The sequence below is a fragment of the Podarcis pityusensis genome (assembly GCF_964106645.2).
Source record: "Podarcis pityusensis genome assembly, chromosome: 1".
Lineage (NCBI taxonomy): Eukaryota > Metazoa > Chordata > Lepidosauria > Squamata > Lacertidae > Podarcis > Podarcis pityusensis.
The window spans coordinates 114,410,936-114,555,114 of NC_138028.1; the positions used below are offsets into that span (position 1 = coordinate 114,410,936).

Sequence of the window (144,179 nt, forward strand, 5' to 3'; positions counted from 1 at the left end):
TGACATCAGCTTGCAATCTGACCCTTTGCTTCTCTGCGCCGTGATTCACACTGAGAATGCTGTGCGCTTGAAGGGCAGGAAAGAAGGCCTGCCAGGACAGAAAGCAATTTCCCATGGCAGGTGCAGAGAGCAGGTGGTACACAGCATTACCTGCAAAAAAGGTAGCCTTAGCCTATGATTTTTATTATTTAACATGGAAATCTTATTGCATCCTGAGCCACTCTTGGTGAGGTGCCAAAACCCCCATGTCTGCAGCATGATTTATTATGTAGAAATACCACTGAACTAATCAGTAGAGTTACTAATTAATACGGATCTCCATTTTTGCATAAGCAATTAGTGCAAAGAGAGGGTGCTCTGGAAAAAAAAGGAAGTTGGGTTTGTTTAATCTGAGCACTTATTCAAGCGGAAAGGCCCACCAGGGCAAGGCTGGGGCCCATCCACATTTGAAATTTCTTTCTTTTGATTAGTTAAAGGAACATAAAGGTCAGATTATCAATATTTAATTCAAATGGAAATGAGTTTTATTAAAGAGGGCATTTTTTAAAAAGAAAAAAAGAAAGCACCATACACCACACTTTATTTAAAGAAGGTGAGACTCTTCGTTAAATGCCCGGATCAAAAATAATGAGATTGTCCAGCTACAAATCCTGTCTGAGAAGAGTCCCAGTTCCTAATAATAGAGAAGGTTGACATCAATGAAAAAGGCTGTTGGTGAGATTGAGGTGGGGTTGGTCAGACAAGGCCTTATTACAACCCTCTAAACATAGATAGCTGTTGCACCCATTTTTAGATTGTTTTATTTCCTCTCCTTTTTTTTAATCAAGTCAAATTATTTTAAAAAACTATTGTGATTTCATAATTGTATGTCAGTGACTAAAAAGGCTCACTTAGCAAGCAGATAATTAAAAATTGAGTCCGGATGTAATTCCCATTAACTAAATAGAAGTTGTCATTTATAAAATTAAACAACATCATTTAGCAAGCAAGGGTAGGAAAGGGAATGGGCCATTAAAATGAAGATGCTATGGGGGTGATTTCCTACACACACACACACACACACACACACACAAGCACAAAGGTTTTCTGAAACTGCAGTCTTAAATACAGGTGAAGCCCATTTCCATTTCAGCTCACTCACTTCCAAGTAGTTTTTATCTGAATGAGCGAGCTTCTTTCTAGGACTACTGCCTGTGTTTAGGATTAGGATTTTCATCAGTTTTTAATAACGGAGCCAATGCAAAGGAGAGCAAATAGTTTTTAATGTATAAGCATGCAATATTTATAGCACACATCCCATATTTATAACACACACACACTTGTTGTATACCTGTTTTTATATGCATCTATAGGCAGATCAAACTTACCAGCAACAATAAAAATAGCAACAAAAAACCCATCCTAATTCAGTGATTTTGAAACTGCACAGCTGAAACCTGAATACAAGATTCAGAAGGAAATTAAGGACTCTATTGGGGGTGGGGGTGGAAATGTGTTTTTTTCTGATTTGCTACAATGTCACTGTGTATTTGCCGGTTTTTTTGCATAAGATCTTTGTATGCGGGGTTTACCTAACGGATCTATTCCTCCTTCGGTAGCTGATGGTTGTGGGGCTTCAAAGAACAACATTGGTGCATTTTCGTCCTAAACAAAATTCGAGAGAAGGAAAACACTGGTGTGTAGACTGTTCCTTCACTTTGATGCTTCCGTTTTTAGCAGCGGTTAGCTTCTGAAAGAAATGGGCAGCAGCCGGGGCGGATATTGACCTCCGCTTGGCAATTAAAAAAAGGGAAAGGAACCCTTTTAGCGGTTCAGCATGGACCTTACAGGTCATTATGGACTTGCCAAGAGCAAGCAAAACGGCGCCGGGCAAAGCCTTATAGCCGCAGGGTGATCTGCGGCTGTGAGCTGTCCAGGGTGCTGATTTCCCCTCTCTCGCGTCCTTTAAATTGCTAATTGGCCGCTTGTCCAAATCGGTGGTCCACCCATTGAGCTTAGCCTGGGGAGATGTTTTCCAATCCCCCACCCTATCTCCCCAGCTTCGTTTGCGCTCATTAAGCTCAGCCAGATCGATAGATCACCTTTGTCCGTCGTCAAGGCCCTCTCGTCTGTTACCTGGCCCCGGCTGTCCTCAATCTGTTTCTATCGCAAACAGGTGTGAGACGTCCCCCTCCCCGCGCACACAACCCCACCACTGCCTGAAAACTCACGGCAAACACGGGCACGCCTCCATCTACTTCTTTGGCATACGAAGCCCAAAGCTGGGTCCCTGTTTAATGAGCTTGGCAAAAATCTGCTGGCCTTTTGTATAGGTATATTGACATACATGATTTAAACTTTAGAGAAAGAAAGAAAGAAAGAAAGAAAGAAAGAAAGAAAGAAAGAAAGAAAGAAAGACGAGCAGCTTCCATCTTCATTGAGCCCTATGTACTCTGTGCAAGGGTTGGAATATTCAAATAAACAGGACGCAGCCGTAGCTACTGCTGTCTGTTGCGGTCATAAATCACTCAATATTAAGCAAGGCTTCCTCTTTCCAATAGCTTTAAGCTAGGATGGGAGGGAGAGCGGGCAGAGAATCATTTTCTCTCCCTCCCTCTCTCCTCCGCTCTTCATTCTCGCAGGTGCAATATGAATCAATTATCTTAATTAAGATAATGCCGCAAACCCCAGAGATTTCCTTGGGATGGAGTTCGCACTTTGGACAACTATAAGGCATTTTAATAGCGTTTCCACCGCCTTCGCCAGATCTGCAAGAAACTAGCAGTTCTCCGCAGGGTATGTCGTCGGTTGCTTCGATGTCCGCCCCTTCCCCTTATTTTTATATCTCTATAGAAAGTGTCGCCAACCTGCCTCGACTCTAGACCCTCACCCCCAGGCAGAATTTGTCGGTGAAAATAAACAACATTCTTATGTTTCATGGGCTTCTTCGGTGCGGAGTTTCAAGGGAAAGGGTTGACTTCCGATGGAAATGGGCTTCATAAATTTGCTGCTTGAGGTGCCAGTGCTCCCCTGCTCCGTACAACAATCGAACCAAGGTGTGTAGGAACACATTCACACGCGCGAGGTTCAAAATGTCATCTGTTTGGGAAAATCCCATTGACTTAGTCAGCAGCAGAGAACAGAAAAGCGAAGAAGCTGGTCCTCCTCCTCGCGCGCTTCTTTCGACCTGCCTGCTGCCCCTACCCGCACCCTCAGCGGTGGGCGTCCTAAACGCTGGCCTTCGTGTTTTGTTTTCCTCTCCGCCCCCCTCCCTCCCTCCCTCCCTCCCCCACCCTCTTGCTGCCGCTGCTGCTATATGGATGGGGCCGGGAACCAAAGTCGGCAGATGAGCTGCAAGCAGGCGGCAGAGGGGCGAGCAGATTTGGGACGCTGCAAAGGGGCAGCGAGCCGTGAAAGAGGCTTTTGTTGACAACGCGTGCGGCTCGCGTGCCGCTTGGCAGACAGGAGGAGCCCTCAAACGGGGGGGGGGTCGGAGAGGGGGAGCGGTGAGGTGTGTGTGTGTGTGTGTGTGTGTGTGTGTGAGAGAGAGAGAGAGAGAGAGAGAGAGAGAGAGAGAGGGTGGGTGGAGGGGGGGACTCTGAGGTGTCGATAAGGAATAGAAAAATAATCAAGGGAAGGAAGAAACTGGAAAGAAAAATAAAGGAATCTTTGAGATAGGTAGATAGATAGATTAGATGACACGCACACGCAGAGGTATTTCTTTATCTCTAGACCCGAGTCTCTTGGTTTTGTTTTTGCTGTATTGTTAAAAAATAATTGCTTTATTTTACTATGCATTTTTACCATTACGGATTTTTAAAAATATATTTTAACGTGGCATCACTGGGTTGTTGTTGTTGTTGTTGTTTTTAAAAAAACACTTTATAAACAGCTTTGAAGCTTTGTTTTGGCATTCAGCGGCATATAAATAAGTACCATATTCGCAGCCCCAGTTATTATTCCTCTTTGGTAGTTGTTTGGAAGTCAGTAAAACAAAATAGGAATAATAATACCCTTGTTTCTTCCCTGGGATCAGCCATGGCTACTCAAAAGTAAACCCCATTGAACTCAATGGGAATGACTTCAGAGTAAACGTGTATGAGCTCAGACTGTCCACACACACCCTCAAAAAAACGGGGGCAGATGAAGAGAACTCAGGGGTTGGAGAGCAAAGTTAAGAAGTAGACGGATGAGGGTTGTGACGGCAACAGAAACAAACAAGAAATTAACTGCAGGCGTGCGACCCAGTCCACAGTCAGGACTTTAACAGTGGGATCCTATATGTGCCTACTCAAAAGGAAGTCCCACTGAGGGGATGACAGACAAAGGAACATTTTAATAGCTTGAACTGCCCTGCAGTTCTTGTGGAATCCCACCCTCAACAACCCCTCCCCCCACTTTAACAATGCGTTCCTAACCACGTCTACTCAGTGGTAAACCCTATTGGATTCAATGGAGCTTACTCCCAGGTAAGTGGACTTAGGACTGCTGCCTCAGCCCTTAAGCGGCCTTACTTATCCTTCTGCAGAAAGAGATTGGGGTCCAAGGAGAGCGACGCCCAAATCCCCCAGGCTAAATTTCTCAAGGATCTGAATCCAGGCCCGAAGGCCTACCATTTGGCCCACGTATCACTTGTCTGCAGTGGCGTAGCGTGGGTTGTCAGCACCCGGGGCAAGGCAAGTAATTTGCGCCCCCTAACCCGTGGATTTGCGCCCCCTAACCAGTGGATTTGCGCCCCCTAACCCTAACCCCCAGATGTTGCGCCCGGTGCGGCCGCCCCCCCTGCACCCCCCACGCCACGCCACTGCTTGTCTGAACTCGGGTTCAAAGTCGACGAATTGCTTCCAACGAGGGTAATATCCAGCACTGCTGCAGATGGTTTGGCTGAATGGAGCGCATAGGAGAACCACGAAGGAAGGAAAGAACTAAATTCACAAGGGATGAACAGTAAGAGGAAATTTCCACTTCCCAGATTTTCTTCCTGTCGCGCCTGACCCGCTTCCGACGACCGAGTATCTCTCCCATTTCTTCTCAACTGGCCTCTCCTGGCAGACTTTTAAAACAACCTGCTCTCTCCCTCTCTCACATGCGCAACCATTTTCTCACTTGCCAAGCAAGTTCCTGGAAAAGGAACGCTCATTAAAGGGTCTAGAAGCGCGTTCCTATCGCATGACGACGCCGTCTGTTGAGAAACAGGGCCGCTTTCAATTGCCCTGTTGTAAGTCCTGTCCCTCTTCTTCCTCCCCAGCTCCGTCGGGAGCCTCTTCTCTGCATCGCCTAACTCCTTTCCGGGATATGAAAATGGAGTGCTTTACTAAAGGCGGGGAGGGAGGGATGGCTTGTTTATACTGATTTATGCACAAAGCAGGCGACCAAAGCTGAAGAGGACCTTCTCCTTGAAGGCGTTCAGCACGTTGCCCGAAGCATCGGTGATCCGTCCTTCAGCATTAGATGGTTGTGCTTCCATACGCCCTGGTCGGCATCTACCATTGTGCGCTTTAATTGATTCTAGCAAGAACCCTGCAAGCTAGGTTGATCTGGAGGTGGTTTGCTCCAGGCCACGCAAGAGGAACCTAGATGGCTGAACCTCCACCCACCTTCTTAGGAGAGCGAATCAATGACATAACGAAGGGTCATCTAGAAAAGACTTTTTTCCCCTTTAAAAAGAAAAAACAAACAAGCCTAGAAAAATCTGGTGATGGAAAAAACCATCTGGATCTAAAGAGACCCCTAACTCAAGCTCAAGAGCGAGAAGTTCTCATTGTGAAACGGCAAATATCACTAGGCGCACAAGAACTCTGCTTTCAGTCCTTGTGTGATGCTTTGCTGATCACAAGTCGAAAAACAAATATCTGTTAGCGCTCGTTGGTTTTTTTCCCTTCCAAGCTATAGGCTGTGGGTTTTCGAAACAGCCCAGCGGGGATGTATGTGGGGCAACCCTTCTGGTCTGTGGCTAGAGGAAAAGAGAGTTCAGTTTATAGAGTGGACTTTCCCAGTGCTTTGTGCGCATAGAAACTAAAAATATAGAGTGTGGTGGGGCGGATCTGCTATTATTTTTAATTCATTTTGGATTGCCAGGTGAGGCGAGGAAGGACGGTGCGCCTCTACCACACACCTCCCAGAAATGCGATTTGCAAACCCACCGAAGCAGCCCGTTCGAAGGCTCTGAAGACGCTGACCTAGTGCTGAAGTTCAGCTGGGAACCTGATGCGAACAGCCCTGGCCTCTTTGCAGGAAGCTCGGAGCCGAAGGGTAGGGGGAAAGTAAACAAAAGTTCCTTCTTTATTCTCTGCTTCGCTGTTGCTCAGTGGTAGTTGATCGTCTGCTTTGGAAGCAGAAGGTCCTCAGGTTCATTCCTCAGGTTCAGCATCTCCAGGAAAGGCTCCCGACCTGAGAGAGCCGTGCAGGGAATCTTGAGTTAGACGAACCAATGATTCAGTATCTGCAGGCCACGACTGAATATTTGGAGACTGGTGGATCCGACCGTTTCCTAACCACTTCTGCTACCCTCGGCCAACAAAGGTGCGCGAATGAACCCACACATCACCACCATTTTTATAAAGAGTTTATATATAAAAACCACCTATAATCGCTTTCCCCCTAGGCTGGAGATCTCTTGAGACTCTGCGGGAGTGGGCTGTCGCCTAGCAGGAAAGCTTTTGCCGCCAGATTCTTGGGTCATTGCTGGGCGGGAAGCGGATGGTTGCTGCTGTAACAGACCAGGGCAGCTTTCGCAATGTATGGCGTGTTTCCCACGTCTGTGAGCTGCACGACCTGGGAGTAGGCTGCTTGGCGCTCGGTGCTTTCCCTCCGGAGGGGAGCAAAGCTGCTCCCGGACCCCCGCCGGAAAAGCATCCGAGAACGCGTTTCTGTTTCCATCTCCGCACCGAAAGAAGCGACGGCAACTAGGGAACCTGAACAGGGAACTGAGCGCAATGCAAGGAGGAAACGAGCGCTGGTTGTACCCTAATGAGCCTTCCTCATACGTGAAATCGTTCTGCGAGTTCGGTGCTGGGTGGAGACCTTGAACGCTTACACAACGCAGCGCGCAAAGGATCTCCGCGATCTGACAAAAGAAAGAGCCCGAAACGCTCTTTCTTTCTCTTTCAAGGAGGCTACTCCTAGTTCCTCGGTCAAAAGTATAAGGGGACAATCCACACACACACCCTTTCCCTCTCAATATCCCCAAGCCTCGCGCGCCAGCGCAAGGGTTAATCTCTCCTGCGGGTACAAACAGGTCCGCCGAGTCTCTGGCTGGCGACAGATGGCCACTTTCTTTCGGGCCACAAAGGGATGGCAGGGAGAGCCGGGCGGCATACGAATGGGCAGCTCACGTGACCCGCGCGAAGCTTGACGTGGGTGACCATATGGCGCGTGCCAGGGGAAGGCTGACGCAGTCGCTGGGTGGGTAGGGGGGGGTGTAGCGGGAGGGGGGAGGAGCGAAGGAGGTGGAGCTTGCTGGCTGGCCATCCCCAGGGGGTGCCTTCGCTGCCCGCCCCCTCCTCCTCCTCCTCCCCCCCCCCAGCAGAAGAGCCTCGGCTATATATATAAGCGGAGTCTCCTGCATGCAGCCTCAAGGAAAAAACCACACATAAATCCAATAAAAAGTGGCACGTCCCTCCGTTGTAAGGAAAGCTTCCCAGGAGCAACAGGGTTATGAGACCATCACTGCAAAGGACACGCTGAAGAAGAAAAAGAGAAAGGTAAATATTTGATTCCCTCCTTAGCACCCATCTCCTCTTTATACAGTATCCGTGGCTTGGGTGAAGGATATGCCTAAAAAAGAAAAGGGGAAAAAAGCACCCCAACCCATCGCACGACTAGCTTTATTTCCCCAGAAGGCTATTATTTCCTCTATCTGAACGAAATAAGGATGAACCATTGGATTGGCTCTTTTCACTACATTTTTATTTTTTAAAAAATATTTTTTTAATGACCTTTCTTGTTGGCGAACTCTTTTCGCCACACGCTTGGGTCCAGTACGATCTTACTCAGGAGTAAAGCATGGGCATAGCCAAGGGAGGGGCAAGGTGGGGTAGCTGTCCCCCTAAATCAAGTAAATCAATACAAAATACTTAACTAGCTGAGGTTCTCTCTCCCCGCCCCCCCCCAGCATAAAGCCTGCTCCTCCCCCTACATAAATCCTGGCAAAACCCATGAAGTAAAGACCCGCCGATCCAACGCTCTCGACCTACTCGCTAGAAAGCGCGCGTTGTATGACATCCTTCAGTTCCCCCATCTGCGTTTCTGCTGCTGCGTCAAGCCGTGTGAGGCGCAGCGACACAAAAAATACGGTAGAAATGATCCGAGGAATCAGTAGTAATGCCTTGTTGCGCATGGCACTGGTTTTTTTTTTGGGGGGGGGGCGGGGATCAGAGCCAAATCGAATCCAGTAGACCTTGTCCTTACAGATTGGAAGGAGTGTGGGCTGCAGTCTAGAACAGGTGCCGCTGGATTTCTTTCTTTCTTTCTTTTGGCGGTGGAAAGAGAGAAGAAAAATGGGGCGTCAAATCAGTTGATAGGACTCGCCTGTCCTTTGACAGGTCAGGATTGGGAACTGGCGGGTTGCTTGCTAAAAGAGAGAGGGAAGTTCCTATATGGGGAGAGGGAAAGTGGGCAACAGATGGGTCAGGTTTCGCTCCCCATTGCCGCTGGAGGGAGAGGGGCTGCGCTGGTGACGGAGAAGCAAACGGTTTCACTCAACTGTTGCATTTGGATCGCCTTGTAGTTCCGGAGGCTTCGGTAGAGTCGCTTGCCTAAGACGGTCAGGATCGGTCCATCCCCTTCATTAGCAAACGCGTCCTCTCGCAAGGTTGGGGATCCTCAGGCAGAAAGGGGGGTGGGGGAAGGCAGGGGAGGGGTGGTTTATTAGAGAGGCTGTGGCTGCACCTGATCCCCTGTCTGGGCGGCAGACTTTGGCTGGACTCTGAACAGTTGGGAAGTCTGCACGGCTATTGTAGGGGAGAATGAAGTGGCAGAATGAAATGTGGGCAGAATGAAAAGGGGCACCCAACTCAACGGATAAATCCTGCCCGGGCTGAATAATCGTTGGCCATTTGTCCCGCTGACTGTGCTGCTGCGTGATGTTCTCTCCCCCACGCCCGCCCCCCCCCCCAGACATTTTCTTCTTTCCGATTCTCTCCGTCAAATTTCATTCTATCTATAATCTCCTCAGAGAGCCACCACCAACACTAATATAAACAAGTTATATAATGCTATTTGAGACGATCGATCTCATTGTGGTGGAGACGCGCGGAGAAAAGTCGAAGTTTGTTTACTGGGGAAGGCTTAGGAGTCAGAGAGTCTAAAGCTGCAGTACTCTTTCGCCTCGGAGGAAACTCGGTTGAATTGAATAGGACGTCTCCGTAGACGGGGTGAGGATTGCGCCGTAAGTTTCAAATTGCTAGGAAACTTCTTTAAGAACCCAATTTGCAGAAAGTCGCATAGAAATGTGGGGGGGGGGGGTGAAACTCACCAAAGCCAATTATCACATTGTAATCAGTGTGAACGGAATAACTATTATAGAACTTCCTAAATAATGCTGACAAGGAGAAAATCCTGTGCATTTCTACTCAGAAGTAAACCTCGCTGGTTTCAGTGGCGCCTACTCCGTGGCAAATGCATTTAGGATTGTAGCCCCGGAGGAAGGGCTTGGAGGAAGTTATTGGGAGTGTCCTCTCTGCTAAATGCTTTTTCTCTTGTGATCTCTTCCGCGCGCAGGATCCTGCAGGATGACCAAATCGTACAGCGAGAGCGGGCTGATGGGGGAGCCCCAGCCGCAGGGTCCCCCCAGCTGGACGGACGACTGCCTCAGCTCCCAGGACGAGGAGCACGAGGCGGAGAAGAAAGAGGGCGACCTGGAAGCTATGCACGCCGAAGCCGAGGTGGACTCGCTGAGGAACGGCGAGGAGGAAGAAGAGGAGGAGGAAGAGGACGACCTCGAAGAAGAGGAGGAGGAAGAAGAGGAGGAGGAGGAGGAAGAAGAAGACGACGATCAGAAGCCCAAGAGGCGCGGTCCCAAGAAGAAGAAGATGACCAAGGCTCGCTTAGAGAGGTTCAAGCTGCGGCGCATGAAGGCCAACGCCCGCGAGCGGAACCGCATGCACGGCCTCAACGCGGCTCTGGACAACTTGCGGAAGGTGGTGCCTTGCTATTCCAAGACGCAGAAGCTGTCCAAGATCGAGACTCTGCGCCTGGCCAAGAACTACATCTGGGCCCTCTCGGAGATCCTGCGCTCGGGCAAGAGCCCCGACCTGGTCTCTTTCGTGCAGACGCTCTGCAAAGGCCTGTCCCAGCCTACCACCAACCTAGTGGCCGGCTGCCTGCAGCTCAACCCGAGGACTTTCCTGCCTGAGCAGAGCCAGGACCTGCCTCCGCACATGCAACCGCCCAGCGCTTCCTTCCCGGTGCACCCTTACGCCTACCAGTCGCCGGGGCTGCCTAGCCCGCCTTACGGCACCATGGACAGCTCCCACCTGTTCCACGTGAAAGCGCCGCACTCCTACGGCGCGGCGCTGGAGCCTTTCTTCGAGAGCGCGCTGGCTGAGTGCGCCAGCCCTTCCTTCGACGGGCCCCTAAGCCCTCCGCTCAGCGTCAACGGGAACTTCTCTTTCAAACACGAACCTTCCGGAGAGTTTGAGAAAAATTATGCCTTCACCATGCACTACCCCGCCGCCGCCGGCCTGGCGGGGACCCCGGGACACGGATCGCTCTTCTCCTGCTCTGCCTCTCGCTGCGAGATCCCCATCGACAACCTCCTGCCCTACGAGAGCCATGCCCACCACGAGAGGGTCATGAGTGCCCAGCTCAATGCCATCTTTCACGACTGAGCCCTTCCAGAAGCGTCGGGGCAGAGGAGCGAAGGGGCATCGAGGGGATGCCTTGCTTGGGAAGGGGGACCCCCACAGACGCCCACCCACCCTAGGGCTCCAAGTGCAAAAAGACGGGAAGGGGCAAAGGGGGGAACTTCCAAACGCCAGAGTCATCTATATAAATATATGGGGAGGCTCCATTTTTCCTGGTCCCCCTTCTGTAAATCCCACCTCCCTCCGCTATGCTTCCCCACCCCGCACGGTCCCGAATGTAAATCTGCACTATCAATTTAGTGTAGAAGAAAGTCAGCCAGTCTCCCCACTGATCGGGACAAAAAAAAAAAAAAAAACACAAGCAATAATTAGGATCTATGCAATTCTTATTAATTTTTTTTTGTTTTTGAAACTAGACGTGGGCCAGTTAAAAAAAAAATCCAAAAAAATATATATAAAATGTCTATTTTTCAACCAGCATTTTTCCTACTTGCTACCTTTTCCCATGCCGAATTATTTTGTTGTGGTTTTGTACAGAATTTTTAATAACTTTTGATAAACTATTTTAAACCATGCAGCTTCATCGATTTTTATACGTATTGGAAACAAAGTAGAATTATATCTAATTTATACGAAATAATTTAAGTAATTTAAACCAGCAGAAAAGTGCTTAGAAGAGGTGTGTGGGGAGGGGGGGATGTTCTGTTGCCTTAGCACCTCCCCGCCCCGTTCATTTTCCTTTCACGTTCTTCACACACACAAATGCACAGCGCCAGCAAAGTCTTTCCCATTAAAATTTCGTTTCCTTCCAGTAAGAACCAGATTCCTACAGGGTTTTTGGATTATTATTTTTTTAAAAAATGGAAGTAGGAAAATATTTATTTCCTATTGGAACATATCAATCCAACGGAGGTTTGCAAAACCTTATGTGCGGATAGAGACACGCTCCCACTCGCCAGACATTCATGTTTTCATAAGGAAATGCCAAGTTCTTCCCTTTTTTCCCGAATCAAAAGCTGCTTGACTATCACATTCAATTTGCACTGTTTCTTTTTAATCTTTGGCGTCCCCGTCCCTTCTCCTCACGTGATTTTGAAGAGAACAGAGATAACTTGAAAACACTTAATGTTTCCAGGCAATGATAAATGCATGATATATATATATTTTTAAATATATACATAGTCACATGAATCGATGGTTTGTCATATTTCCGTCCAGGAGTCGAAAAGCCAATCAGGTTCACTATGGTTGGGGTTGTTATATAATATGCTGGTGGATTGTAGTCAGTAGTTTCAAACCCATTCGAACCATTTGACTTCGTAATTAGAACAATATAGTTATTATGCATGTACAATGCAATCCGCAATAAGTGCTGTCTGAAATGTAACGCTGGTTCAACCGAACTCAATCTGTACTGTAATTTTGTTCGTAATCCTGTATATGACTATGTAATGCACATTTGGGAATTTAGTAAGCACACCTTTGGAACGAGATAGTAAGGAGACGTCCGTCAAATGTTGCATTTCTCCTTAAATATGATTCCCCTCTCCCTTCCCCCTTCTTAGTGTGAGCAATTCCTATGGGATTATTGTAATAGTTCCTTAAAAAAAGGTGCAACCTTTACTAATTTGTACAATAAACGGAAGTTTAAGAAAAAAAACAAAACAAACCAAGGTGCAGTCCAATAGCAACCTGACTACGGGTGGGAGGTGGCAGGAACGCATAGCTAGCGAGCAAGGTTCCCTCGGAAATCTGATCTGGAAGTCAAGGCGAGCTCGCATTCATGCGCTCACAGTAGCAACCGCTCACCGGGCCAAGGCCCTACGTAGCTGTCCTGCTCTGCGGTGCTGAAATCCCACAGGGAGAGACGGAAAGATCGGCCAGCAAAGCCAACTCCACAGCCCAGTGATTAATTTGTAGAGATTCTGCTGCTGCTCTGGACCAAACAGGAAGCCACGCCCTCTGACCTGTAAGCGCTTTGTAGCCCCCCCAAAGATGCAGAAGGGGAGCTGGCAATAGTTATTCGGTGGAGAGGGGGAAAGCTCTGCAGAGCACTGAATGTATGGTACTCAGACAGGTTCTGGGACTCTTAAGCCTTGGGTGTGTTACTGCATCTGAAAGTAAACTGAAATAAGTGGTGGTTTGATTTCTCTGAAGCAAGTCATGTATCCTAAGCGACTGTTTGGGTTGGATGGAGGGTGGCAGTCGCCCTCACTTTGTGTCCAGACCATCTGTGGTCAAAATTCAGGAGTGCCATATCCTACACACAAATCTTACCGGGAGTCATAGGTAGCTCTTGTTTCCTCTGCTCCTTCCTGCCCTCACTCAAATCTGATCAATATGGATACAGTATGTGTTCCTTTAGAGTGGGGAGGACACTTCCGTATGCTTGGGTTTCACACATGTAACTCTTCTACCAGGAATACATCTGTTTCCAGTCATCATGACATCTAAAGAAGTAAGCAATGCAAACATACTTTGCTCTTTGCAATTATATTTTGAATGCTTCCAAGATCAGACCTCAGACCTTTCCAGGACATTCTGCCTCACATCTCCAGTACCATCTGAAATTTGAATCTTGCTGCTACCCCTGACCTAGAGTATCTACTGGCACTGACAGCACCATAACTAAGATTTGGGGTCCTGCAGCAAGCAAGGATGGTGATGATGGGAACCCACCAACTGCTCATGGAAAGGCATAGAGGAGATGGTTTCTATTTCCCCAAGCAGGAGGTAGCATAGAGACCCCAGCATTCCAGGGATTTATTTTTTAGCCTTTGGTGACTGCCTTAGATATATAACAGCATCTGAATTCAATTGTGGTTGGGCTCCCCAGAACAAATCATGTTTCTGCCTGAAGCTGGTATTTATGTGTTTAGGCCAACCCCGGTTTTTCAGTACCCAGTCTGCTCCTACCATTAATTGCTGCTGCCAAGTTGCTGGTGAATCAGGACCCCTTTTCAAGTTTATGTTGCTAACAAGCCCATTTAAAGGCTCCAGTGCAGGGAAAGTTTGGTACACATAAGTCCTACTGAAACCCAGCTGCCCTTTGCTAACAGTTGTTAATTCATGATCACTAGGCTTCCAGACTGCTGGCAGGCTTGCACAAATATCTTACATGAGGGATGGAGAATTTGTGGCCCTCCCAAAGTTGTTGGACTACAGTTCTAATGATCCCTGACCATTGAACATGCTGACTGGGACTCTCAGGAGTTGGAGTCCAGCAACATCTGGTGTGCCTCAGGTTTCACACACCTATTTCATGTTGTTTCCCTAATGCACCATGTACAATCAAGAGCAGACATCATGAGCTGGAGTAACACTGTTATGGATGTGTGTGACAAAAGTAGGAACTAGTCTGCATATACAGGGATGCATGCTTAAATCAGCATCCATAAGCCTGTTCCATTATGATGAACTGGTAACCCTACTGTTTGGTGTGAATATGCATTATGAGGTTCATTATGGCTACACCGTAGCACTAAAATACTGAGGGAGGGATTAAACTATTGAGCCCTATCAGCAAAAGTTCTGTACAAGAGCTTCTACTTCTGCAATGGGGCTTCCCCACTCTCACCAACCCACATGCCCCCAAAATTGTCTTGAGAAGGTTGGGAGAACCTCAAGAACAGTGAGCTGGGAGAGGAGGCAAGGACTCATTCCACCTGGCAAGCTGAAATGCTTGTCCTCATGTAACATCACCTTAGCATGTTGTTGAATTCTTCCCTGAGACACAATGTTCCTCAGGACTGTTTGCATTTCATTATGCCATGCACAGAGAAAGTGCAGAATGGGCTATTATGCTTCCCTGAGAATCTCAGCATTCTTTTCCATTTTTAAAGAAAAAAATATCTACCACTTAATTTCAAGTGTGGTTTATTTGGGTTGGGTTTTTTTGGAGGGGGGGCAGTAATGCTTTTGTGTTTGCAACAATGCAAAATAAAACACACACAAAATCTGCATGTGTTCAACCCCCACAAAAATAAAATTAAGGTCACCATGTGAGCCCAGAAGATGAATCTCAACATCCACATGAGGGCAATACTTTAGTGGACCAACTAAAATGACCAAGCTGTCACAAATGAGCGTGCAACAACATTTTGATTTCATTTTCTCCAGAACTCTTAATCAGGTCTGGTGGCAAACAAAGCAATGAGAAGGGAGGGGGGAAATGTTTGGTGGTGAAGTCAAGAGTCTGTTTTGGGAAAGAGGCTGAAGATGGAATGCAGGTGGAAGGAGCAGACATGCAAATGAGGTTCTGTAAGATGCTCTGCAGGTTTCAGGTTGCACCAATGCATCCTGGGAAGGAGAAACTTACAATGGCTAGTTTCCCACCTCTAAAAATACAAAAAGGCATCTGTTACATGTCTGTCCTTAGGAGAAGCACACAGCTTGCTTGGTAGGTGGAAAGCAGGAAAAAAGAGGGGGAAAGGCAGGTTTTATATAAATAAAGGTGGGAATTAATTGTAGGTGGTGTGCTAGGTAAAAACATTCAACCCAGTAGTCCTTTGTTCTCCAGATGATGCGCAGGGACAGAGGAAGTGTCAGGGTTTTTGTGGTATTTTTTGGGGGGGGGACCCAGAAAGCTTCCTGGAGTTTGTTCCTTTTCTAACTGCTAGTCAAGGTCAAGGCCAGTCCTCCCCACGCCTAATGAAAGTGTGTGAGAAATGCCTGGTAAAAACCACAAAGCCAGAGGAGGAGCTGCTGCTTACAGTGATCATAAGAGCACAAGAAGATCCCAGCTGGATCCCAGCCAATGACCCCTCTAGCCTAGCATCCTGTTCTCCCACTGGTCAACCAGATGCCCGTGGGAAGCCTGCAAGACGGACATGAACACAACACTGCTCAGTGGGCAAGCAAATAGAAAGGAAGGATGCAAAAATACAATGTAAAATTCATCTTATCTTTCTCAGATTTCTGTTTTTCTTGGTGTGCAGTTGTTATCTTTTGCAAAGTTTTTTTTTTAATGCACAGCCATGAGGATAGTAGGCAGGGTATATTACACCTGCCTTTTCAAATGCATATGCTGGTTCTTTTTATTGTTTGATGTGGAGGAAGGGCAGAACAATTTACTGGTAGCAGGACTACCTTTGTTTCCTGCTTGCCTTGTAGGTAGCAACTTGCTTAGCTGAAACCCTTTCTAGTAGTTCTGGAAACAGAGAAGCAGTTCTTAGCTGCCTCTCCTTTGTGCCTAGTTACTATGAAAGGAGATCTGCATTCAGGAAAGGGTGTACGCAGTCTTCATACTGTCTCTTGTTTCCTCCCTGGGTTGCCTGGCAGTTGAATTAACACAGTGATAGCTTCCTACTGCTTCCAGATTTCTTAACCTCAGCAGCCTTAATTTAGAAAGGGGAACATTTGGTGCTCCTGTTGTTAAACAACTGGGAGTCAGAATCCTTGCTTAGATCCTTACAGATCCTTACAGATCTATCCATAGATCCCAGTCTACTTTCTGCCCAGCTCTGGTTTGTTGTCTGGAAGAGCAGATGGGCAGGAGGCAATTGCCTTGAGGCAAGACTGTGGATGTATGATTGCAAACATTATTTACATTTATACCCTAACTTTCATCCATGGAGCTCAAGAAAGCATGCATAAAAATCCCAGATAGTCTCCCATTTTGGGACTGATCAAATGCAGACCTGTTTAGCCTAGCAAAGTGGTTGTATCATGTACCTGCAGAACATGCTCTGGAACTGTTAGAATGTTCACATATCAACAAAACCTTCCAGAACTTTAAGCCTCAGCATTGAGGTAATGAGACTGTGTATCTCTGAACATCCTCAGCCACAACTGTCATTTTTTAAAAGTCCATTTTCCCCAATATTCCAAATGGATGATGCTGAAATTTGTTTCTTCTTTTTAAAATGAAAACAAACCCTGAGTATAATTGGTTACTGGTAATCTACTGATTGACACACACAAGCATGTATTTGACAACCTGGCTTCTCTTTGATGGAGCAAAATCCTAGAATGGCAACTTAATGGTTCTTCTCACAGCATCTGAGCTTGGAGTGTTTTCTCTGCTGTTGCATGCCAGAGACTCATCTTGGCTCTGAAGCGGTAAGAAAGCAATTTGCTTATTCCAGGATGCAGGGCATGCATTCTTTATGGAGAAGTAATGGATTAGAGCAAGGTGTCTGGAGAATAATGTTTTGGCACCACCTTCTAAATATTCAGCTGCCATATTCCCCATACTAAGCTGTGTTTACTGCATAGCTTTCCTTCTTGAGACAAGGCCATGATCTCATTTACTATGCCCATTTATGTTATTTTGTTTTTTTAAAAGAGTGATACATGTGATTTTACATTTTCATTTTTCTTATCTTTCAGGGTTCTTGCACACAGGCTGAACAATAAGTGATCTAATAAGGCCAACAAGAAGAAAGTAGTTGCGAGCATTGTATATAAGAGCTTTGGAACTTCATCATGATTGTATGAAAATTCTGTGGGGTTTAGAGGGTTTTTCTGGTAAAAAATGAGGTGACAGTATTGTATCTTGATAAAAGTGCTGTGCATGTCAGCCAAAAGCGCAGCAAAGAAGAGGTGGTGGTAGTCTGTGTTGGTGAGTACCATCACAAAAAAGCACCATGAAAATTATTCCAAATCAAATGAGTGAGATTTGACTACTGTAGGCAAACATGACCCTTATGTTTAAAAGACAAAAAAATACAAAAAAATCCCAACATAAATGCCAGTCAGTTAGACCAAGACAGTTGCAAGATGATTGGCTTCCAGTATTTTATTTTTTTTAATTGCAGCATATACCTGTATAAAGAGTTGTTCACTTGTTCTGGAGAGTTAGTTCTGAAGGTGGAAAAGTGGTGTCACAAGGTCTAAAAGAGAGAGAGAGAGAAATCTGCTCCGTGTTTTGTTCCTTTTGCTTAAGTGCTTCCATTCCAAATAGAAGGATTCTTCCAGTCAGTCAAGGGGCAACTCAGATGCCACCATCTTTTATTCAAAGGCAGGCACAGATGTTCCTTCTGCAGGGGAGGTTTTAATTTATGAAAATGATATTGTTTATGCATGAATGCACTCCACATAACACACAGTACCTCCATCTGATGAGAGAAAACTGCACAACCAGTGCCAATGTCAGGAACATATTCTGCAAATTTAGTCGCTTAAATGTTTAATGAATATTTGGAAGGCATTTGCAAGCCACAAGAAAGCTTTTCAATTATTTTCCCCTCTTCACAGCTAATAATCATTTTCACCTCCTCCAGCCAATGCAATTGACTGTGGTATGACAAATGTTTGATGCTGTAGTACTTCAAAATAAATAATAATTAAAAGAACAAACAAGCTCAGTTGGATGGTGGTGAAATATTTGGGTGGGCAGATGATTACACATTACCTGGGCATTTTTTGAAAATCCAAGCCGGTAATTTTTCTCATGAAGAATTTTGTACTGGAATATATATATATATATATCTCTCAAAGGCAAGCTGATAAGAATTGTGTTTCCAGGTATTACTATTAATGACACTGATAGAAGTTGGCAGTGGTGCACAGCTCTGATACCAGCAATACAAGGAAGAAGAATGCCAGTAAATTGATTTGTCAATTGGTGGAAAGTGGTGGCTGGGAGTAAATCTCTTAATTTACAAATCCAGCCTTATAGAGTCGCTACTGTTGTTTTGTCTCAAGTTTGTGTAGAAGGCATTTCCTCGCCACAGCTGCCACAAGCCACTTCCATTTTCCTAAAGTAGTTTTGGGGAGTGATGCAAGGTAGTCCACTCTAAAGCACCTTTCATCTCAAACTCCTGTCCACTCAAGTTAACCTCATTGTACACAGGTGTGTGTGTGTGGGGGGGGAAATATCAGGTCTTGAGAGGTGGCTTAAACAAACAAACAAACAAACAAACAAACAAACAAACAGAATAAAATCTGTTCCAGTCCTTCGAAACTTGTTTAACAAAAGTTATTACTTAATAATCATCAACTATCAAGAGTGGGGTAGTGGGTGGGTGGTTAACCATGTCCTGCCAGTTGTTGGAAGTCTAGATGACTCTTTGGGTCCCTTCCAGCTCTATACAATTCTATTATTCTAATTCCCACAATCCCTAACAATTGACCATGCTGAAGGGTCCTGATATGGGAGTTGACGTTCAACAGTGTTTGGAGGGCTACACGTTCTCTGACCCTGAACATAATCCTAGCACTGTTCCAGTATATTGCAAAAGGAGGACATGTTTAGTTCTACAAAAGCACTTTAAAAAAAGAAAAAGAAAAAGAAAGGCACAGCTCTTTATATTCTACCAAACTAGATTGTGCCCCAAGTGACTGGAATTTACCATGTCCCAAAGAATAGCCTAAATAGGTCACTTAGTTGGAAGACCGCTACTATGACTGGTTCTCCCACAACATAAAATATATTAATACATATTAGAGAGGTGGGTTGGAAATTTGGTTTGCAACCGAGCTGTTGTTTAAATGCATATGTGTTTTTCCCTAATTAAAAATACATACATATATTGAAATATGTACTTAACAAGCTGTCACAAGTAAGGTAATCCAAATTAAGCCTGACATCACTCTTAATGCATTCACTTATACTATTAAATTGTTGGCAGGGTGTGCAAGGCATTGAATTGCTGCATTTAATTTTCAGATTCTGGGCACTTTGCGTCACAGACTGAGTGATATTTAAGATGGAAAGCATAAATGAATACCTGTGGTATGTAGCCTGTAACATCATTCTGGGAACACCATCCTACAAGGCGGAATCCCCACCCCACCCCCCAGTTAAAGGGCATTGCCATTCAAATGGTATGTAGGGGCTGCATCTTGGGGGCAGGAATTGGGCTTGCCTGTCCAACAATTTTTAATTCACCTGGTCACAGGTGAGAGTTGAGTGTAGGATGGGGAACAAAGGTGAACAAGCCACCCCAGAAAGAGCATGACATGTCCCCCATCAGAGTACTACCCCTCCCCTAACACCCGATACAACCAAGACTGTGAAGCAGGGCAAGTTTGTGGCTTGGAAACTTTTTTGAGGACCCGACTGTGAGGCTGGGAGAGTCATATTTGGTTCCCAGGCCTGAGGTTCTGCACAGGCCTTATCTATAACACCAGCCTTCATCACCCTGACCCCCTCAATGCTTTGGATCACAACAGATGTTTTGTACCCCAAAGGTGTTGGGTTAGTAAAGGCTGAACCAACCCTGCACTCAACCAGCCTGGCTCTCTATAAACTGCCTGGCTGTTTGCATCAATAAACAAATAGGAAAATTCACATCACCAAGGTTGCTACCCCAGTCTCCTTGGACTTAGGATCATAATGCTACTACTACTACTACTACTACTACTACAACAACAACAACAATAATATAGAAGGAGGAGGAGGAGGAGGATTTATTGCCCTATGCTCAAGCAATCAAGTTGGAGATGAACATATTCAGTGCTTTTTTTTCCTTTCAAAAAATGTTTAGGGGTGCTCTTATTTTCCTACTCATATTGAAATAATGCCCCTCAGTGAGGCCAAACCTAGATTCACAAGATGTTTAGAGGTATGTGTCCCCCTGCATCCCCCCAGAAAAAAGCACTGAACATATTTATAAAATCCAGGTTAGCATTTTTTACACTGTGCTAATGTTGCATTCACTGTATGGATAGAAAACATGCACTGAGAAGTGGTTTTTTGGTGTGACTATTGCGGCGAAACCAGGAATTCATTAATGTGAGCGGCAAACCTCCCACTATTTTTCTTTTCTTTTCAGAAACAGGGTGTGTACCTAAATGTCATATTTAATCCTTCTGAGGGGGAAAGAGGCAGGAATAGGTATATCTTTCAGGTTTGTTGCGTTTGTGAGAGAGTAGCAATAACTTCCGAAAATGAGCTACATACTGACCTCTTTAAGGAAAGGTAACAATCAACTTCAATGTTGACAAACTTGTGTACTCTAACCATGGTGACTCAGGCCAGGTAACAGTGTCAAGATTTTAGGTTTCAAGAAAGCACTTCTAAACAACCATGTGCCCCAGTTTAGTAACTGTTGATGGGCATTGCCACTCCAGTGCTCAACTTGGCCTATATTGCCTTACATGCCTTCATTGGTGCCATATATCCCAGGGGCCAATATTTGGCTGTTGCTTCTGCGCAGCTGTCCTCAATTCAAAAGCCTTTCCCCCAAAGACTTCACTTTCCCTGGGAACATAAGACTTTTGTAATTGTGGTTGTAGAGATTCTCTGCGAACATTTCTGGGTGTGGGTGTCATCTTACTCCCAAACAAGTTAATGAATAGAAAACTCTCTCCAATAACTTCTGCAGGGAAACGAAGAGGATGCATCAGCAGAAATGGTTGGGGAAGGGCGTCGGTTTTATTCTTTTGAGCAAGTGGTTTATAAATTAATCCATCATACCAATGGTTCCCAAACTTTTTTGGACTACAACTCCTATCATCCCCTAGCTAGCAGGATCAGCAGTCAAAGGATGATGGAAACTGTAGTCCAGAAACAGCTGGAGACCCAAGTTTGGGAAGCTCTGAAGCAACCTTTCTCAACCTGTGGGTCCCCAGATGTTGTTGAACTACAACTCCCATCACCCCTAGCTAGCAACGCCAGAGCTCAGGTATGATGGGGGTTGTAGTCCAACAACATCTGGGGACCCACAGGTTGAGAACCGCTGCGTGAAGTAAACCAACAGGCAGTTTGGTGATTGCACAACACCTCTGTCCTCCCCACCCCTTTCCCTCTGAGGCAACTGAGCCGCGCTCCTCCGTGCGGAGGAATTCAAAAGAACCATCCCTCTCAGTCTCGCGGCTCTTTTCCCGCCTTTCAGAAAAAGTTTCCCTCCTCCTCCTCCTCATCCTCCTTGAGGCCGACCCCGTGACCAGGGCGGGGCGGGAAACAGGCTTAAAAGTTGGTCGTGAGGGAGGCGGGGAGATGGCAGAGGTCGCGCGCCTAAGCTCAACGCCAAATGCGCGCGCGCGCGCTCCCCCTCCCCCTCCCTCCTCCAGCTGGACCCGGGACAAGGGGGAGGAGAGCGGCTCGCTGCCTTGGTAGCGGCGGCGACGCGCTGAGGCGCCTTTCCTGCCCCCTTTCTCCTTCCTAGCTGGAGGAGCCTGCCTGCCATGCACCGCCCCGGGAGGAGGATAGCCTGGGCCGCCGAGAGCCCGGAGGACCCTTTCGGGGTGGCGGCGGCAGCAGCAGCAGCGGGCGCTGGGTGGAAGGGAAGCGACGGCGCCCCCTCCTCCCGCTCCTCTTCCTCGACGGAGGAGGAGGGAGCAAAGGGGGCGCCCCCGGTGCGGGAGGCGGAGGCGCGGGACGAAGACGAGCAGCCCCTCCTGAGGGGGATTTTCGGCGTCGGCAAGAGGAGCTGCGACGTGGTGCTGAGCGCGCGGAGGCTCAGCTGGAGCCCCATCCAGCCCGAGAGGCCCGTAGGTGAGAGCGAGCCAGTGTGAGGAACAACAGCAAACGCTGCTTGGATTTTTCTTCTGCTCCGTGCACAGCTTCCTCTGCTGAATTCGGCGGGGTTTACCGCCGTGTAAGCGGAGCTACAGCCCGAGCATGGCAGGAAGGGCTGCTGAGTTGACAACGGGTCTCGAACTCGCTTCGGCAGCGGGTGCAGCGCAGCCTCAGTTCCTTTCCTGCCCTCACATTCCTCCGCCTCCATCCCGCCCCCTCTCCGCTGTGTCACTCAAAGACGTGCCGCCAAGGTGGGCAGGGCGTGACGTCAGAGGGTAGCCTGCTTCTCTTAGCGAAAGAAAAGTTTTGTTAACTTTGGGACTGGCGTGCAACCGATGCGTGGGTTACTTGCATAGGAGCCACCTCCTAGGGGCTGATGTCCCTTTGCCCACCCCCAAATAACATATTTGAGCCCCACCCCAGAAAGTTGATGGGCATTGCCATTCAAATTGGGTGTGTACACCGCATCATGTGATCGATTATGTGGGACAGGGCCAGTGGCGTAGTGTGGGGGGCGCAGGGGGGGCCGGCCGCACCGGGCGCAACATCTGGGGGGGGGGCGCTCGCACTCGCAGCTCTCTGCCCCTACCTGGCTCGCTCACTCTCTCTCACTGCAGTGCTGGCTGTGCGAATCCGATCCGAGCCGCTGGGTCGCCGCCCACTGTGGAGGGGGTAGGTGCCAGGCGTGCGGTGCGGAGAGAGAGCGAGGGACTATCTGGGGGAGGGACAGTGCAGCGGCCGCCCAGCACAGCGCTGAGCGCGGGAGAGAACCGCACCAGACCAGCCCAGGCAGCAGCAAGAAGAAGCTGGCAGCAGCGGCAGGTTAGGGGGCGCAAATTACTTGCCTTGCCCGGGTGCTGACAACCCACGCTATGCCGCTGGGCAGGGCTTACCCCCTCTCAATATTTTATTCAAGTTGGCATCCTTGATAGAAGGGGCTGGTATTCCTTCGTGTGCCTCCCCCGTTAAATATTTCTGGGGGGCCAGCCACCCCCCCCCCCCAGTTGATGGGCATTGCCATTCAAATACTGTGCGTGAACCAGATCATGGGATCAGTTTTGCAAGGCAGGCTGCCTCCCCCACCAATATTTTAGTCAAGTTGACATCTCTGTTTACCTGAGAAGCAAATGATACTCTTTCTTGAGTGCTGGATCATGGGCATCTGAAATGAGGAAGAATTTGCTGTCTCTCAAGCTGACATCAGGATGGATCATTTTGGCAGGGAATAGCTACAGGAAAGAGTTTGGTTCTTTCCTAATGAGCATTGGAATGCATAAAAGAGAGGGTAGTGTTTTTAGGCACTGACTGCAAGGGTCCCCGGATGTTTCACCGTCTATTGATCCCTGTGCCACCATTTTATTTCTCGCTGCCACTACCCAGGCCCTACCTGGTACAATACTGAGTCCAGTCAGGGTTAAATTGGAACATAAACTTCTGTTTATTTATTGCAGTTTAGCAAGTGTGTGGTTTCATAAACGGTCTCAGTCAATTACAATCATGGGGGGCCTATCCAGACCTACCTGCTCTCACTCACTAAACCACCTTGTCTTCCTAGTTCCTAACTGTTCCTGACTCAGCTTATTTCGCTACACTAACTCAACCTACCCACAGACTCTATCCCAATTCACTCCCACTCCAACCAACCACCCAACTCCCAACAAACTCCTCCTTTCTGCCCCTCCCAGAGCTGGTTTTATAGTCCCTCTGACTCCACTCCCCTGGGTTCTGATTGGGTAACTTGTTTAACTATTTCACCTCCAGCACTCTCATATGTTAACGTCACATAGAGGCCAAACAAAAAGTTGGGGGCTGCCCAATAGCCATGGAAACATGGAATGGGTTGTGCTTGTGCACCCAGTCTCTCACATTTTTGATGCATGCACACTTTAACAGTCATCGCTCTCCCACACAAAGAATCCCTGTAACTTTGTTTTGTTAAGACTGCTGGGTTTTGTGGCTTTGCGAGGGGTCTCCCAACAACTCTCAACAAACTACAGTTCCCAGGATTCTTTGGCGGAAGCTGTGACTGTGAAAAGTGGCACAAGATTGGAATGTATGGCACGATTGGAAGTAATATTTTAACACTAATGGTTCCAAATGGCTACTGATACTCTTTGGAATCCCACACACAGTCTTGCAGTCCTCAGAATGAATAAAGGTGCAAAAATATAAACAAGCCCCTTTCTGCTTGGCCAGCTGAATGCACAGGTTGACGAGATGGCATCCTTCCTGTGCATGATTATTGAGAAATGAGTTAAATGTTCATGAAATTTGCAACTCTGGTTGCATACCTAGGAGAGTAAGGAAGAGGCATGAGTGTGGTTGCTGATGCTATGTGCAGAGCAAGCACTACAAGGAAGTGATAGTCGTGAGTTGATTAGTCAGCCAATAAAGGAACTGGTATGTAAAACTCAGCAAAGTCCTATATAGGAAAGCAAGTAAAGATGATGACATAATGGCATAAAATATGAAAGTCTAACATACTGGTTGCTCACAACACAACAGTCTGAAAGGGAATCCTAATATTTGTTGTATGTGACAAGGGCTCAGTGGTCCATGTATGTTTTGGCTGCTGGGCTTAGATACATGCCCAATGCTTTTTATTGTTTTACATTCAGTTCAAAGCATTTGTAGATGAGTTGGTGACCTGGTTGTTGTGCGGGAGACAGTGCTGTGTCCCCTGTCTTTCTAATTGCACAACATCTATAGCCATCATTGGGTTTCCTCTTCTCACCTCCTCCCAACCTAGGCATTAGTTTGCCCATTGATATGGGAAGGTTTTTCTAATGTTGCAAAATCCATTTGTATCTGATTTATGATGTTCATGTTTCTTATATTTAGTAAACAAATGAAAAAAGGATGTCATGCTCATTTTACATTGTGTGTGTGTGTGTGTGTGTGTGCGCGCTTATAAATACCCCAAACCCAAAAGTTTTAAAAAGTGAAATATTTGATTAGAAAAAAGAAAGAATGCATTATAAGGGTGGATTCCTACAGTGTACAGTTGTAAGAGCTTGTTATGATACTACAACAAAGCAGCCTTCTCTGGACACATTAACTCTGTTAAGCTTTAAAGGGTGGGGAATCTATGGCCCTCCAAAAGTTTTTGGATTGACTCCCCCCAGCCAGACTCGGCATGACCAATAGTCAGAGGTTGTTGGGAGATGGAATACAATATCTGCAAGGTTACAGGTTGGTTGCAAGTTTATCCTTTTGGGGCAAGGTACTCAAGTGGGTAATAGCTACCCACGTCCAAACATCTTTGTGTGATGGAGATTAAGGGTTATAAACCCATTTCTTTCAGGATTCTGACTTCGTTTTGGGACTGAAACTGCTTTGCTTATTCTGGTTGATGGCCTGTTGCTGGAAGACAGACATGTGCAGTTAACCTTCATTGATTTTATTGGACTTTTTATTGGCTTTCACAACCATGGAATCTTTCTTAAAGACCTTCTGGGGCTTTTAGTGGGATTCTAATATATCCATGAAATGACTGGGATAGGTTAATAGATTTGAAGTCTGCTGTTACCAATACAGTGCTAGATGTCACCCACATGGCCACCTTTCGGCTAATCACTGTTATTGGTTCCAGTGAGCTACCTGGTCCAATTCAAGGTTTTGGTATTAATTAAAAGCCCTCAATGGTTTGGGACCCAGGTATTTGGTAGAACAGCCCCACAGCTGACCCAGTATTTAAGATCTTTGGGCGGGGGAAACCTCATATTTCATTGTGTGAGGAAATGGGACAGAGTCTTCCCTGTTGTGGCACCCAAACTGTGGAACTCACTTCCCTTGGAAGTGTGTTTGTCCCCTTCACTTTTGATATTCAAGTGTCAATTAAAAACACATCTGTTTACGCAAATCTTTGGAGGATGAATCTATTTTAGTACAAACAGCATGAAGCATTTTTGTAATTTACATAGATTTTATTTTTAGAAAACCAATGTATGTTTTTTTATGAGGTGGTTAAAGGTAAAGGTAAAGGGACCCCCAACAGTTAAGTCCAGTCACAAACGACTCTGGGGTTGTGGTGCTCATCTCGTTTTACAGGCCGAGGGAGCCAGCGTTTGTCTGCTCCACAGACAGTTTTTCCGGGTCATGTAGCCAGCATGACTAAGCCACTTCTGGCACAACAGAACACCGACACCAGAGCAGCGCATGGAAACACCATTTACCTTCCTGCTGGAGCGGTACCTATTAATCTACTTGCCTTTTTGGTGTGCTTTCGAACTGCTAGGTTAGCAGGAGCTGGGACCGAGCAATGGGAGCTCACCCCATCGCGGGGATTCGAACCACTGACCTTTTGATCGGCAAGCCCAAGGCTCAGTGGTTTAGACCACAGCGCCACCTGCGTCCTTATGAGGTGGTTAGATACTGTCATTTTAATGTAACACTGTCCCAATGTTCAAAATTCCCTGGGTTCCAGGCACATTTTGTGACTTTGGGTGGTTTACTTGTGACCAATTTGAGATGTCTTGTCACCAGGTTTCGTGACTGACATCTCCATCTGGCTGGCTGGAAATGGTAGTTACTCTGGATTAATTTGCTCAAAATACAAAGATATGGTTTGGGGTGTTCTTTTTATTCTTGATGCATTCTTTTTGGATTGGTTAAATGCTTCCATTTTTCAAAAGGCCACAAACGACACCTGAAATAATTGAAGGGAATTAAAACAGCGGCAAAACAAAAAACAAAAAGGAAAACACAATATACTTTTTGAATTTTATTGTGCTGACAATGTACACAATTTATTTTCAGCTTTGTAATCTTGTTGGTTTTTATTTTATTTTATGGCACCTAGACACTCCGTTGTGATGACTGTCACTGATTTGTAAGGTGCCATTTGGTGAATAGTTTATATAGCTGAGTTTCTTACACTGTACTGTCCTGAGCTCAGGACAGCATGGGGGGGGGGGGGAGTTAGGATTGCTCTGTAACTCACTGCATTTTTATTACATTTTACTCTTTGTGAAGTCACCTTGAATACAGTTTGCAGAAATGCAGATTTCAAGTTTTAAGAATAAATAGGTGCAACTCTCCCAGGTTGATTAAATTGTAGCAAGCATTATTTTCATGGTTATTTTCTCCCCCCCACAGTTTGAACACATGAGACAGAATGGAAGGGATATCAAAATTTTAGTGCATTTTAGAATCTTCCACTTAATTATACCCTTAACTTGTGGTGGCTGGTCTATGTTTCTTGCATAGTGGTGTCCTATTAAGAAAAACATACTGAGGTGTGAAAGAATTTTACTGTATGTTGAAAAACTCTAAAGCAGTAGCAAAATGACTGTTCGTTATCTTGGCTTGCCGCTTTGTTCACCTTAGCAAAGTCCTTTGTGTTTGCGTTATTTTGTGAAGTTCTATTTTTGTTGATAGTGGAACTTAATCGTTACCTTTATATTGCATTTACAGATCAAATCTGAATAGCTGTGAATTCTGAGCAGTATGTGCTTGCATGCCTTAATAGCCTGCTATAATCTTTATGTAGCTTCTCCTTGTTGGGGGGGGAGGGGAATCTGGCATTAATTTCTGCTGGTTATGAATTCTTATCGGAACATTCTGTTGAAACATAATGTGTTGTACATTTGATACATACATTACCATTCTGCCATAAGGGCCTGCTATTATTTTAGACACCAACTGATTTTATGATAGTATTGGATTTCTTTCACATATGCTTATGTTTTTGTCCAGATGAACTCAAAGAACATCTGTTACTCTTGTGGTGGTATCTGCTGTTTCCTTTTAGAATTTGACCTTTTGGTTAATTGCAGCTACAATTCTCTAGTTTTTCAGTATTGTGTGACTTAAACAAAAAAATTTTTTTAGTACTAATCAGCTAACTGTAGGAAGATAGTTGAGTTCTGTCTCCCTTTGTCGTATCTACATATTAGACCCAATTGTTAAATGGGCATGGTTATTTTGTTGTTATTGGGCAGAGCAATTGTAATAGGAGACCACCGTTGCTCAGAGCTTCGGCCACATTTGAAGATCCATTAGCTCCAGCTGGTCTGAGTGCAAGGGGCTGGGGGGGGTGACATTGTGTGTTTTGTGCACGTGCAGTTTTGGTTACGCTAACTCCCAGCTACGTCTCCTGCAAACAGACTGACATGGGATCCGGGGATCCTTGTCTAACACTGCTGTGCCTTTGCATTTTGAAGCCTTACTCTGGCTATTGCCAGCAGGAACACCATCCAATGTAGCTTCACAACAGCCTACTCTTTCCGTGGGCACGATGGGGACTTCCCAGTGTCAGAACTTGCTCACTGCCAATTCTAAACCTCCCCCGGTAGTGCAGGATTAAGATCGCTCCCTTATTCCCTTAATATTTTTAAAGTTATTTGAACTGTGGAAGCTTTATTGTTTGTTTGTTTGTTTGTTTTGTTTTTCATTTCTGTGAGTTGCCTGCCGTTCCCCAGCTTGTCCTATGGGTGTTTCAAAGGAGCAGCCATCTAAAGTAACAACCTTCACAAGTTGCAGTTGGGTTAGACTCTATTCCAGTGCCACATATTCATTCAAAATAAATTATTCTGTATGAGTGTAATGCTTCGGTGAAAGCAAGGGTGAAGCAGGGATACTATGGCAGCTTTCATTGCACATCATACTAGTATTTGATGCATTTGGGGTGAAGTCTTGGGAGGGACGTGGGTGGCGCTGTGGGTTAAACCACAGAGCCAAGGACTTGCCGATCAGAAGGTCGGCAGTTCAAATCCCTGCAACGGGGTGAGCTCCCATTGCTTGGTCCCTCCTCCTGCCAACCTAGCAGTTCAAAAGCACGTCAAAGTGCAAGTAGATAAATAGGTACCACTCTGGTGGGAAGGTAAACGGCATTTCTGTGTGCTGCTCTGGTTTGCCAGAAGTGGCTTAGTCATGATGGCCACATGACCCAGAAGCTGTACGCCAGCTCCCTCGGCCAATAAAGCGAGATGAGCGCCGCAACCCCAGAGTCGGTCACGACTGGACCTAATGGTCAGGGGTCCCTTTACCTTTACCTTGGGAGAAACGGACTTCTGGAAGAAATATGCAGTGTTGTTTGGCAATGGCACCATAAAGTATAATAACAGGCAGAGCTAATATCAGCACATGTTGTTGTTGGTTAATCCATGCCTCCAAGTTGCATGGCTAGAACTGCCATCATAGGTCTGCTGACTTCTGGTAGAAAGTTGCTGTTGCACGGCACAGTCCCATGAGCGTAAGTTTTTACCTGCTAATGATCCAAAGCACTTGAAAAGAGCAAAATGGTTTTTTTTTTTGGACAGTTACCTTGTTTTGAAACCCTTTTATTACCTGTCAGTGTGCTGGGTAACTTTCAGATAAAGGCAACAGTTGTTTGCATAGAACACTGAATAAGTTGCAAACACTTCTAAAAATTTACTATTGTTGATGTAAAGCTTGAATTTTTTGCTCAGGCATTTGCTAGGCATGAAGGCTGGAGCCTGTTGTGATTTACTAGCTTACCGGTTGTTAACATAGGGCCATATTCAACTTATTCAAAGTAGACACATTAAAATTAACATCCCTAATATCTATCTATTTCATTGGGTCTACTCTGAGTAGGAATACAACCCTTAGTGAACAATGGTGGCTTTTTCTGTCGCATTTCTTTTTAAAATGTAACACACCAGGCTCTGAGATTGTGAAGAGTGGATAAGAAATATATTAAGTAAATAATATTTAACTGTATAAACTAATGCTTCTTGAAATGTTGAAAATAGCATGTTTGCATTCATGTTTGGAAGTCTGCAAGATTGCAGGTATCAGTTGAGAATTTAGTTTTCTTTGGGGGCTTTTAGTTCTCTGGTTAGACTAGGAAGCATTCCCTTGATAAGTAAACTTCTAATGATCTGATTTTGTATGCATTAAACATTTAATTTTTTATTGCATTAATAAATTAATGTTTCAACACAACATAACTTAGTGGGCAATATATTTACAAAGAAAAGAAACTGATTTAAAATAGATGCAATATTTACTTGCTTTTTGACAAGAAGATTAGAGCAGAAACTGATCAGTGCAGCTTTTAAATGACAGAGCTGTATACGGTGTACAGCTAACTCGCCATGTTCTAATTGATTTGAGTTAAGACCGCATATCTTCCCTGTAAATTGACCTAACAACAGGGTATAGGAAAGTATGCTTAGGCAGGTTCTGCAAACCTTTCAATCTCTGAAGCAACAGATGTTACGCTCTACATAGTAGTGTGTATCTTGGAAACAGAGAGAGTGTTAGAGAAACAAAAAAACCTGAGCCAATGACATACTTTCTGATACCAGGAATAAATTATTGTCATTGGCTATGATATGATGTATTTATAGAGATTGTGTGTGTGTGTGTGTGTGTGTGTGTGAGAGAGAGAGAGAGAGAGAGAGAGAGAGAGAGAAGATTATATAAGAAATATTAAAGTGATAGTGAAAAATAACTGAAATGTAATAACAAATTCATGTCCTGAGCTTGTCCCCCCCCCCCCCCCCCCGATTTTGAAATAGCCCTATTGGTTATCCTGATCTCTGTACATAGATGAACAACTGCTAAGTGGCTAGTACCAGGCCCCTCTTATCAATCAACAACAATTTGGGTTGGGTAGCTGTGATATAACAGTGGGGGTGGGTAAGCTGGTCTTTTGTGTGTTCTCCCCCCCTCCACAAGCCAACCTAATGTCATAATTGGGATGATTCTAGTGAATGAGGACTTGGTGGACCTCCCTACCTCACAGTCCCCTGCTGCAATATAGTAATTAACTGAAGTCTCTTCTGTCCCTCTTGGTCAACAACAGAAGGGTGCTTGCACTCCCCACCTGGCTGGACCACAGCTTGATAGTTGGCACCCTTAGTCTGTGGTCCATAAAATTTCCTCATCACACTTCAAGCAGGGGCAGGATGTACAGGTGCCCATGGCTGTCTAATGCCTGGGGGTGGGGAAGGGATTTTAGCTCTACAATGCCAGGACAAGGGTGGGAGGGAAGGGGGACATTATTATCATGAGTTGTTGTGTATTTATAGGAATCGGATTCCTAACCAAAATTTCTGTACGACACTGTCTCTTTTGTGCCCACTGCTTAGTACAGTTCTTGATGCATATGTGGTCTTTGTTTGTTTGTTTGGATATAGTTGGTAGGAATAAGATGAGATAGAAATAAGACTACAGTTGCAGAGAATGGTAGGATTAAGAATTATGGTTACCATGGATAAAGGCTGCAGAGTAATAATGAAATCTACATACAGGATTAGCTTTTCTCCTTATGCAGCTGACAAGTATATTACAAAGAAGAACACAGGCAATGCTTTTCCAGACTCATCCTAAGTCAGCCCTGTACGGTTTTGTGTTCTGCATTGACTGATTGTGTTGCGTTGATGCACTTTCACTTGTGTGCAACATCTTGTATTATCAGGAATGTGATGTTTTTATATTACGTTTCTGACCAGTCAGCTTACTGTTCTTGACCTGATTGACTGATCTGATTCACAGGTGGATATAATGATTACAAGCACCACACAGTGCAACACATGGCACAAAACAACATGGGGGGAAGAGTACACAGTTTGAACTGGAAGTAGTTTTGTGGTCTGAATGTTGTGTGCTTGCCCATTGTGTGTGGTATCTGCTTCATAGGAAGCACAGATTGCCTTGATGTTACATACAATAGTATATAAACACTTATAAAACTTTTTTCACTTAGGGTGTGTATGCACACTCATACACAAATTTTGGTAAAATATTACAGCACATACAGATTCTTACATGTTTACTGTATGTTTTGGAGACTTGCTTATTTGTTATCGGATTTGGTCACCTTTTCAGATAGCACAACCTAATTTTCTTCCTGTGATCAAGGAGAGGCTTTTGTCTATGTGTGGATATAATTGGGCACCATTTTGCACTGAGTTTAACCACTGGGTACCTAGAATTTCCAAGCAATATTAGGTATGAGAATACTAGGGCTTAATATTATTCTAAGGATGGTAGTCAACAATGTTTTACTCAGAGTAGACACATTAAAATTAATGAACATGACTAAGTTAAGTCAATTGAGCTTAATGGGTCTACTCTGAGTAAAATTTAGTTGAACCCTCCCACCCCCACCCCATGGACACTATGAGAGGAATTAAACGTTGCACTAAAATGTGAGTTTTGTCACGACAAGCATTTTGACTTTCCAGATGGAACAATTCCCCTATTCTTCCCCTAAATGCTCTTTTGGGGTTCTCCCAACTCCACCTTGAGCCAGTTTGGGAGGCATGGGACACAGGGGAGGGGAGGTGGGGAAAGCCATATTGCATAGGACTTCTGCAGACAGGACTCATTAGTTGACTTCTACCCTATTTTTAAACATCCTAGTAGTAACTACAGTCTGCATCCTGCAATAGGAACTTTCAGTAACTCATTTCACCACATCTTCAAATATGTCCAGGTCAATTCACACATGTATGTTCACTGCCTAATGGCTGCAGCATAAAACAAGGAGTGGCATGTGTTGAGCATGAGAAAAAACTTATATATTCACATATTAGTATTCCCCACACTAAATGGTGGTAGTTCATATGCGCAACTGGGAATCAAAATGGTATGAAATACTGAATCAGTAAACTGGTGTGCATGTGTGAATAAGCCCTTAGTGCCATGTGTCTTTTGAAGTTTCTGAGCTTTATCATTTAATCCTGCAGCTATACTTGCTGCAGTTCAACAGAGTGCTGGGTCATATTCAGTGATGCTTTACTGTTTATACAGAAGATACCTCTGAAAGGAAACTTTCATTCATCCGTAAGAAATGGGCTTTTCTAAGAGACTGCACAGTATTATTTAATACTGTGATTTCTTGCTGTGAGTGAAAAGTAGGTTTGGTTCAAATGGATCAGATCATATTGCTGTCAAATTTGTCTGGAAAATATTTGACAGGTACATAGAGCATATTTGCTTTGTACAATGAGGTTTACCTCCAGTTGCTTTGAACTAAGTGTATAGAATGCAGTGTTAGACATACCTTTATTTTTTAATAGCCATGTCTGTAGCCATGATATACATTAACGTTAATCATAATTCAGTTGGGTATTTTTTGCCCTAAGACACACAGTTTGGCTGCATTGTTGCTTGTGCCCTTTGTGACACAAGACAGAAAAGAGAAGTGTTTAAATCCAGAGACTGAAAATCTCCAGAGTTAATCATTATATGAGATGTTCTGCTTTATTCAACAGATAGCACTTTTCAACTCATAACAAAGGTGATCCTTGGGTGCTGAGGGAGGGGCTGGAATAGCACATCTCCCATACAAACAAGTAATTGGCATTTTCTTGAATTCAATACTGTGACAGTAATGAGCTGGTCTCGTTTATTACTTTTGGCATTATGTATTCAACAAAAACTATGGCAAGTTCTTAAAGAAATGGGAGTGCCTGATCACCTCATCTGTCTCCTGAGAAATCTCTATGTGGGACAAGAAGCTACAGTTAGAACTGGATATGGAACAACTGATTGGTTCAAAATTGGGAAAGGAGTACGGCAAGGCTGTATATTGTCTCCCTGCTTATTTAACTTAAATGCAGAATTCATGCGAAAGGCTGGGCTGGATGAATCCCAAGCCAGAATTAAGATCGCCGGAAGAAATATCAACAACCTCAGATATGCAGATGATACCTTGATGGAAGACGAATTAAAGAACCTTTTAATGAGGGTGAAAGAGGAGAGCGCAAAATATGGTCTGAAGCTCAACATCAAAAAAACGAAGATCATGGCCACTGGGCCCATCACCTCCTGGCAAATAGAAGGGGAAGAAATGGAGGCAGTGAGAGATTTTACTTTCTTATGCTCCATGATCACTGCAGATGGTGACAGCAGTCACGAAATTAAAAGACGCCTGCTCCTTGGAAGAAAGGCGATGGCAAACCTACACAGCATCTTAAAAAGCAGAGACATCACCTTGCCAACAAAGGTCCGTATAGTTAAAGACATGGTTTTCCCAGTAGTGATGTATGGAAGTGAGAGCTGGACCATAAAGAAGGCTGATCACCGAAGAATTGATGCTTTTGAATTATGGTGCTAGAGGAGACTCTTGAGAGTCCCATGGACTGCAAGAAGATCAAACACATCCATTCTTAAGGAAATCAGCCCTGAGTGGTCACTGGAAGGACAGATCATGAAGCTGAGGCTCCAATACTTTGGCCACCTAATGAGAAGAGAAGACTCCCTGGAAAAGACCCTGATGTTGGGAAAGATTGAGGGCACAAGGAGAAGGGGACGACAGAGGGCGAGATGGTTGGACAGTGTTCTTGAAGCCACAAACATGAGTCTGACCAAACTGTGGGAGGCAGTGGAAGACAGGAGTGCCTGGCGTGCTCTGGTCCATGGGGTCACGAAGAGTCGGACACGACTAAACGACTAAACAACAACAACAACATTCAACAAAGGCCTCTGGATGGCCCAAGGGTGTATCTTCTCTGAGGCCAATCCTGTGAGGCCAGACCACCCCATGGTTATTTAATCTCTGTGGGAGTACAGCTCTAGCAACTTATATTGCCTGCTTCCTGGCTAACTTCTATTTTCTGGCAGCTTTGGGGATCCAGAAATAGGAAAGGCCTTCAAAGCTTGGGATATTACTTATTCTCATAGCCTCCAAACAAGAAGACAATGCAGGTGCCATTTTGGCCGAGGTCAAGCTTAGCTACTACAATCACTCCTCACACTTCACCTCAGCTATGAAGGAAAAAAATTGCCCTTCAACTTAAAAGACTCTTTTGAAGGCTGGGACTTTGACTCAGATGATATGTATCTAAGGTACATATTCTGTGGGGCCAGTTTGCTCTCTTCCCCTACCCCTCGGTTTGGATCCCCAAGCTGAAGGGGGAAGCAAGGAGAAAAGAATGAGAAATCCTCTTCCCCCTCATTTCACTCTCAGGCTGAAGAGAATTAAGGTTTAGCAAAGTGTGAAGAATTTTTCAAAGGTAATTATAGATAGTAATTAGAGGAAAATGCACGTCTGAACCCATTTTAGGAGCGCTCGTTTACTTAAGAATATAGCATGCCTTATCCAAGTGCGTAACACATGCTGGTAGAAATAACTATCTTAGCCATACTTATTTTTCATGCTGTATTTGGGGGAAATGGACATGTGCAGAAACTGTGAGTACAATTAGCGTCAAGCAGATAAATCCAGCTAATCCTGTTTATGCTCTCTATCAAGCAGATGTGCCAAAATTGATGTAGACAAGCTCTTGGCTTATAATAATATTTTTAAGAGCTGTGTAGTATTGTTTTTGTTAAGACCTTTCTTAACGTTAAGTGTAGTTAAAAATGGAAGAGGACCTAACAAGTGCAGCCTACTTTATGAAGGTCCCTGCTCTGCTCTTATGGTGATGGAACAACCTGGCAGGAAAGATTATCTTTATTCCTTGTAATTAAATTGACTTGGGGGGGGGAAATACAATGGGAAGTGGGTGCTGAATTAAATAAATAGCATGATATCTAATGTATACTTAAACCCCTTATAAGAACAGATGGTACCCTGTATCCTTCTAGGTAATATGAGAGGATAGTTAATGTTTTGAAACAGCTAGAAATAATCAGTATGATACTAATGAATGGATAGTTCTTGAATGGAAAGAATTACTGTGTGTGGGTTTTTTTAAAGGCAAGTTTAGCTTATTTAGAAGATTTTGAATATGGGAAATAAAATAGTTTCTTTTTTTAACGTAGTGAGAAGCAGGTGTTCAAAATTCCATAGATGCAGATGAAGTCAAAAGTCTGAAAGTTGAAAATGTATTTCTAATGTTAATGACATATAATCATTATACATCGCCATGAGCACCCATTGGATTGAAAAAGTGATTTTAGAATTGTAAGAAACAATGCACTGTGATTTCCATGGTGCTTAGGAGGAAAGGCTACATATCCATTCTAGTAAGGCTTCTCCATAAGATGTCAATCTAGAGTTTCAAGGAATGCAACCAGCCATTTATTTATTTTTACATTCCAGCACCAGCAACCAGAATAGCTGTAAGGTAGCTTTTTTATAGTAAGACAATATAAAAGCAAAGAAAAGGAAGCAGAAATACTTTTGGTTGACCAGTCTTTGTCTGTCTTATAAGTGGCATGTAACCAGAGGGATTTGTTCAAGATGCTCTCTTTGCTCCCTTGATTTGTTGGCCATGGGCCTTTGGCCGTGGTATTTCGCCATCTGCAATACCAGCCTTAATGGCTGAAAGGACACACGAAAACCATTTTACTCAGGAGCAGGTGGCTTCCCTGCTGCATGGATACTTTATAATCTACTGCAAGGTAGACTAGAACCTCTGAGACATGAATGTTAAGAGAAGCTTATAGAATAGGTTCCCTACTTCCCTTGAAAGCTTCAAGAAGAGGTACGTGGCCACTTTGATAGTCTACTGCAACTGCTGTGATCATGTTTTATTCCACAATTTGAAGGCTGGGTCCACAGTGCAACAGAAGGTGATAAAGGAGGCTCACGCTTTTGGTGCCGAAGTCTATTTGCTTGTTTTTGCTAATTTCATCCTAAAGGAAGACAATTAAAAGAATGGCTTCCTAATGATGAGACTGTTCATACTAAAGGCCATTGTTTAATGGTGACATTGATGGGGGGGAATTGCTGTGGCTAAGGACAAGAAGAATAAATCATAAAGTCCTATCAGAGTCCTTCTAGAAGAAATATGACTCTCTTAAAGTCAGCAATCCAATTTGGAGTCTCAGAGGCAGCCAATCTTGTGTGATTTCTTGCTTCTGAGCAAAGAAAGGAACCAATAGGTTGCATGTAATGGTAAACCAAACTGATGATTTGGCCACTTTGCCCCTCCACAATAGCATACCAAGGAAACATGCTACAATTCCTTAGTGTTGTGTCCAAACCAAGGTTCATGGTTTGTTTTCCTGTAAGCTATGAACAAACCTTGTTTACAGATCATGTTGGGAGTGAAACAAGACAATGATCCTTGGTTCAGACATACGTAAAATTGACTATGGTTTACTGTGACATGCAAATAAGCACTGTGTCTCTGTGGTGCAAGGAATTCCAGCCATTCTGACAAAGTTACTCAGTGACATATTGACTTGCATATAACCCATTTTGTGAGGGAAAACCAAGAATGGGAGAGAGGTAGTGAATTTGTGGTGGAACTTCCATGATATATCCTGAAACTGCTTAAAAAAAACTGTATGCAAACTGTATGTAACTGTATGTAAAAGGACAGCTGCTATCAAAATTAGGCAGCGGTGGGGGAGGACGGGGCTTGCGCTCATAATTTTTTTACAGATGTAAAGGGAGATATTCATCTCTTGACCTTGTGAACCATTGGAGAAGGAGTATAACATAATGTGGAGGAGAGTAGCACAGTCCTTTCTGTGAAGAAGAAACAACTTTAAATATTACTGAGTGTGGTATGGAAGCAGCTGCTGTAAGTCCCACATGGCTGCTAGCAATGTAGAGTCTGGTCCTCTCTTCACAGTTCATGAACAGCCCTTAAGTATCTCTAAAACTATTTTTTCAGGGATGCATTCAGGAAAAAAGTGATAATAATAGATATTTTGTATGTGCACTTTTAGTTAGGATGGAACCATAAGGGATTAAACTGTGGTGTAGTATGAAAATAAACACTCTCTCTTCCTCCTTTGGGCAGGTGGCTCCAATGTGGGCTTGACAAATGAAGAGGAATCTGTCGAAATGAAAGATGTATTTTCCGTAAAATTGAAACGCCGTCGTTTTGCTGGGCAGCAAAAAGGTGGTCTATTATTAGGTATCACAGTTTTTGTCTGCCTGAAAAAAGAAGGAAACAAGCTTAAGGATTCTGTCATCAACCTAAGTAATTTAAGTGAGGACCATTGTTACCTGTGGTTTAAGCATTTGAAGGAAATTTTGAATGGTAAGCACTTTTCAGAAAGACTATTTCTATATTTTCTAAACATTCTTAACCTTAAAAAATTACAGTATGAGGCTGAACATGTTTACTGAGAAATAAGTCCAAATGATTTCTGTAGGACTTTCCCCCCAAATCAGTATACTTAGAATTACCATCTTATTCTGTTAGTGACATATCCCACTTAGCTGATTTTAAATTAGTCTAAGCCTCTGTTAATATGTAACAAGAAACCAAACATTTTACTGGCCTGGCTCGCCAATAAAAGTCTGATTTATCACTACATCCACAAGCTTCAGGGCTTGCACACTCAATTTACCATTCCTCCTTTGGCACATCTGTGAGGATGAGATGGGAAGCTTTCACTTCTGTTTTCAACTAATTATAATTACTTGTTTTGCAGGAACTCAAACTGTGGTTATTCTTAACTGTGGTTTACAGAAGCAAGCAAATTTTGAACCATGGTTTACAAACCTGACCTGCTTCTCTAAATTGTAATTAACATTAAGCACATTTATTGGTTTGGACAAAAGAAGTAAAATGCAAAAACTTCTGATCTCATTGCAACTGTGCTGGAGGGAGGGGTTGTACTGGTTGTTTTTGTACTGCTAAACTGGTTTAATGTCACATCAAAACACTGTCAATGCCTGTGCTTGGATGAACATAATTTGGCTTACCAGGCCAATATATGCATGAACTCTTTCGTCTGCATATGCAGCTACTTCACTCCTCCCTTTGTGGCATGCAGCAATTAAACCAGCAAATCTCTAATTAACTAGAGTTTTCCATTTCACCAGAAGCAATGTCCTCTTTGAGGATAAGATTGATACTATTACACTAGCCATAGCAATATTCCTCTTGGAGGCAGTAAAAATCAGAAATCAGTATGTACAAACTAAAGCTACTCTGTTGGCTAGCAAGGCCGATCTTACACCTTAATAACATTTGATATACTATCATTGTATTTTGGGTCTATGGACTGTAGTAAAGCTCTGTGTGTGATTTCAGAACAACCCAGTCTCATACACCATGATTTGAAGTTTGTTTAGCATACTAACTTGCTCTAAAGTTGGTTACCATAGTTTCCTGGTTTGGATGAAATGAGAAACTATTGTTAATTAGATGCTTAGTGATTTGACTGTGGATTTCAAGGAAAAGGCTTGTTCATAACTTGAATTAATGAATAGATCCAAACCAGGCTATTTTCTAAGCTTACGGCTGCCCTCAAACTGTGATTTGTTTGGGAGCTGACAACGTAGGATCTGAAATCATGAGTTTGTGCTAACTCTGGTTTGCAGTAGTCTCTAGTTTAGAAATGCAAATAGGATTTATTATTGCTATTCGTGGATTTATACCTCACTTTTTTCTACAAAAGTACACCAGGAAAATGTGTACAAAATAATATAAAAGTACAGCCTAAAACCCAAACAAAATGCAACCAGAAAACAAAACAAACAAGGAAAACCACCAGCAGTTAAAGACAAAGACAGCAGTGTTAAAAGCATATGACACAATAGGAGGCTGGGAGTCATGAGAATGCTTTCTCCTTCTCTCCTCTGGTTCCAGTTTGTTTTTCCATACTTACCGTATATACTTGAGTATAAGCCGAACTGAATATAAGCTGAGGCACCTAATTTTACCACAAAAAACAGGGAAAACTTATTGACTCGAGTATAAGCCAGTTCACCACACCACAACACCTCAAACCTCCTGGTGGGCCGGAGTGTGTGTGCGCGCACTCATGCACACATGGCAGAGGGGGTTTCTCTTTCCACCCCCAGCCCCTCCCGTCCCCCTGTCTACCTAGGGTGCTGCCAAGAGGCAGAGGCTGGCGGCAGCAGTGGCAGAGGAAGAACCAGCAGCCCGAAAGTGCTGCTTTCGGGCTGCTGGTTCCTCCACCTCTGCCAACAACAGCCTCTGCGGCTCCTGTGCCCACGCTTGGCAGAGCGGCGACGGCACGAGCGGCGGCAGCAAACAGCTTGCTCTGACGAGGGGCTGCTGGAAATGTGCTCAGGTAGGACCCTCACTCGAGTATAAGCCGAGGGGGGCTTTTTCAGCATAAAAAATGTGCTGAAAAAGTTGGCTTATACACGCGTATGTACGGTAACCAGGTTCCTCCTAAACAAGATTTGAAACCAGGAATCTATGTGAAGTGGGGAAGATTGGTGTGGTTACTTTAGTTTGTTGTAGTATTCGAAAGAATACTGTGTAATATAAATCAAGGATAACTCAGTCCATAGAGCATGAGACTCTTAAATCCAGAGTCGTGAGTTCAAGCCCCACATTGGGCGAAATATCCCTGCATGGCTGCCGGGATAGCTCAGTTGGAAGAGCATGAGACTCTTAGGGTGGTGGGTTTGAGCCCCACATCGAGCAAAAGATTCCTGCATTGCCAACTCGACAATTCTATGGTTCTCTACCCTTCCAACTCTACAATTCTATGGTTTTATGAAATATTAAGATAAAGCATCAAAACCAGAAAAGGTTTGTTTCAATGCAGACATATTTTCCTTTTTTAAAAACCTGTGTTAATTTTTGGTTTAAATTAAAACTACATAATTTAAACAATCTCTTAGGAAAGGTTTTTAGTCTAAATTTTTGCTTGACTTTAGCAGTGAGCAATATAGAGCTATGCTTTCAGTATAAAAATTAAGAGTGCCTATTTTATAGAAGAAATTTGTTACAGAAGCTCCTTTTACAACATGCATCTCACACCAAGTTTTTAATGTGAACATCGAAAGCTTCATGCGTGAAGGTTTAATTATCCCATTAATGTTATACATTAACAGTGTAGCATCAACAGTGGTATATCTCTAGTTAGCATGAAAAATGTTTATTCACATCATTACTTCTGTCTTTATGTAGCAGTTTTCTTATTGCTTGTTGTATAAAATATTAATAACGTATGTGACAGTGACATCATTTCAAGCCCTTAACTTTTGTAAACATAAGCCTGCTGCCATAAAACTAAACAGTGAAAACAGCACAGATGTGTGTCTGAGGATAGCGTCTCTGCTGCCCTATGAGCTTTTGTTTTCAGAACTCCCTGATTAACCCCTACCTTTCATGGTTCATTGATTCACTGATAGATCAAGTTTAAACTAGTGCATATTAGCACATTTGTTACTACCAGAGGAACAGTTGGCTATTTTGTTTTAAAGTCCTAGTTCACTTTAGCAAAGGAAGCGACAATGAGCAATTCAATAGAACATAGGCTCTAATGATGCCAAAGGCTACAGCACTTATATGCTGGTAATGAGACCTGAAACTGTTTAACATTATTAGATTATAAAGTTGTTTGCTATAAGACTGCTGAATAATATATTTTGGGAAGGAGAAAACAAAGTCCCTGGTGAATCAAGATACCGAAGCAATTTCTCCAGACCCATTGGGAAATCATTTTAGGGTTTTATTGATATTTTGCTGGCTTCATATATAACAATTTCCAACTCATAAACCATTGGTTATTGGACTGAGAACAAGCCTTGTACCCATGCATGTCCTTTTGCCACTCTCTTGTGTACACTATGCATGACCAGTTTTAGAAAAGATGTGGTTTGTTAAGCCATGGTTTCTCCACTTAGCTGCTATGGTTAACTCTGGTTTAGCAAACTGTAATATGTTCATTAAATCTGGATCCACAGTGTGATGGGACAGAGGAGAGCTTGTCAGGGCCCCTGACCCCAGGGGCCTTCAGTACTTTAAGGAAGATTCAGAGGAAGATGAGGCACATGCTGCTGCCTCCAGGGAATAATTTTCAGTAGCTTCTCTCTTGCTTTCTTTGCTGGAGGACGTGGACCTGAAGACAAAACCCCAGCAGCACACCCCTAACCCCAAAGTACCTAATGGATACAAAATTAGGGAAAGGCCTTTAGAAAAGCAAAGTCCCACTTCAGATAGATAGAGTCATCGTATCACAGGCCTTGTTAGCCTACAGAAGGCTTTGGGTGGCAGCATCCCTCTATAGTTGTAGTAGGAGGGAGAGCTCCAACTAGCTAGCCCTAGAGCGATCTGTCCTTGGTCCTGACACCCCTGACCTCTGCTTGGAGACTTGACATTATTTTGCCTGTCCAGGAAGATCATACCTCAGTGTGTCCATTTCCCCTGCAAGCCTCAAGTCCTAATGAAACAATACAGTGCACAAAAACAATGTTTATTTTTGGTGTGATAAACCATGGTCCTTAGTTAAGAGTTGGTTAGAGCATGGTGCTGATAATGCCAATGTTGTAAAAAAAATTGTAGCTGTTGTTTTATTTTTGGTGTGTGTTTTTTTCACTGAGAATTATGGGGATATCAGAGAGGGGAAAATAACTGCTAAACAAATGATCCTTTGAATTATCACCTGATGTATACATGATTAGGATCGATGATAAATAATGTTGTATGGTGGGTGAAAGTTAACAAGATAATTTATTTTTAAATGCTGTAGTGATAAAAGCACAGATTATCAACAAGACATGTTGTTTCAAAATGTGTATTTTGGCTTCCATCCCCCTCCCTTACTCTCATACCTCTATTTTATTGATCCTTTTAATCAAGGGCAGATTTCTTTTGCACCTGTGCACCTTCTGTGTGGCATGAAACATAATCTGTAAATCCTTAAAATTGTAGTATCGAATCTCCGCAGCAAATGTGAAGGGGTACTATTATCAAATCCTTGCTGACAGGCACTTCCTTTTTTTTAATTCTCAGGAGAATATTCTCTTCTCACTTGATCTCCCTCCTCCTTTCAAGTTTGAACCATGACCTAAAACCTCTTTCGTGATAGCTGTCACATAATGCTCTTGATGAGGGTGACTGACTCATTTGTACTAGTTATTCTTAGCTGTAGAGATGCACAAACAGGTCAGTTGCTCCAGTTGTTTCAGGATTACGTAGTTGGCATATATAAGTAATGAGCAGCTTTGTGCAAAAAATAAAGAAAAAAAGATGGCCACAGACACAAACCAGAATTTGCTGTACCTTTTCAGGATGCATATTCATCTGCAGGTGTTAATGTTTGCAATCCATGCTTTTATTCTTTTGCAATGCTGTGTGTTCAAAGTGGTTTAAATTAGCCTTAAAAACCCTGATGTGGTTTTTTCCTTCTGTTTTTTTTTAAAAAGGTTTTCCGAATAGGCCAAAGTCATTAAAAGTGTTTGTCAATCCAAATAGTCATAGAAAAGAGGCTGCTCGCATTTATCATGAACAGGTTGCACCTCTCTTTAAGCTTGCTGACATCAGAGCTGACGTTACAGGTAAGATGCTTTGTGGAACATGATTCGATCCATTTTTGGAGGTAGCATCTCCGCAAATGGATCAGTCCACATTTAATGTTTCTATTTTAATGACATCACTTAGCACACACGACTTTAAAGAAATAAATTCCTTGTTAGCGAAAATTATTTTGTGTTGATGTGCAGTCATTGGTTTATCTTTTAGTTAAATATTTTCATATGCTCTTGCTTTGTTGAAATACCTTTCTCCACCCTGTTTATTAGTTACTGAAGTTATAGGAAATTAATGAAAAAATTAGTACAATATGTTATTCACTAACCCTGCAAAAGGCAGACTTTCTAGGGAGTAAGACAACAAACCTGCACACAATCAAACTGGGAGTTAGCCCCACTGAACTCATTGAAACATGCTGCTGGGTAGCCATGCATAGGATTGCACAGTGATAGAATGGAAGCAGTCTAATCAATTACTCAATTCTGGGTGGGGAATTGGAACTTGTCCAACCTTATACAGAGTTGCATTCCAATTATGAGTGCCCCCCCCAATGTAGTATCAAATATTATATTATACGCTTATATTTCCCCACCTACGCATTGTCACAAGCACCTTTGTATCAGGTGCACAGCACTTTCTTTCTGTTCCTCTCTCATAAAAATCAACATATGCAGTCACACTCATACACACCTCAGATGGGCTTGCAGGCACAAACCATAGTAGACTGTGTGTTGGGGCAGAGGCAATTCCACCAGACCTGGAAGGTGTGCCACTGCTGCTTTTATTGGGAGAGGTGAAGCAAGGAAGATGGTGCAAATATACTTGCAGGACCACTGAATCGGCTTCATTGGTGTGTTTGCACCATGCCAACCTCACCACTGCATTGCCCTTTCCCCTTCTGGTAAGTAGCAGTGACTTACCTGCCAGGAGGTCAGGTAAGCAGCTCTGACCCATCATGCTGGCTCCTAGTAGGCATGCAATCACACACAGAACATATCCTTTCCTCTCTGCTCCGGCACTGAGATAGGAATGGCTAGAAAGTTCACTCTACCTACCTTTTAGAGAGGATCCCTAGGCTGCCATTTACAGTCTAAGAGCAGGCAGAGGGTCTATCTCTCATCTTAGCACTGTGCTGCTGTTGACCTATGATATCAAGTAATTGGCAGGTGGATGCAGTTTGCCTGAAGCTGCCTTGCTGGTGAAATTCAGAGACCTGATGGACCTAACTAGGCCTACAGGTCAGAGGTACCCCATGACAGCTCCATCCAGAGATCTCTGGGACTAGCTCTTCCACTTGCTTAGATGCTGAATAGATTATTCAGTTCTGACAGGCCCAGTAGTGTTTTTGGCTCAGTCCTCCTACCTTTCCGGACAGGTGAACAGTGCTTTCAAAGCTGAAAAACTGCTTGCTGGTGTATGTGTACGAAACATGTACTCTGGAGATAAATATATACCATGACAATGACATGCAGAGGAAATCTGGAAGAGTTTTTATGCATTCACACTATTCTTGCTGAAGAATTGTGTCCTTTTATTCTTAAATCCCAAACTTTCTTATCATAAAGTCTATTCATAGCATATTGTTATGGTTAGTGGTTAACACTCCTCCTACAGGTTAATTTGGCAAATGACATGTACTTCGGTTTTGTCAGATAGAATTTTATCAAACCAAGAAGTTCTTCTGCTGTGTATCAACTGACACAGATTGCACATGGATATATGAAATTTTATTTTTAATAGTAAAATCATAAAAATGTGCACTAGGAATTTATGCAGAACCGTGGATCAAGAAAAAACACGCTTACTGATTTTTTTATTAAAAAAAAAAAAGTGTGTTACCTTTAAATTAATTCATCCTCCATAGAGTTTATGTTGCTCAGCCAATCAGAGGAACAGTCTGTAAAGCTGAGATATATTTCAGTAGAGCAGGAAGACTTTAATTAGTAGACTGCCAGAATCCTTTTTGTGGTAAAACCCCTTCAGTCTTTATGTGAGCAAAACCTTTCTTCACAAATCTAAGATGAAAGTAAGGCTTGTGAGGGTCCTTCGTTAAAATGAAAACTCCATACTATAAGCTAAATTCTGCAACCTGCATAATTTAAGCATTTGGCTATATTTGCTTATTTTGATTTTGCTGAGGCATTTTTGTTTTAAAACTGTGGATCTGTTTGCTGTCCCAGGCTCCTTCGGGAGCAAGGGCAGAATATAAGTTCAATAAATAAGAATGATTTTAGGAAAATTAATACTTCTGTTACACACAATGCTGCTAAATTTTGCCGTGCATCATCATCATCATTATTATTACATTTATTAGATGCTTTTTCTTGCTGCTACTCAAACCAACTTTCAAAAAAATTAAAATTGAATGAAACACTAAACTATGGTTTAATGCAATGAGAAGAGCCCTCAACTTGTTTCCTCCACTCCTCTCCTCCTTGGGTGTGGCACACAGGGAAAAATCAAAGCACTTGCCCCTGTTTTCAGTTAATGGTGGTTTGTCATTATGTTTAAACTGGGTCAGGCTTTGCTTAGTTTTTAGCTATTGCATGTCCAATTGTGCATGGGCTTGGCTTGTTTGGATAAACCATAGTTAAATCCATCCACCATTTTGATTCAGTCATAATGGAAAAACTGCAGTTAGTCAGAAAAAAGAAAGCCACTGCTTCTGATATCTTACTTCTGCCTACATATCGCCCCTAAACAAGGCGAGAGCATAACTGGATTCAGACATAATCTCACTCTCACTCTCCTCTTGGCTTCTGACTATTTGCATTCGAGCTTATTGGGTCACATTTGCCCTTCATGTTGGCCTGTGAGAGTGTTAAAGAAGCAGGGGAAATGTATACCTAAGCATGTTTTGAGTACATGATTCCTGAGCCTTGCTAAGTCATACTAAAGATGGGATGCATAGAGCTATAAGAGCATTTCAAACTTGCCTCCCAAGGATTGTAAAAAAATCTTTGTAGCTTCTGGCATGATTCTAGCTTTGCAGGCATATATATAAGCAGGGGGCCCTTATTTCTACCCATCTCTACAGCTTTGAGGGGTGAGAAACTTGTTTACACATTACTGACAGTGCTACAAAGCTGCTTCTGGGCTCTTCACTTTGCACTCTTGACCTTTTAAGACTAAAGGTCAAGGGTTTAGCATATGTAGAGACAACATGTTATGCTGTTTTGTGGCTGGAATTCCCATTTGCAGCCCCAGGTGAGAAACTGTGCTATGGTGTTCTGCACCATTGTTGTTTTTTTGCTTTAGGACTTTGCTACCCATCCTAATGAAGCAGGCAGGAGGCTAACTCTAAGGCAAAATACAAATAATGATGTGTTTATGAGTTGTTTTTAAATAACCACCGAGTGAGCGCAACAATATTTAAAAGCACTGGAGAGTGAGAATGTACTCTCACCAAAGACAGACAAGCATGAAAGATTAATGTAATCTTGCATATAATAATGCACATTCTTACACAAAAAATCCATCTGGAGGTGTCATGTCAGTCAGCAGAAATCTTTGATGAGCAGATGCAGCTGGGCTGTCTCTTCTGGCAAAGATGCCCTAGAAAATGCTAAATGTGGTTATGATGCTTGATACCATCTGCATTATGCCAGTTTAGTCTTTCTTTGCCGGATTTGCTGTACTGCGTAGGATATCTACAAACAGAGACAGTGATGTAGAGTGACAGATTTCTTTTCTCCAGAGGCTACAGACTCTGGTGTATACTTGTACCGCCACCCTCCTGTGTTATATTCTTTCGTTACTGGTCTCCGGTCTTTGTTATTTCCATGGTTAGCTTGTCCAAGTTAGAGATGTGCATTTACTGATGAAAATACCATTTCGTTTTCAGATAATTCAATTCTGTGTGGTGTGATATGATTGCATCTAGTAGAAGATGCCAGTTTATTCTTGTGCAGATGCTTGCACTTCAAACATCTACAACTATAAATCGCAACATAACCATTGTATCGCTATGGAAAGAGCAGATAATGTACTGTATATAACTGAGTATCCACGTAATCCTAGTTTACGAATTTGCAAACAAGTAACTGACTTTTTCTTGTTCAAGATATAAGGGATAAATAGTGCCCATGATCACAATCCAGAAACAAAAAAATGATGAGTTCTGTCTACCCACTGGGGCTCTAGAATATATTTGTGTTTCTGGCATACTGAGTGGCAAATGTGCTTTTGATATCCAGGAGAACTTAGTAGTTGGCATAAGGATCTCCTAATCTAAGTGAAAACACCCAAAGGTCTCCTGGGCATAGCTCTCTGAATTGTGAATTATGACTTCCAAGACAGATTTGTCAATTTACACTGAGAAGTTGAATTGCTGAAATTGTCTGTTTATGCATTATATTTCATAGTTACGGAATATGAAGGACATGCTCTTAAATTACTTAAGGAATGTGACCTGACGTCATTTCATGGGTAAGTGAAACTTTTAACTTCTTTCTTGTACTGCAAGGATGCTGCTTATTTAAGGAAAGGGTAATCAGTGGCATAGGCACATAGCTTATTTTTAATCTTGGGGTTCTATCCCTTGCATCATGTCTCAGAGTTTTGCTACAAACCCATTATTCAATGCAGGCATTCCTGTGCACACCCAGAATTACCCCGCCACCATTTGACTCCCTACAAATTCAATCAGTCTGGATTCACAGAAGCTCTCTGTATGATAGCATCCACAGGCTTTTCTATTGAGCTGGCTAATTTCAGATTTCCCCAGATGAAACAGGTGTAGGGTATCATAATATGTAATTCAAGCAATTATGAGTTACGGTTTGTTTTATTAGTTTAAGCACATTATTGTTCTTATTTATTTCTTAGAATATTTTAATTAATTTAGAATCTTAATAAATGTTCTTAAACCCTCAAACTTGAACAAGACAACAAAATAAATTTCTCTTTCAAATAGCCAGATAATTGAAACAGTTAGCGGTGTTCAATAAATTACTACTTGAGGCTTTTTACAGATAGGCTGTACCAGCTTGCACTAATTTTTATACCTCTGGAGGCTATGCAAAAGAGTTGGGAGTAGAGAGCATATAAGCTTGCTCAAAATTTTGGGATCAGCAAGCCAACATTAAAGATACAGTTGTTGTGCATATAGTTGTTCTAATTCTAGCTGTCTAGCTATATCTTGCCCTTCCTTTTAGGAGTTCAGGGCAGTGTAAATGGCTTTCCCACTCCCCATTTCATTCCCTCAACTCTGTGAAGTACATTAGGCTAAGAGATGACAGTGACTTGCTCAGAGGCACCTAATGAGCTTCATGGGTAAGTCGGGATTTGGCCCTTGCCTCTGAAGGCTTAGTTCCATACTGTAGCCACTATAAGCAAACTGGCTACTCTCTAACATAGCTGTTAAAGGCAACACAAATATGGCTAATGGCAGAAGCGGAATAAAATTCACAAGCAAAAGGTATGGGATTTTACAGTTCGTGTGGTACAGCCGCTACAAGACCAAGCTGCTAATCTGGCAGTCCCTGGTTTGAATATTGTTTCTGCCATGAACACAGTGAAGGTAAGCTAGGCTGTGAGACTGCCCATAACATCCCCTAGTGAGCTTACAATCTCTAAAGTATTGCCTTGAATAGATACAGATGGCAGAAATTTGGGTAAGATAGTGAAGTGTCTTCATTAATAACTCTTCCTTTGTGTTGCATTTTGTTTGCATGTGTAAGAGGTAGGGGCTCTTATTTTTATTGGGAAGGTTGGATGATGCAACTAGATCAGCAGAGACATTTTTACTGCTGCTATTATTGGTATATTAGTGTTTCCTATTTTGTATGGTTTTTCCTATGCTGTAAGCTCCAGTGGGGAAGTTGCTATATTTTGAACACTGCCATAGAAGAAACTAGTTAAATAAATAGTTTAAGGGAATGTGATGAAAGTCGTTTTAATGGTTAAATAAATGCTACAAACACACTAGTACAAATTGGGTGATATCCAATTTAGTCACACATAGACCTATTGAAATCAATGGACTTCATTTGCATAAATAGCATTGTGTAATTTGACTAATGTGAGATATTGCCCGTTGACTGCATGGCAGCTGGGAGAAGTGCAGAGAGCAGAAATGCCATGGTGCACCTGTAGCAGCAAATTCAGATGCCTTCATCAGCCCCACCTGCAACGAAACAAGTCTCTCCCATATTGGCAGCAGGCACTGTAACTCTCAAACGGTTTGACTTTACCCCCAAAGGTGCACTCTTCCATTATCTCCCGAGACAGACGGATGCCAACAACATATTAACAAGGGGGGGGGGAATGAGAACAGCACACTTATCATATTTGTAAAGCTCAAAAGAAGTCAAAGCTATGTAGAAAATTGTTCTGGAGCATATTAGTTCAATAAGCTGTCCTAGAAAGATTATAATCTGTTTCAGCTTGATCATATGTAATGCCTCGCACTATCTTTAGCCTGAAACTAAATGTTTTTTGAACTAAATTGTAATGAAGAGAGACCGGCCACTGTTTTGCTGCAGGGTGGTTTGCGTTGGTGGAGATGGGACTGCCCATGAAGTTGCTCATGGTCTTCTGCTTAGAGCCCAGATGGATGCCAGGAGGGATGGTGATGACATAATTGCACCAGTTAAAGCACAAGTTCCTCTTGGAATAATACCAGCAGGTGAGAGTATATATAAAGCAATGAATACAAAAAATAGTACACATAGTTTTTATGGTATTGTGACAGAATCACTTTCAGATTTTATACTGTCTTGGGATCTGTTATATTGTTCTCTGCTTATTGTTTGATTTATTTCTAAATCCCCAGTTATTTATTTTTGCTCCTGGCACAGTCCATATTCTTTATATGGCACTCTGGAGATGCCCATCTTTTCCTCACAGACATAAGTATGGCCTATGTAAACCCAACTTTGATTCTTAAGTGGACAACCGTTTATGGGAGCATGGGCAAGTTGCTGATCTCCATTTATCTTTCTGAGTAGTGGTCGGATCATGGCAGACTTCATGTACCATGCTGGGTTACCATGGAGGAATATGCATGTAAAGGGGGTGGAAGCCCTGAGTGGAAAAGTCCTCTCTGGTCTACCAGTAGGTACAAGATGTTTCATGCCATGTCATTCCAGAGCAGACTTTCAGAAAGCACAAGAGATTCCCAGGGGAAATCAGTGAGAGATATCACCTGGGCAATACCTGTTTTTCAACATTGTGATATATCACTAGCTAAACGTTGTGATATACTGATATATCACCATGTCTGAAATAAGGATGGAACAATGTAGAGCAGGCACCCCCAAACTCAGCCCTCCAGATGTTTTGGGACTAAAGTTCCCATCATCCCTGACCTCTGGTCCTGTTAGCTAGGGATTATGGGAGTTGTAGTCCCAAAACATCTGGAGGGCCGAGTTTGGGGATGCCTAATGTAGAGGCAATGGCTGGCTTCACCGTTTTTCCCACACTGTGATTTTTGCATCACACAAACACACACAAACCAAAAATTATGAAACCAATATTGCAACATGGATTTCAAACCTGTTTTGGATGATATATTGATATATTGCCTGGCCCTATTCTCTATATTAAATATAACTTGGGTATTACAAGTGAGAGAGATACTGCAAGCTGATGTGACTAATTTAAATTGGTATCCAACTCAAGTGTTAATTATTTTATCATGGATATGCTACAGTCAGTCTTGAGTGACATGCTTCATGCTATAAGAATGTTAGTTTTGTGCAGAATTACAAAACCCGAGTTTTAACTTAGCTGGTTATTAAAATCAGTTCTGAGTAGAAAACTAACACCCAGTTCTAGAATGTTAACAGTCATTCAGCATTGTGCTAAATTGTAGTTTTCCTTGAGAAAAAAACGGAAGAAAGGTTTCGTTAGACCAACATAACAAGCTACTATACTGTGGTCAAAATAAAACCAGTCGGATGGAAGAAGCCTGTGGTGGTACTGCTGGCTATTTAGGAATAGTGTTTGTTGCTATGGGAACTACAGCTCAGGAACTGTACAGAGGGATTTGGAGAAAACTGGAAGGACTGGGGGAAAGCAGATTAATTGTTATGAAATTGTTATGAAACAGAGGAATTTTATATATATTGACTGTAAATCTCATAGCCCTGAGATTTCCGTTATTTCCTGCTTGCAATTAATTTGTGGAGAATAATATATTGTTAACGAGATTTTCAATTTCCATGATACTTTGGGCAAAGAACCACGGCGTTGGTGCAGCTTTCGTGAGATTCTTAGATATGCTTGACTAGGAAGTCATTACATCACATTTATCTGTTTGGATGTGGTGGAGACATTAACAGACTTATGAATATTCATGTTGTCTGGTTAATTAAGTTAATTGTTCTGCAGGAGTGCTTGCACTTCCAAAGACATTTCCCCCCACAATTTCTGTCTGGTACCTTCATCAGTCAGGCTTTACGTGAACTGGTACTTTTTCCCTTTCTCCCACACTTTAGCACCCTTTAGGAGAAGGTTTGGTTAGCAGGAACAGAAGCATTGGAATAGAAGTTTCATTTTATTGGTAGTGTTGTCCATTTAAAAAATGTGTCTTTTGTAATATGTTGGGAAACACCACAACTTAAGAAGTCGCAACATTGCCATTAATAAGCAGTCTTTTAATTACCTCTGCACAGTGCTGTCACTTGGGAAATGAGAAATCCATTGGCTTGGATCCAGGATACGTTAGTTGTGCTTAGTTCCCATTGAAATCTGTGGAACTTAACATAGCTGTGATTAAATTTTTAGATTGATTTTAATGGACCTTAGTGCAACTAGGATTGCAGCCCTATACATAGTCACCTTGGGAGTAAGTCCTGCTGAGCTCACTGTGACTTATGAGTATACATGTATGTTAGGATTGTATTATAATTTAGCCTAAATCCAATCCTTTATTTCCATGGAATAAGTAGCTTTTAGTTACTGTTATTTGTTTGTATGCTAGTATTATTGCTAGGACCAAATACATGTTGAGCATCAGTGCAATAATAATATCATGGGACTGCAGAAATAATCAAAAGAATACATTACCTGGAGCCTTTGTTTCGTGGAGGGAGGCTGCATAGTGCAAAATATTTAATTAGACTTTGAATCTTTCACACAAGGATTGCTGAGATCCAAAGGTTTTATGTACTTTGACCTTGACATAGCATAACTTCTTATGTCAAAAAAACACAACTGGAGCTCTTCCAGGTGCATGTTTAGGATCTGTGTAACAGACAGGTTAGCTGTTGGAACTCACTCTTGTCCTAGATTAAAGCCAGAGTAGTAAATGGAAACAGGTCAAATCATGGCTGGCTTTCAAAATTCCAAGGCAAGAACCCCAGAAAGGAAATGTTGAACTGAACATTGGCCGCTGAGGCAACATGGGCTGGAGCCAGACTTCTTGTGAATGAAGTTCTGTTCGTAGGTCACATCTGAAGGAATGGCAGGAAGAGGCAATTTTTTGCTGTTTCCTCCTTTGCCCTGTAGTCTCCTGTGCCCCCTGGAAAGCTCCTCTGGAGAGTTGGGGGATCCTCTGGAACAGCATCAGAGGTAGTGCTGGGGTGCAAGGGGAAAGATAAATGGGCAAGAATTGTCTTCCACAAGGAGGCACAGTGGAACCTTGGGATACGTACCGTCCTCCTTATGAATGCTTCGGGTAAGGAGCTCTGCTAACCTGGAAGTAGATGCTCCTAGTTGCGAACTTTGCCCCAGGATCTGAGCGGATGTCGTGCGCCAGCAGTGCGGCAGCAGCAGGAGGCCTCATCAGTGAAAGCGTGCCTCATGTTAAGAACGGTTTCAGCTTAAGAACGGACATCCGGAACGAATTAAGTTCGTAACCGGAGGTAGCACTGTATGCTTCAAATTGTATGCTTTTTTAACATCTGGTTGTGAGACACTGCCATAACTCTACATTATAGGAATCAATCAACTTGGGCAAATGCTTTTACTAAAGGAATTCAGCTCCCCACTGGCTTAGAGGATTCATTTTGAAATATTCTCTTTTGTTAGAATGATCTTATTCACTTTGCTTTCATTCTTGGACACATTGTTGAATATTTACAGGTTCCACAAATATTTTGGCATATACTGTGAATGGCATACAACACACAGTAACTGCAACACTGCACATAATAATGGGTAAGTATCCTATATCTGAAACACTTTAGGAAAAGAATTTATTTAAAAAAAACAATGCTAATTTCCATTAGGAGGAGCACTCTTCTAATATACAAAGGTGAAAAGACTGCATTTGCATGAGGAGGGTGGAAGGAATTAATTTCCAATCTGCTGGGCAGGATGATTTTATTTTTATTTTATTAAATTTCTATACCACCCTTTATCCAAAGATCACAGGGCAGTTTACAATATCCTCTGGTAGCATGTGACTAGCTCTACCTCTTTCATCCTCTTGTATTTGTGAATGTGGGTTGAGGAAGAGGAACATTTGCATTCAGGTTACTTCAGAACCTTTTTGCATTTAGTAATATTAGTTTCAAATAACGATGTGGCACTTCCTAGTAAGATGCTTGGCATTGTTTTCTCAACATGAATGCACAATGCCATTACTTGTTAATTTCTGGAATAAAATCGAACAATAGCTTTGTTTTCAGTATGCATTACAGTTAAAGAGAGGACCACTTCTAGGCATTATAATTACTGCTAAGCACGGCACCTGCCTTTCGAAGAGAGGATTACTTTGAACATTTCTTGCCATTGTTTGGAAGGAGGGTTTGTGACAAATGGTCCACTTTGCACTCGCATTCTTCCTTTGGCCTATTGAGAACTGCATACTATTTCTTTCACAGCTTGGTCTCCCACTTAAGTGACACTGACTCATTGTCCCACTGCGACAATGGCTCAAAGGACTCTAAGGAATGCTCTTATTTTGTGTGTTCTGCCTGCCCCCATTTCTTACTACTGTTCTATTGTTTCACATCCTCTTGTGAAAGGGTGTAGCAGTTGCTAATCTTGCTAGGAGGGCATTGGAGGCAGTCTCACTCTTAGTCTCAGGGTCTTGGGTTTGAGCCCCACTTTGGGCTAAAAAATCCTGCATTGTAGGGTTTGGACTAGATGACTTGCATGGTCCCTTCCAACTCTACAATTCTATGATTCTCCCTCTCTGAATTTTGAGTCTGAAATCACAGAGTATTCCAGATTCATGCTCACATTCTGTATGCCTTGTGCCAAAGTCTGTTCCAGGAATAATTGGTGAGTAAACATTTAACTAGGAAAAGAAATTTCTTACTTGCTTATACATAAGACTGTCACTTTATTGGGAAACAGTGGGTATGGGAGTAATTAGTATTACTAAGATCTGCCCTAGAAATATTTTTGAAAGATAGGGTAGAAATGCCTGCAGTCAGTACAGGTTTTGCTCAAAATAAGCTATGTTTATTTGCAAGGGGAAAGACAACTCAGTGTAATATAGGCATAAATCAATGTGCTCTTTGTTTATTATGTTATGTTCACATGTTTGCTTTGTGTTTGTGCTATTTTACCTGAATTCTAAGTAATCTGTCTACTTCATAGCTGAAGGTTACAGATTTTCCACCTTTATTGGATTAATTGGAGTGACTTTCTGGAGTTAGAAAACAGAACATTTTCATTCATCTAGGAATTTAATATTGACAGAAAAGTATATAGGGGTCCTGACTTTGCAGATATTTTAATTGCCTTTTAAAATTGATAAATACTGAGGACTCTCATTTGGTTGTGGGCCACCTTGAGCCCTGTGATGAAAGTTGAGGAAAAATGAAATAATATGTGTATGGTACCATTTCAGGGCATGTACAGTCAGTGGACGTGTGCACTTTCAGTAGTCCAACCAAGCTTCTTCGCTTTGGGTTTTCATCAATGTTTGGGTTTGGATCAAGGGCTCTGGCTTTGGCTGAAAAGCATCGTTGGATGCCATCAAGTCAGCGAAAAGATTTTGCTGTGCTCAAGACACTGGCAAGTCTGAAGTACGATGAATTTGGTTTTTTAAAATTATGTTTGTGTTAGTTTTTAGTTTAGTTTTTTTTCAAAAAAGATTTGTACCATTTGGACCAAATCACATGATTTCATATTATTACCAGTTTGCAAAAGTTTAATGATTGTAGTTGGGTAGTATTAGTAGATATTATACAGATAATAATGACCAGTGGTGGCTGACCAGTGGCCTTCCAGCTGTGGTTGGGTCATTTTCCATCAGCCCCAGCCAGCATGGCTGATGGTCAGGGATGGCTGAAATTGTCATCCCACAGTCGATGGAGGAAGATTGGAAGAAATTCAAAGACTATCTTCAGAAACATTGCAAAATTAAAGAATGTTAGAGTGATGTTGGACTGAAAATAAGCGGTTTCCAGCTGTACAGGTTAATGTTAATGATAGACTAAGATTAAAGATTAGGATTAAAGATGTTTAAAGAAATGGAAATTTGACATTAAGAGGGAAAATTTTAATTTATATGATACTAAGACTAAAGATCAGGTTTAAAGAAGTGGAAGCTATATATTTCAATATTTTATTAAAGCTAAAGATTGGGATTAAAAAAAGTGGAAAAGAAATTGCTGGACAAACAATTTGGATTGGAATACAAAAGAGGGAGGTATGAGGAAGTCCAGAAAATAAGTAAACTAAAAAAAACGGAAATGGAAAAGAGATATTGTTTTTAATTATTATGTTTTTTGTTTTTTATTGATGAATTGTGTTGTTTTTTTTTTAGTGTGTTTTTGTCATCATTTTTTTTTTTTTGAGATATGTATTGTGTATGTTTCTCTTTTCTTTTTTTTGTTGTTTAAAACTTTAATAAAAATTATTTATAAAAAAAATATGAAATTGTCATCCCACAATATCTGGAGGGACACAAATTAGGTACTCCTGATCTAGACTAATAACTACTGTTGGGTTGCAATCATACCCAGCCCCATGTCAGTAAACCTCTCCAAATTCAGTTCTCCAAAACCAGTGGGATTTACTGTGACATAGATATGTATAGGACTGCATTGTAAACCTTACAGAATAGTAACGTGAAGAAAAAATTGTAATTGTTTAAACCTTGTTGTGTGCACACCTAATAAACATAAGATAAGATATAATAACTAATCTTGTTCTGTCCTTAGACCAGAATATTGTGAATTATCATTTCTACCTTTGGAGCAAGATGCTCAGGGGGAGGATACGTAAGTAAGACTCAGACAAACAACCACAAGTCTGTATATTCCAAACTTTATCCTATAACAGTTGCAACCCAACTTCAGCTAAATTGTAATGAATGTAAGCACTGTTTGATTTCAATGCAATTTAAATGTGACAAGCATTAGTTGGATTGGGACCATTGTATTGTGGATCATGTTTTCTTAAAGAAAATGATTAACCATGCACTTAGATATTATTGTTTCCGATTTTATTATAAGTAGTTCAGAGCTGTCACCAGCACACTCCGCCCCGAAAGCTTTAATCAGAATTCCTGTTGTTTTAGAAATAATGTGCTTAAGATCAAAATGAAATCCCACTTTTCTTTCAAACAATAATTTGCATTTCCTAGCTGAGTGTTCAATCTTCAATTAAATCACAAACATGTTGTGCTTGTTTTTATTTTTTGTTCCACGTCGTTCCGTGCCTGTTAATTATTTTATCTGATGTGTTTATTTTTAGAAAGCAGCAAAAGAGACTTAAATCTGGTAAGTTTCCAAGTTTAATCACTTAGCAGGAGAATTAGGTTTTACTTGAAGTAATACGGTGTGGTGTTATATTTAGACAGCAGGGATCACTGGCGCAGAATCCAGGGTCACTTCCTGAACGTGAGCATTATGGCAATCCCTTGCCTCTGCTCAATGGCACCAAGAGGCTTGGCACCTAATACCAGGTCAGTAAGGATTTACAGAATTAGAGTAATGTCTCTAAATTCTGACAACTTATTCTAATGCCTTGGCTTTCCCAAGAATGCGTGCTTGTGTCACGAACAGTCTAGACCCTCTGAGGTTCATGGGGGGGGGTGAAGATAGTTGAGTTGGACTACCATTGACTCCCTAATCTCAGGAATTGTAATCAGTTTTTGGAGCAGGCAGCTGAGGTCACCCACCTAGAAATAATCATTGGATAATTACAGTGATTAAATTAGTTTACAAGTCTGACTTAAGTGGTAGTCATCAAGTAATAATCTCCCTGGGGCTTGTTGATAGGAAATCTAGTTCTTTAGATCTGACTGATTGATTGTTTCAATACTTTTCTTTCTTTGCAGTTTTCAGTATTTGTTACTACAATAACGTCATCTTGACAGTAAATCAGTCAGATCTTATTATCAGAGATGCTTTGACATAGTTTGACTGCAGTATTTGCAAAACTCTTAAAATTGTTTGTCTTCTTCACCATAGAAATCTTAAGATTTTCTACCGGAGCTCACAATCTCAGGGTGGTTGTGAGAAATAACTCTTTGGGTCCTCTTTGGGTCCTCAAACCGTGGTTGTGAGAAATAACTCTTTGGGTCCTCATCAGTCTCTTTAGTGTTCCCCAATGTGGCCAGTATAGGATCCTTGCCACAATCCACAAAATTACTGCATTTCCTTCAGGTCAAGTAAGTTGAAGCCCTTAAGGGTTTGACTTGCTAGTAGCTGCCACTACATGTTACAACATCAGCATTTTATGCCATCAGTGGGACTGACTTGCATATGATTGCACTCCCACTGTACATACAGTTGAGGAATTGATCCAGCATGTGTTTCCTTTTCCTTTCTTGTAGTGCCTCCTACCTTTCATTTTGGGTAGAGTGTCTGTTTTGCCTAGGCTGAATTTGTGGCAGGCATTGGATTTAGTAAAAAGTAAAAAGGGTCATGTAGAAATATAGTTAGAATGGCATTTTAACATACAAAATTGTACGGATACAGGAAACTCCCAAGTTTAGAACAGAAACTATTGGTTAACATTTACAGAACCGGGGAGTGTGCCAGCGTTTTCCTGTTCCCACCTCTGATTTTACCAGTAGGGTGTTTTGTTATCAAAGCGAATCACAGGTCAATTACTAAAGGCTGCCCCAAATGAAAGAGAAGGAAAGACATTCAGCACTGTAGAGGTGTTTGGACTGAGCATTTTAATTTTAAAATATTGGCATGGTAGAAGTAATGGAGCCAATGAAGTAGTTCCATTATTTAAAAAATTGTGTTATTATTTAATTCTGAAAATAAGTATAACCCGTAACCTCGCTGATAATAAAAATAGATGATTCTGAATAAGTCAACAATGAGATCAAAGATAATTGTGTTAATTCCATACTTTACTGAACTATGCCATTTTTAGATTGAATGATGGAAGCATGGCGCTTATTGTTGTGCGGAACACTTCTCGTCCGGAGTTTGTTAAGCACCTGAAAAGATATGCTAGTGTGAAAAACCAGGTAAAGGTTTACTTCTGCAACCCAAACTTGTTTAGATTAGATTTCTTTAATCGCTGTGCCCAACAGAGGGCACAGAAGATGGAAATGTGCACATCACCCCTCCCTCCCGAAAGAGTATCTAAAACATAACATGATGAAGCAGACAAAACTTTAAGATGGGAAGTAAATGCTCCAGGAGATAGTAGTGCCTTGGTAAGGAGACTTAACCTCCTGTCAGAGTAGATTAGCCCACTTTTATCTGATTTTTGAAAATCACCAATCAGACTAATACCGATTAGCCTATTTCCACCCATCTGTTGTGGTTTAGTTATATATGGTTCTTATATACAGGAGTTACTAGAGTGTAAAGCTGCTAAACTGATTTTAAAAGGGGGGTGGGGGTGGTAAACCAGAAACACTATTGTATTTAAACAGAGACTTCACTGAGATTAAGGGCAAGTGGAGACCCTACGTTTTGTGGGTGGGATTTATTTATTTTAGTTTCACCTATATGCAGAGCACAGGTGGGCAACATACACAAGCAGCAGGCAACCCAGTATCAAACACCACAATTTATCCACAAAGCTTCAATGTACATTTTTGAGAGTGCATACATGTGTGCATATCTATACACACACACACACACACACACACACACACACACACACACACAGCACTCATCCAGTTCAGTAGATCTGGAGTCTTGGCGAAGGTGCTTATCCAGATTCATTCTGTAGTGCTCAGCAATGAAGAACATCACATTAAATTGGGTTGGGAATCCATGTTTTTTGGGGGGCTCTCAGCAGCCTCAGCCAGCATGGCCAATGGTTTGGGATAATGAGAGTTGTAGCACAACGCCATCCGGAAGACCACTGGTTTCTCCCTGCCCAACCCCAAGATTTGGAAAACAGGGGATTCAAAAGTTACAGGGGATGAAATACTATTCTAAATTAATGACCAGTGTGTTGAGTCTCCAGGCTAAGGCTCATTGTCTTTGGGCACAAATTCTGGCTGATAAAGTGAATTGCAATTCAGGGCTTGGTGCAATGCATTGCTGCCATAAATCCAAAGGAAAAGAATGAGCTTTCCTTCATCTTATTGAAGTGGATAAGACAAGTCCTCTTTAGGAGTTATCGGTGGCAGGAAACATGAGAGCAGGGGGAACGCAGGCTTTCTTGGTTCTTTTGCTTTTAAAACTACATGTTTAAGGAGATGCAGCTAAACACTATGGAGTCATTTGAGATTATTACTCCATCTTTTTTCTTTAATGAAATGAAAGCATAAGGTAACACCCATCCTATAAGGGGAGGGGGAATGTCCTGTTTTATTTACAAAATTGTATCTTCTGTTTTTGTGTGTTAGTTCAATTTTCCATTTGTTGAAGCTTTCATTGTTGAAGAGGTAAAAGTCCAATCAAGAACTAGAAAGGAACGCATCACTAGAGACAACTTGAATTCCATAGATCCTGAAGAAACGAACTACCCATGGAATATAGATGGAGAGTTAATGGAATGGCCATCGGAAGTTTGTGTCCGGTAGGGTGAAGTGTAGTGATATGTGATTGATTGATTGATTGATTGATTATGATTGATCGTTGTAAGCCCTAAGTGGTCCATTAATCAATGCCTGCTGTTCCTCTACTTTTTAAAGTTGAGTATGCCATAGTTCAAGACTCTGAACTAGAGAATTGGCAAGTTTATCAAAAACCATGTTGATTTTTTTTGCTTAATCCCTGCGTTTTTGCTCATTTTCTGTACAGTCCTGATGCTATTGTAGCTCTGCGGGTGCACACACAGAATGCAATACTGGAATTCCACACTGTGCTTCTGCATGAGTCTTTCTTTAGCCACTACAGTGGTACCTCAGTTTACGAACTTAATCCATTCCGGAAGTCCGTTCTTAAACCAAAACCGTTCTTAAACCAAGGCATGCTTTCCCTAATGAGGCCTCTCGCTGCTGGTGCCCTTCCACCATTCAGATTCCATTCTTAGACTGAGGTAAAGTTCACAAACCGGGACACTACTTCCGGTTTTGGGGAGTTCTTAAACCGAATCATTCGTAAACAGGACTGCTCTTAAACCTAGGTACCACTGTATTCCATTAAGCAAAGTACTTTTGCCTTCTTCCTGGGACATTGGCAATATTGGGATCCTTGACTGGGGTCTTTGCTTCTGACTCCAGCCTGCTGCTGCTGGCTGAGCCCTGCTCAGTGCCCTTTCCTCTGCCTTCTTTATCTAGAACTGTACATGGGATGGGGGGAGCTTGCACAATAAATAGAAGTCGAATCACACCAGCTCGCACCTGTATGTTGCCATTGTTGACCACATGTGAATTTTTGTAGGGTACAGACTGCGTTCTGTGGATGTTAGGCCTGTATCCAGTGCGCCAAAATTGGGCAGTGCAGACTTAACATTATCCCAATCCCTTATTATGCACATTGGAAATGTGTGCCTAGAGTTTAGTGCTGAGTGACACATTTCAACATCATTTTATGATACATTGTTCTCTTTTACAAATGCTTTAGGCCATATCTAAGCAAATCGCATAGCCCTGTAGACCAGAAAATGTCACAAAATTGCAGATGGATTTTACTTCCTTGCTGCATTCTGTTCTTGTGCCTGTTGTGATTGTATAGCAAAACATTCAGCAGGCCACTGAAACCAGTATGAGATTCATGCTGTAGTCCAGTTCTAGCTGATAACTTTGGTTTATTTCTCATGAAGGACAGATTTCAAAATCTCTGTCCTTGAAATTTCACTTGTGCTGTATTTAGTAGTGATGCTACATAGTTCAGAGTCAATTCAGTTTTACCGAGCTTGCTTGCTGCATGAATGACCCATTCATATTAATTCCATACACAAATATCCCAGGCACTAAGGCGGACCCATATAATCTAGGAAAGTAACTTTATGAGAAATGTTTAGATTGTAATAGGAAGAGGATTTTTAAATTTTCTGTAGTTTATCCTGTGTGCTCAGATAAAATGCCATAGCAATACTGCAGAGAAGTAATGGATTTCCTGTTTTCTTCCTATTACCAGGGTACATCCCCGATTAATTAATCTATATGGCAAGAGTGTTGATGCAGTGGATAATCCAAAAGGATCATGCAGCTGTCTATAGAAACAATCTAGGAAGAGAAATTATGGATTTTGCTGCTAAATCGAACAACTCAGTGGTATACAATATGACTGATGCAGATTGAAACCCAAGCTTTGGATGAGGCAAATCCCCAACGCATACTTATTTCTGCAGGAAAACTGAATGATTTTTATATACTTGATTGACATTTTTCAAAGACTGAGGAGAGGGGCTGCAGGGATATGCTACACAGGTAAGGAAGGTGTGGGAGGATGTGGGTTTGTGTGTGCCCTTCACCAGAAGAGAGAGGCCCTGGAAATTGGGTTCTGTGGCTGTTTTCCTGCTTCTTTCAAAGTGGCAGTAGGCAGAACATTTAAGCCTCTCCACAGTTTAGGCAGGGTAGCATTCTTCACCCAAGCTCCCATGCATTGCTCAGTGAGTCTAGCTTTTCCCATTACTTTTTATGACTTCCATTGTTTCAGTTCTGCAAACCATTCTGCACATTTCAGTACTGCTGAAAAAAGTGTGTTCCATTAAACATTTAAGAAGACCCTTAAACTTTATGCCATATTCAGTCCCTCCCTAATGCAAATAATTAAGAAAAATGCTTAATTTTGGATTGTGGCCCTGTGAGAGCCAATTACAGTTGAGTAAACATGTTATAGCATAACTGTACTTGCACCTTTTGGCTGCATTCCTGTGCATGCTTACCTGAGAGTAAGTCCACTTGAATACAGTAGGATTTTCCTCTTATTGAATATGATTGCACCAGTAATCTTCAAGGTGGGGGTGAAACAACAAAACTAATTTTGCCAAGTAAGTATTTTACTTACTTATTTCTACTCCTCCTAAGTTTTCTGGAATAATTTGACAAATACTTCAAATACAAAAAAGTGAATTTATTGAAGTTGGACTCTGAGCAGTTACAATTGATATGTGGATTTATTTATTTTTAACTGGCAGAGCATTTTGAACTGACATGCTATCACATCTTATTTGTATGCAAACTTTTATTGTTATTTTCATAACGACACTTTTATCCTTGTTTGTAAGTTAAATTATGACAACTTTCTAAATATTTGTGCGTCATTGAATTGGTAAAAAATGTAGATCCAGGTCACTTTTGTGCTATGTTTCAGAGTGTTTAATGCTGTTTTAAACTTTGAGGTATACTTTGTGACAGCACAATGATTTGGGGGTTAAAGTGCAGTGTTTCACTTCTGTCTTGAACCCTATTTTAAAAGATGATAATTAAAATATATTGAACAACAAAATCTGCTCTAAATATAATTTCAGACTTCCTTATATAAACCTGCTCTTAAACAAAATAAATAGAATGGAAGGAATATGACTGCTACATTTCCCTGATCAAAGAAGTCAGTGGGAGAAGAATTACTTCAATATAATTTTAATTTGGATGCTCTGATTGGATATATCTACAAAAAAAAAAAAAAATCTGGCAAACTGGAATCTAAAGACTGACATTAAAAATATATATATCATAGATTGCTGGTTCTGATGGTTTTGTTCCATGAACACACGCAGCTTCAGTTCAAAGAAGGTGAGCTCCGCATAGGTGTTGGGGCAGCTATCTTGTGAATGGAAACTCCTATTCGCTAAGGATCCTGCAGTCTTGAGTTTCATAAGGGGCAGACCTATCCAAGCTTCTGAAATGCTGGAGAGATGGAAACCTCTCCTGTCAGGGGCAGCCAGCAGAAACGAGGGAGTTTGGGGACGGGGCCATTTCAAAATCCTCTGCTGAATCTCATCCACCATCACTAGGGAAAGGGCCCAGGGGCTTGGATTTACTCCTGAACCACTGTCTCCTTCAGAAAGTAGATGCTTTGTTGTGGCACAAATATCAATTTCACATGCATGTGTTAGGGTATAGAGGAGGGTAAAACAGCTGTGCTCATGTTGCGTCTTGGTTTGCCCTGGAAAAATGCCCTATTTGTTTGTAGCCCTAAAAGTCCATGATAATACGGCAAAGACAAAGGCCATACACTGATTGTACAGATGACCAAATTCATCTAATTTAGTAGGGTCACCTTTCATGCAGATGTACATTAGATAACGTAAGCTCTGATGTAGATGGGGGGGAAAGGGTTTGCGTTTTTAATCATATAAAAAGGTACTGTTGGTTGCTGCATCCCAAGCCTGTTCATAATGTTGTTCCTTTTATATATTCAGCTGAATCCCTGGGCAGTGGAGCTATGCACTCTTAATTCAAGTATGATTCATCTGGCCAAAATTCGTTTTAGCAAGTAGTAGCTCTTTCATAGTGTTTTCGCTGGTTTTTCTTCATCTTTGGTGGTCTCGCTTATATTTGCCATTTTTCTTCAGACATCCTACGATTTGTATTGTAGGAAGCTGAGAAAGGTGAAATCTTTCTTTTCACTTGGATATATCTATGGCAAGGATTTATGACATGTCAATTCTTGCAAACGGTGCCTTCGATTAAAAAATATATATCCATGTACTATGTAGAAAAACTTTTAATCATTGTCACTGGTGTCCTCTTGTTTGCTGTTTATAAAGCTCCAGCTTTCCCTTCCATTCTGTTCTTGAGGAAGAAGTTTATATTTTCTTGTAAAGAAACCAACCTAGAAGACACAATTTCAGAACCTATGAAGAAGATGTTGGCAACTAAAAAATAAAATTTACAATTCTACTACACAGTAGTATCTCTGCTTATCTGTGCGGACAGAGCCCTCTTCCACTGCAATTGTCTGTGTAAGCAGAGTCCTCTTCCAAATCTGAGCTAACTAATCAGTGTTCAAAACTCCCATTGCTCTAGGTGCATTTTGCAACAGGGAATTTCATTAATGCAAGCAGTTTCTGAGCTCTGGGTGCAGTACTACACCTAAGATTTCAGATTAAAACTGCAGAGTGAAAGGAAAGGAGGACCTTTTTCTGCCTCTCCACTTCCAGCTACTCTGTGAAGACTGGAGAAGAGACCCTCTTAAGAATATTAGGGGGGTGGGCAGGGGAAGGACTAGAGCAGACCATGTGAAAAATGAACATATTTTAGCTGCAGTTCATTCATTTTCAGCTTTGTATTCTTATAAAAAAGTGTGCCTAGACATTTCGTTGTTGCGCCCATAACCTAGGTTTAAGATGCCTTTAAGCTCCTAGCTTTCATATCTCAGTTTCTAACACTGTAACTAATGCATGCCCTACCCAGATGTTCCTGGACTGCAACTCCCACTGACTGTGGCTAATGGGATATAGAGTCCAACAACAGCTGGAGGGGCCACATGATTTAAACAAAAAGGAAAATTTTGGGGTGGCTGTTCAGGAAACTATCAGTTTCCAGAAAGCATTCTCTTCAGCAGTTGCCAATAAATAATCACAACAGTGCCAACACAAATGGCACTGTAAACTGCAGAATGTCTATCATGCATCAAAGGCCATTATTTGGTAAGATAGAAATGAGTTAAAGGCTTTGTTGCCTAACTTTACTCCAAAAGTCTGGCTCTGAAAATGTGATAACTTATCAATGACTGTTTTAGAAATAAAAGTGGGAGCTTTTCCAGAGAAGAAAAACTTCTCATTCCTCAACCCATGTAATGACCAAAGCCTCCCTCTGATGAAAAAAAGAACTTTGAAAAATGAGTATAAAAGCTGCACTTTAGAATAAATTTGTGGGCAGTAGGGAAGCAAGGGTGACTCTTCCATTGTGATGAGATCGGGGGGGGGGGGGCAGTCCTAAAAGCAAATAGATGTATGAATTAAATCTGCAGTACTTACCTTCCATAAAATACATGCAAAAATCAAAAGCAAAGCAATTCCAACTAGTGAACCCATTCCAATGAGCAACATTGTTACACTAGGTTTTGGTATTTGGTTATGAAGTCCCTCCAGAATGACCTGCACAAATAAAGAACATCCAGAAGTTAACCATCAAGGATTCTATAGAGACTGTACCAGGTTTCTCATACACACGAACTTAAATGGCTTGTATCCTTCAGGGTATATAAATTAGACAGTCAGGTTGTGTATCCACAGCAGTGACCAGAGGAGGAACGGCAGCTAGGAGGAGCACAGAACGAAGAAACACCATGGTGCACTTCCATCAGCACAAGCAGATGAACTTTTTTCCAGCTGAAAACAGCTAAGGGTTTGGCGGGTCGCTTAACCATTTTTGTCCCTGTTGTAGCAACGGCTGTGCGGTTTTTGATTGTATTTTTACAGACACATCATGGACCACCTGAATGAAGCACATATGCGACTGGCCTAAATACTGCTTCCCCAATCAAATGCTGTGTTTAAAAATACTTACATATGTAGTTTGCTTGTCCTTGTGCAGTTCAATGACTTTAGGATTCTGATCTGCTGAAACACTTGCTTTTACTTCAAATGTAAGTGCAGAAGCTGCATCCTGTTTTTTAAAAGATAGGTTTATACCACTTGGAGGGAACACGCGAAAGACACTATGAAATGTTAAATTGAATTTATAAATATAGGCTCAGGAATCCACTTAGGCCATGCAGGCAATGTTAAGCCCCTTTCAAGTCCCATGGATTTGAGATGGAGGGAGGAAGAAATTAAGCACATGCTTTAGTCCCTGCCACTGAAATTAGTGAGTCTTATAAGCACAAAACCATTAATGGATTTTGCTCTTTGTGAGGCTTCTGAACCTTGGTTACATGCATTTAATTACGATTATTCAAAGATGAAAATATTTACCATATTCAACACTGAAGGAGTTGCTTCCAGCTGAACGTGAACAGTTGCTTCTTTCCCGTTTTCCATGTTTCCAAAATTGCAAAATATTTGCAAACAAAGTGAGTCATCTTTCATACAGTACTTCAGAAGATAGAGAAAAATTGTATGAGATGCAACTTATACACAGCTATTAATTTTTTTAAAAAAAATTAGACTGGCCAGCCTTATGCAGGGGTTAACAAGTTTCTCTGAGCGATTGTCACAGTTTCAGAGACATTTGGAGATAGGCTATAATTCTTTCTGCTTCTGTTACTTTGGAGTTTGCTTGGAAAAGTTTCAGCAAGGACTTGCCTGGTTATGCTGTTTCTCATAAAAGGCTACCAGTAATGTTGTTCATTGTTCTAAATCTTTCCACACTATTTCTCTTGCAAACCTAGATTGCTAGAATATAGCCTTTTTAGATGCATCCACAAATGTGGTTTTGTCATTTTTATCTATCCCCACAAAGCTGGGCTTTCTCCTAGTCCTATCTGATGGTGATGGGGTTGAACATGAGACCTTCTGCTTGCACAGCAAATGATCTACCACTAAGTTTCCCTCCTTCCCAGGGATTTCAGTGTTTTGGTAAACTTCTGATGAAGGCCTCATCCACACATAAGGTTCTCCATCTCCTAAAATTGTGGTTTGGAGACTGAATACAACACACATTCCTCTCTCCCTCCCCTGGAGCTAACCATGGTTAGCTTTGAAGCAAAGTTTGCAACCAAAGTTATAAAAGTTGGTTTACATATTCTGATTACACCTCCTTAAAGGGGAGAAGTGGGGAACTTACGCATGGAGGAAGAGGCAGTGTGCAAGCCCATGGCCGCCTCTTGATTTCTTAACCATAGTTGGGCTGATTTAGACACCAACTTTCTGATCTTCCTCACAAAACATTTCTGAAGCACCAGGGGCTATGCCAAAAGTGCCTCAGATATGGACGCCCCAGTGTTAGCTTAATTTTGAAACACCAGTTTAATGAATATTGCAAATGCCAAGCCATTTATGGTAGATACATTGCATTTACTGCTTGGCCACGTACATAACTGTCAACTTACAGATTTGAAAATAAGGGATCAGCAGCCAAAATAAGGGATCAACAATTACTTTGATAAAATACATATTTTGTTGCGTGCAAATGGCTTTAGATACCTATTAGGTCCATAAATGACCATATAGCATATATTCAATACAAAAAAACAGCAACAATTTGTTGTTGACAAAGCACAGCTGGACATAGAAAGGGCCCCATTACCTTCAGTAGCTTATTTAAGGGACATCATCAATAAGGGACAGCAGCGGGACATGGAACTAGGATAAGGAACTGTCCCACCAAATAAGGGACGCTTGACAGCTATGAACATAGTGAAACTTGGCTACATGTAGTTTGAGTGCTTTCTTCGCTTTGCACCAGAGGTGGGAACCAGACCCATCACATTCACTGAGGAAGCTAAAAGCATGGGTACTGTTAAGATGTGGGTGCAGGGATTGGAAACAGCATAGCCACACAGGGGGCTTTTCCAGACAGACAGCTGATGAGCCAGGACTACCCAGAGTCCCTTGCTACAGCATTTTAAGGACTACTGTCAAGAGAGACATAGATCTGCCTTCCTGCCATTGCCAGCTACTGCAGATAGCTGGAGGGTTGTTAATTTTAGAGGATAAACAGGGAACATATGGATTACAGCTTCCTAAAAAAAAAAAAAGGCTGTCACAAAAAGTTAAAGGTAAAGGTACACCTGACCATTAGGTCCAGTCGTGGACGACTCTGGGGTTGCAGCGCTTATCTCGCTTTATTGGCTGAGGGAGCTGGCGTACAGCTTCGGGTCATGTGGCCAGTATGACTAAGCCACTTCTGGCGAACCAGAGCAGTGCACGGAAACGCCATTTACCTTCCCGCTGGAGCGGTACCTATTTATCTACTTGCACTTTGACGTGCTTTTGAACTGCTAGGTGGGCAGGAGCTGGGACCGAACAACGGGAGCTCACCCTGTCGTGGGGATTCGAACCGCCAACCTTCTTATCGGCAAGCCCTGGGCTCTGAGGTTTAGACCACAGCGCTACCCGCATCACAAAAGGTTAGGAAGTTCAATATTCTACAGTTCCAGCATACCATTTACAGGGTCTGAGTAAACTCTTTATCTGTCTCTCACCACTTTGAAGGCATTAATTACATGTATGACCAACTTGCGATGTTTTGAGAAATCTTGATTTCAATCCTCAATTGATTTTAAAATGCTTCAAAAGGAGGCTCTGGTTCTCATTTTGTTAATTCTTTTCACAGCTCACATTCCCCATCTGAAGCTACTGAAGCATAAGCACCATCTTTTCTTATCCTTTGCTTTTTTTATGTCCAAAGTTTACCATTTTAACTATTATGTACCCCCGTCTTGCCACAAACACCTCTTTCGTCCATACATGATCAAAACCAGTTTTCTGATACCAAAATCTGCTCATCTAAGTAATATGAACATGCAATATAAAAGTCATAATGGGTTGGATCCAGAGTGTCCCCTCCTGCAAATAGAAGGGACTGAGAACCAGGAAAGGAAGAACAGGGTGGGAAATTATTTTTACCAGTTCCCCCTCCCCTCTGCAGCCCCTTCCTCAAATCTTCTACAACAGCATTAAAGGGGCTACAGGGATGCAAGAGACAATGTCTTCCTCTTCCATTGGTAGCATCCCATGAATGGATTCTGCTCATGGACATTCTGGATTCAAACCCATCTCTCTAACAAAATTGATTGAATAAAGTCAAGAAATTACCAGCCCCCTCTTATCAAGCTTCGTAAAGAATGTAATGAGATCTTGCAATATATTTCCATTTGGCTCCGGCAGAGTGCAGTCTCTTATATACTTCTTGTATGTACAGTTTCCATCAGTCGTCTAAAAAAAGGAACAAAAGCAAAATTAGATTGTAGTTTCTAAACCTTGGGTGGTAATTCCACACTAGTCCTACTCAAGAGTAGACTCACTGACATTAATGGACATGGCCAACATATTCATTTATTCCAATAGGCCTTCTCTGAGTTGAATTACTGCCCCTTGTACTCTATAAACACATTTAAGCTGCAATCCTAACCCTGTCTGCTCATAAACCCTACTGAACTCAATGGACCAAACCACATTGTTTTTAATAGTCCTTTAAATAATAGAATCATGGAATTGTAGGGTTGGAAGGGACCCAGAGGGTCATCCCGTCCAACCCTCTGCAATGGAGGAATCTCAACTAAAGCATAAGTTTTAATACAGATAGCTTTGGAGATAGAGAGAGAGAGAAAAAAAAAAGAGAGAGAAAGAGAATGGGTCCAGCGTATAACCTTTATCCATGGCTAAATTTGCCCCATCTTTTCCTCAAACTATGCTGAAGGGAGGGTGGGTGGGTTTGTAAATAAATGTAGGGTCAAACTAGCTGATATGTGGGCTCTGTGCCACCGCAGCTAATAGGGATGAGGCAGCTGGAGGAGAATTTTCAGTCCTTACTGGTGGGATTTTAAACAACTATTTACCAAGCTGTGTTTTATGGCTATGGAAAGGACACAAAGTGGATGGACACAACTGGATGACTCAGTATGTCTGACACATGCAGATCTTTGTACCTGTACATCTGACATGTAAGGTGCCTTGTGTGACACAGCAGCCCAGTCCCTACTGGTTACACAGCTGCAAAACTTCTCAGTATTTCACTGCTTTGATACAACCTTCCTACTTGCCATACATAGAGTAAACCAGGCATACCTGGACATCCAGAATATTAAACAACTTGATTTCTCTAGGAACAAAAGAATTGGGTATCTGTATCACCAGGTTTACACCAGGAGCCATACTTAGTCCTGGATTGCTGACCTAAGGAGTAAAGAACACAATTATGGTAGAATCTCATCTGAAACTGGAATTCAAACCAGACTCTTAACTTACATAATACCTGCTATTTTTGCTCTCTGAAACACAAACGTTTGAAAGATATGTTCACGTATCCAAGTTTTATATTAAAAGGCTTATATATCTTATGTTTCAAATCATTTTTAAAGGAGGTGATCCATCATAAGACTTCCAGAAATGAGGTAAATTTGAAGGAGAAATGATGATCAGAGATTATACAAGTAGGAGTAGCGGCCTGCGACAAAATGTTGCTGTTTGAAAGTGCTGTTCAGGATTCCAGCTACTCTGTATGTCTCTCCTCCCCTCCACTCCCAGTTTTCCTCCCTCCTACAACAGCCCATCAGCATTCTGTGCCTACTGCTCTGGACTTCTTTTTGGAAGGAGAAAAATTAGGAGGTGGAATGGACAGACTACTGTCACAACACAGCTACATTAAATTCTTTAATGTCTCCATTGAGGCCTTGTGGACAATGTTTTTCCCCTGTCCCAAGGGACATTTAAAAAGAGTTTGCCCCTGTAAATCAGGAAGCCACCTTTTCAGGAAGCGACCTTTGGGAAGAAGGGTGGCACAAAATTCAATAATTATTAATGCACCCCATGCCTAATGCATCATACGTCTACTTGGTGTAGGAAGTTAAGGTTGGGTCTGTTAAAAATCCAAAGGGTTAAAGAGCTGTTTAGGGAAGGAATCCAGAGGGTGAGGTGGGAGGGGGTGAGCAGAGATCCACTTAGTGGCAGTAGTGAGCAGGAAGAGGTTTGGCTGATTTGCTTGCCTCCTTTCCCTCTCATGGTGCAGGGGCTATAACCCGTCTCGTCACAATATACATTCTATTTTTCTCGCTATCTCAGAATTAAATTATTCTAGGGCTATATAGGAGTCCACACACCCATTTTAAGCTCCCCCCCTGCAGAATTCTTCTGTGTTTTGCCGAGTGCAAATGTGGCCTTTTCACCCATCATATTTGTAACTGGAACAATGGCAAAACTGCATGTTTTTATTACTTAACCTTAGAAAGCAACTTTGACAGAACAGTTAATTTTTCATCTGGGGAACTATTGAAGGAATTGTGTTCCAAGAATAATCCAAGGAGATATAATTGAAAGAGGCACTGCAGGTATAGCCTTACTGGCTCAGAGAGTGTCTAGCTTTATTGAAATCAGCTTAACCTACAAGGAAAAGCCCCCCCCCCCCCATGAAGTGATAAATTTCATTTAATTCACTTTTTGAAAGCGCCGAGAACAGAAAATGTGTCTGTAAGAAATATCTCTTACGTGGAAAGTGAAGTTTATCGTCTCCTTTATGCAGGTAACTGGTGAATTTTCCTCACTGGGTCCATAAACAAATGATGATGGAGATACAGATCTACAAAAAGTGTTTCCCAAAAGAAATGATAGAAAATAAATCTTGATGAAATCATTACCAGTGCATCCATTGTCAATTAGCTTCCTTAAGTACCATTTGCTACACATCTGGAATCCCAGCTCATAAGAATGGAAGTCAGTTCACAGGCAGCCTAATTCTAGTTATAGTAGCTGGGACGTGGGTGGCGCTGTCAGTTAAACCACAGAGCCTAGGACTTGCCGATCAGAAGGTCAGCGGTTCAAATCCCCATGACGGGGAGAGCTCCCATTGCTCAGTCCCTGCTCCTGCCAACCTAGCAGTTCGAAATCACATCAAAGTGCAAGTAGATAAATAGGTAGTGCAAGTAGATAGGTGGGAAGGTAAACGGCGTTTCCGTGCACTGCTCTGGTTTGCTGGAAGTGGCTTAGTCATGCTGGCCACATGACCCAGCAGCTGTACGCCGGCTCCCTTGGCCAGTAAAGTGAGATGAGCGCTGCAACTCCAGAGTCGGTCATGACTGGACCTAACGGTCAGGGGTCCCTTTACCTTTAGCTGCCTGCAAGAGGCAAGTATAACAGGGTCTCCAACTCTAGGATGGCAGGCTCTTCTGCCAACTGTGCTGAGGGAGTCGGGCACAGCTGGTGTTTATGCACTGCTTGCTGACTGGGCAGGCAAGCAGGCAATCCCGCTCAGCCAGTGAGGCACTGACCAATTGAGGGGGGCTCCGACTGGCCTGTTTAAACTTAGTTTTTTGGCAGGCAAGCCCACTCTGCAGCCAGGGAAATCCCCCAAATTGCCAGCTGGACACATGTGCCCTGGCTAGCATGGATGGCCACAGAATGCAAGGAGCCGCAACCTCCGCCCCACCCGGGAAAGGGGGTAATCAGCCATTCTCTACACTGGATGGTGGTGCCTCTCTAGGATTTCTAAGAGAATTCTTTTCCTGCCATACCTGGAGATGCCAGTGACTGAACTGGGGCCATTCTGGATGCTCTACCATCCAGTCTCTCTTCCCTTTCAGAAACCCTCTGGTCCCTCTTTACCTAGAGAGGCTTCCTGTTTCAACTGCATTCCGTCACCCATCTGCCCTTGTTTGTTAAGAGTACCCCATCTCCCAAGTAGCTCAATATTCTAAGCTCTTCTGAGAGTTTCTAAGCCATGAAAAGGTAACAAGATTGCAGAAACACTGACAGTGAAATCCTAAAGGCATGGAAATGATGTGGGAGATGGAAGTCAAACAGAACTATTCATAAGAACTAGTTAGCACATGAAGGGGTTAAGACTCAGTACATGAAGGGGTTCATAGACTCAGTTAAGTCATGCTCCCTGTTCTCTGATGAGAGAGGAAGCGAAGCCTCTTCTTGTCCCTTCTCTCTCTGTGCCATGTAACCGACCAAGGCAGATATGGCAAAGCTTTGCTCCAAGCTTAGAATACATGTCTGAAACCATATTTCTGCATTTTCTACCCAAGAGTATTCTGCCCATGTTCTCCTTGCTTCTGCTTAGATAAATTCACAAATGAGACCTTTGAATCTATAAGTAAAGCATTTTAAAACTTACTTAACACTGTGTGGTCTGCTCATTGCAAGAGGGGTAGAAATAGAGGAGCGCTTTGCAAGTAGACTAAATGGGTTATGCAAAAGGTTTAACAGCCTACACTCCTTAGGCTTCACTGTGCTGCTTGACTTTGTGAGTTTAAATTCTGCCCATTGGGACTCTCTCCTGCTGAAGAGTCGGTTGAGCCCCACATTTTGAATCCAGGCACCCAGCCAATCATTTTGTTATTCAGCCCTCACACATGGGCCACAGGGATTCATATTTTGCTCCCAGAAATATGAAGGTGGTTTAAATCACCTTATCCGAAAACCTGCTGGACTCTAGAAAAGGTTCATGCTGTCTTCCTCAAAACCCTGATTGCAGCAGTTCATTATCAGCTCTATATACACACTTGAACATTCATTAGCTTACCCATGAACACTCAGCTCAACCTCATGCTTCTGAGGCAATGTTAAAATTAGGCTGTTATCCAACAATATGTCAGTGCCCAGTTCATTTTCACTATGGGAGGAAACAAAGATTACAGTGTATCACAACACATGCACAACACACAAGATCAGATTTGGTTAGATAAAGTTTTCTGAACTGCATATTTAGTATCACTAAGAGAGAGCATGAGCCAACCCAAGAAGTCCTATTGGTCTGAGTGAAAGAGTTAAGCACATTTCCACTGCAATTTACCTAAAGTCTTATTTTTGCAACCAAACTACTAAAAACAGGTTTTATTTGGTTTTTGTTAGGACTTTTGCACATTATGTAATATATGCTTTCCATGCTTCAGCAACTCCTTGTGTAATTCCCGGTTCTGTCATTCAAATGCAGAGACAATATTAGTCTAAAACGGCAATCTGTAGCAAACAGCACTTACCAGGTTGCGTTAATGCTGATGCTGAGGTCATCTCCTGCCCTGCTAAGTGAGCTTGCATCCAACCCAAAACTGAAATCCATCTGTGGAGTAAATGAAATGCTTTAGGGTTTAAACGAATGCATCTGTATTCTATCAGCAAGCATACTATATTAGTAATATCAGTAGAAATTATATTATTGGCATTTGAACTGCATGCTGCCTTTGTAACTCATTTAATCATCAGTCCAGTCTTCAATGCACCCGCTGGGAAATGGGTACTACTGAATTCGTTTCCTAGCAAGTGTGCTTAGAATAATTGTTATGTTCAGTCTGACTTGCTGTCCAGGCAAGCTGCATTTTTGTGGCTCATCCATTTGATCAAGTACACAGCACATGGTAAACCAGGAGTGGTAAGCCACCACATTTTGGACCAGAACTGGCCTGCAGAGGGTTTTCTTGCTTTTGTTTTAACTGCCCCACTACCAGCACCCATTTCACCACTGGCAGCAGTGCTGAATGCCTCTCCTCTTCCTGCTGCTACTGAAAAAAGATGGGGGCACTTAGAGAAATGATTTGTTCAGCTGTTTCCCAAGTGCTGGTGATGGCCAAGCTCTCTGGAAACATCAGAACACTCCAATCGACTCTGAGTGACAGCACTGAGAAGCGGGAGGTGCTTTGTTCAGCACTGCTGCTGATGGCAAATTGGGCTGGGTGAGGGAAAACATTGTGGCTACTGTTTTAAACTTCTCTACGCAGGTGGCACTGTGGTCTAAACCACTGAGCCTAGGGCTTGCTGATCGGAAGGTTGGCGGTTCGCATCCCCACGATGGGGTGAGTTCCCATTGTTCGGTCCCAGCTCCTGCCAACCTAGCAGTTCGAAAGCACGTCAAAGTGCAAGTAGATAAATAGGTACCGCTCTGGCAGGAAGGTAAACGGCTTTTCTGTGTGCTGTTCTGGTTCGCCAGAAGCGGCTTAGTCCTGTGGCCACATGACCCGGAAGCTGTACGCCGGCTCCCTTGGCCAATAAAGCAAGATGAGCGCTGCAACCCCAGAGTCGGCCACGACTGGACCTAATGATCAGGGGTCCCTTTACCTTTACCTTTACCCAGCCTAGGAACGTGATGAGGAGGAAAACTCCACTTCTGTTCTGCTGATGTGCACAATACAGTTGAGATGCTAGGGGAGGCTTTGTGCCTGTCCACACACCTCTGTGTGTGCATGCCCCTGTAATGTGTGTGAGCTGAGTGTGTAACATGTGGTGTGTCTTCAAGAGTGTGTTGTGGAGTGGCCACACCCACTTCTGATCACAGCCACCACTGGCACTTGGCCCTGGGAGAGGTTTGGGCAAGGGTGAGTGAAGCCCTTAGGCCAAAATAGTTTAAGAATCTCCCTGGCAAACAATCCCCAAAGTACTACATATGCTGGCAGAATCCTATTGACTGCCATGCTTGTCACCCATGTATGCTTCATTTTGACACTGCCAGCCTGTCTACAGTTTTTAGTTCTCCAAAGAACTCTGTTTCCAGAGAGGTGTGAGCTCTGGGATAGCTCAGATGGTAGAGCGTGAGACTCTTAATCTCAGGGTTGTGGGTTCAAGCCCCATGTTGGGTGAAAGATTCCTGCATTGCAGGGGGTTGGATGATCCCAGTGGTCCCTTCCATGCCTATGATTCTATTTTCAAATGTGTGCTGACACAGATCGTAACTGCAAGGCTATTAGTTAATCATCAAAAGGGCAGTTAAGAAAAACACATGCATGTGTCTATTCCATTGCCATAGGACACAAGGTGTGTTCTTTGGTGTAAGTTAGGAGTGGGGAACCTGTGGCTCTCCAGATGTTTTTGGACTCCTATCAGCTCCAGTCAGCATGGCCAGTCAGGGATATAATGGGAGTTTTAGTTCAACTTCATCTGGAGGGTCATAAGTTCCCCACCCCAATGTAAATGATGCCAAAGAAAGTAAAATATATATATTTTAAAAAGTTGATATTTAATTTTACCTTTGACAGGTGATCTACATATAAATGCCCCACACTGCAGTCAAGTCTCACCGCATGACTTTCTCTTTCCGACACTTCACAATGTATTTGGGCTTCCTCCTGTGGTAACAATGTACAAGAAGCAGGAATATGGATGTTTTGCAAAAGTATATATTAAAAAAAAAACAAAAACCATGTTCTGAGAGACCAACGTAACAAGGTAATGGAGAGCTGCAATTGGATATCATTACATTTTTGTAGAAAGAAGCCATTGGTCGCTCAAGTCTGGATAGAGACTGGTGCTGGGTGTGTTTATTATTTTTTCTGATGAAAACTGACCCTCTCCTTTCTTACCTGCTGTAGAATTTTGGTGAAATAAAGCCCTTTGGGGAGCTGGATATGGAGGGCAGTTGTATAGGCATCATCGCCAGCATTGTACAAGGTAACATTCAACATCAGTACCCTCGTACTTCCCACTACAAGGTAGGGCTTCTTTTCATGAGGCCTGTTGGAAATGAAAAGATTGCTTTTGACTTAATTTCAAATGTTACTCAAGTACAAGAGAAATGCTCAGGCTTTCCTCTAAAGCCCCAAGCCGTACACAGGAAGCCTGTGTCCCTCCCCAGATGTCGCTGGGATCCCAACTGCCATCAACCCTTGACCTTTGGCCATGCTGGCTGGGAAGGCTGGGAGTTGGAGTCTAGCATCATCTGGAGGATCACAAGGTCCCTTTCTGCTATTATAAGCTCACAGCTGGGAAATAACTCCACTGGAGGAACTGCTATTTTCTCCTAGGAGAGTAAACCAACTCTTCCAAAATAAATCTGCTACACAAGACTACTTCAGGATGTTTAGGCCTGTGGGTTCAGAAAGCACCTGCCCTGTACAAAAATGGGATTTGATCACTTTTGCTGGTTCTCCCTGCCATCATATGGTTCTCCCTCCAGGACACCTTAGCTGTCTGTTGCCCACACATTTAGCCCCGTTCTCCAATGTCATGTCCTTTTCAACAGCTGCGTGCCACTGCAGTGTTGTCTGTCAAGAAAGCCCAACTGATCAGCTCCTTACCACACGTAGGGGCTTTCACACAATCAGGACACCTGGCCAGGCAGTTGTCCCTTGGACGTGAACAGCTAACACCTGGGCAGGGCTTATGTCATTTTGCCAAGTGGTGACAAAAAAATTACCACAGAATTTTACACAAAGAAGGACCAAAGAGATCTGATGAAGCCCGCTGGACCTGGCACCATCTCTCACCCTGACCTATCTCACAGGGCTGTTGGGGCATAAAGTTTGCTTCAGTGGATGGGTGGACAACCATACATGCCATTTTTCGCTCCTTGAAAGGAAGGATGGCAGGATAAAAATGGCCATCTCTCCTAAGGTAATGTCTTCTTGAGGGACCTTGGTCATCTGCATCTTCCTACCAAAGGGGAAGCACCATTCTATCACACACAAATGTGTAGCAAAATAGACATCTTTATGGACACTGTTGTCCTATGACCTGGTGGTGGGCATTTTACTATTCCCTGTCTGATCAAGGGGGTGTGGGGCATGATTGACCTTACCACTTGGCAAGCCTAGATGACCTAGCAAGTGCTTTTACACACACACACAAAACATTTCTATTGTAGCTTTTGTGCTGATTGTAATTGCTCTGTCTCATATTGTTAGCAATGACTGCCTTATTTGCTTCCTCTTTGCGTTTCCACTTTAAAAAAGAAAATAAAAGCACATGGCTAGGGTTGTCTGTGCTTAATGCTGTTTTTATGGCCACCTTATGCTGCACACAAGCTCTCATCTTATAAACTTCAAGTCAAGGTTAATATATAGACAGAACTCCTGCACGTGAGTGAGCAGGTCTAGCTTGCATTCCTCCTGGTGTTCTCTAATCACGTTAACAAGCAAAAAAAATATTCCTAAGAGGATTTAAAAAGTAAACTTCAATTTGACATTAAAGTTTAATTAAGACTTGCAGAAGAGCTGCCTTGAAATAGACATTTATCAAATATATTGGCTCGAGACCAACACATTAGTCAATGAACACCTTGGGGAGACAAGCTGGCACTTAGGCAGGCAGCAAAAGGTAGAAGCTCTGCATAAGAAGCTAAGTTTCAAATTAAGGAGAAACACACAACTGTTAACATTCCAGTGGCTGGATCTTGGGGTTGCAGTATGCTTCCAAGTCAAATAATGGGGTGTTCTTCCCTTTCCTATTGTGTGTGATGCTGCATTTTGCTTCATTGCCAGTGTACCACCAAAGCTTGAAAGGGGAGCCTGGACAAAAAAAGATGGCCAGTGTGGAGTATGATATTTGCACATCTAATAAAATCACCAGGTACACATCTGGGAATGTGAGAAAGCCAAACTAGATTTTTCACTAGCAATCATAGTGTGTGTGTATATATATCACAGTAAGCAGCGCAGGAGCCCATTTTAATGGAGATATATCAATGTCCATAAAAATTCTCATCCGTACAAATGTACAGAACGCTGCAACACAAATTGCTGAAAACGGTTCTTCATGATGTGGCTTATTGTGCAATGCAAAGAGAAATATATATACCACTTTGAGCTCCTTGGAAGTGAGGTGGAAGTGTAATAATTAAATAAATAAAGCATATCCAGGCTTTTTTTACCGCATAGAAATCACTAGTTACTTACCTCGGGAATGTAAGTTTTCCAGAAACTTGCAAGTTAGCAGAGCAATTTTCTTGAGAGCAAAATCTTGCAAACATGAACTATAAAAGAGAAAAACAACAATTATTTAGGGTCAAATACAATACCATATCCATACATAAAGGTAAAGATAAAGGAACCCCTGACCATTAGGTCCAGTCATGGCTGACTCTGGGGTTGCGGCACTCATCTCACTTTATTGGCCAAGGGAGCCGGCGTACAGCTTCCGGGTCATGTGGTCAGCATGACTAAGCTGCTACTGGTGAACCACAGCAGCGCACGGAAAAGCCGTTTACCTTCCCACGGAGCGGTACCTATTTATCTACTTGCACTGTGACGTGCGTTCGAACTGCCAGGTTGGCAGGAGCAGGGACCAAGCAACGGGAGCTCACTCTGACACGGGGATTCGAACCGCCGACCTTCTGAACAGCAAGTCCTAGGCTCTGTGGTTTAACCCATAGCGCCACCTGCGTCCCATATCCATACATTTTCAGAAGTAAAACCCTTTTCACTCTGAAACTCAGACTGTTAATTTAAAACAGTATTTTACTGGCAGGTCCTCACTCCTCTCTCTCATTCTTTACACACAAGTCTAGTACCTTCCACTGTCAACAACAACAAAGCAAGGGACCCAAAAGGAAACAGCTCTTTCTAGGCAACCCCTCAACAGATACCTCTGGGAGGCTCCTAACACAACATCAGCCTAAACAACATACACATGGTATTACTGACCATAAAGAGAGACTCCAAAAGGACTATCTAGCCCCATCTTCTGTTTTCACCATGGTCACTATAAATAGCAGGACCTGAATGCAACAGCAGTGATCCCACTGCACAATATACCGTCAGTGGACTGATGTAGTGCAGACAATTTTTTATTTGACTTTTTTTCAGACTGGCTTGATGCTAACTAAGATGCTTCATGAGGTATGGAAACAAATCCATTTGACCTTTCATCACAACAGTATTTGCCGAGGGAAACATTTATTAATTTGAAGGGGTTTATTAGGCTCTTAAACACTGCATTGGAGCACTTAAAATTAGATCAGGAAATGAACATATTTGCCCGGATCCAGAAAACTAGGCCAGCAGCAGAAGGCTGTGCACACACACATGCGCACACACTTATAAATTAACTGCTATTCAAAGTTTCGTACAGAGCAAGGGAAAGTATATTCCAGGGGTCAGCAAACTATGGTTCCTGGGCCGTATCAGGCCCAGCAGGCTTCTAAATCCAGCCTGGCCATCTAAGAACCCGCTGCGAAGCCGAGACTCCCAGCGAAGGCAGCGGGGGGAAGAGGCTGAGAAGCGGCGGCTCTGCCTATCAAACGGCATGCCTGGTTTACCTCAGCGTGGGGACGTCTCTGCCAATCAAACGCCACGCCTGGTTTACCTCAGGGTGGGATGGGGACATCTCTGCCAATCAAATGCCGCGCTGCGCTGAGGTAAACCAGGCGCGGAGTTTGATTGGCAGATACGTCCCCACACCACACTGAGGTAAACCAGGAGTGGAGTTTGATTGGTGGAGCTGCTGCCGCTCGGCCTCTTCCTCCCACCGCCGCTGCCCTGGTGCTGCTGTGGCTGCTCCCGCTCTGCATCCCCATGTGTGGGGCAGCAGCTGCATTCCTGGAGGACAACTGGCCTGGGCTAGGGCTCAGCGGGGCCACAGCTGCTGTGCTGCCATTGGAGGATAATGAGGCTGGTGGCAAAGTGGCCCAGGCGGTGGCCTTCACCTCTGGAGAGCAGTAGGACGAAGGGGCAGAAACACCTGCACAGGGTGGCAGCTGCAGGTAAGGCACCAGCTTGTCACTCCTGTCCAGCCCCCAACAGTGTCTGAGGGACAGTGAACCAGCCCCCTGGGGGCTGTAGTTTGCTGACCCCTTGTTTACTCTCATGGCTCTGTATCCATAGGACTGGCTTCACAAGTAATATTTCTGAAGCCATTCTCTCTAGGATAAAAATGTGTCTCAAACTGACGGTAATTGATTTGTATGAAGGATGCTACGATTTAAAAACAGAGACACTGAATGTACCTTTGCAAAATATTTCAATAAAAACAGTTTTTTAAAAAGCAAACGAAGATGGCAGTCCTAAAAGTAGCATTTTTTAAATAAACACACAGTGCAAGCTGCTTAAATCTGGACCATTCATTTATTTAATAAATTCATACTCCACATCTCCAATTCTCAAGAGCTGCTACAGTGGCCCCAAAAATACATAAATACAAAACATAAACATGGGGGGGGGGGAACATACACACAAATGCAATTGGAAACTTATTTTTCAATTCAACTGTTTTTACTTATTTTAAGTTTTCCAGAAAACGTTACGTTACAGAGAGGCATATAAATGTTGGAGGAAAAATAAATAGCAATAAGTATGCAAAACCCCCCCCCCCCATAAAACCCTGTTTCAGCTGCAAACATGCCACTTTCGCAAACACAAACATACCTTGCTGCGTATGACATCATCCTCAGTTCGTTGTTGAAGAACTGGCTGGAGTGGTGGGAGTTCATCTGAACTTTGATTCTTTAGAACATTCTCTCCGAGGTGGTAGGTGGCTTCAACATGTATAGGAGTCAAGATATCCCTCACATTTTTCTACGGAAATTGGAAACCTAATGAGTTAACAACATAAAAACACACACGTGTGCATGTAAAGAAAACCCCGCCTACCTTAGATCGCTACATGAATGGAAATAGCAGAATTTCTATGTATGTGAATGGCCACATGGTCAACATGCAATGATCCAGCAGCCGCCAGTACGGTGGGGTGGAGTCATCCTATCAGCATTGCCATTGCTCATTGTACCTGGACAGAGCAGGGCAGCAGTGAGGTCATGTCTGCAGGGAGCGAATAGCAGGGCTGCGTGGACTGGCTACACTGGTGGGTTCATGCAGACCTGACTGCATTGTCACCCCTGCTCTGCCCCAGTGCCGTCCAGGGAATCTGGAGTGACACCAGTGTCAAGAGGGTGGCTTTGCATCACCACCTTGCTGCCCACTGCTGGATGAATGCCACAAGATCATCCTACCTGCCCAATCAAAGCTGCTTCCTTTTTCTCTCTTTCTAAAATCTTACATGTTGGAACTTCATTTGTTTTTCATTTGTTTCTTCAAAAACAAAAGTTACCTTGTATTTTATTTTGAGCTACCATCTAAAGCTTGTTACAGTGGAACCTCGGGTCGCAAACATGATCCATGCAGGAGGCACGTTCCCAACCCACAGCGCCGCGTCTGCACACATGTGGGTCACGATTCGGCACTTCTGCACATGCGTGAGCGCCAAAACCCGGAAGTAACCCATTCCGGTACTTTCGGGTTCGGCGCGGTGCGCAACCCGAAAACACATAACCTGAAGCATCTGTAACCCGAGATACCACTGTATATTTCTTAAATCAGGCATAGGCAAACTCAGCCCTCCAGATGTTTTGAGACTACAATTCCCATCATCCCTGATCACTGGTCTTGTTAGCTAGGGATGATGGGAGTTGTAGTCCCAAAACATCTGGAGGGCCGAGTTTGCCTATGCCTGGCTTAAATTATAGTAAACAAGGTGCAGCCAAAGCAAACTCAAAGGTGCTTCCAATGTTGCATTTCTTCATAACATTCTAATGATGCAGTTAGAGAAGTTTCATTGGTCTGTGACTACAATGAACATACCATTCATTCATTCATTCATTCATAGAAGTGGCCAGGAAACAGCTACAAAGCTGGACCAGAGGTATGGAACCTTTAAAGGCCTGGCGACCACATTCCACTTTGGCTAATTCTTCAAAGTGGGGCCACATATTGGCAGTCATGAAAAAGATGAGTAGGGCTACACTCACACATAGTTGATGTAACCTTTTCTCTTTTCTGCTTAAGGCTCCAAACAAATTTGCTTATTAGGGTGCAAGTTCCATGGAACTTTCTTCTGAGGATGGTGCTGCATGCTCAAGGTATCATAGCCAGGGTCTTCCAGGAAAAATACCTCTGCTTAAAATCCCAGCACTGCACTGGAATAAGTAAACTGGGATTGAGTCTACTCTGTTTCTCTTGTATGTCTTTGTAAGATATACAAATTTTAATGCCAGACCACACTGTGTAGTAAGGCTCTCGATCAAAGTTCAGTTCCCAAGCAAGCTACTTTGCTTGAAACACTGAACATTACAATAGCGAAGATGATTAAATTATTCCCTGGATGGGTGAGATAGGCAGGCACTGATTGCCTTCCACATGTCTCCTGCTCTTAATTCTTATCTACAAGAAAGCTTCCACCAATTCGTATGTTATCCAATTCATATAATTTTCCACAAGGGTTTCCCTACATCTGCTCTTCATTACTTTCCATTATGCCAATTAGCTATTAATTATTATTTTCTCAGATACTGAATATGCAAGGATTATGCTCGACAGACGCTGAGGATTTATTGAACTTGAATGACTTGACTTAAGTTCAAAGGTCACAGAAGGGGGAGACACTTTCAGTATTAATGTTTCAGAACATAGAAGGACATTGCGTGAGAAGTAGGGATGACACAAGCATTTGTGCAAGACAGGTGGTTCAAAAGTTTAGAATCCCCTCTTGAAGATTTCCAAGTTGATTGCCACCCTTACATCTTTTGATAACCACCAGCTTGGATGGCTTTAAAAAGGAATTGGGCAAATTCATGAAGGATAAGGCTATCCATTTCAGAGAGGAGCTATTCTGCTCATGTCTTGCTCGTCAAAGAAACAGAACAAGCCAGTTTTTGGCAATCCTTCTCCCATCGTTGTTCAAATACTGGTGCAATTATTTTACTTCAACAATTCTATTTAGGAGAGAGAAAGAAACACACATGTTACCCTCATGAATGCTTGGTGAGTTGTGCAAGTAACGTTGTTGCTGTTGTAAATGCTGAGGCTTCCAGAAGTCGTTTCAGATGTACCATTATAGGAAAAATAAAACCTTGCTGCGGTATCTGGCCTCCTGCTAACATCCAGGCTTAGATTATAAAGCAATACTGTAAAAAAGTGAGAGAGAGAGGGGTGAAAGGACAACATTAAGAGGAAGGGTTTGGAAAGTAACTTCAGAGGCTTTTCATATTTATTAAATTGATGGCGAATGCTTTAGAATGCCAGGCAGGCTTTCAAAAGTATCATTTTCAAATCGTTCTAAAAAGTGTTGCAGATTTTTCTTTCATACCTTCAGTACATCAGCACTATCATTTGCACACTAAAAATAATCAATTGTGCGTTCTGATGAATAAATTGATGGGGAAACCCCCAATTCTTTTTTTTGTATCACATATACTGCTCCCACCATCTTATTCTAGTGAATTTTCCTCCATATTATTGGTCTAGCCACCAGCGGCGTAGCGTGAGTTGTCAGCACCCGGGGCAAGGCAAGTAATTTGCGCCCCCTAACCCGGGGCAAGGCAAGTAATTTGCGCCCCCCCCACCCCTAACCTGCCGATCTGAGTCGAGTTGCTGCTGGCGCTGCCGCCCAAACCACGCCGCTTGCCAGGAGGAGGAGGGGGGCAGAGAGGCGAGGAAAATGCAACATGGCCCAGCAGCTGCAGCAGCAGCAGCGGAGGCGGGGCTGTGAGGAGGGGCTGCCTGGCACGTCCTCCGCGGCCCTGACGCGTGGGGCTGAGAGCCGCTGCCTGCCGGACGCCTTCAGCCCGGGCGCGCGCACAGCTCGTCGGTTCCACGAGACATGGGGCTCTGCTACAGCCTGCGCCCGAGGCTCTTCGGCGACTCCGGAGGCAGCGAGCGCGCCCCCCCAGATGTTGCGCCCGGTGCGGCCGGCCCCCCTGGCACCCCCCACGCTACGCCACTGCTAGCCACTTAGCTGTTGCCTGGAGAGCTTCTGCTATTCACTCCACTCTCTGTGATAATCAGGAATAGCTACGGTCTTCTCTCAACATACAAGATGCCATCTTCTGCCTCTACAGTAAGCATCATAATGCTGGGTCCTCTCTCATTGGGCTTGAACCCAATCTGAGCCTTGGCAACCTTAGCTACACATTATACCCTGTGCTCTAAGCAACAGGGACTGGCTGATTATCAGAATAAAGCCATTCTGTTTTATTCTGATAAAGTCTACAGGAGGTGCTGGTCAATGTGGTGACCTCTAGATATTTGTGGAACTCCAGTTCACATCACCTGCAGACAACATGGCCAATTGTCGGGGGAGGGGGAAGAAAGTTGGAGTCCAGCAACACCTGAAAGGCACCACTTTGGCGACCCATAGTCTAAAGGGTTAATCCAGAAATCCATAGTCTCTTAATACTATGTAGTAAAACTTCTGAGAAGCATCTGTTTTGTTCCATGGTATACTAATTGCTAATGTACCAAATAATATGAGCATTTACTTTGAAAATTAAACAGCTACTCAGGATAAGAGACTAATTAGGTAAATTTGATCCTATACACACACACACACACACACACACACACACACAATTTTATTCTATTTTCAATGTAGAAAATTACATTTGTTACTCAACAATTATATTCCAATTCAGCAAAACTAGTGACTTCCCACTCATCAATGTTTATAACCCAAATTACATACAATTGCATCATCATCATCATTATTATTGTTATTGTTATTGTTATTGTTATTGTTATTGTTATTGTTATTAATAATAATAGTATTTCTGTGCCACCTATCTGACTGGGTTTCTCCAGCCACTCTGGGCGGCTCCCAACAGAATATTAAAAACACGATAAAACATCAGACATTAAAAACTTCCCTAAACAGGGCTGCCTTCAGATGTCTTCTAAAAGTCAAATAGTTGTTTATTTCACTGACATCTGATGGGACGGCATTCCACAGGCCGGGTAAAATTATCTAATTTCATCCTCTCCGACATGTTTCTTAATATATGCTGTTGTTTTCTTACACTTCAAACCCCACTGTGGTCTTCGCATATGAAAGACAACTTTTAATACAGACTAGAAATGGTTTCTAGTCTTCTTTAAAATATTCTAAATTTGTATCTTTTATCAGTGCTGTCAATTTTTGCCACCTCTGCACATTCCAATATTTTTTTATTAGCCGTTCTTGATCCTGTCTACTATTGAGCTACGCAGTACAGCTATTGTGCGATGCTTTCTCCTATCTGGAACACGTCATTCAGTGCCAAAAATAATAATGGATACCAACTGGCTTCAATTTGATGGATTAGTAGGTAATTAAATTCCATTTAACCACCAGCAGTAAGCCTTTTAAAAGAAAAAGAAAAAAAGAACAGAGCAATTGAGGCATATACACCATCAATAAAGTATGCTGAGAAATAATGATGCAGAATTTAGCTAATAGTTTACCTATGTAACCTGGAACTGTTCGGCCATTATAGCTAAAACAAAGTGTCAGGTGCACGCACACAGCTGGCTGTCCATTTAACACACAGTCCAGTTTAGTTCGATTTACTGAGGGAGGATGTTTTAAGGATGCTTCAACAATGACGACTGCCCTTGTCCTGAAAAGCAAGAAGAATTCATAGTCACAATTTTGTAATTTTGTAATGTTTATAATTTCGTGCGTGCTGCTTTATCATTTCCACATCCCAAGTTTTGAGAAAACAAAACCTAACTTTAATTGACTTAGGAGCCAAGCCTGCGAGGGTAAAATATTGTTTGGCACAAGATTCAGAGATGTTTGCCGCTCAGATCATTTCTTAGAGATGTTGACACATTGTGCGATTCCAGTGTCCTACAGAACTCCCATTCTGGAGCCACTTTCCAGAGCTTAATGACCAAGTTCAGAGCTTAATTGAGAGCTTTATGAGGTCAGCAGCACATGGCAAATTTATTTAATTGCATCTCATAATTCACCATTATGTCCAGTTGTCTCCAATTATGGTATGTGGTGTGTGGGGTGTGTGTGTGTGTGTGTGTGTGTGTGTGTTGGACTCACCTCAGCAGCACGGCAGAGTCTGACAGGAAAGCACCAACTGCCACATCTGTAGGCGGAAAAAAAGCACCCCACAGTTTGAAGATGATCATTAGTCACCAGAAAACTTTCTCTCATGTACAATCCCCTTATTGCTTATTCAACTCTGGACTGCATTAAATCACTCTTTGCACATTATTAATGAGAGGGGATACGAGGATACATTAAGCCAACATATATTATCGGAACTTCCTAAACAAAGTCTTCGAGATGGAGCTGTGTTGCTTTTATTCCTGGCATTAAAATAATTCCACAGTCATTGCATAACACCATATAGTTAAGCGGCTGCTCAATCTCCATTCTTTATATCTCAAGCATTTTTGGAGACAGGGTGGGAAAGAATTTTAATAAAGAAAAAAATGAATTACATTTAAAAACTGAAAGGCTAACCTCCTTGTTCTTCTGTGTTTTCCCTTTCTGAAAACATTTCTTTTTAAAAAAAAAATCTGTTATGATAAGCAGCCTAGCATGGCTGCTCAGAAGTAAGTTCTGCCAAATTCAACAGGGCATGTTCCTGAACAAGAAGAACTCAGGGTAACGCTACTGGATTGCACCCCAGTACTTATTTCCCTGGGACTAAATCCCATTAAACAGAGTTCACTTCTGAGCGGAAATGTATAGGACTGAGCGGAAATGTATAATGGCCTTCTCATCTGATAAGTTGCTACCATCTTTAAACAAATTCAATGCTGTCAGCAGTGGGCAATGGGAGAGGAAATCATTCATAGGCACCGTCACTACCAAAGCAGCATGAAACATCACAGAATATTCCCACAATTTTAGGGATAGTGGAATAGTTGGGAACTGAAACGAATTCACTTTCAGGCATTCTGATTATTTTGTAACCTTCACTGGTTCTGTTGTTGTTTCGTTTTACTAATCTTTTATGGACTTTAATGTTTTGTGGGTTGTTGAGGGTTTTGGTGTGTCCCCCCCCCCCCCCCCCCAGTTTTGCTTTATTAATTTGCATCCTGCTTTCAAGGATGTTTTAAAAAAGGGTAGGTACGAAATACAGCAAAGCTTGTTCCTACTGCTTTAAAGAAACAAAAGCAAAGAAAAATGCTCAACTCACCTGAATACCCATTGTTGTCTACATCAATTCTCCCAGATATAGACTGGCCAAACATTCGTAAACTGTTGCTGATCTGATGTCCTTGTATTCTCTAAAAAAATTTTTTAAAGAAAAAGACTGATATTTTTAGTACAGTTATACCTCGGGTTAAGTACTTAATTCGTTCCGGAGGTCCGTTCTTAACCTGAAACTGTTCTTAACCTGAAGCACCACTTTAGCTAATGGGGCCTCCCGCTGCTGCTGCGCTGCCGGAGCACGATTTCTGTTCTCATCCTGAAGCAAAGTTCTTGACCTGAAGCACTATTTCTGGGTTAGCGGCGTCTGTAACCTGAAGCGTATGTAACCTGAGGTACCACTGTATATCTAAGTACCATTAGTGACTACAGTTAACCAACAACGGAAAGTACAGTGGTACTTTGGGTTACAAACGTAATTTGTTCTGGAAGTCCGTTCTTAACCCAAGGTGCGCATTCCCTACATAGGCCTCCCACGGCCCCGGAAGCAAATTGTGTTCATATCCCGGGGCAAAGTTCGCAACCCGGAACACCTACTTCCAGGTTTGTGGAGTTCATAACCCCAAGCATTCATAAGCAGGACTGTTTGTAACCTGAGGTACCACTGTAAGTTAAATCAATTTTGCCAACAAATAAGGGATGGAGAACCAGTGGCCCTCTAGATGCTGTTCAAGTCTCAACATTCTATCATTCCTGGCAACATTCCTTACTGGCTGTGGTTGATGGGAGCTGGAGGGTTTGTATGTGCCTCACTGGGAATAGTGCTTCTCCCGTGGTTTAGTGCTAGCATTAACCTTACAACGTTGCAGCAAGGCCTGACATGATGTGCTGCTTTCACTGGGGCTGCTGAACCAGGCAACATCTTGGGTTGGGTTGAATCTGCCTGCTGCTTAATCATAAAAAGCTCTAAGCAGCTTAAATAAAAGATAGATTAAAATGAATCGATAATAGCCAGAATTTAAAAACATGTTGACCTAATACACACACACATACACACACACATATATATATATTACACACAGTCATACCTTGGATCCCAAACGCCTTGGTACTCAGACGTTTTGGCATCCAAACGCCGCAAATCCAGAAGTGAGTGTTCCAGTTTGAGAAAGTTCTTTGGAACCCAAACGTCCGATAGGGCTTCCGTGGCTTCCGATTGGTTGCAGGAGCTTCCTGCAGCCAATCAGAAGTTGCGCTTTGGCTACTGAACGTTTTGGAAGTCGAACAGGCTTCCGGAACAGATTCCGTTCGACTTCCAAGGTACAACTGTATATATATAAATGAAATTGACTGTTTAAAATGTATGTTATAAAACTAATTAAGAAATGTTCCAAGACGCTGAGGCAACCTGGGGCCTCCGGTGACAAAGATGGATCCAAAAGCATCCCCAGAGTGCACACCTGGTCCTTCAGAAGGAGTGTAAGCACATTCAGTTTAGGCAATTAACCAATTTCTCAGACATGGGAACCACTCACCCAGAGTTCTATTAATGTCCCAAATACTTCCAGTTCCGACTCATACAATTTGCTTTCTGTCTTTTTGCTACATAATCTACCGAGTTGTGGAGGAAGATTGAAGCAACAGCCGCCTCTAACTTCCTAACAAATACTTTCTAACAAATGAATGGCCGCAGCTATAGTGAGTTATTTCCTTTCTCCCCATCTCTTCCCTCCTCTAGTGACTTCCTATTCCCACCCCATCTGTTTCTCATTTCAGTGGCCTCTTGGGTTGATGGCAAAAGCATTGCCTCAAAATATGTTCCTACTCACTATGACGACAGCATCTCTGCTAAAACAGTCACAGTAGTGATAAAACAGACCTACCTGTGAGAAGGTTGGTGATATCCCATCTTTCCTGCCATTATATATGTAAATTGCGCCCTCCAAATCGTTTTCCTGTGGAGCCCCAATGGCTACATCTGTTAAAATAGATGTGATATACGTCAATGCAATGTTATGAAGACGCATTAGCATATTAGCTACACACTCATTTTAATAACGTTTACTCCAATGCATGGTTTGTTTGGGTTTCTTGACAGGAAAGTAAAGATTTGCTTGCACCAAGTGGAAAGATGGAAATATCTCATCACTATTAGCTGTTCACAGAACAGTGGCATAAATTAGTGCAAGGATAGTTGCTTGACAGGGTGGGAGTGAGGGAAAGCAACATTGGACAAAGGGAAACAAGCTCCAGGGTGATGGAGGAAGCACATAGCATGCTTCGGTTTCTGTTTGTCTTGCTTTGTCTTGCCATCTTCTCCCTGTAGTTTCGTGTAAAGACAGGATTTCAGGACACATTTCTCATTTGCTCTGTTTCTCTCTAAGAAGCACAGCTTTGCTTTCACAATTTGATCTAATTGGCCTGTAATGAAAGGAAAGTGATGAAGAGAGTAGCTCCCTCTCTTGCAAACACTACATGTCTATTCAGGAAACATTCATAGTCTTATATCAGTTGTAAATGCAGCTGGGGATTACAAAACACACACACACACACACACACACACACACACACACTTTGCAATAGCTCTTTATGGTCTCATAACTGAACTTGCTAGAGCTATCTTTGTATAAAGGCTTCGCAGGAGCCATGCCACCCCCTCCCCCATTGAATCATCAGCTCAGCTACATGACCCCTGGACGAGGTCAGCATCTTTAGCCATGCAATCTTCAAAAACAGAACACCACAGCCATTTCTTGCTTAGACTTCTGCAAGTCATTTGTGGTCAAAGCCACTGTGGTTTTCTGTAGAATGTAATTCTATTTCTTTACCCACAAGCCCCCAAAATTGTGTTTTTTTAGTTTAATGCTGCAACCTGTCCCAAGTCTCCAGGTTAGAACAGGATAACTAGCAACTTAGACATCGTTATCTTCAGTCAGACAAAAACTTACTTTTGCCTTCAACTTTCTCATTCCCCCTTCCTTGATAAAAATCTCTGCCTATGCTCCCTGCCATCTTCAAGTACAATGTCTCACATTAAAAGCTTTCCACTTATCTAGTTAGAGCCCAATTCAAATATTGCCTAAAGGCTACTGCAGCTTCTGAAAAATCCTTTTTTACATGGTTGGCTGTTGAAATCACATGGTATAGCATGGGAGGGCCAATCGTACAGGTCTTCAGAATTGTGCATCTACTTATCAAGTCGCCACATGGACCAAATGGACGAGAGACAAATGCATGCTGCAAATTGAAACCCCTGCCCTCCACCTCTAAGTGGTGCCTGGTGAAAGGGGTCAGTTTGCACAAGACAGGCACACACCTCCAACAGCCTGTGCCGACCAAGTGATGTCCACTATAGGTCACTTCTCATAAGCCCAACTTTGCAGTGCATATACGTATATCACATGTACAAGTCCTTCCCTTCCTAGTCTTAGTTTGACAGTGCTGGCCACTAACTGAAATGTATCTTATTGGTGTCTATGTCAGTGATAATCAGCAATAAGAGCAAATAGGGCTGCAAATGCTGCATTCTCACAGGAATGTTAAGAAGCTGATTTATATAGAATCAGACTGTTGGTCTGCCTAGCTTACACTGCTGGTGACAGCTCTCCAGAATTTCCAACAGCAGTCTCTCTGTGCTGGGCACTGAATCTGGGACTTCTGCATGCAAAGCAGATGATCTATTACTGAGCTACAGTTTCTACTTATTCTCTCTAAAGCCCCATCCCCAAATAATTTGCTACTGCCTTCATGGTTCCCTTCCACCATACATACAAACCAAGCAGACACCTTCTCATGCCTATGGATGATGCTTTTTGGATTTCTTTCCAGTACATATTGCAGTTAACATCCCAAAGTTTCTAAGTTTACTCATGTTTCCCACGGGTATCTTTAAATATTAAGGATTACTGTATATTATTTAAAAAATTCACTGGGTTTTGGGCATGTTCCTTAACATATAGTTCATTTTTTTCTGCTTCCATTATTTCAATAAAATCTGAAAGTGGGGAACCTAAAATATTAAAAGTAACACATGTGCATAGTTTATCGTTCCTCTTTAAAAAGCCTGCAAGAGGTGATGAAAGGAGGTGTGTATAGACATTTCTAACTTGACTAAGGTTTGGTAGAAAAAAGAGGAGAGGGCAATAATTTCCAGGAAGTAGCTCTAGTTCAATATCATGCAGTTTTACCTACAAAACAAATCTTAATTAAGCAGATCCAGAGGAGAGTGTGAAATGTAAATGTTGTTTGAGTTGCCTAGCAAATAAATTTAGATATTCAGTACATTAATGTGCATGAAACCTGAAGACGATAAGAAACATTAATGGCTGAGAATGAAAGTCATTATGCAAGTGATGCCTAAGGGATATGATTAAATCAAAATGGTAAGTAGTACAGATTAAAGCAAATTAAAAACAATGTCAAACAAAAACACATTTATTTAGCAGAGGCTGAAGCATCACCACCAGCTGAATGAAGCACAGTTACTGAAAAACCAGACTTGTTGGAAAAGTCCATGATTTATTGAATTTGATAGTCATGTAAGCGCTGTGCTGCCCACTGGCTTAGATACACTTTTACAGAATTAGGCAGATGCATGGATGATGGGCCTATCAAGAACTATTAACAACAATGGGGCTCTGAAGATAATGATAGATGAAGGACTTTGACTGCGGCATTACAAGCAATGCAGGTATATCCTAAGGCAAGCCCAGGGAAGACAGCAGCCTCTCTCTAGAGCAAAATATTCACTTGAACTTGATTTAACAAATTTTACTTATCTTCCCTGCTTTTGGGGGGTTTTTAATTAAAAAGGTGTCTTGAATGTTCTGGGGGCAGCTGGAAAAAGAGTCTAACATAAAGAAGATATGAAGAGATCAGTGCAGACTGAATAAAGTTCTCTTCCACCCCTAGCCTTTATTCATCTAAGCCAGGGGTCAGCAAACTTTTTCAGCAGGGGGCAGGTCCACTGTCCCTCAGACCTTGTGGGGGGCAGACTATATTTTGGAGTAAAAAACAACAACAACAAATTCCTATGCCCCACAAATAACCCAGAGATGCATTTTAAATAAAAGGACACATTCTACTCATGTAAAAACACGCTGATTCCATGGGCTGGATTTAGAAGGCAATTGGGCCGGATCCAGCCCCCAGGCCTTAGTTTGCCTACCCATGATCTAAGCTCTTCAGTTGAGCTATTAAAAAGTAAGGAAAAGTAGGTCTCAGTCTCTATGCCTTGGTGGTTGCCATCCCCTCCGCCCCAATCAGGAGAACCATCAAGTGTTCCTTCTTAAAATAAAAACAGGATTCCTTTGGCAACCCTGCATGCTGCTTAGGTTAATCGCTGGCCACCCATCCCTGCCCACCAAGCTAGATTCCCCAAGTGCATTGTCTGCTGCCCCCTTCAGGAATGCATGCTGGCATACTGAGGTCCCACTTGCTTTCTGTTCTAAGGCATCTCCACCTCTTCAACATTCCAAGGATTCCTAGCCTATCTTCCATCCAGGGACTGCTTAGCTTCCACAAGTAGGATTGGGTGTTTTAATGTTTTAATGGCCATCAGCTCTGCAGCCTACTTAAAACTGGAGAATGTAGGCCAGTTGCTTGATGGCACCAGTTGAACCCAAGTTTGCCACCGGTCTCTGAAGTTAAACCCTCCATACATGCCCAGAGGCACTCTGGATGATTTTAACAGGTGAAGCCACAGGAAGCTTGCTTCAAGTATAGCAGCACCCCACAAGTTTTGGGAGGACTGTCCACTGATGATCTATAACCTATGATTCCAAAATAAGCTGTGTTATAATCACAAATATGGTTTCAGGTCTTCCAAAACTCCATTTCTGAATGAACTTTCAAAATTTGTTCTTCATATATGGATACCTGAAGTCCACAAAAATGGTCAGTGGAATCTCTGTGACAATTCCAGTGGATAACTATGCAGTATTCCGCTCTCATTAGTATGAGACAGGATACTTAGTTAGCATTCATTTTAAACCTGACACTTCTTTTCTCCTTTAAAAATCTCTAAGCAACAAATTAGAACTTTTGTTATGAGCAGGGCACTTAAAAGGTAAATGAAGGTAACTAGTTTTAAGTAAATTGAAATTTATTTATGCGCCTGAGCAGTTTTATTCCTACAGAAAATTCAGAGACATAAGAATAATAGTCTTCACGATTACCTAAATCTCCAAGATTGTTGTTCGAATAGCTAGAGTAAATGATCCAAGCAGAAAGAGAACTGGAATGTGTCGCTTCAAAATGCATCGCGCTTTTTAAAACAAAGCAGAAACAGGACTTTTATTTACGAAAGAATTTTTCAATCTCCAGAATGGTGCATTATGCACACAAAATGCAGAAACTGAAAATATTTAGCAATTAAACAACAAGCCAGGCAACGGGAGGTTAAGTTAAAGGAGGCTGCAATCATATACAAACTTTGGTAATCTATACTGAACTCTGTATGACATAAACACACACACAAATCATTTTAAGTTCCATAATACCTAGTTTTAAATCATTAGGACATTATACCTTCAAAGCCATCGTTATCCATGTCTCCTAAATTGGCAATGGCATCTCCAAACCTCGCTGCGTACAAATCACTCCCAGCCAGTGCCGTCTCCAGCTCCAGCATCTTTCCTCCCTAGAGGAAAAGAAATAATAATTCTACTTTGTAGCAGGGCTCCTATTGTATGGGGATACAATTAAGGTAAACACTTCAGAAGAGAAACAGTCCATGTTGAAATCTTCAGCGTATGGGAGACCAACATGCTACACACACAAGCTTCCTGTGCAACTTACAATGCTCATCTTCTACAGTATCGGGAGGTATTTAATGCTTGATGTTTTCATTATGTTTTTAGATATGCTGTAAGCTGCCCAGAGTGGCTGGGGAAACCCAGCCAGATGGGCGGGGTATAACAATAATCTTGGGGAGAGTCAACTTTAATAGAGAAGTTCACCACTACAGACATTCAACACCTAATATATTTGTGTTTGGGGTGGGAGGGGCTGCAGGTAGGGATGAACAAATCTATGAATTTCAGTTTCTCATTTCTCTGGTCTTTTTTTTCAGTTCTCCACATTTCTGAATCAGTTTGCAGGTTATTATTTTCTAGAAAGGTATCATAAAAACTTGTCAGCATTTCAGGACAAATTTCACCTCATACAATTTTCGTATTCAATTTTGCTTAAAATTGTTTTCCAGCAATTTTCCTTAACATAAAGCATTTTCATGCACACTTCCCCCTGTCATACAGGCAATTCCCCCCACTCACACGCATTTTACTTGCATGTGACTATATATTCCAGACAGGCTTCAGTTCCTTGCCCTTGTTTAAATTAGTCCTAGTCTTTACAATACATGCAGGTATCAATGAGATAAAGTGTTTACTCATAACATATAATGGGACAATGAATGCACAAGTGTTGCTATTTTTTTCTGGTAGGTTTTCTGTGATAAAATGAGAGTGAAATTCATCAGGGGAAGCTTTCCCCATCACCACTTCCGGATGTCAGAAAAACCTTTGCTCATTACATTTCTCCCTGTAGGAAGTTGTCAAAGGCTCAAGAGCCCTGCTGGTCCTATGAACAGAACATCAGCCACCTCTTGGAATCAAACTACCAATGGGTTAAAATAAAGCAATACTTACGGAGCCTGAGTTGATGTAAACATACACTCTTCCTTCTTCCCTGACTTTACTGTGCATTGGGGCGCCAACCAGTAAGTCTGAGAGCCCATCCCCATTGAGATCCACAGCGCAGACAGTAGCTCCAAAATAAGAACCAAGCTGGCCATACACAAGAGAGAGAAATAATTAGCTAGTCCTCAAGGTGAAAATGCTGCAGGCAACAGTCTCAGCTTTTAAACAATGCATTACCTTTTTGCCCTTTAATTCAGACAAAATCGAGAGCTTTTTCTGTTCGATTTTAAAAATGTATGCCTGGAATAAAGATAAAGAAGTTAACTGGGTATGTGGGGGTGAGGGGGAAGCATTCAACATGCAGTAGAAAGAGGCAAACCAAAACCAGCTGGCCAAGAACAGCGCTTCAACTCTACATTCAAGCTCAAGGAGCTATCAACTCAATACCCTGTCTTTGGCAATGGCAACATCTGGTCACCTCCAAGAGCAGGGATGGGGAACCTCAGGCCAGGGCACCAAATGTGGCCCCCCTGGTCTCCCCACACAGCCCTCTTGATTCTCCTCCTTACCCACACCCACTGTCTCTAGGTCACACCCCTCACCAGCCCTACTTTGCACCATCCTTGAGTATGTTTGTTTACCGGGCTGGAATGTGTCCTTGAAATCCGGCGACGCCCCTTGCTTGCCTGGGTGGAGGGATGTGTGAGCACGCATAGAAACTAGCCTGCTGTACATATTTGCATTAATTGCTCTGCCCATTTTTGCCTCTGATAGGCTCCACTTATCATTGGTATACATTCCCCAGAAAGTTGCCCAGAAGCCAACTCTGCACACAAGACCAGTGTTTTCATACTGTGTCTTTTTGCTCTAAATGCTGGGCTTTGTTGCAAGGTCAGTTGTGTCCAGAGCTTGGGCTTTTAAGCTGAATTTTCCACCCCTCCCACAGAATACAGTACAGTCGTACTTTGGATCCCGAATGCCTTGTTACTCAGATGTTTTGGCTCCCAAACTCTGCAAACCCAGAAGTGAGTGTTCTGGTTTGCGAATGTTCTGTGGAACCTGAAAGTCCGATGGGGCTTCTGATTGGCTGCAGAAGCTTCCTGCAGCCAATCAGAAGCCGAGCTTTGGTTTCCGAACATTTGGGAAGTTGAATGGACGTCCGGAACGGATTCCGTTCGACTTCCAAGATACGACTGTTCACAGACTGCACCATTCCCTGCTGTCCCTTATCAGATCTGCTTTGCAGCTCAGCAAAAGCCTCCCTCCACCTTGGGTTAACTACAGCTCTCTTCATGTGTTATGCACAGGTGTGGGACAAGTGTGGAGGAAGCAGCTGTGGGGCCAACAGGGCAGCAAGTAATGTTGCCCAAGGTTCTTCCTTGCCTGGGAATGTGGAGGGAGACTCGCAGCACATAAGTTATTCTCAGCATGACAGGAGAGGCAGGGCTAAATGTATGGCCCTGCAGGTGTGCATCCATCCTCTGCCTTCCTTTACTGCAGCAAAGCAGCACATGGCTGACAGCTCAGAGGTGTCAGTTCCTGCAACTTCTGTTGTTAAGCGTACACAGTTTTGAATGCCATCAGCCACTTCCCAGCTCAAATGCAACATTGACAGCTGTGGTCTTAGGGACAAACAAGTCATACATATCAATCTGATTCTTGTTACTTGGCTGTCATGGAAGCTCTGACAGACAACTCTCCTTTGCCACTGCAAAGTGCAAATTCCTTTCTCATCATTGTCAGAGATGTATATACATGTATATATTAATTCTTACTTTACCAGTCTGCTCCTGTTGGGGGGCACCGCCAATTACTTCAGAACTATTCCACGACAGGAAATGACCAGCTCCAACAGAGTAGCCTGTCCATTAAGAGAGCAGTGAGAGATTGCGGTAAAGGTCCCGGGTTCTATGCAACGCAGAGCAATACATTCCACCCAATCCCCAATAAATGAATGAAGTTAAGGAAATTATTTCATTTAATAAATACTTCAGTGTTGATTCACACAGGTATCTGGGACCAAGACAATGGCTTGAAAAGGCCAAAGCAGACTCAGCTGTGTATCACTAGATATCTGGTTGTGCACACCCAACACTCTGTGGAAAATTCAGCTTTTGGCATGTCACCATTAATGCCATTTTGCAAGCTGCTCTGCTGAAAGCTTGACACAGTGGCTGGGAGGTAGAGGCACATAACTGGCCCTTACCTATTGCAAGCTAACAGGCACATATCCTTTAAAAACACTTGTCAAAAAAGCTGTAAGTTGTTGTGAGCACGTTCATGCCTCAGTTTTATTTCTCCAGCTGTAAAATGGGAACTACTTTCCTTTTAGGACTGCTATAAGGAGGTTATTCCATCACCCCCTGGCAAATAGAAGGGAAAGAAATGGAGGCAGTGAGAGATTTTACTTTCCTGGGTTCCATGATCACTGCAAATGGTGACAGCAGCCACAAAATTAAAAGACGCCTGCTTCTTGGGAGAAAAGCAATGATAAACCTAGACAGCATCTTAAAAAGCAGAGACACCACCTTGCCGACAAAGGTCCGTATAGTTAAAGTTCTGGTTTTCCCAGTAGTGATGTATGGAAGTGAGAGCTGGACCATAAAGAAGGCTGATCACCGAAGAATTGATGCTTTTGAATTATGGTGCTGGAGGAGAATCTTGAGAGTCCCAAGAAGATCAAACCTATCCATTCTGAAGGAAATCAGCCCTGAGTGCTCACTGGAAGGACAGATTGTGAAGCTGAGGCTCCAATACTTTGGCCACCTCATGAGAAGAGAAGACTCCCTGGAAAAGACCCTGATGTTGGGAAAGATTGAGGGCACAAGGAAAAGGGGACGACAGAGGATGAGATGGTTGGACATTGTTCTCGAAGCTACCAACATGAGACTGACCAAACTGCAGGAGGCAGTGGAAGACAGGAGTGCCTGGCGTGCTCTGGTCCATGGGGTCATGAAGAGTCAGACACAACTAAACAACAACAAGGCTAAATGCAGTGAAATGAACTGGGCATGTGCTTATACAAAATGAAAGGGAGAGAAGAATACCACCAAGATTTATTAAGATATACCAAGCATATTCAGAAGGGTCAAGGCAAGTTTGCTCATCTGGAAGATACGTGCTGTAATCCAGTAGGGAAGATGCATGTGGGCATTTCTCTCTCTCTCTCCTGGATCAGGTCAGACATGCATTGGGATGCAAGGTTTCCAAATGCAATCCCCATTTTCCCTCCACAGAGCAGACTGGGATGGACTTTCCTGCCCTTCCTGCAGTATGGATGCTAACATCCTCTCAGTTTGCCCTCTTAGGCTGCTAGTTGTGGTCAACCCCTCATGATGCACAACCATCTCCAACTACAAAAATGAAACTTACTCAAACCCTTCATGGCAGAACAATCACAATATATTTATATTTTATATTTCCTCTGGGTTTCCTCTGTCTAGAAACCCAGAATAAAAAGAAGTCTGGATGAGCCCTTGTTTCTGTTCTCACAAACAAGTGCTAACAGGTTTTCCCCCTAGCATTTCTATCATGAATAGCAAAAACAATCATAGATAGCCAGGAGAAGCATGCTTTCAGAAACTGTATTAAACCAAAGTTTCATATGAAAGCATATTGACAAAACATATTTCAGTTACCTAGATAACTCCCAGACTTTACTTGATTATTGTCGTCTACATACGAAAGGAAGGTATTTGCTGTTTTATTGTATACAAAGATGGATCCAGTCCAATAATATGATCCTGGAGCTCCCATAATAATTAAATCCTGGAAGAAAACAAAAAGCTTAAGTCTTAAGTTCTTAAAGATAATCAGAGTGATTCATATTTATTTCTGCTCTGCTTTAAAGCCTGCAGCATTACCTAGCCCTAGACACATTTGTTCAACTGGTAACGTCATTCAGTAGGTACAATCAAGTCAAAGCCCATTATCTTTCTTTTTCTATATTTGAAAATATACCAGCTCTTCCTCTGCTAAAGATTAAGTCTGCAAGCAACACCAAATGGGCTACAAGCTAATGAAAAACCGCCCTCCTCTGCAGAATATTTAAGAACTCATAGTTCTTATACAGAACATAAAGATGCGCAGTGAGGTACAGTGATCTTTACAACCCCAAAGGGAATGCTTTCAGAACTTATTACTGCTATGGATAGGTTAAATCTGAATCAGGCAATAAAATCTTATGTTCCGTTATATTATTTATATCTTTTTTGAAATAAAGAAGGTAAGTCTATATTAAAAAAAAAAATACAGCTCATGGTGTGTGTTAAAAATTGTGCTATGGAATACTCCGTCTGCTCCAAAATACATTGCCTTTGGAACAGTGGTCTGTAGTTTGGCTTACACTGGCAATGACGCAAGTCATTTATACGACTGCACCTGAAGCATGACTGCATTCTTCAGGAATGGAGCAGAGCCAGCTCATAGGTCAACCCCGACTCCCTTGCAATTACAAGGTGAAGCTATGGGACCAAAAAAATAATAAAATAGCAGCTGTAGCTGCTGCATAATAAGGGCCCCAGCCATGTGACACAATGACCTGTGTGTTGAACACGAGGGGGGGTGAGTGGGGGAGAGCTTTGGTAGAGCAACATGACAATAGTGCAGTGCCACAGACTGGTTGGATACAAAGGAATGGTGGGAGTTTCCAGCTAGGGAACCCCCAAGGGAAGAAGGCTAGGGGAATATTGGTTGGATGTGTCTTGGGAGGAGGTGGTGTCAAAAGCTGAAGGGGTAACAGGGCTTAGTGAGCTGGGAGAGTCTGTGGCAGAGAAAAGTCCAGAATCAGAGGCAGAAGCTGAAGCTGAAGCAGGAGAGTTAGGATGAGGGCAGCCAAGAGGCAGAGTTGAGTCAGGCTAGTGCAGAGTCGCGGGTGTCTCCCCCTCCTGTTGTGATGAGCCCCCTTCCTCCCTTGTCTCCCAGAACCAGAAGAGGTATGAAAAGGGTGGAGGAGAGGTTGGTTTCACGCAGGCGGAGTCTCCAATTGCTTGGGAAAAGCCCTGGAGAGGAGCAAATGGCTGTGGGGAGGAGGGGACTTTCAGTCTCGGCAACTGTGCTGTGCACAGACACTCCACCAAGTCTGTGCAGATTGTGTTTTTGCCAATAATGTGTTAACTCCAACTTGAATGGTGTTGTTTACTGCCAGCTCACTCCTGACATGCAGTTGTGCGGAATCTCAGCTTGGCAGCCCTCCTGGCCTCGATATGTGGCGCTCCCCACATACAGAAATCTCCCCAGGCATACCCCTCATTGGCCCTGTTTCACTCCTTCATTGGGTGTTTTTGCCAGTTTGAAATTTGTCTTTGAACTCAGACAAAGCCTCTTGCTTGCCTGGACGGAGAAGAATGTGTTGTTCCACTTCCTTTTGCCTCTGGACCTGGAAGCCTCCTCAGAAGGCAATGTGCCCCTCAGTCTACAATGAGACTATTATACAATGAGAGGATAAAACACACACATATCCAAAGCTTTAACAGAAAAGCAATATTTCTAAAACACACACCTCTGTGTAAAATGTCATTATCCCAGCCTGGCATGATCCGTATTTGTCTCCATATTTGCTCCAGTAATCTGAATATTCACAACAAAATACAGGGTGGGGGGTGGGGACGGAGAGTATGTATAAACAACAAGCAACTAAAAACAATAATCCTCCATGAATAATATCACAAATTCTCCACAGCTGTTTGATAAAGGAGTTTGGGATTAACTAGAACTCCTGGCATCCAACAGCAAGGCAATATCCCACTTAATGATATCAGAAGAATAAGGGATTTGAAAAGGGTCCTATTCGAAATGTATTGTCATTGCTCAACCTTGCTTTCAAAGCTCTGGTTTAAAGGATTCCAATAAAACCAGCAAACTCATTTTTGACACAGTTCGTTCTAATCAGCTAGAATGCCAATGTCACTGTTTTTAACAGGCTTCGCAGATAAGATGTGTTGGTAGCACTGCTGTTTCTTCCCCTCCCATCTATAATATCAGGAAATTGCTGGCAGGAAGAACTAGAGAACTTTATGGGAAGAGAAGCTAAGTGATGGCACATGCTCAAAAGTGTGGATCTAAAGCAGTGTTTCCCAAACTTGGGTCTCCAGCTGCTTTGGGGCTACAATTCCCATCATCCCTGACCACTAGTCTTACTAGCTAGGGCTGATGGGAATTGTAGTCCAAAACAGCTGAAGACCCAACAGTGATCTAAAGAAAGTCAGGGAGTGCCCTGGCAAGTCACCACATGTCCCAGTGAGAGGCACTTTGCTCATTCCTAGTCATAACCCTTCCTGAACCTGGTGCCTTCCAAATGTTGCTCCTGTCATTCTTGACCAGTAGCCATGTCAGCTAGGGATGATGAAAGATATAGTTCAAAATATCTGGAGGGCACTAAGTTAGGGAAGGCTGGTCTAGAATCAAATGTGGGAAGAAGAATGGAAGGAATCCATTTCCTTCCATCCTGTACAATGAACTGGTAGGGCATGATTTCTCCCGGGCATCTGCTGTATCTAAAGCAATGGTTTAGCATTGTCAACAGTTCAACTCCACTCTGGACTAAAGTCCAGGGCAAGTATTTTTTTTCAGGGAGAATCAGACTCCGTTGACCAAGTCTCTAAGGCTGTTGCCTCTCCTGCCTTGGGGATATCATGCAGGAAACCACTCCAGGGGGAGAATAGCTGGGTTGCTTCTCTGTCCCTCAATCTCCCTAAACGTTCCAACATGGCCTCCTATATAGATGATCCTTGAATCATTGGGCAAGAGGTTTTTTGTTTTTTTAAAAAAAAACCAAAACAATAAAGCCATGTTTGCAATCATAATCATTGTATAATCAACACCCATTATAACAGTGCATTTAAAAGACCCTGCCTCATTTTTGTTAAAGATTTTTTTTTGTTTTTCATAGCAATCATGGCAGCCTCAAAAAAGCTTTTAAAAGTTGGAGGCCAACGTTTGGCTTTCCCAGTTATAGAACGTTGAGCATTTGCTTGCTGCAAATGAGTGTTTCTCATAATGCATCATTTACTTCTATCTGTCCAGCCGCACCGACACTTACCCGTATAGCAAGGACATATTCTTCGACTCAGCAGCGTCCGAAAATTGGAAGGTATCTCATAACAAATGCCGTAGGGAAATTTGTGCGCTGAGATATAATATACGTTTTTCCATCGGTGTCCACAGGCCTAATTAAAAACAAAAAGAAAGTGTGATGATCACGAAAGTCACCTGAAGAGAAAGCACTTAAGACACAAGAAGCTGCCTTTCACCGAATGGGACCATTAACTCATCTGGCTCCATGTCATCTAAACAACCTGGCAAGTAGCTCACCAAAATCTGAGACTAAGCTTCTTACCCAGACCTCCCTGGAGATGTCAGGAATCAAACCAGGAAACATCTGTACGAAAAGCACTGAGATATGACCCTTCTCCAAAATATTGGGGAACGTAAGACAATACTTACAACAATGGATCCATTTTCTCCTGGCTGTCTTGACAAGCTCACCCCGAACCACTGATCATCTCTTTCTTCTATACAGGTTTTCCCACACTTTTCTCCTTTTGGGTCACCTTAAACCAGAAAGAGAGAAAAATTAGCACACGCGTAGCCATCTTTCAAAACTTATGAACCACAGTTCCACTGCCTTCCTATCCTTAATGGGCATAATTCGAAGTTCAGCCAGCATAGTGATGTTTTGGCGGTGCAACATTCACATTGCACTAGATAACTTTTAAGGTGATTGCAAGCGCTTGACCATCACAGCGGTGCCAACGTAAGCAGGGGTGGTCTCAGGACACGGTGAGAGAGGAACAGTGCAGTGGGCTGCTTCTTGCTTAGTTTGTTCCAGCTTCTTAAGTCACACTTACAAAACAAATGGCATAAGCAAACATTGGAGGCAACAGGGGTGGTAGAGGAAAGGATTTATTTTCCCATATAACAATAGGAAAATCATAGTACCATCCACTCACAAGGAGGAGGTATAAGCAGGCCCGTGGAAACACCAAAAACCTGCAAAAGTACAAAATAAATGCTTATGAGGGGAGAGAAAAATAACCCAGTGAAGGCCAAGCACAATCTGCTCACCTCTACACTCCCTCTGCCTGAACTGTTGTAGAGGGATGTAGAGGGAAATGGAAAACCAGGGTAATAGCATGGAATATTCTGGGAAAGGACATGGCTGCCTGGCTGAACAAAAGCATTCTACATTGCTGTGATGATTCACATTTTTAGAAAACCTCTATACTCCAAGGAAAACAGGTGATAAGAGTGCAATAGTACAACAAGGGGGGAGACCCTTAGATCACTACTGAAAGAGATCCCAGGATAAAAATATGGCAACAAGTCCCATAGTAGTCTATGAAGGAACTTACTCCATCATCATGGGGCTCTCCTACCACCAGAGACCAGAGACACACCCACCCATCTAGAGCTTTAGCTACAGGTAGAAACTCACCTACCAACTGGTTTGATCAGCCAGTCTAGAACAGTTTTATTTTATATATTATATTTATTTATTGAATTTATACCCCACCCTTCCTCTCAAAGCACCCCAGGGCAGGGAACAATAAGCGATAAAACAATAAACCACATTCAAACAATATCAATACAGATCTGGAAAAGATCTCAACTCAGAAAGCTTGTTGGAAGAGTTTTACAAACTCACATAGTGAGATGTGCAGCATGGGGCTATATTACTCTGCTCTACTGTCTAGAAAAGTACCGGTGAAAACTTTGATGAAAGGAAACCCTTTTTTGTAAACAGAGAGGTGAGGCTAACAAAGAACAAGCAGCATGTGGATATCATTTCACTTGGGTTCATGGCAAAGCCATTACAGATGTATCTTTACCATCTTAGTTCATTAACTGTGTGCAAAAACCCAGCAAGTTCACAGCCTGCGTAACAAAAAAACATCCTCTGGACAAACTTAACAGAAAACAAGATCTGGGTTTCATGAATTTCTAGAGAAATGTACACATGTTTTTGGTGGCAACTACACGGGACACAATGACTTCTCTAATGAAATGTGAGGCAAATTTATGTGATTGCCCTCTCCACGTTTTTTGTATCAATACAATCAACCGCTTGTAGAAAATATATTCCAAAGTACCTATCATTTTCAGAGAAAGTTTACAGAACCAAGTAGCATAGAAAGACAAAACAGGAAGGTATGCAGCTGCCTCCAACATAAAAACATTTGACAAGTAAGGAACTGTAAGAACTTAAGGAGCACCGTACTGGATCAGGCCCAAAGCTCATTGACCTGTTCTCACAAGTGGCCAGCCAGATGGCTATGGAAGCAGGACTTGAGCACAACAGTGCTTTCCCCTACTTGTGATTCACTTGTGTGGGACACCACATTTTGTGGGTAAAATTTCCTATGCTGAGGGAGCATGACTATATCCAATAGTGAACTTGGGTAGTTATGTGCCTATCTGTTTGCAAACGAAATGGGACCATCCAAAAAATAAGGTACAGTGGTACCTCAGGTTACATACGCTTCAGGTTACATACGTTTCAGGTTACACACTCCGCTAACCCAGAAATAGTGCTTCAGGTTAAGAACTTTGCTTCAGGATAAGAACAGAAATCGGGCTCTGGCGGTGCGGCGGCAGCAGGAGGCCACATTAGCTAAAGTGGTGCTTCAGGTTATGAACAGTTTCAGGTTAAGAACGGACCTCCGGAACGAATTAAGTACTTAATCCGAGGTACCACTGTATTAAGATCTCAGTCGCACTCTTGGTGTTCCTGTTTCAAGCTGTCAGGCTTTTTAAAAAAATAAAAATTCATTGCTCATAGCAGTAACATTCCTACATAAAACCGAAAAGCAAAAAAGTAAGTGATAAAATCTTATGCGTCTGGTGACTAATTCTGAGGAGACTCTTGCAGAGCCATGACCTTCTGACCCCTACTGCCAACAGACGAGCCAATTTGTAAATGTATTTTTGATTCATTTCCTCAACTTGAAAATGGAAAAAAATGGAAAGCAAAAAATTAAGAGGTATGGTTTCAGATTTAAGCTTATGTGCTTGGGAGTTTACAGCCATATCTTTTGGGGGGAGGTGGGGGGGAGACTTGCACACAGACACACATGCATGCGCACATGCACATAAATGCACACAGACACATGCTAATGCTTTACTGCACTTTAATTTAAAAAGCTCGCCTCACATCTGTTTCAGCTCAGCAGCATCACCGCCTGGTCCAAGGAAATGTGTGGAGGCTGATCTAACAAATATATCTAAGTTAGTGGTTTAAGCAGGATGACTTCCACCCAAAAGGCAGACAGATGAACTATATGGCTCTGACAACAAGGCAAGATCATGCTTCTCATAGAATTAAAAATGCCTCCAGCTTCGCACCCATTTAGAAAACGATTTCTTTCAATAGGCATGACTATATTTCCATGTTTTTCACTTTTTACTGGAGTGCTTCTTTCACATGCTATGTATAAGGCTGACAATTATCTAACCTACACAAATTTACTTGGAAATAAATCCCATTAAACTCAATTGAACTTACTTCCAAGTAGACAGACAGAGAGTTGCACTGCAAATCTTCAGCCCAGACATTTAAAATACTAGTTGTTTCTAAGATCACAAAGGAATTCAGAACTATAAAATGGAAACAACTTTTCTCTTAGTCTCCCCTCCCTGCTCCTAGTGATTAAAAATAGCATAACAGGTTAACTGGCTAGTTCTTTGGAAGCTTGGTTTGGGAGCTAGCATATAGGTGCATGCAAGATAAAGACTGTGAAATGTTTGGGGAAATGGACAGATTTTTATGCTGCAAAGGGGCCCTTCATCCAAGCACTTGTTGCCAGGTGGGGGCAGCAGGTGAGACATGGCCAATGGGGCCAATTGGTTAAAAAGATCCTGTTGCTCTGGGACTGGTGAATTTGAAAGGGTGAGAGGCTTGAGTATTTAAACAACCCCACGCAGGTCATTTCAGGGCTGTGGAGCATTTTGGCATCAGACAGTTACCCACCTATCCTGTTTTTGTACCTTAAGCCCCAATTTGGGGTCATCAATAATGAACTGAATGAATAGATTGAAAGGTTATGAGTCACAGGGGTGGGGAGAGTTTGTGTATCAATTTTGCAGTGCTTTGTTTATTTCTGGGTGCTATTTTGTTAACGTTGTTGCTGTTATTTTATTCATTATGAATGCTGTAGTACTTTGCAAATCCTACAATATGAACTTTGTTGCAATTGTACTGCTTTAGTTGTTCGGTCGATTATGTTTTATGGATTGAAACGGTTTTACTGGCGATTTGTTAATTCTTCTCTATGATTTAGACTTTTAGAAGACATCTGAAAGCAGCCCTGCTTAGGGAAGCTTTTAATGTTTGACCTATTGTGGTATTTTAATATTTTTTTGAAAGCCGCCCAGAGTGGCTGGGGAAGCCCACCCAGATGGGCGGGGTATAAATTATTATTATTATTATTATTATTAGTGCTGCATTTGTGATGTTCTATTATGTTTTCTTTATTTGTTGTTTATAAGCCACTTTGTGATTCATTTGAAATCTAATAAATCAAATCTTCAGACCCAGGAAGGCAGATTTGGTACAAGTGGGTGGGGGTTGAGTATGCTAGCAATCCCTTTACCTATTTAGGATGACCTGCAAACATTGTAACTGGTCAAAAGTTGCTGTTTTTATTTCATCACAACTGTGGCAGGTGGAGGAGCAGCCAGGTTGAAAATCCAAAGTTGATGGGCAACATAATTTGGCATCATTTAGGGAAATAATGATAGCTGCCATTTAGACTGGCATAGGTGGAGGGACAGCTAGCCTGATGCTTGGTCTGGTTGGCACAAAGTAAGCTGGAATTCCTCTCCATGGAATGGCAGCTTGCCATGTGACCTCAGGAAGCTCAGCAAATGAGGTGGCCCCTGAGGACCAACCAAACCAGGTCCCAAGGACTTAGGGATGTTAGGGGGCTCTCCTCCACCACTGGCCTTTACAGGTTCTCCAGTTGTTAGTTCTCAATTTGCATGATTATTTGGAAAGGGACCCCAAGAGTCATCTAGTAACCCCCCCCCCTACAATGCAGGAATGTCAACACGTTGTTCCCCATCCAGTTTGAAACCATACCAGACCCTGCTTAGCTTCCCAAACGTGCTAGCAGTTTTATCGCGGCACCACTAGACAGTTGGGTATACCATGGTCCCTTTTTTGTCCCCACAAAGATAAATTCTGCATTTCACAGGCATGGTTAAAATAGTTCAGTGCTCAATTCAGTTATCTGAAAGTGCCTGGGATCCATAGCCTGCAGGTACACCAACTTCCTAGTAAACAGCAATCATCAGAACACAGAACTCTGTATTCATCCATTTGAGCTAAGGCATGACAGAACACTTACAAGTGCAAGTTCTTCAGCACCATGAGTTTATTCTTATGAATTATTCTTGGGGAATCCAGTTTTCATGAATGATGTTTGAAGCTCGTTATTACATTGCCGATCAGAGAACAGTTCCAACTCAAACATGCTCCATGACAGATCAAATCCATTGCTAGTACAGCCCCAGTATTTGGAACCTTGCTGGGTCAAGAACTAAATATTTGCTGCTTTTTGAAAGAAGTGAATGTGTTGAGAGACCGTTAACCCTGCCATGGCGATCAGGGGTTGGCATCAAGGCCCATCCCACAGGGTGGGATAAGCAGGGAGCTTTTCACCAACCCCTGGCCATGGACCTCCTTGCTAATGCTGCCTGCTCACTTGTCTCCACTGAAAAGCCAAGTAAACAGGAACAGGAGCAAGTAGCAAGAACAACAGCCTCCTCTTCCACTCTGGGCAGCTGTGCGGACTGGACCCCAAAGATGCCAAGTCGGGGGTATAACCAACACAATGTCCATCATTCTTGGTCCCACTGGCTGGAGCTGTTGGGAAATGGTGAGTCCAACATCGTCTATTGAAAAATGAATAGTTGGTTGCAAAAGCATAGATGCGGAGGGAGGCTCACTCAGTAAGGTGGCATACCAAAAGCATTGTGTCCAGAGGCTTGCTGAAGCCCAGGGCCTGAATTGACAGAGACATGAACACAACAAAAGGGAATGAAGCCCCACATCCACAGTGGCGACCCTGACTAGCACTACGTTTCTCAGTTTGATCCTGCAAAAATGAAGTACCAGCTTCCCTACCATTCCTGGACAGGCATCGCAAAGAAGCATGTCACCAGGAGCTTGAGCAAGAGAGCGCGCCCTGTAAGCATGTGGGATATGAGTATTCTCCCCAGCTTTTTATGTTCAAGTGGCAAGTTAGATCAGCTTACACAAGTCTCTGCTTCTTACATATGAACACCTTAGTCTGACCCTTAAGACGTCAGGCTGGGAAATCTATCTTGAAATCCAGCCTGTTTAGGGAAGCTTTTAATGTTTAACAGACCACTGTATTTTACTATTTTGTTGGAAGCCGCCCAGAGTGGCTGGGGAAACCCAGCCAGATGGGTGGGGTATAAATAATAAACTATTATTATTATTATATGTATGGAGAAGGAACTTGCTTAACGTGACGTGGGACAACATCCTTCCACTGACAACTGATCTAGTCATGAGTAAGCATGCCAGGCTGAGGCTGTCAGTAGGGATCAAAACGCTGCACTTTGAACATGTGGGCAGCACGTGCAGAAGAACAATACAAGGGTGAATCTGGACAAGAGGAATGGTATGAAGTCCATTCACACACCCAGCTGCCATTCATCAAGTAACAAGAAACAGAAACGAGAGCTGTTGCTCAGCAGTGCAGCGAAAATGTCCCCAGGGATTTATTTTAAGTGGAAGAGAAATCTGCTTGCATGGATACATGGCACAACACATCACAAGATTATCCTTCACTGGATAACCTGTTAAGGTTTTGTTCCAGCCGCATGGATTTCAAGGTGGTCTCTTTCACTGTTACAACAAAAATTGATGTCAAGGGTGCAGCATATGGAAAGAGAGTACCACCATGCTTAAGAAGCTTGCGCATTCTCTCAGTGCCTCAACCTACCTCAGTAAATGGTCTCTTTCTGGGAATGCTTCACACATCACAGGATCATAGCAACCTACCTTATACAAAGTCAGATAATTGGTCCATCTGGCTCAGTATTGCCTACTCGGACCCTCTGGGCTTCCAAATCCTAGCTGAAGATGTTGGCGATTGAACCCAAGAACTTCTGCATGAGCTATGGCCAATCGTCCCACTTATATAACTTATTTGCTTCATAAATTGGAAGCTGTGCAAATCTGTGAACCAGCTCCACTGAAAAGTACTGCACCTGAGCTCTCTGTCTCTCTCTGTACTGGTTCCTTCACACATGCATGTTACCACTCGATGTCGTGGCCATGAGATGTTAAGGAATCCTTAACTGGAGAAGAAGAGTAGACCTTTCAGCTAGTCTTCAAATCATCAGCATGCAAGTTTGCAACAGTGCACTGTATTCAGTAAAAAGCCTGGAGCCAAAACGCTCCCTGTGACCCTTTTTCTTGAATGACTCCATTTTCTACAAAACTACAATGTGACAGCATTCCTCAGCTAATCTATCCACAAGGAATGGGATGTATTTATGCAAGAGAATTTTTCTCCAATCTAAACACTTCTTCCCACACACTTTGAAGTACATGGGGTTTCCCCATTTCTCTCGTCCGCGACTGTCATTATAAACGGCATTGGCTCCAAAGTTCTTGGACTCTTGTTGCTACAATGCCTTAAAAGGCTAGGCTTCCACAAGATTATGAATAAGCGCTCCGTGAGTGTTGGGAGCAAAAGGCGGGAAACACACAATGCATTAGGTTTTCAAGTATCATTTTTAGTCTGGACAGCTAACTCGGTCTTAAAACAGCAAACTCACTTTCCATCTGCAAACAGACAAAAACGATATTTTGGTGGTTGGCAATTTTAAATGAGTCAGCCCTTCTAAGAACAGACACATTAAAAGGCAACTAGATAAACATAACCCCTTTGATTTCAATGGGCTTAAGCACGCCAAATTCTACACTTCTTCACGGGCCATAGCATGTTGTTGTTTTTCCTGTGAATGCTGTTATGCCCAGCTGCTTGATCCAAAATAATTACCTGCGTTTTGACTTGCTGGCTTTTATTTTATTTTCAAGGTTTTTAAGAACACAACTAGAGAGCAAGTCCCATCAATTGCGGTGAGACTGCCTTGCAATTAAACATGTTTAGGATTTCACGGCTTGTTGTTCTTTCACTCTTACTTGAGCTCCATTTTTAATTGGCATCGGGCACCTTCTTGGGGGAAGTGGCATGCAAACATTAAATTAATCAGCTGCAATTATTTCTTTTTAAAAAAAAAAAAGGATGTAGAGGAATATAAACAGACTGAGAGCTGATGTGTCATAAAAGGGAGACACGTCATTCTCTGCATATTCAGCAAGGAAAGCCATCATCTTTGAATACTGATGAAATAAATTAAGGTGGAAAAGTAAACTCGTCTTGTGCCGATCTCACTATTACAACTGGCAAGCGGACATCCTACCTTCTCAGGAGCAGGGAGGAGGAGAAGAAAGAAAAAGAAATGAGTCTTCAATAACTCCTTTATCATTTCAGGACTTTGGAGACGTTACTGAGCGAGGACAGATGGAAATAAGAAACAGCGTTATACGGGAAGGATTTCCGAAGAGCTTCACCAAAGCTGGGATCATCCCGTTTGGCTGCCAACAATGGCCAGGTCACTGAGAGGGTCACCTCCACTCACCCAATTGGAGTATTTCGCAATCTCTCCCAGGATTATTCCCAATTTGGCATCGGAAAACCGCTCCTGGATTCACCACGGAGCTGTTTGCAAGCCAGCTGGCTTTCGGGGCTCCCACTACAAGCCTGGGGGAAGGAAGCAAAAGAAAAGCAAGGCTAAACCAACGTCAAGTGGATCCAACCTACTGCAGACTCAGTGACAATCCCCTTGGGGACCAACGGAGGTACAAGCTTAAAATTAGCGCCTCTAGTCCACATGGTGCAGAGAAACACTGAAGCATCTCTGTCTACCGGGATCCTATATTTGGAGGGGGGGCAAGCCAGAAAAAATTCTGCACCTCAAAGGATAGCTTGAGACCAGGATTTATTTTGGGGGGTGGGTGACCCACCCACCATCCTTCTCTGCCTGGCTCTGTCTAGCAGATTCTGAATGCAATGTATCAACAACAGTTGTTTAAAATTATTCTCTTTTGACTCCAACTGCTCAGCAAAAACTTTTCTATAATTTCTACTTTTAGTTAAGCATTTTTATTCATTTACTTGATTTTTTTGGAGGGGCAGCTCCCCCCCCCCCCCCCCGCCTACGTCCATGCTTGAGACCTATGAGAAAAACACAACCAAGACACGCTCTTGGCTCCTCAGTACAAGGTGCGAGAGGAGAAGGGGCGCAACATTTGCTCAGTGCCAGATCACAAACCCTGCGGAGGCCCCTAGGCAGTTGAAATATCAGGGGCCCCTTTTCAAATTAACTCCTAATACTTATTTTATTTTACCGGCTAACCATTTGAATAAACCAATTTTATTACACAATCCGTTTGTTGTGGGCCCCCCCCCAAGGCCCATCCTGCTTATTTGGTAATCCACCGCTGCATTCCTAAAACTTTCCGACCTTGTCACGAGCGGTTATTTTAAATCGGCGAAATGCAACAACAGAAGTCCATGGAAGAAACTTCTCCCCAAGAAACGGTGCCGTCCTTAACCCTGGACAGCTCAGAGTATAGAGTAGCAGACTCTTAACCTCAGGGTTGCGAGTTCAAGTCCCACATAGGGGCAGAAAGACCCCTGCATTGTGCGGGGTCAGACTAGATGACCCTCGACACCCCCTTCCAACTCCCACAGTTCTATGAACCTGGGAGTAAAACCCTGCTGGATTCAGAAGTCCTAAACTTCCGAGGAGACACGTCGAGGATGGTCGTCGTAAGAAGAGGGAGGGAGAGACCCTCCCACGCCCACCCTCCCTAACTCACCATCTGCTGCTTCCCACGCTGTGCAGCAGCACCGAATAACCGAACAGTGTCCCGTTCTGACCCGGGAAGACGAGCGCGCTCCGCGGGTCCAGGTTGTAGGGTTGCCCGCCCATCGCGCAGCAGCCCAGGAGCAGAAGCAACCGGGCAGCCCCCGTCGAGGAAAGAAAGCCCTCTTCCGACTCTCTCCAAGCAACCCTCATCACAGTTTTTTAAAAAATATATATATTTGGAGGGGAGGCAGCTGAGGCAGGACAAGAGAATGGATTTGCTTTCCCCCCTTAGCAAACTGGGAAAGACTCCCTCAAAGTCAAAACGGGGCGGGAACTCTCCTCGGCGTCGCTCGACGGCTGGCTGGGCTGTGTATATGGGCGAGGCGGGAAAAGTTAAGCGGAGCGCGCAGGGCGGCCTGCCTGTCGCTATTGCAGCTGATATGGGGACGGGGGGGGGGGGGAGCGCGGCTGCCTGCGAAATGCTGTAGGGGGCGCTACCCGAGAGTGGCTGGGGTGTTGTCCCGCCAGCTGCGACCAATTAGCAGATGCTCGGAATGCGGATGCGAGTCGGGGGGGGGTGGAGAGAGGGGAGCTTGGCCGCAGACGGGGCTTGGGAGACAAGCGACCGACCCGAAGGAAGGGGCAGTCATTGGCTGAAACGAGGAGTGGGGCGCAGGGGAGGGGGGGAGCTGCAGGAAATAGCCCCGCAGAAGAAGAAGACACTGGGGGGAAGAAGCGTGGGAAATAAGGGAAGGGGCGGAGGCAAACCCACATGAGACAGACGCTCTCAAAGTTTCATATAGAATTGTAGAGCTGGGAGATGACCCCACGGTCATCTAGTCCAACCTCTTGCAATGCAGGGATCTTCTGACCGACCTGGGCCTCGAACCCGCAGCTCTGAGGTTAAGAGTCTCACGCTCTTACCAGCTGAGCTGGAAGGGACCCGGTAATTTAGCGCTGCTCTCCACAACCTTTTGAGTAGTGCTGCTGCAGCAGCAGCTGTGTCAGAGACTCCCGTTCAACAGCTCCCAGTACCCATGATGAAACATGAAGGAGCAATGGTAGATGCTTCTTTTAGTGCTGCGTCTATAGCGAAAAGAATCTTGTGTTTACAAGAAGTACTGTAGAAAGGTAAAGGATATTCTCTCCCAACAGGAGGCACTGTGATATCAGGGTAACAAGAGCCTCAACCCCAGTTCTTAGTGATAAAAAATTGTGGCCAATGCTGTCTATTTCTGATGCTAGCAGAAGCATATTTTTTTTAAGTTACTGTATCAAGACAATGCATAAAAAGTTAGCCAACTTTTGTTTTGTTTTTGAGGTGGGGGCATTTTGCTGAGATGTAATCTATCACATATTCTGGAGTTGGAGCGTGCTACTACTGAACTATCCTAAAAACAGCTGTGGTCTAAACCACAGGGCCTAGGACTTGCCGATCAGAAGGTCGGCGGTTCGAATCCCCGCGACGGGGTGAGCTCCGGTTGCTTGGTCCCTGCTCCTGCCAACCTAGCAGTTCGAAAGCATGTCAAAGTGCAAGTAGATAAATAGGTACCGCTCCAGCGGGAAGGTAAACGGCGTTTCTGTGCGCTGCTCTGGTTCGCCAGAAGCAGCTTAGTCATGCTGGCCACATTACCTGTACGCCGGCTCCCTCAGCCAATAAAGCAAGATGAGCGCCGCAACCCCAGAGTCGTCCACGACTGGACCTAATGGTCAGGGGTCCCTTTACCTTTTATGCTTTGAAAAAAGGCAGACACACAGAAACCCCATTGCATCTTTATTTATATTCGTCTTAACTGCATGTGTTTTGCACAAGTCCTGCCTAATTTTCAAAGATGTTGGGCTTCGTATACAGCAAATAAGGAAAGGTGGGGTGGCATCACAGAACTAAATGTGAGATTGCTTTCATAAAAAGGAACAAATCTGAAATGGAGAATTCGGGTTTCATAGTGCCTGAGAACCAACCTTACCATCATCAAGCAGTAATTTTGTGCAGAGAATTTGTAATCTAACAACTAGATAAAAGCAGCAGTAGGCTGCCAAGAAGTGAGAAGCATTTTTAAAATTCTCCTACATCTTCCAATTTCTCTGTGCAGATGCATGGCAAAATGTTTGCAGCCGCCTCCGCTGAGCAACAGCTTTCAATGCCCCCCCCCAATAAATTGGCTCCTGTGGGTGCTGAATTAGGATGAGGACAGACTCAGGTGAAAATCCCCACTCTGCTATGAATCTCACCATCTGACCTTGAGCCAGTCGCTATTTCTCAGCCTGATGTACCTCACAGTGTTGCTGTGAGGATACAGCGGGCAACAGTGGCGTAGCGTGGGTTGTCAGCACCCGGGGCAAGGCAAGTAATTTGAGCCCCCTAACCCGTGGATTTTAGCGGGGGCAGAGAGCTGCGAGTGCGAGCGCCCCCCCCCCAGATGTTGCGCCCAGTGCGGCCGGCCCCCCCTGCACCCCCCATGCTACGCCACTGGCGGGCAAGAACCATGCATGCCACCTTGAGGAGAGGCAGGATACAAATACAAATCAATCAATCATAATAATAATAATTTATTATATATACCCCACCCATCTGGCTGGGCTTCCCCAGCCACTCTGGGCGGCTTCCAACAAAATATTAAAATACAGTCATCAATCAATCAATGCATCATCTGAATTCACCCAGCAAGCCATCATCAAAGGGGAAATTGCTGTAAGGTTCCCACGGCCCTAACTTGAGTTCAGTAGTTCTTTCCATATGCATAGCTGTAAATGCACAGCCCTGGTGAGGAAATGTTCCCCACCCTTCACACATCCACCCAGCTGCATTGCAACTGCATCCCTGTGATGTTGCCTCATGTGGTGCGGTAAATGTGCAAACTGAGAAAAGGTGGGTGGGGGACCATCAGCAACCCAGATCCATCACTTGTGTGGTTGTGTCATTCACAGACACACTACTGCTGCATGGGAAGCGGCCGGCTGCCAGTATGAAGGAATCCCTTAAGGAAAGACTATTGGCGTAACACCAAGCTAGGGCCGGCCAATGTGACGTCCTCCATATTTTGCTGGGCTCAAACTTTCATCTACCCCAGCAAGCATGGTCAGTGGTCAGGGGCAATGGTAGTGGCGTGGCGTTAGAGGGACACAGGGGTGGTTGCCCTGGGTGTAAAATTGTTAGGGGCACCAAATTTCCATGCCCGGTGCTGCCTTAATACATCTGTGTGCTTCTGGCACTGGGCTCCATTGAAAACAGCTTCTCCCTGCAAACCAGGAAGTGACCTCTCCAGACAACGGAACGACTCTTCTTATCTCTGCAGCTGTAATGTGGATGCTGTTAGGCAGTTGAATGCACATGTGTACTCCATTTGTTTCCCTTCCACACTCCGCATGGCCCCAGGCACTGGCAACCCACGCTATGCCACTGGGCGATGGGAGTAGCAGTCTAGCAACATCTGGAAGGCCCAAATTCTCTATCCCTGCGCTAAAACAGCTTATAGCATATATCAGCCTTGCGTTCCCAGATTTTTTGGACTACAGCTCCCATCATCCCTGAGCACCGGTCCTGCTAGCTAGGGGTGATGGGAGTTGTAGTCTAACAACATCAGGGGACCCCAGGTTTGGAAGGGCTGCCATATATCATGCTGAACCACAAACGTGAATATTAGGTGATAATGCTCATATTTGCATGTTGTTATATGCCTTTCCCCCCTCCCTTCTCTCAGTGTGCGTAGTAAAAGTTTGAAACTAGCTTGTAGGGATTTAATTTCATAGATGAATCTGAGTTATGCAATTTTTAGAAAGGAAAGGAAAAAAGCATGTTTGAGCACTGATCCTTTCTGAAAGTGCTTACACAGTAACCTTCAGTGATGCTTCACTTCCTCTTTCATTTCTACATTTTTGATACAAACACACCCAGAAACTTTAGCCATGGTATTTAACCAAACAATGAGTTTTTAAAATGTGTCTGTGGTTTGTGAAATGGGGGTGGGGAGCTAGCTCTTTTCTACTGGCATCAACCTGTTAGTGTGACTTATTTGTATTAACACTGTTCACATGAATCAGGGGGTCTGCAGAATGGAGTTTTCATATACGTTGTTCCATAATACTGATGATGATGATGATGGTGGTGGTGGTGATGAAGATGAAGGATACCTGTTCCTGACTGTCTCATGAGAAGCAGGGGTGCCAACTTGAATAAAATATTGGGGGAGGGCAGGTAAGCACTGCCTTGCACAATTGATCACAAGATGTGGAACACGCAGACCATTTGAATGGCAACATCCATCAACTTTTTTTGGGGGGTAGCCCCCTAAAATATTTTATGGGGGGCTGAAGGGGCTTTGGGCCCTAGGGGTTGGCTCCTATGATGAAAAGTAAATGGCAACATCAGATACTAGAAGATGGGATTATGAAAGTCAAGAGAGAAGCTTTGCAAATTGCAGAACGTGATGGAGAAAACAGCAAGCACTTCTGTGCACATGATTGAAAAATACATTTTCAATTCTCTTCTGGGTTATTGGATTTTAACATCCACACACTAATACTCTATTCTGTAGTTTCCTAATGAAGTGACGTTTTCCCCCAGTATGATTCCAACTCCCTCATTTATATGCTCTCCTTTTCCTGCCTTTCCAAGATGCATGCTCTTTTATTTTAAACTTACAGGTATTTTACAGACGTGATAAAATGTGTAACAGGCCTGAGAATATAATAAATCAGAGTGAATAGGAATGCAGATAAAAGGCAAGAAATTGCCAGTTATTGGATTTAGCTCTTTCTTCTTCTTTTTAGTCATAAAATTGAGATTTGCCACCTCATTCATCAGTGTGTTTGGGGTTAGATCCGATGCATAATAAAAAGGACTGTTGACCAATCGCTTGTGAAGATCTTCTGCAAAACTATTCTTCAAAGTCCAGAGCCTTCAAAGTCTGTGAAAGTTTGGGAAATGCCTCAGTATTCTCCACACACACCTATGTGCCCCATCGCCAGTGTTTGGTTCAATGAAATATTATTCCAGCTGCATAGGAGCTGCTAGACCAGAGCATGAAAATCTTAATTTCAGGGTTGTAGGTCTGAGCCCCACTTTGGGTGAAAGATTCCAGCATTGCAGGGGGTTGGGCTAGTATTAGATTATCCTTATAGCAACACTAGTATTGCTGCAGATTTCCTGCATGGCACTGTGACTGGGGTAAAGCAGTGGCAATTTCAGGCTGCTGGTGCAACTAATATTTAGCAGGATGCTGTCTCCGAACACAGCGGTCGATAACTATCACCCAACTTTGTGGCAGCAAATTCCATATACTAATTATGTGCTGTGTTAAGAAGCTCTTTCTGTTGCCTATAAAATTATTATTAATATTATTTTTATTACTGCAGATTACCTGGATGATCCTGGGGCAGAGAAGGCTGTAGCTACTTAAATGAATCAGTGGGGAGTGATAGACAGAAAGGCAACCCATTCTTCTTCCTGCAGCAGGTAAGAGGTATTTACTGTCTATTCCACAGGTCTTAGTGAGGTTTGGGAGCAAACCTAGTAGCAGAGAAAGAATATTTTAGGAAGCCTTCACCATACTGCAACAATATTGGATGTCAAATCTGTGAATAAAACTAAAACAATAAATAAAACAAACAAACTGCAGCAGAATGGAAACAATGCCGCATGTGACAAATACATAGCAGAATGGAAAATTATGCATTCTTTCATCCCTACATACATTCTCACCATTTGTTCAGTCCTTTTCTTACCTCTGCAAAGTGGATTTGCAAATGTAACCTTCCAAGCAAGGGACTATGCAAATGATACTCTCTTATCCCAATTTGCCACGAATCAAATGTTTGAGATCTGTCCCCTGCCTCCCTCTTAAACAATATTTACCAAATATAATCATCAAACTATATTGGCTCTATATCTCTATCTATCTATCTATCTATCTATCTATCTATCTATCTATCATCTATCTATTCAGTCTATGCGTCTCCAGCTGTGGGCATTAAGTTTCTTCCGTCTTCTCTGGTGTCCCGCTATGGTTTGGGAAACTAATCCCGGTATGAAATTTTCTGAACTAGCATGTATAATCAACACATTTGCAAGAGCTGAGGTTTAAGAAGGGTTAAGCTGAAAAACGAAACAGCAGTGAAGAGGCTGCTGGTATTTTCCAAATTTGGAAAGAAAAACAGTGTGGCTTTTCGTCCTTTTACTTCTGCTTTCATTGAAGGGGAATTGCACAAGAAACTATTCACGTATATTTTACTATAGATGCAACATGCAATTCCCATTGTTCCAGCGAGGTCCTGCATGGCATGCTTGAACTTCATTCAGCACTGCCTCAAACCACAATGCTTGTGAAACTGGGTAATTTCCCAGTGTGGATGCAATTTTGTCAAAAACGCTAAGCAAAGACGTTTACATAAATTTATTTCAGAAAAGAAATAGCAGTATTTCATCACTGAGAAGATGTTGTTCTCTAGGGGAAGGGAAATTCTGCTGACCTTTTTTTCCTGACAACACTTTTTCCTTGTGACAGCAGTATGAATGTGGGGTGATCCATGTACTAACCACTCTCTTAATATAAGGTTACCAGATTCTTTTCAATGAATCCGGGGACACTTTTCGACTTCCTACTAAATAGATGGATTTTGTCAGGGGACTGATTTGTAAATCTGGGGACTGTCCCTGGGAAACGGGGACGTATGGTAATCTTATCCTAATAAGGCATCCATAATAAGAGAATCAAGCCCGCCCCTGCCTCTGTTGGCTTTCAATATAAGGGAGCCTCAACATGCTGTTTTCAATTTAGACATTCTAAGTCCTGCTGTCCACAAGGGTGCTTGTAGTTACCTGATACACATTTGGAAAGCTTTCCCTTGATTAGGTTATCCACACCTTTTCTTCCCTCCACATGCACCAGGTGAACAAAGAAGGAAATTGTGATTGCGATCTTGGTACATGCCAACTCACAACATCATTGGTCAGGCATGGAGGCACATGCACACACACACACACACACACACACACACACACCATTGCCAGGATGACCTATATCTGTCTTCCTCTGTTTCCAAATGGACGCACCATACACAATCAATCTGCAATTAGCTTTTATTTTCAGAATCAAACTAGTTTCCCAAGAAGTGCCTTCAGGGGCAAAAAAATATATGCAATTGATCTTGATTATGTGTGGGCTACATAGAAAAAACAAGTACCCAATCTCCATTGATTCTAGAATAAAATGTGTGCGTGTGCAGCCTTGAATTATGGCCTGATCCCTGACTCCTTTCGGATGCTACAGGGACACGTGGATTCTTCCCAAACATTTTTTGCAAAGCCACAACAACCCAACCTGGAACAAATTACAGTGAGGACAAACTCCCAGTCTCAGCGAGATTATACTTTAATGAGACAAGGCAAGACAGAGGACGCTAGTTCAGCTTGGGGGAAATAGATTATTTCATAAAGCATTTGATGGGGCTGTCCTTAGGTGCTCTGATTTATATTATTGGAAAGGTTAGTCAGTAAAGACTGGAGGTTTGCTCCAGACATTTGTTCCCTCTTTCTCTTTGTTTTAAAGCATGGTTTTGCTGCTGTTGTTTTTCCTTTCCAGTACCCCTAGTATAGTAAGATACGCCAGCTCAAGGCCCACGCAAAATGGGGCATACTAGATCTCCTCCATCAAATGCCCCAGAGCCTAATTAGTTAGCTGTGCTCTACAGATGGTATTAATTAAAAAGAGGGCATTACGTTGATCAAGGCTACAATAGTTCCTTGGATTTAAGCCGCATTTACCAAGGCACTCTTCCCACCTGCTGTTTGCTGAGCTGTCTTGTACTTCCCAGCCTGCCAAAAAGTTTGCTTTATTAAGCATGCAGGTTCTTTTCAGTAGAGCCTGCCCAGGTCAATGAAAATCACCCCGTTGCTATAAGCTGGAGGTAGTTGTTCCTGGATTCAAGACAGCTGTTCTCATTCACTTATGAAAATACAGTGGTACCTTGGGTTAAGTACTTAATTCGTTCCGGAGGTCTGTACTTAACCTGAAACTGTTCTTAACCTGAAGCACCACTTTAGCTAATGGGGTCTCCTGCTGCCGCCACGCCGCCGGAGCACGATTTCTGTTCTCAACCTGAAGCAAAGTTCTTAACCTGAAGCACTATTTCTGGGTTAGCAGAGTCTGTAACCTGAAGCATATGTAACCCAAGGTACCACTGTATACACAACAGAGTAAATATCCCTTCTCTTTCAAAGCATGGCACACACTTGTCAGTTTTTACCAGATTTTGATATGTGGTCTTATCACGCCTAGGAGCATAGCACACCATAGCCATACAACCTAAGAACTGTCTTGCTGGGTCAGCACAGGATCTGTTAAGACCAGGGATGGTAAACCTGTGGCTTTCTACTTGTTGTTGGACTCTGATTCTCATCAGTTCTAGATGAGCAGTCAGGGATGATGAGAGCTGGAATCCAACAACATCTAGGCTGCCACAGGTTCCCCACCTATTCTGTTACCTGGTGGCCAGACAGATTCTTGTGGAAATTCATAAGAAAGGTACATTGGTGAGGCCATTGAGTGTTTAGAGGAGGGAGAGACTCCATCAGGCAAGGGGTCCTTCCACCTGCCTTGCCCCACCCTCCGGCCCTAGGAGTCCTCATAAGGGAGCTGTCCCTGGAGGAAGAACTGTGAGGGGAGATACTCCATCAGGCAAGGCCTCCTTCCCCCTGCCTCGCTCTACCCTCTGCTTCTCAATATGTATTGTATTGTTTTATCTACTGTGGCTTGCCGTTGTTTTATTGATTATAGTTTAGATATTATTGTAACTGTTGAGTGGATTTCTGTTTAACTTTTATATGTTATTATTATTTTACACTATTCTAATGATTGTTGAATGTTACTTTTTTGATGGAGGTTTCCTATTTTAAAGTTATGTTTTATTATCACATTTTTGTATTGCATTAGATGGTTATAAGATGTACATTTTTTGTTTCTTCAGCTTGTAAACCACCTTGAGTATTATAAGATAGAAAGGAGGTATACAAATTAAAAATGGTGATGATGATGTTTCTCATGTCTTCTCCACTGCTCAGAGGGGTATATTGCCTTTCAAGATGGAGGACAAATTGAGGTGTTATGGTGAGCAGCCTTTGATGGATTGGTCTCCTATTAATTTGTCAAATTCTTCTATCTTGATCCTTGCCCATCACCACATCTTATGGCGACATCCAGGCTGCAGAATTGGCAATTGACCTTGCCAAAATCATCCAGGAGATACAGAGAATTGGTTTAAACAATTGATCAAGACCACTAAGGAAGTATATCTGAATAGGGTCTGTTGCTTCAAAACAGGCAAGCAAATGATTGGAAAGAGATCCAACAGGGAAAATAAATGTGCCAGCGTGCTAAAAAATGTGCTAAATATTGCAAGAGATCTGTGCTATAAAGATGGCATGTGATGAACTGTGTTTCAAAAGTACTGCAATTAATTAGACTTCTTATGGATAAAAATAAATTTTTGGATACGTGCTCTGATGTTTACTCTTAAACTACTACATGAAATGAGGAAGAAGCCAATTATGCTGAACAGGTGACACGTGTAATGTGAGTTGTGCCATATTGCGCATGATATTTCTCCACTTTGTTGCAGAGGTTTTTAAAAAAATATTGGGGAGTGTCATCATATGTGGTGGAACTGTTCTAAGGTGGCTATCTTCTGAGACAGAATATCCCGAAGAAATATAAAACATTATTAATCAGGCAGTTGACATAAGTCCTCAAAGGGAATAGATGAATTAATCTGACAATGAAAACAAAGTTTTCACCCATGTTCTTTGAATCTGTGTACACGTGGCGTTACCCACAATCTACTGGTTTCTGCAGTTTCCCAAAAGCCAGTTTCACCCTGACTTCAAAACGTTTTGCCTGGTGAATCCCAGGTTTATACAGTGGGACCTTTTCCTGGGGGTGGCCAAGCTGATGCCAAATGTATTGCTCACTGATGTGGTCCAAAGGAAAGCAGAGCAATGTGTTTGGAACCAGTTTGGCTGCAGGAATTGCTAGGAGGAGGTATACAAGTCTCCATCCAACCGTCTTAGGGACTCCACTCCAGATTTGTGTAGAGTTTGCTGCTTAGTCTTTTCTTCTTCTGAAGATATCCTGCAAGGCAGCCGAGGCTTATGATCAGAGTTTTCCTTCTCCTTGAAGGGTTACTTTTCCAGATTGATGAGCCCCATCTGCTCCTCACTTCCCTCTACAACACATGCAGAAACCACCTTCTTGACCTTGTACTCACTATTGGTCTCATTCACCAGAGCCTGTCTTCATATGCAGAGGAAGTCCCTAACTCACTGAGGGTTTGAGACCCAGTGGCTACCCTCACCTGACTTAGCAGTAAACTGATCAGGGAGTATGAAAGCAGTTGCTCAGCTGACGAGGCTGAGAACATTTTGCCACGCATGTGCACACAGAAATCAGAAGACGCAGGAGAATCAAAAAGTGCAGGTTATTTATTTCTACATGTCTCTCGTGCTGTAAATCTAAGTTTACTCAACTAAGATTTACTCAGAGTTGACCTACTGAAATTAATGGACCTAACTTAGTCATGTTAATTAATTTCAGTGGGTTTGCTTTGAGTTAAAAATGAATGCCACCCTCAGCTGCTTTTGTCATCATAATACCAAGCACTTGAAAACAACAAATTTGCCTTTGTTACACCCTACCACAAATATCAAACATGCTAGAACAACAGTTACCTGGGAAAAAGCAATTTAGAATAATGTTTTGCCTTCCCTGCCCCCAAACCCTAATAAAAAATAACACTACACACTAAAAGCAAGGCTTGTAACTGTTGCTTCTTTCAGTGATAAAGGCAATAGCTATTGTGTTAGAATGTCCATTGCAAACAAAGGATTTCTGCCGGACTGCCCCTAACGTGCCAGGCAAAATGCCTATTTGACTAATCAGAAGGTGAGCAGAAGAAAGACATTTCCAAAAGGAGAAAGGGAGTGCCCCCCCCCCACAAATATCAGATTAACAGTCTCCTCATGTGACATGCCCAGAGGCAATTCCAGATCTATGAGCACAACTGCCTATGCAGCTCACAAAGTAACCAGATGTTGTTGCTGGAGTCTTCCAGAGCTTGGCATCTGGGGTCCAGCGTGCCTGAAGAAAGGCCTTAGGTGCTAACCCCATTGTCGGAGCGAGGTGCAGGAGGAGAGATGCAGACGGAGAAAACGGACTCCTTTCGAATAGCTGCATCTGAAAGCATCCCTTACGTGAGGCGCCGGCTCTTTAACTGGAAAGGGTTAAGTAAATAACTAAATAAATAAGCCTGGGATGAAGCCAGTGAAATAAATGTTGCCAGTGTAAAACAGTCCTTGACAAACGCTTGTCTGCTTGTCAACGCAATCAAGCTACTTTAGTGCAGAGAGCCAGGGGTAAAAAAGGTGAGCGTGTTTTGTTGCCGCTCTGATATTTTGTAATGGTGATTACTATCCTTGAAACGGGATTTCTTGGGATGAGCTTGTCAGTAGAAGATGCTGCCACGACACTATGATACAGCACAATTGTTGGAAGCAGGAAACTGCTTGTCTCTCCTTTCTTCCCCCCCCAGGTATCACAGAGGGAAATAATAATAATACCCCACCCATCTGATTGGATTGCCCCAGCCACTTTGGGCCACTTCCAACAGATATAAGAACACAACAAAACATCAAATATTAAATACTTCCCTCTACAGGGCTGCCTTCAGATGTCTTCTAAAAGTTACACAGTTACTTACCTCCAGTGCCATATTTATGTATAAGCTAAACAAGCTATAGCTCAGGGCCCCACTCTCTTGGGACCCCCCAAAAAATTTACAGGGGGAAAAAATATCTGGATGTCCATTTCCAAAATATAAGGTAAAAAACAAATAAAATAAAACTTGCATACAGCAACAGTGTTTTGTGTTGAGTGGGCTCCTATGACACCTATTAGGTCCATAAATTACCATATACATAGCATATATTCAACACAAAAACCAGCAACAATTTGTTGTTGACAAAGGACAGCTGGACCCCATAAAGGGCCCCATTACCTTCAGTAGTTTAGGGCCTCATCAAACCTAAATCCGCCCCTGCTTACCTCCTTGACATCCAATGAGAGGGTGTTCCACATAATATATATAATAAATATATTACAGTAATGGTAATGCCATCCTCACCCCCAAGAGTTTCTCCGCTACAAGCACCAAGCGGCAGCCTAATGGGGTTGATCATGAGTGGCAAAATTTGATGATGTCACTTCCCATTTCCCAAGCCGATCTGGCACTCCTGCTGGAGCGTTTGCACCACAGCACCCTCCCAGTTGCCAGGCCACTCTGCCTCTCCTAGTAAACAGCAGCGACTGGCCTGCCTCTTCCCCACACCCTGCCATCTACTGCTGGAAATGGAGACATAATTCTATTGCCTTTGAACTTGGGTTTGCTGGACTGTCCTGCAACATCTGCTGTGTCGCAATTGCGTCTTTGGATGAGCTTGGACAGAGAGTGCAGGCACATCCCCCTTTCCTGCATAATGTTTTCTGGCACTGAGTGCCCCTCTACTTCAAATGAAGTATGCCAAGACAAAATGAGACACAGAAACTTTTTTTTAACAAATTGTACTGTGGTTGTAGACTCTGGATTGATGTTCCGCGGATGGAACTATCTGGTTTATAGAGCTGGCATTAACAATGCAGACATTTTAGGCAGTGGACTTGGCAATGTCTTTCTTTCTTTTCTTTTTTTTTAACCTTGGCATGGAGAGAGCAATATAAAACCAATGTCTGTCCCTTTCAGTGGAGGACAACATTAGCTCAGCTGTGAGATGGCTGTCTGCAGCAGGAGCTGTGAAAAAACTAGCCGCAGAGCTACAGGCAACTCCGGCGCTGGGCCTGATGAAATTACACTGATCTAATTTGCACGCTGTGAAGCCATTTGGCATGGGCTGCATGCGAGCCTTGACATCTTCATCGGAATGAAATGCACACCGAGAACAGCGACATTGCATTCCCATCTCTTTCGACGAGGCTCCTTTCCTTGTCCTCCTATTTTAAAGGGTTGGTTTCGGGAATGTCGCGTTTGGCTGGTGAGGAGGGCCTGCCATTTTGCTGCGCCTCCATGTGCTGAGCCAGAAAATCTCCGCTGTAATCAAGTTTGGCACCAACGGCCCACCATATACCTGCACCATCCTGTGCAATTTAATTGGCATTCAGTGGGTTGATAAATGGATTGGCTTAATGAGACAATATACTTGACATATGCAGGGCTCTCCTGAGAAATAAGATTCATTTTTGCACTCTGCACATCAACATGCTACAGATACCGACACAGCCACCTCCAACAGCTGCGCCATAAACAATGACTATGCCGTCCCCCTGTGCTGACCAATAATCTCCCTTAACACACTTGGAGCAGAACGTTAGTCTCTCTATAATGTGCTTCATTCATTCGTAGCTTTAACAGCATGGTCCCAAGCAGGTTTACATGGATACAAATCCCACCAAGGCTTCAGAAATATATGAGGGAATCCCAGAACTTCATCTGTGCTTTATACAACATTCCGGGATTCCTGCATACACTAGTGGCCAAAATTGTGGAAACCTTTTGGGAAAAGTGTGTTTCTGAGGTTTGATGGTGGCACTGTGGGTTAAACCACAGAGCTTAGGACTTGCCGATCAGAAGGTCGGTGGTTCGAATCCCTGCGATGGGGTGAGCTCCCGTTGCTCGGTCCCTGCACCTGCCAGCCTAGCAGTTCAAAAGCACGTCAAAGTAGATAAATAGGTACCACTCCAGTGGGAAGGTAAACAGCGTTTCCGTGCACTGCTCTGGTTCGCCAGAAGCGGCTTAGTCATGCTGGCCACATGACCCGGAAGCTGTACGCCAGCTCCCTTGGCCAATAAAGCGTGATGAGCGCCGCAACCCCAGAGCCGGTCACAACTGGACCTAATGGTCAGGGGTCCCTTTACCTTTACCTTTAACACCTGATTGGCTCTCTAAACACTCTTGTTCATTGTCTACATTCAAATGAAGGAAAGCTACTGCATCCCAACCTAATGCTTCCTTTTTCTGTTTATTTGGCCATAACTTTTGATAGAATACAGATAATGGAACAAACTTGGTTGCATTACATTCTTCATTAAATTATCTTTCCATTGATATATATTTTATGGTATTACTCCAAAAGGGTGATATATTTCTGAACAAATTGGGGGCTGGCCGCCTCTGACAGAAAAGTGACATATTGATTTTTATATAAAAACAAAAAGCTCTTGTAACAAGCTGAAACGTCAATGGGGATACCATGCAGCTTAAACCAAGGACCTATAGGCTCTTCAAGCCAACACTATACTTGCACAAAGGCATATCCTCTAGCACTCATCAGATGACAATAGAGACTTTTCTTACTCCCTGCCCCGCCCCTCCTTGACCCCCCATTTTTTGCCCTCTCCACAGAACATTTCTCATCAGAAAAAGAATGAGAGCCACCACTACACCAGTGGGACACAGCACACATACCTGGGTATAGAAACATTTTTTTTGGGGGGGGGGGAATCCTGTATATAACATATCCCATTATCTGAGGGAAGGCGGTCATCAGGTGACCTGTGTGCCGGTGTTGTCTGTTGTTCCTGGTCTCCCTTCTTATGGTTCTTTAGCTTTAAACCGGACAGTCCTTCAAATAAAGGACTGTTTCTAAAGACATATAATTTTGCCATTGCAAAATAACCTGTAAGACCAGACCCTGCTTTTGCATACTTTTGTACTACTGTTTTTATGTCATATTTTTCTTTTAGTTATATTGGTTGCTGTTATTGTGCTGCATGCCATTTAGAGCTGGTTTTTTTAAGTGCTTTATAAATGTTTTAAAATAAATATGTAAAATAGGACCCGTGGTCACCTAAGTAGACCAGATCCCATTTAGACCCATTTAGACAGGGATGCAAGTGGCGCTGTGGTCTAAACCACTAAGCCTCTTGGGCTTGCCAGTCAGAAGGTCGGCAGTTCAAATCCCCGTGACGGAGTGAGCTCCCATTGCTCTGTCCCAGCTCCTGCCAACCTAGAAGTTCGAAAACATGCCAGTGCAAGTAGATAAATAGGTACCGCTGTGGCGGGAAGGTAAACGGCATTTCTGTGCACTCTGGTTTCTGTCACAGTGTTCTGTTCACCAGAAGCGGTTTAGTCATGCTGGACACATGACCCGGAAAGCTGTCTGTGGACAAACGGCGGCTCCCTTGGCCTGAAAGCGAGATGAGCGCCGCAACCCCATAGTCGCCTTTGACTGGACTTAACCGTCCTGGGGTCCTTTACCTTTACTTAGAGTAGATCCATTGATATTAATGGACGTAACTAACAGGTTCATTAATTTCAATAGGTCTACGCTCAGCAGGGCTAGCTCTGAAGATACCCAGATGCCTAGTGCAATAGTTACCATATCTTATTTTATTGTAGACAAGAAGAATATCGTCCTAGAAATGGGACAAAGCCTGTCTGCATCTGGCTACTGCCGGGCCGTGCTCAGGGCTCTTGCGGTACCTGCCGCCGGCTTCTTGCCCATGCAGTGGAAGAGGCCCACGTGTCGGGGCCTCAGATTTTTAACGGGGTGCCAGTCTGATGCTTGCAATTTTGCTCCAAGGGAAGCCTCATCCATGCAAATAAGCCTGGGGAAACTTAAAAATGAAATGGTGTGTGACAGTTTCTAATTACTGTGCAAAAAGAACATATGGAAACTTCATTGTCCATTTCATCCCTCAACATGTACCATCAAGTCAGATTTCTTTTGCTCAATCATCGTCTCTGGAGCATTTGGAATCCGTCTGCATGCGTTCAAGGGCGGAAAAGGGCACCGGGGGAGAGGGGTTGAGGTGCTTTCATTTCTCAAATTCAAACTGAGTTATTATATTGCTCAGAGAATTTGGAGGGGGGGTAATTTTTCTTCATTGGGTACACATTAAGGCATTCTGCTATGTCCCAAAGATGAAGATCTAATTTCCTTACCTGGAAGTATTTTAAGTCCCTTATTTGGAATGCTGGTCCAAAGCAGGGTTGCAACTTGAATAAAATATTTGTGGGGGGAACAGGTAAGCCCCACCCTGCATAATCGATCACAAGATGCGTAGCACACACACCATTTGAATGGCAATGCTTAGTAACGTGGGGGGGGGGCTGGCCCCCTCAAATATTTTATTTTGAGGGGGCTGAATGGACCTCAAGCTTTGACCACAGGAGTTGGCTCCTATGGTCCAAAGGGTATCAGCATGCATACCCTCTAACATTTCTCTGAGGAAAATAGGGACGTCTTAAATTATTATTATTATTATTATTATTATTATTATTATTATTATTCCCCACCCATCTGACTAAGTCGCCCCAGCAATCTGGGCAGCTTCCAACATATATAACCACAAAACTTATTTTTTATTTTTTATTTTTAAAACCCTATACAGGGCTGCCTTCAGATGTCTTCTAAAGGTTGTATTGTTACTGATCTCCTTGGCTTGGAGGTCAAATAAGTCCATACTCTCCAACATTTCTCTGATGAAAATAGGGACGTCCTAAGGAAAAGCAGGACATTCCGGGATCTAATCAGAAAGCGGGACGGCTTCTGTAAATCTGGGGCCGTCCCTGGAAAATAGGGACACTTGGGATGTCTGAGCATGGTTCAGATGGGCAACGTCATTTTGCCGAAGTGGAATGATTTCAAATACGTATGAGCAGGGCTTGAACCCCAAGCAAGATATTGCCAGCCATTCCAAAAGGGGGAGGGAAGTGAATCTTAAAATACAGCTTTAATTCTGTATGTGTGTGTTTGCACATACACACACACGTCCCAGTATTCACATTTTAATACTAATAGTGTAGACATTAGAGGAGATTGAAAAGGCTATGTTTGGGTCAATGAAGTGAGGCATATATCAAGGCCCCATTTCTGAGGAGCAAAAAGCCTTCCAGCTTTTCCTAGCATAGCCTCTGGCCACCGAAGCAGAGTCAGTTAATGAATCAGAAAAAAGCTGGTTACCAGATGTCCCGGCTTATTAACACACACATCGCATTCTGTGATGGCATTCACTGAGCAATCTGTGCTAAAGGAGAGACTCTTTTCTCAGCAGAAAGAAAAAAAAGGGCCTCAAAGAAGCCCTGAGATGCTTCCCCTCCTCTGTGCTTGATTTCGTTGTTTCCCTAAGTTTGTTTAAGATGCTGGCAACCATTTTGGGGAACAGATATTTCACAATCGCATTTGTGTGCAAACGCACACACGTGCTCTTCAAATGCTAAAGAGAGGTCTCAGGAGAGGCCTCATCATTCACCCCTTTCCAATCTATTCTGTTGGGGATTCTAAATAAATTATATGTATGGACATATATACACACATACGGAATCCCGATCCTAAAAACCAAAAAGGGGGATTTAAAAAGAAACAGAGGGAGGGAGAGAGAGAAATCAATTCTCCCTGATTGGTTTCCCCTGCTGCTGGTAATGCCACCCATTGTTCAGCTTGGAAGTCTAATTTTATGTTAATGCCCTGAAAGTTGTCAAATCTTGGCAAAACCTATGCATAAATTACACAGAAAGTAGCTCACAGGAGGGGGAAAGTAATGACTGTCATGGTTAGCCAAACCCATTAATAGTCTGACAAGCAATAACCCAAGAGTTCTGGTCAACTGCTGCAGACATCTGTGAAACTTTTGCAATTAATTTCAGAAGGGGGATTTGGGGGAGGGAGAGGGTATCAGCTGCAAAATAAGGTATAAGTGACTGATTATCATCAGCTTCGCTGGTGAGGGCATATTAGAGCAACACCAAGCTTCCCCTCCCCATTTGCATGACAACATTTGTTGGGGATATGGAGATATATAACAGTGCTATTTTTCTAGAAAAAAAGAGGTGTCAGAACTCACCTTGAATGATTCCTTCATTTTCTTAGAATGGCAATGGCACCAACCTGAGAGGTGCCGGAACTGAGTTCCAGCTGAAGAAAAGCTGTGTGTGTTGTGTACGTGTGCATAAACACAGGTTTATACTTCTTTATTTATAACCCACTTTTGGGAATGGAAGGAGACAGGCATGGGCAATCAGATGAGTCAAGAAGAAGAGGAATTGTGGGTAGTACCTAGATGAGCAAAGACAGCCATCTTACCTGCTTGCTGCTATTGTGTGTTTGCTGGAAGAGGGAGAACAATTTCGGATTTTGGGAAGAGAGGAAAATATTCTCCATAACCTCCAGACCTCACTGGGTATAACTAGTAGCCAATGATATACAGTGGTACTTTGGATCTCAAACTTAATCCCTTCCAGAAGTCCGTTCCAAAACCAAAGCGTTCCAAAACCAAGGCGCGCGTTCCCATAGAAAGTAATGCAGAATGGATTAATACATTCCAGGCTTTTAAAAACAACCCCTAAAACAGCAATTTAACATTAATTTTACTATCTAACAAGACCATTGATCCATAAGCAATGTACTGCAGTCACACAATCCATCCATCCATCCATCCATCCATCCGTAGTTGAACTGAGTTCCACACAGTCACAAAAACAAAACAAAAAGTCACAAAAGCATAAAATAAATAGCAAAAACAGACAGACCCCAGCGTAACACTCAAAATGGAAGTGTGGCACTCAAATTAGAAGTGTAGCACTCAAAACGGAGCATGTTCAGCTTCCGAAAAAAGTTTGCATACCGGAACACTTACTTTCGGGTTTGCAGTGTTTGGGTTCCAAGTTGTTTGAGTACCAAGGTGTTTGAGAACCAAGGTACCACTGTACCTGCATGAATTTGTCTAATCCTCTCCTAAAGCCATCCACGTTGGTGGCCATCAATACATCTTGTGGGATCAAATTCCATACACTGTGAAGAAGCACTTAGACCTGAATCTTCCGCTATATCCCAAGGTGTTGAGAAATACACAACATCACAACAGGTGCTCATTACAGATGGAGGGAATTTTGACGCAGGATGCCTCTATTTGTGGGTATCCCCCATGTTGCTTGTGACATGTAGGTCCATCCTTAGTAAGACTATCGTGTGTACTCTTTCTCTGTTGAGTTTCGTAGTTCTCCTGTTCTCCAGCCACTGCTCAAGAATGCCGTCTTTTCATTGAGTCGGCCTTCTTTCATTAAAATTCATTTAAAGGCATCCGAAACAATGAGCTTTAAGTGTAGCTGTCTGGCTAGAACTGACCTGAGCTTCAGGGTCAGTCTGACAGGAACAAGACCAGGCTGTTTCAACCCCAACCCCACCGGGTTACAAAGAGACAAAGGATTCATTGATACTGAAATATACTCAGAGTCGCAAAGTGATTTCATGCTCTTTATTCAGCTCATAGTGGTGAGGAGGAATGAATAAATGTCCCCTCACAGTATCTGCTTTATATACATTATTTACACAATGGGCTGCACATGATTGGCTAATTCTGGAATTCTACTGTAAGCCAATCAGGTTGTGGATTCACTTCTATCTGGAGCAGGATTGGGTGGTTCCTGCCAACCAATCATACTGCTGCATTGTTCTAGGACCAATCAGACTGCTGCATTCTGAATCCTATTGTTCTAGGACCAATCAGACAGCTGCCTTTTGGATCCTATTGTTCTAGGACCAATCAGACTGCTACAGTTTGGATCCTATTCAACTCAGTACATAACACCCCTCCCCTCTAAGTTCCAGTCCTGCCCGGGAGGTCGCATTCATAGTCCTCAAGGTATGCCGGCGGCCTACGTGTGCGTTGTGGCCTGGGGTGTTCCCTGGTCCGGGCTCCGGGTTCTGGCTCGTGTTCCAAGGATGCTGGCTGTGATGCGGCTGTTTGGTCTGGTGCAACCGGCTCGCTCAGTCGTGGTTCTGGTTCCGGTGTCCTTTCGGCCTCACGGGTCCTCTCTGTATTTACTGATTCTGCCTCTCCTGCTGGCCCCTCCTGCTCTATGGGCCTCACTGCCCCGCTGTTCCCTTGGGACTCCTCTGACCTGTCCTCCTCCTGGTTTTCTCCCGGGAATCGTCGCCGTATCTGGTCGCAGTGGCGGCGCCAGCATTGCCCCCCATCCGTTAGCACCTCGTACGACACGGGGCCAGTGACCCTGGTGATTGTGGCGGGTACCCATGCTGGGCCTGCCCCAAAATTCTTTGCGTACACTGGGTCCTGGGCCTCGAAGGTCCGGGGGTTCCTGCCTTCCCCCACCACTACCTCATCCTGAGCTCTATCGGGGTGAAGGCGGTCCAATCTGATTGCAAGGCGCCGACCCATTAGTAGTTCAGCGGGGCTCCGGCCAGTCGTTGAGCTGGGGGTGCTGTGCTGTGCTAGAAGGAATGTGGCAAGGCGGTACTCCCAGTCCCCTTGCGTCATGCGGCGAAGGGTGTCCTTGGTGGTCCGCACCATGCGTTCTGCTTGGCCATTGGTGGCAGGGTGGAACGGCGCCGAACGGATGTGGCGGATGGCGTTCTGCGCTGTGAAGGTTTGGAATTCTCCTGACGTAAATGCAGTCCCGTTGTCTGAGACGAGAGTGTCAGGGAGCCCGTGGGTTGCAAACAGCCTGCGTAGTACCCGGATGGCTGCGGACGTGGAAGTGGACGGTACCAGTGCGACTTCCAGCCATTTGGTGTAGGAGTCCACCACTATGAAGAATGTTTTCCCCTGAAAGGGGCCAGCGAAATCCACATGCAGGCGTGACCATGGTGCTCGGGCGGACTCCCAGGACTGGACTGGGGCCCTTGGGGGATCTGGGCGGGATTCTTGGCAGGCCTGGCAGTGTTTGACCCAGGCCTCTATCTCTCCATCGATCCCCGGCCACCACACATAACTCCTGGCAAGGGCCTTCATTCTTACTACCCCTGGATGTGTCTCGTGTAGGGCTGTGAGGACCCTTTTGCAGAGGGGCTGGGGAACAACGACTCTGCTTCCCCATAACAGGCACCCCTTGTGGGCCGACAGTTCATGTTTGCGGGTTGTGTAGCCGGCGAATTCTGGCCCGGGGCTGCTGCTGGGCCATCCCCTCCACACCCAGTCCAGGACCCGGGAGATGACCCTATCTTTCTTGGAATGGTGTGCAACTTCTTGTGCCTGAATGGGGCGGTCGGGAAGCAGCTCCAGGCTCATAACCTCTTGTGCAGGTGCTGGGTCAGGGCCTGTTTCCGGTAGTGGTAGCCTGCTGAGGGCGTCCGCATGGCCCATCGCCTTCCCAGGTCGGTGAATCAGTGCATACTGGTAGCTGGCAAGGAAAATTGACCACCTGAGGACGCGAGGAGACAGCACTTGGGGGGTCTGCTTTTCGGGGGCAAACAAGCCAAGCAACGGCTTGTGGTCAGTCACCACGGTGAAGGGCCGCCCGTACAAGAAATCATGGAATTTTTTTACTCCCTTTACGATTGCCAGACCCTCCTTGTCGATTTGCGAGTAGTTCCGCTCGGTTGTGTTGAGTGTCTGGGAAAAGTACGCCACCGGTACCTCTCTTCCATCCGGGAGTTGGTGCCCCAGGACAGCTCCAATGCCATAGGGTGAGGCGTCGCATGCTAGCACCACCGGCAGCCTCTCGTCGAAGTGTGCCAAGACCGAGTTTGAGACAAGCAAGTCCTTGACTGCCTGGAATGCGGCCTCCTGGCGCTGGCCCCACACCCAAGGGGCCCGCTTGTCCAGGAGTCTGTGTAGGGGCTCCGCTACCGCCGCCTTGTGGGGAAGGAAGGAATGGTAAAAGTTCAATAGTCCCAAGAAGGCCTGAAGTTCAGTCTTGCTCTTGGGCGCTGGGGCATCACAAATGGCCCGTACCTTGTCCCCAGTCGGGTGGACCCCTTCTGCGTCCACCATAAATCCCAGAAAGTCCACCTGAGGCACTCCTAGTAGACATTTTTCCCGCTTCACCTTGAGACCCGCCGTCTGGAAACGGTGCAGAACGGTGCGGAGGCGGTCCTCAAACTCCTCTGGTGTGGGGCCGGCAATCAACACATCATCGAAGAAGGGGGTGACGCCAGGAATCCCTTTAAGGAGAGAGTCCATTATATTCTGGAATATGCCTGGTGCCACGCTGACACCGAATTGCAGCCGCTTTACCCTGAACGCTCCTCTGTGCGTCACAATCGTCTGTGCCTCTGCTGTGGCCTCATCTACTGGCAGCTGTTGATATGCTTGGGCCAAGTCCAGCTTGCCAAAAATTTTCGACCCAGCCAGGGTGGCAAGGACATGGCTGACCACTGGCACTGGGTATGCGTGGGCCGTGAGGGCCTTGTTTATGGTACATTTGTAGTCTGCGCAGATGCGGACCGAACCATTAGGCTTGACGGGTGTGACGATTGGGGTTTCCCAGGGAGCATTAGGCACCGGCTCCAGCACTCCTTGCTCTACGAGTCGGTCCAATTCCTCGTCTATACGGGGTTTCAAGGCGAACGGGACCCGGCGGGCCTTGAGCCTGACCGGTCGTACTGCGGGGTCAAGCTGTAGCGCAATGGGGGGCCCGTATACTGTCCCAATTTCCCATCGAAAACCCCTGGAAATTCCTTGCATATGGCGTCCACGTCCACTTGTAAGCTAGTGTGGTTCACCCCGGTGACAGCTAGCCCCAGTGGTCCAAACCATGCCAATCCCAGTAAGCTAATGTAGGGGCCCTTGACCACAAGCAAGTCCAGTTGCCGCGTCCGCCCTCGGTATTGCACCCTGAAGGTCCCCACCCCCATTGTGGGGACCTTACGTTTCTGGAAGTCCCGGAGGGTGAATGGGGCCGGCCTGAGTTTGGGACCCCCAGTGGGACACAGTTTCCTTAAGGTCCTTGCCGAGATTATGGATAGAGTTGAACCCGTGTCAAGCTCCATGCGGCATGGGGCCCCCTCTATCTGTACCTCTACATAAATTTTCTCTACGTTGGGGTGGGGCAACTGGTATACCTGGAAGTCCGTGAGCTCCGTCGAGTTGCCTTGGTGCGTTGGGCCCCGGGACCTGGGGCTCTTGGATTGGTCATCTGATGCCTGGTGTCGGGTGGGCCGAGCCCGACACACCCGGGCGATGTGTCCCGATTTTCTGCACTGCCTGCACTCTGCGTTGCGGAAACGGCAGGTCCTCCTCTCGTGACTCTCCCCGCAGCTTGCGCAGTTCCCTCCTTCTCGTCGAGGCAGCTGTGGTCTGTGCGCTGCTTGAGTGCGCTGCTGTACTCGGTGCACCTCCTCCCTGTCGGATCCTGAGTCGTCGGTGAGGTCTTCATGGTGGACCCTCGGTTGGGATGGCAGGCTCGGCCGTGCCTCTTGGGTCGACCTCTCGGCAGCTTCTGTTGCCAGGGCCTCCTCCAGAGCGACCTGGAACGTTAGGTCCTTCTTAGCGTAGAGGCGCCGTTGCAGCTTCTCATCCTTCAGGCCACCGACGAGGCGGTCACGAAGCATGTTCTCCAGCTCTGAGAAGTTGCAGAACCGGGCGGCTTGGCGGAGAGAGGTCACAAACCCAGTTATGGTTTCCCCAGGGGCTTGCCGCTTTGCGTAGAAGGCATTTCGACGAGCCACCACTGAGGGCTGCGGCGAAAAGTGCCCCTTCAGCTGTTCCATTATTGTTTTGTATGGAACAGTAGCGACGTCTTCAGGCGCAAGGAGAGCCCGGGCGATTTCAAACGTCTCCTCTCCGCAGACGCTGAAGAATATCGCCCTCTTCTTGGCGTCTTCTTCGTCGGTGACCCCTTTGGCTTCTAGGAGGAAGGTGAAACGGGAGGCGTACGCTTCCCAGTCTCCAGATGCTGGGTTGAATGGCGAGAAGCTGCTGTTGGCTGCCATTCTGAGTTCCTTGTGCCCCGGAGCTGAAGCCTGGATACACGGTGCGAGGCAGCGGTGCGGCAGTTGGCGGTGCTGCGGTGCTGTGTGTGGCAGTCAGCTCAGCGGGATCCCAGCCTCGTCGCCAGTGAAATATACTCAGAGTCGCAAAGTGATTTCATGCTCTTTATTCAGCTCATAGTGGTGAGGAGGAATGAATAAATGTCCCCTCACAGTATCTGCTTTATATACATTATTTACACAATGGGCTGCACATGATTGGCTAATTCTGGAATTCTACTGTAAGCCAATCAGGTTGTGGATTCACTTCTATCTGGAGCAGGATTGGGTGGTTCCTGCCAACCAATCATACTGCTGCATTGTTCTAGGACCAATCAGACTGCTGCATTCTGAATCCTATTGTTCTAGGACCAATCAGACTGCTGCCTTTTGGATCCTATTGTTCTAGGACCAATCAGACTGCTACAGTTTGGATCCTATTCAACTCAGTACATAACACCGATACAATGCACTTTACAGCTCTTGTGCTGTCCTGTGCCCCATCTGCATTTAATTTAATTACTTTAATTATGCTCTCCACGGCAAAAAAAATAAAAAATTAATATTGTGATTTTAAACTAGGGTGACCACTACTAATGAAAAAATAGAGGAAACGCATCACCCCAAAAGGGGAGGGGGCCAAAGGAGGCACAAATTGGTACGAAAGGTGCACATGCTAATTTAGATGTTCTCCCTTCTTTATCTTTTCACCAGACTGGGCAGCCTTACAAAGAGAGGATGCTTTCAAATAGAGGAGGGCCCTTGTAGAGTTGGACACATGACCACCACCCTATCAGAAGCATGCATACAGATTGAGGCACGTGCAACCATTCGCTTGCCATTCATGGTCTTTTAAATGGCTTTTAATAATCTGACAGTTAGTTACTTCAGGCCATTGGAATCTGCATCATACAAGTCTGGAGCTTTTTGGAAAACAATTGCTGTGATGATTCCAGTTGGCGGAAGGAAGCCGGTTTCTGGAGTTTTGGGATCAGCACTTCCTTCACAGACATTTGCTTCTCACCTGCTCAACCCGTACATTGGAAAATAAACAGTTTAGCAAGACATTCTATGTCTCCAGAAATCCTATTTTGAGAAGGCAATTGATGCTGCTTAACGCTTCCTCCCTCTTGCACACACCCTTTCTTCGAGAGCTAGAGGAGCTATAATCAGAAAATTTGGGTGCTGTGCTATTCTAGCAGACAGCAATTTCAGTTAATAAAGCTCTCCGGGCCAGAACGATGCAATCAGCTCTCTATAAAATGTAATATGGGACTTAACATTGTAAAAGTGCAGGTTGGATTGAAAAGCAAACGTCAATCATACTTGGGGAAGGCTTAAAGGCTTATATTTTCTTTATTGTTTTAGATCAAAATACTTAGAAATCCAAATACTCCCACGAAATGGAATCTCTTTAAAAGGAAGTGTCTGTCTTCAAAACTTGAAGAGAGAAAAGGAAAAAATACCAATATCTTAAACGAGGCAGGGATAATCCTTTCAGATTGTGTTTTAACGGTCATGTGAAAAAAATACAGGCTACAGGTACTTCTCTGTTTCCTAATGTTCTTTGTGACTCTGTTTCTACCTTAATATACTAATGACCAGACACATATCACACATTATGAATTGTTAAGATAGTTCAAACAATACTTACCCTTTCTCTAAGTCGTATGTGCATATTCTGTTTTCTTCCACATCCCATTTTCTTCCATGATTCTGAATAAAATTCCAGACTTACTACTCTATAAACATTAGGGTTGCCATATTTTAAAAAGTAAAAACCAGAACCCCCCGAAATTCTTGAGGGGTTTTTTTCTTACAAAAATGCCAAAAAACACATTTTTTAAAATTGACTTGCCTAAGATCCAGGATAAAGCGCCACCCCCAGACGTCAAATCTGTCTTTGAAATCCCAGTAATGTCCGGGAAAATCCAGACGTATGGCGGCCCTAATAAACACAGATCCTCTGCATCAACTTCATGTTGGACATCAGCTCATCTGGACATTGAGATAGCATATATTGATATATATGTTTAAATTAAGTTGCATGTATTGATGGTTATAGTATCCTTAATGTGAGCTGATGGATTGATTCTCTCTCTCTCTCTCTCTCTCTCTCTCTCTCTCCCCCCCCCTTTCTTCGTTAAATTTGTTATATGATAATAATATTAATCATCATCATCTCCAGTGGAGGCTGGTTCAATTGGGAACAGCCTCACCAACCTCATTCTGCCCTCAGACAGCACCCACCTACCTGGCTCCTTACAGCCCATCCAGCAGGTGTCACCACCTTCCAGCTCCCCTTCTCCTTAGTCTCAGTGTTGCCAATGCAGAACTTGACAGGGTGGGGACCAAACTAGAAGCAGTTGGCTCTGCCTGTCTTTGGCTCTGGCTCCATCTACTGTTGGTCTTCCTGCCTTCCACGCTACCAGTCCCAATAGGCACCAGCCATCACTGAGTATCACAGAGCTACATGCAGTGCCACTAAAGGAGGAAAGTGAAATTGGTCCATTTGACACACTTCCTCCTCGTAGCCCCGCTCCCCCTTTACAGACCCTCCAAGTGCCCTTTGTTTTCCAGGGACAGTCTTGGATTTACAGAAGCCGTCCCAGTTTCTGATTTGATCCCATAATGTCCCATTGTTCCTTAGGATGTCCCTGTTTTCATTGGAGAAATGTTGGAGGGTATGCCTTCTGAAGGCAGCCTTGTATAGGGAAGTTTTAAAGCTTAATGTTTTATTATGTTTTTATATATGTTGGAAACCACCAAGAGTACCTGGGGCAACCCAATCAGATGAGTGCGATATGAATAATAAAATCATCACCATCATCACCATCATCATGGAATAGGACATCTCTATTTTCATCAGGAAAATGTTGGAGGGCATTCCTTTAGCAGCAAGGGGCCTCTTTCCACTACTGAATGATGGTTGAGGGGTGTGAAATCTGCTTCCTTTAAGTCTACATCCTGCCCCTCTCCATACCACCCTTTCATAAAATATCAGGGCGATTTATGGCAGTGTAGGTGTACCTAGGTGTAGGTAACATGCTTGTATACTGCCAGAGAGCACGTTATTAAATATATATATTGATCTGTGCTTTTTAATTAACAGAACTGGAATTGAGCTATTGTTTAGCCTTTGCTCTTCATTGTGAGGCTGAATATTGTGGTGAGGCCCTCAAGAATTTCAATCTAAGGTTAATCTTTGAAAATCAGGCTAGAGTGGATTAAATAGCAAGAAAGGGGAGGGCGGGGCAACACCCTTACTGCAGGTTAATGAAATGGACATGATCTAATCCAAAAGAAACTTAAGTGATTATAAATTGGAGATTACTATAGAATAAGTCCTCTGTAAGCCTTTTATACTTGACATTGTTATGTATGACTTTCCAAAGGCAACTTTATTTGATTTTGATCCATACAGTGGGGGTTTTTGTGGGGTTTTTTTACTACTTTCTAATGTCTGGACTCTGTTTATATAACTAGATCAGTCATTTTTATAGGATTTTAATAACAAAAAGACTCCTTTTACAAAGAAAAAAATAAATTAATAACTGCAGGGCAGCACTAAGAAATGCCACAGTTATCTGAAATGTTCTGTTCCTATAAAAGCCAAGGTTCATTGGATTTTCAAAGCAAAAGGGGGGGGGGGTTGCCTGCCAAAGTAATGCTTTTTCCATGTAGAAGTTTGATCTTTTTTGTGTTAACAAGCACCCCAAGCAAAAATCTGGGCTTCCAATAGTTGTTTTACATTGCTGCCGCAACTAATTCAATTTAGAATATTACTGCACGCAGGCAGTTTTCAGACTGAAAATCTGGGCACGGACGATCCTCTCCCTCTGTCTTTGTTTCAGAGTGGTCTGTTGCAATCAGATTTGATTCTTCTTTACTTTATTCTAACATTCTGTATAGTGTTCATTAGCTTCCAAACCTATCGAGCTCGTGGGGCCACTTAAACCCTGGTGGAACTGCCTTAATTTCACTAGAATTCATCGGGGACGCATTTCACCCAATAGGCTTAAGTCTAATGAATTAAGCTATAATAATGGTGGAGCACATGGCAGGGGAGTAAATATGGAGCGGATCTTGGAAGGAATGGAGTGCACTATATGATGAGTATTAGAATGGCTTCAAAATGCATTCACATAACATTTTGCTTATAAAACACCAAGGATGCTCAGGAGACTGGAGGACATCTCCTCCCTTTCCCCTCTTTTGCTTTTTGGACTCCAGTCAAGCACTCTGGACAACTTGGTTTTCCTGCCAGTTGAATATTCCTCAAGCCCCAGTGTATCATTGCTCCAGAGCATTCTGGGAAATGGCAGCTAGACTTAGATGCTCATCACTGGATACAACCCTGCTTGGTGTTTTGCTCCTGCCCACTGCTAGGTAAAGGTAAAAGGTAAAGGACACCTGGACGGTTAAGTACAGTCATCTCGCTTTTCAGGCCAAGGGAGCCGGAGTTTGTCCACAGACAGCTTCCCGGGTCATGTGGCCAGCATGACTAAACCGTTTCTGGCGCAACAGAACACTGTAATGGAAACCAGAGCACACGGAAACACCTTTTACCTTCCTGCCGCAGCAGTACCTATTTATCTACTTGCACTGGTGTGCTTTCAAACTGCTAGGTTGGCAGGAGCTGGGACAGAGCAACGGGAGCTCACCACCATTGAGCGGATTCAAACCGCTGACTTTCTGATCGGCAAGCCCAAGAGGCTCAGTGGTTTAGACCACAGCGCCACCCGTGTCCACCACTACAGCCAGGTAAATTTGTGAGGAGAGAGGAGGCAGCCCACCAGAGGGCATATAACCTGCAGTTCATCCTGTTTACTCTGTTAGATTGTTTCCATCCGAATATATTGGACACACTCTAGTGAATGTTAATAATGTTAAGGTCCCACGGATTTCACTGAAGTGTTCAACACACATTCCATCCTCTCGTTGATATTGATTAGATATGGAAGTGCTTAATTTTGGTCTTATCACTCCCATTGTTTGAACAGGACTGAGAAGGGGGCCACATACCTATAAGTTTTGAGTCTCTACATGGCTGGCATGCTTGTAGCTTGAATTCCATAAAGGCATTGTGTGAATGGGTGAATGGGTTTGTAGCAATTTATGGAGGAGATGCAGTAAGATCTGTTTTCATTGTAGGGATTTACAACCAAGTGCTTCAGGCCATAAATCTCTAATCCTGAAAACACTGAATGGGGTTTTTTTTCCAGCCATCAATAAATCTGATATTTTATTTGCAAGGCTTTAAGGGAAGCCCAAGCATTATTGCATTAATGCAGTTTGAAATTATTTGTATTGGGATTTTTTTTTTCCTTAAAGGAGCCACTTTCACTGAAAGAAGTCAAGAAAATGATTGCAGTTATTTACAATCATCTCAAGGACTGCTTCATTGCCCATGAAAAAGAAAATAAAAAACTTCACAGATAGAACAGATTTCCTTCATTTCCCCTCTATTGTTACAGGTAAACGGAACCACCGCTTTGCTCTGCAAGTAGATCAGCACTAGAACTGGGGAGAGTATTTGAAATGGGGATGGGGGCTCAAAAACGTGACTGTGGCGTTTGCCCTCCTAGGTGTGTGACATCATACTGGGTTCATAAGGAAAGGGTTAACTAATTGTAAAATGACCAACCTATAGGAACCCAAGGGGAGGAGTTAGAGTTAGAGTTAGAGTTAGAGTTAGAGTTAGAGTTAGAGTTAGAGTTAGAGTTGTTAAGAAGTCAGTCTGGAGTTAGAGAAGAGAGAGGGAGGATAAGTCTGTGGGTTGGGCTAGTCTGATGTGAGAGAAACTGTTAAGTTGAGATAATCAGTCAGAAGGTATTAGGAAGGTATAGGCCGGTAAAGAAACTAAGAATAAGAAACTGACAAGAAAATTGACTGAGAAACCATACTTGTTAATGCTTACAAAATAAATTTGTTTATTTGATTTAATTTTAACAACTGTCTGGAGTCAGTGTGTACCCAAGAGTAACGGGTTGGTGGCAGCGGGGAAGCAGGCACAGTGGTGGCACAGGGATCAATAGACCTTCAAACGTCCGGGGACCCTGTGTGATCGCCACAGTGACTTCCTCCTCCCCACATCTAAAGGGCATCTCACTCATTCTGAGCCCCACTTGGGGCTGGTTTTGAGCCACACCAACTTACCTGGCCAAAAGTGGATTGAAAAGTAAATGCATTTAAGGTCCGCCAGAAAGAAAATAGGAAAGGGGTCAAAAGTATCTCCTGCTTTCACAGATAGTGCTGAATCCATGAGGACTCTCAAGCTGCAAACTTGATCCTTCAGGAGGAGTTCAACCTTATCTAGAACAGATCAAGCACATCCATTTATAAAGATTTAAAAAGAGCCTTCAGGGAGAAGCCAGCAGCCAATCCTAGACCAGCATCTTGCTTTGATGCCTATGCGAAGCCCACAAGCGAGACCTAAACATAACAGCACTTTCCCCTTCTATGGGGAAGTGGGGTTTTTAAATTTCTTGTTTTATTATGTTTTTACATATGTTGGAAGCCTCCCAGAGTGGCTGGGGCAACCCAACCAGATGGGCGGGGTATAAATATTATAGGAGCAGCAGCAACAACAACAAAAACAACAACAACGGTTTCTACACATCCTGCCTGCAGCAGTTGAGATAGAAAATAGCTGGTTAGTAGCCATTCAGGCTACATGGTTTCCTTAATCCAGAATCTCATCTGGATTTAGTTTCATCTTTTTCATCTTAATCCATCCCAAAACTTCTGGAAGAAGCAAAGATCACCAGTGCTGAAGCAATGATTATTCAACATCAACTTCGTTGGACTGGTCATGTTGTGTAGATGCCTGATTATTGTCTTCCAAAGCAACTACTCTATTCCGAACTTTAAAATGAAAAGTGTAGTGCTGGTGGTCGACAAAGAGGTTTAAAGACTCTCTCAAGGCAAATCTAAAAAAACACCGACAACTGGGAAACACTGGCCTGTGAGTGCTCCAATTGGAGAACAGCCTTTACCAAAGGTGTCTTGGGCTTTGAAGATGCTCGAAATCAGGATGAAAGGGAGAAATGTGCTAAGAGGAAGACACATTTGGCAAACCCTCACCGTGATCAACTCCCGCCTGGAAACCTATATCCCCATTGTGGAAGGACTTGTGGATCCAGAACTGGCCTCCACAGTCATGGACTCACTGTTAAAACCATGTTCATGGAAGACAATCTTACTTGGCTACGAGTGATCGCCAAACAACAAGAAGAAGAACATAGCTGGTTAGCAGCCATTCAGGCCACATGGTTTCCTTAATCTAGAATTTCATCTGGAGTAAGTTTCACCTTGTTCATCCTCATCCATCCCAAAACTCGTAAATGGATATGAGAAGTGGAGCATTTTGATGACACACAACTTTCTGCATACTGATGGCACTTTAGCCCAGACCTCCAGCTGCCTTCCCCAGTAGTTTCACGTAGATGTTAGAGCATCCATCCCAAAAACAAATAGCTCAAAGTTGGAGAAGAAATCTCCATGTATCACCAACAGAGTACATCCTTCCAAAAATGACTGGAGCCACTGCAGCACTGAGCCCAGCAGGCTTAATCAGAGCCAGTGAACTAGAAGGATTCCATAGTATTGGAAGCTGCTGAAAGGACATGGAGGACCAAGAGAGGCCCACTCTCTTCCCCAGCATACATCATCTGCCAGGGTGACCAAGGCTGCTTTTGTCCCATACCCAGGCCAAAACCTGAATGGAATGGATCCAAATAATAAGTATCATCCCACACTATCCCATACATGAGAAGGAGTTTCTGAGACCTCATACACTAGTGAATTTGGGAGTGAGTTGTTATATAGTTCAGGGAACCGTAGTTGGAAGAAGGCTCATGGCATCCTGAAAAATGCAGAGAAGTACTCAGATCTGTATAAAGGAATCTTTGGTTTCTGGTCAGCATTTTTGGATTGACTTTGCACCTAATATATCATGGCATTTCTCTGACAATTCTCTTTCATGTACTACATTCATCATTATCATTATTAAAGATTAGAAGTCCAATATGATAAAATTAAATCAAATTCATATCCTAACATATTAATATGTTAACAGCTACCAAGGCAGCTAAATTAACATAATGGAATATAAACTGGAATCGGTATAACCAACAGAGCATTCAAAGTTTAAGTATAGTTTTCTCTCTCTCTCTTTTTAAGAAACAAAGTTGTTTACTTTAATCTACTGACATTTCATTTTGTGATTAATTTTAGACTAACAGTATAAAAACTACAAACTCATTTTAATGTGACAAGCAT

At 43.4% G+C, this 144,179-nt stretch overlaps 3 protein-coding genes across 5 annotated transcripts; 2 read left to right on the forward strand and 1 right to left on the reverse strand.

Moving 5' to 3' along the window:
* The first annotated feature begins 7,522 nt into the window (after positions 1–7,522).
* NEUROD1 (neuronal differentiation 1) lies at positions 7,523–12,116 on the forward strand. 2 transcript variants are annotated; one of them, XM_080974927.1, is made up of 2 exons: positions 7,523–7,682; positions 9,700–12,116. In XM_080974927.1, exon 2 carries the CDS (start codon positions 9,711–9,713, stop codon positions 10,806–10,808), a length of 1,098 nt encoding a protein of 365 aa, XP_080831053.1. In that variant the 5' UTR covers positions 7,523–7,682; positions 9,700–9,710; the 3' UTR covers positions 10,809–12,116. The 2 variants fall into 2 exon arrangements, with proteins under 2 accessions (XP_080831053.1, XP_080831054.1); XM_080974928.1 differs by lacking the exon at positions 7,523–7,682 and adding an exon at positions 8,365–8,522.
* A 9,631-nt stretch (positions 12,117–21,747) lies between these two features.
* Positions 21,748–63,748, forward strand: CERKL (CERK like autophagy regulator). 2 transcript variants are annotated; one of them, XR_013976891.1, is made up of 14 exons: positions 21,748–22,167; positions 37,812–38,054; positions 43,154–43,285; positions 47,624–47,687; positions 49,745–49,887; positions 53,289–53,363; positions 55,009–55,186; positions 56,327–56,386; positions 56,862–56,887; positions 56,964–57,072; positions 58,500–58,596; positions 59,938–60,110; positions 61,616–61,908; positions 62,952–63,748. XR_013976891.1 is itself a non-coding variant. In XM_080971205.1 (13 exons), the coding sequence occupies exons 1-13, from the start codon at positions 21,858–21,860 to the stop codon at positions 61,695–61,697; spliced, it is 1,692 nt and encodes a 563-aa protein (XP_080827331.1). In that variant the 5' UTR covers positions 21,843–21,857; the 3' UTR covers positions 61,698–62,929. The 2 variants fall into 2 exon arrangements, 1 of the variants encoding a protein (XP_080827331.1); XM_080971205.1 differs by lacking the exon at positions 62,952–63,748 and having other exon boundaries at positions 21,843–22,167; positions 61,616–62,929.
* ITGA4 (integrin subunit alpha 4) lies at positions 62,534–112,566 on the reverse strand. The gene is made up of 28 exons (XM_081023622.1): positions 112,158–112,566; positions 110,915–111,036; positions 102,680–102,786; positions 102,276–102,402; positions 100,737–100,804; positions 98,875–99,004; positions 97,012–97,097; positions 95,474–95,536; positions 95,246–95,383; positions 94,125–94,236; positions 89,480–89,574; positions 87,643–87,733; positions 86,535–86,580; positions 85,943–86,097; positions 83,474–83,631; positions 81,098–81,247; positions 78,632–78,708; positions 76,322–76,472; positions 75,989–76,087; positions 74,012–74,091; positions 73,555–73,644; positions 71,517–71,607; positions 70,101–70,208; positions 69,129–69,248; positions 66,345–66,464; positions 65,938–66,036; positions 65,406–65,525; positions 62,534–64,258 (listed from the first exon to the last, which is right to left on the reverse strand). The coding sequence occupies exons 1-28, from the start codon at positions 112,355–112,357 to the stop codon at positions 64,151–64,153; spliced, it is 3,111 nt and encodes a 1,036-aa protein (XP_080879748.1). The 5' UTR covers positions 112,358–112,566; the 3' UTR covers positions 62,534–64,150.
* Positions 112,567–144,179: the final 31,613 nt, after the last annotated feature.

Bases quoted from the DNA above. Each gene is read 5' to 3' on its own strand.
- NEUROD1 (XM_080974927.1), top strand. From the start codon at position 9,711: ATGACCAAATCGTACAGCGAGAGCGGGCTGATGGGGGAGCCCCAGCCG.
- CERKL (XM_080971205.1), top strand. From the start codon at position 21,858: ATGCACCGCCCCGGGAGGAGGATAGCCTGGGCCGCCGAGAGCCCGGAG. The intron at 55,187-56,326 runs GTACGATGAATT...TTCTGTCCTTAG, and splicing joins AAGACACTGGCAAGTCTGAA to ACCAGAATATTGTGAATTAT. The intron at 56,387-56,861 runs GTAAGTAAGACT...GTTTATTTTTAG, and splicing joins GATGCTCAGGGGGAGGATAC to AAAGCAGCAAAAGAGACTTA.
- ITGA4 (XM_081023622.1), bottom strand. From the start codon at position 112,357: ATGAGGGTTGCTTGGAGAGAGTCGGAAGAGGGCTTTCTTTCCTCGACG. The intron at 74,092-75,988 runs GTAAAATTAAAT...TTTACTCCACAG, and splicing joins ATGTAGATCACCTGTCAAAG to ATGGATTTCAGTTTTGGGTT. The intron at 71,608-73,554 runs GTAAGCTAATGA...CACTTTTTGTAG, and splicing joins GTTGAGCTGAGTGTTCATGG to ATCTGTATCTCCATCATCAT.